This window comes from Neolamprologus multifasciatus, chromosome 16 (assembly GCF_963576455.1).
Source record: "Neolamprologus multifasciatus chromosome 16, fNeoMul1.2, whole genome shotgun sequence".
Lineage (NCBI taxonomy): Eukaryota > Metazoa > Chordata > Actinopteri > Cichliformes > Cichlidae > Neolamprologus > Neolamprologus multifasciatus.
Genome location: NC_140454.1, coordinates 13,635,865 through 13,779,088, shown reverse-complemented (window position 1 = coordinate 13,779,088; position 143,224 = coordinate 13,635,865). Strand labels below are relative to the sequence as shown.

The 143,224-nt window shown below is 40.1% G+C and overlaps 8 protein-coding genes across 15 annotated transcripts in view; 5 read left to right on the top strand and 3 right to left on the bottom strand.

The window, feature by feature from the left end:
* Nucleotides 1–8,799, bottom strand: part of LOC146500433 (filamin A-interacting protein 1-like) — a 14,057-nt gene extending 5,258 nt beyond the window's left edge. The window contains exons 1-3 of one of the 2 annotated variants that reach the window (XM_085134935.1): nt 8,423–8,799; nt 8,131–8,301; nt 7,447–7,625 (exon numbers count right to left, since the gene is read on the bottom strand). In XM_085134935.1, coding sequence (XP_084991061.1) covers nt 7,447–7,625; nt 8,131–8,301; nt 8,423–8,524 — 452 coding nt within the window. In that variant the 5' untranslated portion in view covers nt 8,525–8,799. Of the gene's footprint in view, nt 4,406–7,446; nt 7,626–8,130; nt 8,302–8,422 lie in introns of those variants that run through there. The other variant, XR_014869741.1, reaches the window with a different exon arrangement.
* cmss1 (cms1 ribosomal small subunit homolog) overlaps nt 1–31,957 on the top strand; it is a 39,100-nt gene extending 7,143 nt beyond the window's left edge. The window contains exons 2-10 of the mRNA XM_085134934.1: nt 28,672–28,805; nt 29,360–29,431; nt 29,559–29,694; nt 29,791–29,850; nt 29,940–30,042; nt 30,136–30,196; nt 30,288–30,375; nt 30,452–30,540; nt 31,820–31,957. Of these exons, the coding sequence (XP_084991060.1) occupies nt 28,672–28,805; nt 29,360–29,431; nt 29,559–29,694; nt 29,791–29,850; nt 29,940–30,042; nt 30,136–30,196; nt 30,288–30,375; nt 30,452–30,540; nt 31,820–31,903 (827 nt within the window). The 3' untranslated portion in view covers nt 31,904–31,957. The remainder of the gene's footprint in view (nt 1–28,671; nt 28,806–29,359; nt 29,432–29,558; nt 29,695–29,790; nt 29,851–29,939; nt 30,043–30,135; nt 30,197–30,287; nt 30,376–30,451; nt 30,541–31,819) is intronic.
* A 592-nt stretch (nt 31,958–32,549) lies between these two features.
* Nucleotides 32,550–36,204, top strand: cdc50c (Cdc50 family member C). The gene is made up of 7 exons (XM_085134933.1): nt 32,550–32,747; nt 32,979–33,095; nt 33,375–33,482; nt 34,797–34,887; nt 34,975–35,118; nt 35,189–35,404; nt 35,531–36,204. The coding sequence occupies exons 1-7, from the start codon at nt 32,550–32,552 to the stop codon at nt 35,716–35,718; spliced, it is 1,062 nt and encodes a 353-aa protein (XP_084991059.1). The 3' UTR covers nt 35,719–36,204.
* A 970-nt stretch (nt 36,205–37,174) lies between these two features.
* Nucleotides 37,175–57,900, bottom strand: dcbld2 (discoidin, CUB and LCCL domain containing 2). Of its 5 annotated transcripts, none has more exons than XM_085134928.1 (15): nt 57,793–57,900; nt 54,004–54,228; nt 51,811–51,948; nt 48,761–48,812; nt 48,604–48,676; nt 46,311–46,444; nt 46,098–46,138; nt 45,330–45,530; nt 43,197–43,321; nt 42,560–42,707; nt 41,397–41,537; nt 41,214–41,304; nt 41,078–41,127; nt 40,859–40,996; nt 37,175–39,060 (listed from the first exon to the last, which is right to left on the bottom strand). In XM_085134928.1, exons 1-15 carry the CDS (start codon nt 57,890–57,892, stop codon nt 38,666–38,668), a joined length of 2,052 nt encoding a protein of 683 aa, XP_084991054.1. In that variant the 5' UTR covers nt 57,893–57,900; the 3' UTR covers nt 37,175–38,665. The 5 variants fall into 5 exon arrangements, with proteins under 5 accessions (XP_084991054.1, XP_084991055.1, XP_084991056.1 ...); XM_085134929.1 differs by having other exon boundaries at nt 40,859–40,993; XM_085134930.1 differs by having other exon boundaries at nt 41,403–41,537.
* A 25,452-nt stretch (nt 57,901–83,352) lies between these two features.
* col8a1a (collagen, type VIII, alpha 1a) lies at nt 83,353–93,999 on the top strand. Its single transcript, XM_085136580.1, has 3 exons — nt 83,353–83,640; nt 90,945–91,242; nt 91,973–93,999. The coding sequence occupies exons 2-3, from the start codon at nt 90,954–90,956 to the stop codon at nt 93,916–93,918; spliced, it is 2,235 nt and encodes a 744-aa protein (XP_084992706.1). The 5' UTR covers nt 83,353–83,640; nt 90,945–90,953; the 3' UTR covers nt 93,919–93,999.
* A 2,790-nt stretch (nt 94,000–96,789) lies between these two features.
* On the top strand, nt 96,790–98,068 carry jagn1a (jagunal homolog 1a). Its single transcript, XM_085135674.1, has 3 exons — nt 96,790–96,916; nt 97,468–97,520; nt 97,606–98,068. The coding sequence occupies exons 2-3, from the start codon at nt 97,480–97,482 to the stop codon at nt 98,066–98,068; spliced, it is 504 nt and encodes a 167-aa protein (XP_084991800.1). The 5' UTR covers nt 96,790–96,916; nt 97,468–97,479.
* Nucleotides 98,069–98,761: 693 nt separating this feature from the next.
* Nucleotides 98,762–113,029, top strand: tfg (trafficking from ER to golgi regulator). The gene is made up of 8 exons (XM_085135673.1): nt 98,762–98,902; nt 101,529–101,742; nt 101,888–101,971; nt 105,410–105,556; nt 106,342–106,509; nt 106,627–106,773; nt 111,640–111,732; nt 111,839–113,029. The coding sequence occupies exons 2-8, from the start codon at nt 101,559–101,561 to the stop codon at nt 112,225–112,227; spliced, it is 1,212 nt and encodes a 403-aa protein (XP_084991799.1). The 5' UTR covers nt 98,762–98,902; nt 101,529–101,558; the 3' UTR covers nt 112,228–113,029.
* On the bottom strand, nt 105,409–142,983 carry abi3bpa (ABI family, member 3 (NESH) binding protein a). Of its 3 annotated transcripts, XM_085135672.1 has the most exons (23): nt 142,341–142,983; nt 136,697–136,876; nt 136,512–136,580; nt 136,288–136,420; nt 134,303–134,493; nt 133,806–133,849; nt 133,005–133,062; nt 131,956–132,018; nt 131,667–131,762; nt 126,810–128,423; nt 126,306–126,383; nt 125,728–125,910; nt 125,121–125,189; nt 119,876–119,938; nt 118,786–118,908; nt 118,346–118,435; nt 118,033–118,242; nt 117,502–117,607; nt 116,837–116,916; nt 116,265–116,294; nt 116,007–116,165; nt 115,280–115,402; nt 105,409–115,195 (listed from the first exon to the last, which is right to left on the bottom strand). In XM_085135672.1, the coding sequence occupies exons 1-23, from the start codon at nt 142,435–142,437 to the stop codon at nt 115,080–115,082; spliced, it is 3,975 nt and encodes a 1,324-aa protein (XP_084991798.1). In that variant the 5' UTR covers nt 142,438–142,983; the 3' UTR covers nt 105,409–115,079. The 3 variants fall into 3 exon arrangements, with proteins under 3 accessions (XP_084991798.1, XP_084991796.1, XP_084991797.1); XM_085135670.1 differs by lacking the exons at nt 133,806–133,849; nt 134,303–134,493; nt 136,288–136,420; ... (1 more) ...; nt 136,697–136,876; nt 142,341–142,983 and having other exon boundaries at nt 125,121–125,186; nt 133,005–133,799; XM_085135671.1 differs by lacking the exons at nt 125,121–125,189; nt 133,806–133,849; nt 134,303–134,493; ... (2 more) ...; nt 136,697–136,876; nt 142,341–142,983 and having other exon boundaries at nt 133,005–133,799.
* Nucleotides 142,984–143,224: the final 241 nt, after the last annotated feature.

Sequence of the window (143,224 nt, the reverse complement as noted above, 5' to 3'; positions counted from 1 at the left end):
TGTCCTTTTTTTTTTCTTTTTGGAAAAAAAAAATCCTCAAAGAATAAATTGCCTCCACTCTTTTACCTCTCCCTTTCCCAGAGATCCCAGTGATGTGGACGTTCCATCCGGAAAACCAAACATTATGAGAAGTGCTCTGCACACTGAGACTCTCTCGCACTCAGTGGCGCCCATTACATCATCAGCAAGTCCTTATATGGGACTGTACAGGCTTTACTTCTGTGTGTGTGTGTGAACATGTGTGTTTGTGTGTGTGTCTTTTTTTCTGGAGTTCAGCCCACTGCAGATGAGGTCATTGTGTAGCAATGCCAAAGAGGCTAATGGGAAGGAGTGTGTGTGTGTGTGTGTGTGTGTGTGCACGCAAAGAAAAATCTTCAATCACCATTCAATCTGCAAGGATAACACCCTCAGTTTGCAGGATTAGTTTAACCGAACATTTACCATAACCATGCTACATAAATGCTTAACCTGCCTTGGCGTGTCCCAGAAGCATGCAGACCAGTTTATATGTTGTCTGCTTGGAGTTTGAATATACTTCAAGAAGAAAAAACATGTTTTGTGAGTTGTAGCAGCTTTGCCTGGGGCCCGATAACCTGACTGGGAGATGACATCATCAGTTCATCGGCCCTCAATTGCATCCATATGTCCCTCTTTTTTCCTCTCTTTCTCTCTCCTCACCACATTCTCTCTTTTGTGAGTTATTTTCTCTTTCTACATTTTTGCTTCTAGTTATGAAAATGCCAATCTTTTTTTCCCTCTCATGCCATCATCAACTTTCACTTTATCTATGTCTTCTTTTTTATTACACAAGTCGTGAACTGCGTGCTCAGTATAGCGTGATTATGCTCCTTTATTCTCGCAGTTAGTCTCATCTGTCACAGGAATGAAAAAGATAATAAATAGGTGTTAATGTTTAAGCTTTTTAACTGATTGTGCTAAACAAAATCAAAAAATATAGATTTTGCTCCATTTATTTGCAATGTTTTTCGCTGCTAAAATAAACCTGTGGTGGTACTTTCTTTTTTCCCTCTGTCGAGCAAACTCATGTAGGCCTCAAATAAAAGAGGCCTTTTCCCTCATGAGGCATGTCGCAGTCTCACAAGAATTTAGAAAACAGGCAAAAAGGTGCACTTAAACTTCGCTTTTTAGACATTTATGTTCACAAGCTTTTTTTATATGAAGCATGCCAAATTAAACCCCACTAAAACTACTTAGACACTGGTCGGGTATAGAAACAAGAAATCGCACATGCAATTTGTGTGCAATGCACAAAAAATATTTAAGCTGTTTCTGTCAGCAGAAAATCCATCCCACATCATTTGTGTCATAGTTTAACATGTGAATGTCTTCCATTTAGAGACACAACCTCCTCTTCATAACAGACTCTACAAGTTGCATAACTTGGTGATGTAAGGCTGTATTCTGTGCCTGGTTGGTATTTGCTTTAATCCTTTAATTGCTTCATGGCAACTGTGGCTGCCTGTTCTAAAGGCATAGATAGCTGTGGTTGATAACATTTCATTTCTAATTGATTTTGGTTTGTAATGGTGATTACTTATTGTTGAAGAAGATTATCATGTTTTATTAAAACACCGAGTGGCATTTATAATATTTATATTTTAATTGCATAAATTGTACCTTTTTTCTTCTTCTTTTTAGTGCAGGATTAATAGACCTCTTGTCTCAGGCTCTATTTTAATGAAATGTAGCTGATAAAATGGCAGCAGCTAAGCACGGGCAGTTCATGAGTCATCAGATGTTTTTGGTCTGCAGTGGTCATTATAAAATGTACTGCGCCACTGGGTAATTAACGCAACACAAGCAGAATTTTAATTTAAAAAAATTCCACGAAGTAGCCACCTAAGACACACACAGCCTTGTTGCTTTTTGCTTTATTTCTGGGTCTGAGATTTACAGTTATTTTCCTTTATTTTCATTTGGGATTTTTGGGTTAATCTGATAACCAAAATGCAGAAAGTTAAAGTTGAAAGTCAATTTTCCAAGTTTAAAAACTTCACACCTTATTTGAAGCCCCTTAGTGGAAAACAGATCTTGCCCAACTGGGAGGATACCCAAAGTGGAGTCACAGGATTTGGTTGATAAAAGTCTAGGCAAGTATGATGATTTATTATTGGCTATTTAAAGTACCTTTGCCATCTTAGAATATGTTCACTATCAAAAGTGGCCTTTTATGCTTTGATATGCTTTGGAAATTACAACACTTAAAAGAACCTTTTTTAACTTTTGATCAAAGTAATATTGAAATTATCAAAAGCCAGGCCAAGTTGCATTGCTTGTGTTTTGCATTTTTATCAGTAAAACCATTTCAACTACTTCTACCTCCATGGAAGACAGTGACACTATCTTAATTATATACTTATACTGTATTATATACTAAATACTATAAGATTCAAACTTGCTTTTTGCCATGACCTTTATAATTATTTTGCCAGGAAAGAGAGATTTGAGATATTTCTCTTGTGTGAGAGAGATCCTCCTCATTCCTTTGAATATCTATGCACATACCAACTCCCATATCAGAGTTCATGAGGTCCTCTTTTACATAGAGGAGGATTTGGCATTTCATCCAGTTCTTGAAAACTCATATTTGGGGGTTAAAAGAGCACACACACACACAAGAAATGCCGATATGTAATATGTCTCTTATCCGAGTGTAGCACTCTCCTCTGTTTTCTTAGCTCCTATTTTCATGCAGAGGTATAATTTTCTTTTTCTTCTTTTTTAAGGCTGTCACATTTGACAAATCCTTCTTTTTTCTAAGAGCGCTGATATAAATGGCACATTGAAAGTACAGAAAGAAAAGCAGCTGCTTAGTCAGTCGGTCTTGGCTTTCTTCCCTTCATTTATCTGAATGTTTAATAAAATTGAAAGTATGACTAAACTGACCTCATTTGCTCACTATAGCTAATAAATGGGCCCAACAGCTTGTGATCGGGGCAGTGCTTCTTCTCTGAGTTGATTCACTGCCAGATCCTGATAATTTATGAACATCTTCTGACACTTCATTGGCTGAGCAGGCAGATGGCGAATGCGTTTGAGTGAGGGACGAACAGAACATCTGCGGGTTTCTGCTTTGGCACAGCCGTGTTTATTGTGTTTCTCTTGGTTCTCTAGTGATTCAGGTAATACAGGAATAACATTTTCAGTTCTTCGTACAACTATAAAACATTGTACAAGGATTGCCGCGGGTCTCATTTGCAACAGCACATCTGTTGCATGTATGTGATATGAAGTTCTGAAAATGTTTTGTTTATTAACCATGTAATACAATACCTCATTAGTTAAAGAGTTTTCATTATGACCTGAAAAACTTGGCTTGAAAGCAAATGTGAAATACAAATATTCCTCTTCTTCTTTTTGTGAAAACTTCAAGTCTTTGTGTTGAGTTGGCAGCCAGTGCAATTACATTTTAGCCAGTGTTAAATTAATAAAATTAAAAACAGAAGAGGCTATTCAGTTCCTTTCCAGTTGTGTTTAATAGTAATTTATCAAACAACTCCTTTTGTCTACAGACATTTTACACATGAGGCTGATGCTGGATTAATCAGCTAAGATGCATTGTTTTGACTGGGCATCAAGGCTCTGCTCTGATGCTAGCGCTAATGGGATCACAGTTTCACCGTCTGGAGTCAAGCTGTTTAAGAAAAGGGACTGGACAGTGTGTGCCAATTACATGGATATCACCCTTCCCGCCTGCCTTTTATTTTCTCTGCCAGAGTCCTGAAAAAGGGGTTGAGACTGATAGTTGAGCCTCAGTTTTAGGCTGAATGCTGGTTTCATCTAGGCTATAGTGCAGCAGACCAATGTTTTACCCTCCTGCAGTTTTTGTTGCACTGAGGAGCCTTGAGTTTACTAAATAAGTCTACATGTGGTATGTAGACTAACAATGCAGATTCTGCAGGGGTTTCCACAGAGAAAACCAGGGGTTACCTCTCCTTGCTATACATTGCCTCAACCCTTGAACTGAAAGACGTGTTTACTTTCTTGGCAATAATTTGGACCTTTTTATTGTGTGTGTTGAACTTTGGCCTAGGCTTGATCTTTTTGTAAATTTTGTAGCCAGATTTGAAGGCATAAAAGCTCAGAGGAAGGAAGGCATCGGGCAGGTGATAAAGAGCCACCATCCCAGGACTCCCCCCAGTACTCACTTAAACAGTTTGGAGCTGAGTGTGCTGCAGCTGCAAAACACATCAGCATCTTTAAATCCAAGGCCACAGTTTTCACTTGGTAACGGATGTTATTATGATGCTAAAATGGACTAAATGATTAGAAAAACAAAGAATGAAGGAAGAAAAACAAAACTGTACCAGATACTCAGGTTGACGTTAATTCTTGTTGATATGCTAATTTGACTTTACAGAGTTAGGCTGTCCAGCTCTTCCGTTTGGTTAGTCTCCTCCTCATTTGGCATTTCAACACAAGAAAAGAAATATCCGGGGGGGGGGGGGGGGGGGGGGGGGGGGGGCTGTAGTGCTAATTGGCAAACAATATAAGCTAACACCCTAATCTAAGGTGATAAACATGGAACAGTTATATGTATGCATTGTCCCTTTGAGCATATGAAATGAACATGTTAGGATGAAAGTATTTTAGCTAACTTGAGAATTTAACCCAAAGGACTAAAGTGTACAGCCTCATAGGGCTGTTTTAAATAATCCTTTTTAGATCATGTGCATTCCTTTCCTGCATCTGTAGTGCTCACTGATGATGTATTGATGAGAAAGCCACATCAGTTGTAAAGTGAAAACATGATAGCTCTAAGAGTGCTTTGTGGGTTTTGGGTAAAGTCTATGAAGAGTTTGTGATTCTGAAGTGAAATGGACAGATGAGAGCATTGATGTCCCTTGTATGTTGAACATGTGTGTCTGGTTAATGCTGAGATGCTGTCAGCCTAGTAATAAACCATAGAAAATACGTACGGTCTTAAAGCATGTTCTGATAGCTGAGGTTGGAACAGCCAGATTGCTGCAATGGCATAGTGACGTGAAGATGTAATCATCCTTTGACACATACTGTTGCGCAAAGTGGTGATACAATGTGTGTTGAATCTTCTGTATTAAATTATGGCTAAAACAAGTCATCTGTTGAGCATATGGCACCTGGTGGAGCTTCTTTTCCAGGGATGAGTGAGGGGTGCCGATTTTTAGCCAGGCCGTGTGGCTTTCTTGGCCTGGAGCATATACTTTGAGAAGAAACAGAGTGAGATTGAAAGATAGTTGAAGAGGATTTGAAGTAAGAGTGGAAATTCTCGTTTAAATATTTAGGCATCTGCAAAGCAAGAAGCAAAGAAAAAAAAGACAGGACTGGGAAAGAGATGAATGGGACAAGCGTATCACCATGTGCCTTATGTTGTTTACCCAGGGGATAAATGCAAGATTTAACTCAGCTCAAACCTATTTAAGCCAAACTCAAAGAAGCTGAAGTGCAGTCAGGAATGCAAAGAAGGGCAATAGAAGCCTGTGCACTTTAGACAAACTATACCTTTGGAATACATAATTCAGCAGTTGGACAGATACCCAGCACGTTAAACATCCCTAGTTTGAGACCAGCCAGAGACAGAAAACCCATCCTCAGGGAGTCTGAAACTGGTGTTCTCCTTGTGCCTGGATAAATGGCAGGGTTGCGTCAAGAACCAGCATAGAATCTGTGTAAAATCAAATATCTGGCTCTATCCAATGTGATTCACTACAGTGATTTAAGAGTAGAGCAAATTTTAATGCTGTAAAATGCTACAAAATCAGAAGATTTTACAAGGTAGATTTTAGCATTTAGCCTAAAAGCGGACTGAAACACTTAACCGATTATCAAAACAGTTAAGTATTCTTTTAACTGACAAATAGAGCCTAAAAGCAAAGGTAGGAAGTGAACCAGACAATAACCAGTGTTTCCCACACAGACTTTAGTTGGACAGTGTATCCAGGTATTTTAATTCCCGGCCAAGAACATTTGGTGACTCAGACTCATAATTTCCATCACGTCATTCCCTGCCAACTGGCTTGCTGACCCGTCTCACTGTTGTCGTGGCCCTCCACCATCATTCGCCTATTTCTCCAGAGTCTGATCCTGCAGATGAATGAGCTCAAGCTCCACCGTCTCACAGAGGCTGCAGATCAGAACAAGGACTACAAGCACTAGCTGCTCCCCATGACAGTGGAATTTGGAGACTTGACCAGGGCACGAGGGACTCACTGGAGAGGCAGCTAGATATTGCTCCTTTTATGGTCTCCTTCTTTTAAGATCATTCTTTTAAGACAGCGTAGGTGTGTGTTCAGTCGGATTATGCTTTAGATTATTTAATAAAGAATGATATTTTAGATATTTAGGAAGGAGAGCGGGCAAAGAGATGAAAGAACCTGTATGTTATGAACACTTAGGAATAAATGCGTCACACGGGGCTACAGACACACCACAGACATGCCATGTACTCATGTATTAATCATCATTAGGCCAAGATGAACCACATACTCTTTAAGTGAATATGTTTTAGCTTTCCACATTGTATTTGAAGAGAGAGAATTCTAGTGAAGTTAATCACTCTACTGGTATGACTATTTTTGGTCTTTAATTGCATATATGGCTGTGGTGGATCAGTAAAAGCCTTTTTTCAGTTTGGCATGCAGAAGCAGACAACTAGTCTCCTTCCAAGGCTGCAAGCCCAGTGCGGGTCCAGTCTCTACATAGCTAGATTACAGAGTGGACGCTGGAGGTACATGAACCAAGACAACCGGGAACTTCGACAAAACAACCTTTAAATTGCATAGGAGAACCAGTCACCACCTTCATGTTAGACCTAGCTTCACCCGTAGGCCACATCTAAATACGGTCTCTATTTGGTAAGGGAACATTTCTACCCACCAACAAACCCTCAGCACATTTCCTTAGTTTAGAAGAAACCTTTAGCCTGTACTGTGTTGTGCTGTTGAATGGGACATGAGAGTGCCAATTTAGCCTCTACATGTAATTGCAAGTGAGTGCATGTTTATGTGTTTACAAGGGGGAGTGAGCTGAGCCAGGTTGGCCACAAAGTCTAACCAAGTCCAGAACGTAATGGACTGTGTCTGAGTGGAGTAACTCCTAAGTACTGTCTTAAGGTCATGTGTGTGTGTATATATAAATGCTGAGATGGAGCAGCCACTCACTCTGCCATGAAGAGCTTTACAGACCAACATAGACTAAAAGAATTTAAGCCTTCACATGTGTACATCAGAGCTCAGGTCCGTCCCATCAGGTCTTATTCCAATGTACTGAAATACTTTAATCCCTTAGCCTTTCCTAGCTTGCTGTAACATTCCCTTCCTGAAGGGAATTGATGGATATTTTTATAAGCCTAGCCTCAATATAGGCCAGCATGGGAGTATAAATATAAAATATCAGTGTTGTCTGTGCTTGGGATACATTTACATGTGTTGGGTTTGCTGCACAAACCTCTCTCTGTCCTGCTTCAGCAGAGTGGTGAGGCTGTTGCTCTTGTGGATCAAAGCCCTGTGGCTTTTCTCTTGTTCCTCCAGCCTGTGCAGAGCCTCAGAATGAGAGAGGGTAACCTCCTGAAGCTGCTTCATCATCTTTTTTGAGGAATGCTCGTGGGCTTCCACCAAGTGTTTGAGCTAAGAAGGGGGGGAACAAAATGGGCATGAAGAGTAAAACTTTAGTTTACCTTGACTTGCTGAGAGTTAACCACAGGGAGAAAGCTCTCTACTGTTGCCGTTCTGAAACCAAGACCGAATCCACAAGACAATCATCCGTGCTTACAAAATGCAACATAGTATGTAAATCTGATGAGTAAAGCTGTTATTATGTAAAAGCAACAAGAATTATTCTGCCCACATTATAATATTAGGCATTTTTGATGAGCTTCTTCCAATATTTTTGCTGCCACCTAGTCCACTTTGCTGTGGCAGAAATTAATTGAAAAAGTGCTCACTTACAGATTTGTAACCATGGCAGAAGGATGGATTCACAACATGCAACACCTGTACTGCAATTTAACAAATGTGTGCAATGATGCAGCAGTAATATACACTCTTTTGTCAGACAGTAATGCATCCATCTCATTAAATTTGATTATCTCCTCCAGATGGTGTCTACTTTCTTTCTGTTGGCAGTTAGTACCTCAGCATTAGGTCTTTCATACACATCCTGCAAGTGGTCCTGCTGGGCCCAGAGGGAGTCTCTCCGCAGGGCATGAAGCACCATCTTCTGTCTGCTGAAACCATAGTGGGTCCTCAGTAGACCTGAATCTGTCTTCTCTGATTTCAAAACAGCAATTACCTCATCCCTCGCCTGGTTCAACAAACACAGCAGTAGAACAGTGGCTTTAATTTCAGTTTCTTCTCATGAGTTCACAAGAGCTAGAGTGAACTACAAAATAAATGCAAATCCAATATGAAGTAAATCATCCTACCTGTAGTTCCCCCTCCAAAATGCTGAGCAGGAACAGCAAGTCATCACAGGACAGGCCATCTCTTGTGTGTCTTCCCTTCCACCTCTCTCTCTTCTCTGGCATATTGTCCTTTTCAATTATGATTATCAGAGCCTGGTTAGGTTAAAAGACAGACGTTTAGGTATTTCTTTATATAACCTCGAAGATGGGAAGAAATGTTGCTGCTTTTACCAATGGGGTATGTGAAGTCTGTCGTGGAGCTGGAAAAGCTGAGAAATAGGAAATGATTGGAGGTGACAGCTGAACATTGGTGAAAAAGAAAAATATATGCTTGGCATGAAAGAAGTTAAACAAGGTCATGAGTTGTTTTTACAGTACAAGTGGTTATTGTGTGGCTTTTGTAAGTGATGCAGATCATATAAGCTTTGATGAGCTAATCCAAAGTCAAAGGGGTCTCTTGTCATAACAGTTAGTGTTACTGAAATAGATAGGCCTGCGCCTGGCATTACTTTGCGTGCAGCTTATGTCATCTCATAGTCTTACTCTTAGCACATTTACAGCAACTGCTGTTAGTTTGGCTGATAAAATGGACTAAATGTTTCCATAAAGTAGGGCAGTGATTACTGACCATATATCTAGATACTGTGTGTGTGTGTGTGTGCGCGTCCGTGTGTGCGTGTGTGTGTTATTAAAGCTAATCACATAAGTTAAACATTGTCTGCCGGCCAACTTTCTGTATGTTCTCACCCGAGACACAGAAAGCAATCAGGTTCAGATTAGTGAAAGATGATGTCATCTCGCTACTCTTCAGCTCTGCTTTTCAGGCCCAAGTTCTCCCTGTGGGCAAGAACAGTCGTTATTCTATAGTATTTGGTCCTTTCTTTTTTAGATTAGTAACTGAAGGGCCTTGTGTTTTGAGAAAAAGTATTTAAAAATTTAAAGTGCCCACAGACTTTGTTTGTTTGTTTGTTTGTTTGTTTGTTTGTTTGTTTGTTTGTTTGTTTGTTTGTTTGTTTGTTTGTTTGTTTGTTTGTTTTTTTTGGGGGGGGGGGGGTCAGTATGTTTGTTTGAAGACAGCTATACCTTCTCATATCTTTCATTGGTCCATGTTGGAAAGTCTGATACTGAACAGAAAAGCGGTAAGAGTCTTTATTTTTCTCAGTAGCTCTTGCTCTTACACAAGCACACAGACAGGCAGCATCTGCCTGTTTTCATCAAGGCCCGAGAGCAACTTTGAGGCTCTAAACAAGGTGAGCACTGGTACATAAGAGACAAACATTGTGCAAGAAGAAACAAACCAAACAGAAAAAAAAGACAACCTTTAACTAGTTCAGACTTTAGCCAATAACATCTTTCAGATACTAAATCACTGTGAGAGTGCCGGCTCACTTAAAGGAAGGTGTCCACATTGAAGTATTTTTCTCTTGCCCTTGGTCTGGAAACAGAGTGAGTGACAATCTCAAACTCTCCCCCCTCCTCTTGATGCCTTCTCTGTATCAATTAGGAAGACAGATGAAGCTGTCTGGGCTGTCAATGCATTTCTTTTGTACTTCCCTTGACATTTAGCTACAGAAAAGGACAACAAAAACTCAGCACAGCTGTTTGGGAGTGTAGATAAAAATTGGAAAGCTGAGTGCTGCAATAAACATGACTACAAAGTTATCATATCCTATTATAATTTGATATTATTTGTCCTGAGGCCAAGATTTGAATGATGGAAGGAATTGAGTCCGTGCACTAAAGGGAAAGTTTATAACTCATCTTGAATAGGTTCAGATAAATGCAGAGGGTCTGATGTGAGTTAGTGAGCTTTGGCACATATTTTCTATGATGGCCTGGGGTGTGTGTTCCTTAACATATTTCTTGTTCCTTTTGTCGTCCCGTCCGACGGTGCTTTTAATGTGTGCAAGTCGAGTCATGACACGTGCTGCTGTTTCCTTGCCCTTGGCACTATATCGATTAATAGCGATGGGGCCGGAACGCCTCACTTGCTCTCTCTTGCTCTCACTCTCTTGCTTTCACACACACACACATGCGGACACGAGCCAGGCTCTGCTTTCTTTAGTGCCCACACAGTGTCTAGACCAGCACATGCTTACTGATGTCTAAGCACACTCGCACACAATGCCAGGCATGTGAAAATACCTCGGTACTTCAGTTGTGGCTCAGAGCCAAAGTCAGCCTTAATAATGGTTGCCAGGTCTGCCCTGTTGAGGACAGTCCGCTGGCAGGCAAGTTGGCAGCCTCACATGTAGCTGTGCCTCTGTTTGTTATTCCAAACACCACCGGGGGCAACATGCCTGCACCCCTCCTGCCTGCTCCTTTCTACCCAAGAGGGCACTGGCTGCCCTCACAATAGACCAGTACCATTTCCTAAAATTAATCTTATTCACAACACCTTGTCCTAGCCACAAGTGGTCACAGGCAGATACAGGCAGTATCTTTGCAGCTAATTTGTCCACAGACCAAAAACAACGACCGTTCACCTGTTCCTTGGTATTATCCAACCAGCTGTGTAATTGGCCTCCAAACTAGAGCTGCATTCACACATGCGGCACAGCCCTGGACTGTTCTAGACATTACCTTGCCGAGGCGAGAAGGAAAATGAGCGAAAGCATGTTCCATTCATGTGTTAAAAATTCCTTAAGGGTGAGGTTTGTCACATATATGCCACTTTTAATGAGTGGACTGCTTTAACTTTATTTCAGACACACAGTTTAGTTGTTTTTTTTTTAGCACATCTCTTGAGATTCTGGACATTTATCTTCTTTCCATTTATCTGGAGGCAATTTGTCATGTCTGTCCCATCCCTGTATCCTGATCATTTTTCAGTAAAAGTCACAGGTATTTGTTTGTTGGATTAAAAATATGGTTTTCGGTGTTAACATTCATTACTGCCCCATTTCTGTATATGGAGAGGGGTTTGTTACCCAGACCGAGGATGAGTGCTGCATGAGAAGCAACAAATTGTCTGTTCTCTAACTTTTTCTCTGGCTGATGACTCTTAACTTAAGTTGCTTTAGTGGTCACAGTTAAAAAACATCCATTTTTACCCTGCACAGTCATATTGAGCAGCTAGTTTTACAGACAGCTCTTTTATAATGGAACCCTACATGACTACAGTTTTTGGCAATACAACCTGGTCCGTGGCCCCCGGATAATTTAATTTTGACGCCCTTGCTTCAGCTGCTCACTCTCACCAGTTAGCTCACATCCATTTTATATCCACCTGTCATGGGAGGCTGGATCAGTCTGAGTGCTGGAGTCCTCTTTGGCCTTCAGTTTTCAGGGTCAAGCTGGCACAGCACTCTATAATTCATATTCGGTATGTTTGATGTGTGTTTTGGCTAGAGCACAGTACTTCAAAAGTGGTATAACTGAGAAATTATACATTTTGCAAGCCAGCTAGATGGAGGGGTGCGGAGTGCTGAAGAGTCTGTAAATCAGTTTCGTCACAAGTAATGCAACTGTTGTGCTTTATGATTATGAGTGTGGTTAGGCTACATATGCTAAATGTTTTAAGCATGAAGGGTGTTTAATGTTTTGTTTTGTGACTGATTTGAATTAGTGTTAATTTAAAATGCTTTTGGACATAAGCCTTATCATAGTTCTTCACTTTTATATACATTTTGTGCCATTTGATATCACATACCTATCTGACTGTATTTAATCAGTTTAATTATTGTGATGCTGGTCAACTGAAGTGAGAGAGTGTAGTAGACCCTTCTAGGGCCATGAGGTAATGCAGCACTGTGCTGTGAGTTCACATTTTACACTTGCTATCCTAAATAATGTTAATGGTGTTAGTCTTCTTTCCAAATCGTTGTTTTGAGCTGTGTTGTTTTATGGTTTAGCTTTTGTGGGTGGTCTTCTTACATAACAGTAAACGGTCACTAAGTCAAATGGTAACCATAATTGTGGAGAGCAAAACAACAGCCATTTAGTAGCCAGTGGTTTCATAAAATACAGTGTACATTTGTTGTGACGTAAACCGTGTCCTTCTGGAGTCATTTTTGTTCAACGAGACTCTGTGGACGTGCAGGATTGTTCAGACAGACAGACAGCCCCCTACCCTCATTCTGAGATCAGATGCTAGATTCCTCGTGCACCGAATCAGTATTTTAATAATATATATGGTGATTATTAATATCGAATAAATGTAAAGATCACCCTTGTGATACCTGCCACTGAGGTATCTAGAAGCAATAAATGATTTTTAACTAAGTACAGTACCAGTATAGGTTGCAGTATGTGGTGCTGGTTCAAAAGAGGTTTTCTCATTTGGTTCTCGTAAAAGCTTAAAAGCTTTGCCTTATTTACATACCCTTCCTATCTCTGATTAGCAATGTCCTCTGGAGCTACAATCACTCTCTGCCAGCCAGGACTGGCTTCACTGAAACACGTGCACGTTGGTCTTTCAGTATAACTTTGAACATTAAACTACACAGATCAGTCAGTCAATTGCTAGCGCTGAAGATGAAGCCTCGCTGACATGAGGTAATTAAACATTTTTCATGACAGACCACTCTTCTAGGACAAGAGACAGTAGAGGTCAGAGTAAAGACTCTTTAATGAATTAGACACTTGATTTTTTTTTCTGTAATTGAGTCAGATAAGGCATGACAGTGATCGTTCCTACACACACAAACACACATATCCCACATACGGGTGACCGAGTTCTCTTAACATTAAGGCTGGTTTTATGTAAAGGTCAAGTCGAGCTGCCTTGAATGCTGGTGAACATCTGTTCCCTCTGAAGGCAATAAATACCAGATTGTGTGTGTAGCTGTTCTTTCATTTACTGATCCAGATTTCGTGAGCTAATAGGAGTGTGTGTGTGTGTGTGTGTTTGTGAAGCATGTCTTGCTTTGTAGACCTAAACGACTGTAAAAATTTCTGGAGAATTTATCTTTGTCAACCTCACTGTGCACCCATTACTGCTCCTCCTGGCGATATTTAATTCCTGCCACTGACGAAAGGTTAAATGTACTAACAAACCCCTTCGAGACATATGTCCACATGTTTTAGTTAGTTCTACAATCCAATCCTTTACTTGCAAAGAAAATGTCAGCGTGTACCCAAACGTTCGAGTGTTGGGATAATGCACTGATTGAACAGGCCAGAAGTGTTTGAGGCAGAACACCAGTCTCTGTTCGGTATTTGCTGTCTTTGACCAGTCCACTTCATTTTTAGCCTTCTGTCTAAAGTCCCCATTGATTTAATGGTAACATATATTTAAATTGTGGCTTTAAAGAGGAAGTTGTTGGCTTTCAAAACCAATAACTGCTGTGCCCGCTCACCCACCGAACCACACAACTCCCAACACCAAACAAGCAGCCTTGAAATAACTTATTGATCACTTCAACATGTCCCGAATTGATTTCATGGAAAGTGTCTTATTGTTTTTATAGAAACATGAACATTACAAGAAAATTGCCCCCAAAGTATCTTTGGTGGTGGGGATGGAAGTTCTACTGTGTAATGGAAATATTGGGTTTGGAGTATGGTGAAAAGAGTAAATACTTTGTCTGATCCCTCTTCCTAATCCAAAGTGCTGTTTTTATTCAAACATATAAAAACTGAGCATTTTAAACTGAGCAGTTCATGGCCAACTCTGTTTTATGCAGTACTGATGGTGGGGTGCTTTACTCAAGTGAGCATGTTAGCCTTAAACAGTAATTCTGGGTGCCATTTGTCTGGAATTGAAACAATCATCTGTTTCCTGGAGCTAGTCAATTGATCCTCATTACATCCAGCCAGCGCCATTGACTACCCTTTAAGACCAGTCATCCATATTGATCGGGTGTTAAAGATTACCAGGCAGCCCCATTTCCCCTGCATGTAATTCTGCTCCACAGGCATTAGCTTTCACTGATCTCAGGTTATGTGAGCTGTAACCTTACTGTGCTCCATTCATCTGAAAGCATGCATTTTAATTGTTACTCCGCCATATTGTTTGACTGTGGCAAGAAGGCAATTGAGAGTTGGGGGTTCCTCAAGATAATTACCTCTTTCAGATGATGATTGAGACTGAGAGGGGTTTTTTTTCTCCTCACTCATTTTATAGGAAGTTTTATATTCATTAATCATTTTTGTACTGATCTGGTGTAGATGGAAGTGGCCTCACAGCCTCCCTTCATTCACTGAGTTCACTTGAGGTATATATTCCTTTCCGGGATCTTTTCTTGAACTCAGTTTAAGAATTTCATGTGACCATGAAATTAATTTATGTAGACCACTAAATTTTTATGTCCGACATCTTTTTCTAAGTTGTTTCATTTGGAAACAATCTATGAATTCAATATTACTCCTAACTCTTTCCTAACATTTGATGACCTCATCTGCACCGTAAATGACAAGTTTTGACACCTCAATGTATATCAATAAAGACCTTGTTTGACAACTATTGGAACAGGTTCCAGGTTTTTCCAAGGGTATCCCTAATGAACTGTATAGTCAGAGATCACCCTCACTAAATTTTGATACACACCCAGTCATTTTGTTCTGAAAGCAGGTCTGAAATATGACTGAAACAGCTCAGTTTAAAAAAAAGAAATAGGGGTTACCTCTAGTAGGCATTCAAAGGGGAAAGAGTTAAGGTACTGAATTAAGTATTTTAGTGTAGTCTGTGAAAACCAGTGCACTATAAAGATGGGAAATATTACCTAAACACTTTGAGTGCTCTGAAGATTTAGGAAGTGTTACGGATTCAAATATTGGGAATGGATACAGGAGGAAAACCAAAATAACCACACTGGTCCGGCCGGGTCAAGTCAAACGATGATTTAATGAACACACGCGTGGGAGATGGACACCATACAACAGACAGCATCAGATCTCGAAATGGTGGAGCCTTGATCAAACTCTTATAGCCTCTAGTGGCCCCCACCTAATCATAAAAGCCTAAACATTCACATTCTTTCTCTCACACAGCGCCTAAGCTACAACCTTGGCTCCCTGTTTATCTGCTCCTGCTGATGGGGCAGAATGCTCTGTTCTCTTCTAATCAGACAAATGAGACGATGACTTTCTGTGAACAATATTTTCTTATAACTCAGCAGTATAATGCATCACAAAACAATATCATTCATTCACAATAAATCAACAGTCTAATATAATGCAAATCAGTTTACCAAATGTAATAGTTATCACCTTCTTCTAATTCAGGAGCATAATGCAAACTAAAACTACATAATAATTCACAATCTTCAATTAGGGGTCTAACATGGCATAAAATAATATCATAATCCCACAATTCCCCCTGATGAGCTCTTTAGACATAAAGAGCTCACTTACACCCTGCAATCCAGTGTTGCCGGGTTCATTTCTCCTTACTCCTCAGGCCTTTTGTCCCCCTGTTGGGTGAACCATATGTGAGATGACCTCTGTGTTTACTCAGTTCAGATGCAAGAAAAACTTTTATTACAACAACAACAGTAGGTATAGATGATACTCCCATCACTCCCCAGTTCTCCCACAGCTTTATTTCGGTGCTACCTTATACCCTCCAAACGTACTCAGACTAGAACCTCTGTCCGAGGAGCTTTTAACCTTTATTTTATTGCTGTAGGCACCAGTGTCTTCCAGTCGGGTGATCCTCGGCTCTTGTTTCCTTCAACATCAGGGGTTAGACAACCCTTCAGTCGTTGCACAGATCAGGGGATTATTCTGCCCCGATTTCAAACAATGATCTGTGTATTCTTGGATCACAGCTGTGTTCCCCAGGAAAAGGAACAGAAAGGTGTTCTCCTTATGACCAACAGCCTCTCGAACGTCGTTGGTGTGGTGTTCCTGGATTTCCGTCAACCCCTTCATGATTATTGCTGTGTTTATGGGATCCATCCTTTTGAGGTGACTAACTGGAGCCCAAAATGCCATGACACTTGAACCCAGTTGATGTTTCCGCAGTCACCGTATCTGTCTCTGCTGCCAAGGATCCTCGTATATCTGTGACCTCGTCTGGTGTCTGTTCCTTTCTCTGTAAGAGACAGAAAACCAAAACACCTCTCTTCCCAGCTCTAACAATCTAATGTTGCTGTCTACTGATCTTTTGGTGATTCAGAATTTGTTTAAAATATTCAGAATGTCCCAAGGACTTATCCTAATTTAGTGTATGTGTGTGTAAGCGTGTTTGCATTTAGCCCGCTGCACTCAAGGCATTTCTTACACTTTATCAGTCCGGACTATCGCCGAACGAAGCTTATGACCTTCAAAAAACCGAGTGCCAACTCATTATAAGCACATTTGCAAGATATGTATAAAAATGATTAAAACCACTCATTCTAATAAAAGACATAAAAAACAAATTAGCCATTTCTAATTCTAACATGTGTCCATTCAATTAAGCTAGAAAATGAAAAAAGGTTAGTGACCTCATATCTTAGAAAGTATCAGACTTTCTCCTGTCCAGTGTCGTTGCTCCAGTCTTGTTATTCTGTGTTAGGGAATGAAATCAATTTAATTGTCATGTTAGATCTGTCCAACACCTGGCTCCGCCCAGAGCCTGCGTCTTCACAATTGTCTACAAACAAAACCTGTATTAATATGAACTTCACTTCAACATGAACTTGTTGACTACTTTTGACACCTGTAGATAGAAGATTAACGTGGGGTTATAACAATCACTGTAATACAAATGTTAATATGTCAATAGCTTCAATAAATGTTCAATGCAATGCTTGTTATATGATTCTGATGTAACAATAATACTGATGCTAAAATAACAGTAAAACACACCCTTTTTATCCCTTACTGACCACCGCAGGGGCATCTATGTTTTAATTCAGCCATGAAGCTCACCTGATTCATCACTGAGCCCCACCGGCACTGGCATCTGACAGGGTGGTGCTGCATATTCTTCCTTTAATGTCACTATTTTCAATCTGTTAATTAGAGTGCTTAAACATGAAGTAGACTACGTCCACAACAAGTCAATACAACTGTGAATGTGGCCAATTATCAATCTATTACCAATCAATAACAAAAGATAGCTTTTATTTTTATGCATGCTTTTAGTCAACCACTCACCCACAGGATCTCCAATCCCAGAAAATTCCTTCTCCTCATTTAATGAGTCTGTCCTCCTTCCATGCCCTGGTAACTGGTCCATCCAGAGCTATATCATTATCAAATATACATACAACAAGCCAAACCACACCTTGGTCACACCAACCCTTTTCCGCCCTGAACATGTCCAACGCCATCTTAGTCTGGACTGTCAAAGGTGATTTTAACGCTGATTGTTCCGACAATCCATTTATAACATTTCCTGGTCAGATTAGCCAATCTCTGCACACTGGAATAAACATAATCAACATGATCAACATTTTTCCTGCATGTTATTTCACCATCTTATTGATTCCAACGCTCCATCCTTATGTGGTTTGCTACATTATGTTTATCTAAAACTCCACTCTGTCTCTAAATGTTTGAAGAATTTTTCATGTTTGGGGTCAAGTTTTAAGAATTTGACCATACGTGAAATTAATGGTGTTGTTGTAACATGGTAGACTAGTGTGCCTGTGTTAATTCAGCTCCATATTATTGTGTGAAGTTGCACTGGGTTGTGAGTGGTTTTTTGTGTGTGTGTCACATTTTTGGTGAGCCAATGGCTGGAATCGGGTTGGACTAATTAGAGGCAGGTGTACTTGATTGCACTGATACACTGGTCTACTTATAGCTCACACTACAAACACTGCTGTGTCATTTTGTCTCTCTGTGCATGTATGTAATGTGATAATCTGATATTTTTGGGATTAATGGGTTTTGCGCTATGAATTTTATACTCAACGTGTCATTTTGTCTCTCTGTGCAGGCCAGGGCCTATTATATGCCACAGCCTAAAGACAGCATAGTTACACAGGTTTCAGTGATCACTGGCTATATGCTTTCAGGGTAGTGGGTCTCCAAGGACAACTTCTACCCCTGTTCAAGGCAACATGTGGAGTGCAACTAGCCGTGTGGCATAGCTGACTCTAGCCTTGGGACTGTGTGTTTTTATTTGATTCCTGAATGGGACACTGGACTGTTTTATCTTTTATCTCTTGATATTTTTGTCACTAAATTATCTTTTAGAATTTTATTGACTGTCATCGTTTTGCCCACGACTGAGACGGTTGGTCAGACCTAAAATCTTTCTTTGGGTGTGTTACATTATCACCCCCATCGGGGCTTACCTTTCCCACTTCTGATGATATTCCTCCCTATTCTTTGCAAGTACCCGCTTTTGGTGGCGAGAAACTGTTGGTGTGGTCAAGTGGGCGCTGTAAACACAAAAGCTCAGGACAGAACAGCTATCAGTCATGTACTTCATACAAAATTAGCATCTAATGAATTTCCTATTGATCCTCTGAGTGTAATGGTACATTTTAATTTTAATTTATCAAAGCTAAACACAATAATTTTTCTTTATTTTGCTCTTGTTCTTGTGCAGCACCACATGCCCCTGTCGGTTCTATCTTACTTTTCTAAATTATTGACTATTTCAATCGAGAACCTAAATGACGTGGACCAAGGTTTGTCATTACATATCTCTATTTTGAATGTGACAAGTCTATCATTCCCCTGTTATAGGTATCAATAGAGTTTTTTCTTGCTTTTTCTATCAAAATTGATTAACTTTTTACAGTGGCCTGCTATGGTTAATAATAACATGTTCAGTCTTGAGTGAAATCAAAGCTTCTCTTCACTTTAGCATTTAACATTCCCAACAATATAATGTGCTGCATTAATCGAAACACAGCTAATAAAACACAATTTTCTTGATTGAAACATCAGTAGCTCAAAATTAGCAACCAAAGGGTTAAGTCTGCAGTTCACACTCATGTGAAGCTACAGCCTCCCCCCCTAGTCTCTGTCCTCCTACTCCTGCAAAAACAAAACAAAGCGAGACAAAACATCCACCCTTCTTTTACAAGCTGGGTGAATTGTTTGTAGACATGTACTAATCCTAAAGTCGGTATCGTTTTTGTCTCAGTGTCAAGTCAGTTTAAACATTTAGTCGTCAGTCCATCACAGTCCAGTCACATGCATACATTCACACACATTCATACCAGATATTGCTGATAATGGAGTCTCACGCGCAACCTAATCAAGCCTCCATCACCAGCAAGATGACGTCATCATTTTAAAGGAAAACAGTTCCTTGTTTTTTTTGTTTGTTTTTTTTTGGACTGGATTGACTCGCTGCAATCCTTTTAGGTTCAGGACTTCTCATGTGATCAATGTCCCATATAAGTGAATTTCTCCAGAGCCCATTATAATCATGGAGAAAAATACTTTGCAACTGTTTTCAGTAAGAATGTTTATAGCGCTTTAAAGTTCAATCTCTCAGGCCTGGATTAAAGAGCTGATTTGTTAAATCAGGAACTCACAAAATACCAAAATATCACCACCGGTGGATCACTCCTCTCAGATGTTCTTATTTCAGTGCACTGTAACAAAAGCAAAGACAAACGTAACCAATAAAATACTCATATAATAACAAATACTGGGGCCTGTTGGAAACATGTCCAAGCATAAAACCATCTTTCTCTCTCTTAGAGGAAGAAAACAATCCAAACCTCACTGATAAAATCAACCTAGTGTTAAGCAAAACCCAAAATCAACCAAAACTTCACCAGAAAGTTTTTCTCCGTCCCGGGACAATATTGTGTAAGCATACAGGTACCGTAACTTCTTTTTGCACTGACAAAAACATGTTGGACTTATTTGTTTCAATAGTGGACACTAGTTGCACACAAATGTTTTGCTTTGGTAGAAACTTAAACAACTGAGTTAAATCAACACAACCTTTTCATATTCAGTAAACCTGTGCATTTTGAGTTCATATTACACGATTAAGACATGTTCAGATGGAGTAAGTTAAGCTCCTGGAATATTTTAATCCTTCACAATTCTGTCATTTTTTCAACACTATTCACTAACTTTTATCCAAATTCTACTTGGTCCCTTAAATACTACATGTTGTCTTCATATTGCCTACGGTTCAACAAAGTCTAAATTCTGATTACCATAAAAATTGAATGGGTCTACAACAACTACCATCCTCCTATCTTTATCCTAATTGCACGAGGGCTGGGAAATAACTCTAAAGTGATAGGTTACGAGGCAGGGTGCACCCCGAACCGGTCACCAGTCTATCACCTAGAAACAAACAACCATTTACACTTACATTCACGGATAATTTAGAATCATCAATTAACCTAGCTCTAACAGCTGCATGACTTTTCACTGTGGCAGGAAACCAGAATACCCAGAGAGAAACCACTGCAAACTAACCAGACTGTGGACTTGCACCCAGGACCTTCTTACTGTGGAGCAAAAGCACTCACCACCATGCCAACAATGTAGGAAATACAGGGAAGCTATGATTTCCTGTTGAATTTTGTACAAATCTTTAAAGCCTGAGGCAATTGTGTTAAATACATGTAGGATGCTTACATAAATCCGAGGGCTGGCCCCCTTTTCTTCTTTTTATTTTATATTTTATTATTGTTATTATTTTTATTTTTATTTATTTATTTTTAGTGTGTTCCTCCTTCAATTAAATCTCAATCACAAAAATGTGGCGCTCCGAAATAAGGCTCACACCGTTAATTCATCATTTTCACTCTGTACCACTGCTCCTTATCAGGCTGTGTGAAGCACAGTAAACAATTCAGTCGAGGCCTTAAGCCATAAACAGACATCACTCACAGACATTGTTTTCATAACCAAACTGCTCCAGACCCTGTCCCCTAAATCTACACAAATGCCCTCTGGGTGACATGAAATGCATTTAACCAATTAACAATCAATGGCTTCTTGTTGCTGTAACAAATTCTGTATTTGGACATTTGTGTGCAGCATTTTGCGTATCAGCATAGCATTTGTTAGTAAAGCATTCTTCATTGCAGCAGCATGTGTGTATCACTCTTCATTGCACAAACATGTGTGTGTGTGTGTGTGTGTGTGTGTGTGGATCACTTCTCAGTGAATTGAATCAGCATTTCGATTTGTGTGCATGTGTGTGTGTCATTTCTCAGTCAATCAACAAGTGCATATGTGTTCATATGTGTGTTTCTCTTGCTTCTGAGTCAGTGTATGTAGATGTGTGTGTTTGTGTGTGTGTGTGTTTGTGTTCATCACCTTCCTGTTCTGGTATTCTGGGTAAACCACGGCCTGAAGCGTACCCTGGGGTCCTGCTCTCCTCCTTTTCAGTCCGTTTGGGTCCATTGGTGCTGCTGCCCAAAGTTCTCTCCATACTGGTTCTGGCCCCAATTGAGGCAGTCCTTTTCTCCAGTTTCCTGCATCTTCTCCTTGTCCAGCTCCTCCTTAACTTGACCCTTTTTGCTTCTGTAGGTCCTTCAGGGTTTGCTCCTGGTGTTGGAGCTTCTCGTCAGGTTTGACAACCTCCTGCTCCAGCAAGCTCCGGCCTGATTTTAAGTCCTGTATCTGGGACTCTAAGCCTGACTGATGGGTTCGATTAGCAGCCAGCTCCTCCTGAGCCATGCTCAGTTTCTGCTCTGATGTCTTGAGCTCTCACTGAGGACAGAAACCTCAGAGTCTTTTCCGTACACGTCAGATTGAAGTTTATTGATGTTTTCCTTGCTTTGCTCCACGACCTTCTGCAGCTCTGCTGTTCGGCTCTTCTCAGAGGTCAGCTCCTGACCGAGCCCCGACACCTGTGCCTTCAGCTTATGTTCTTCTGCTGCTTTTGTCCAATCTGAGGTGCCTCCTGACCTCAGTTACTCCTCGTGTCTCTGGCACGCCCTTTTTGCTGCCCGATCATCCGTGTTGGTCCATCACTGTCCTGCACAGTTTTAATGCAGAGTTGTTAAGGTCAGCATTCTTTTGCTCGGCCTCACCTTTCATCCGGGCTTAATAGGCGTCTCGTCACAGCTCTGTCAGCTGAAGCTGTCTGGAAATCTCCCCCGTGTAGTGAAACGGGCCTTGGATTTAACGTTCTCCGTCTCCGCTGCATGAGATCTCTTTCCTGCAGCACTGTTGACATTCTCAGGCTGTTGTTGTGAGTCCAGCTGCTGTAGCATTTGGTCAGGGTCACATCAAAGATGGTAGAAGGGAGAGCAAAGATGGTAGAGGGGAGAGCAGGAGTCCAGGTCAGCCTCGGCTTTCCGGGCTGACAAAGCAGCCTGTAATTAAGCATAAAGAGAAAAAACAAAAACAAAACAAAAACAGACGAACAGGAAAATGATGTTGTTTGAAAATAATGTTGTTTTGGCTATGTTATTCAGAGAGGGGCCAGGCCCTATGTCAGCCTTCTCCCCCCCTTTTTTTGTTTTTTCTCACTATATAATCAACTCCTAACCCACCACGTTGACAGGACAACATAGGTACACGTTAAAATTCTTAAGATCATGTTTAATAATTCAAAAAAGGAATTTTATTTCATTCAGTAATCTCTTGTATTAATCAATCACAGGAACACATGTCACAATTTGACTCTTTTAACCACTAAATTTGTTGTTTCATCACTGGTTTGTGATTTACCAGTGTCTGTCTTTTTGAAGTCAAGTTGTTGTCCTGCAACCCAGAGAGTTTATTTGTTAGTAGTGGATAGACTTTATCATTTAACATCAGGTGTATGTTAAGTTTTGCTGCTTTAAGCTTGCTGGAAAATTTTCACGTGTTCATGAGTGTAAGCTGTTTCTTCATTGCGTGTATGTGCGTTTGTGGGTGGGTTATTTTAACTTTTTTCTCAAACAAGGCATTTCTCTAATTGTGTATGTTTTTAATTTTGTTTCCCAAATTTTGATTTCCCACCTTAAATAACAGCATTCCATGTCTTCAGCCAGGAATTAGAGCTTGCTTGTGAGATTCAGGGACACATGGTGCCAAAAACAATTCAGTGAAAAACTTGCCTGAAAATTTCCAGTTATGGTAGCCCATAACTGTATGAGAAGATGTCCTTTAAGCTTCTTTTTCGGGTGGGGACAAAGTGATAGGTCAAACTGTAAAATTTTGAGCCAGAGCTTGGCCTGTGTGTCGTCCCAATTTTGTTAATCTATCCTTTTGCTGCTGTACTCAGGTTTCCAGGTTGAGAGAAATCCACCTGTATTAAGAGACTAAAACATTCATTTACTATTTTTCTGAAAACATCCACTTACTATTTCTTTTCTGAAAACATTCACTTACTATTTCTTTTCTGAAAACATTCACTTACTCTTTCTTTTCTGAAAACATTCACTTACTCTTTCTTTTCTGAAAACATTCACTTACTCTTTCTTTTCTGAAAACATTCACTTACTCTTTCTTTTCTGAAAACATTCACTTACTCTTTCTTTTCTGAAAACATTCCTTCGCTTCATCTGCCTAGATTTTACTCTCTCTCTTGGTGCATAGTTCACAGTCAGGCAGTTGCCTTCTATGGGCATGCAAGTTTCCGGTCACTCACCCCCAGCAGCTGCGAAGCCGTCTCTCCCATATCAAAACTCAGCCAAACATTAAACATTCACCGTAGTCATTCAAAACTTTATTTGTAATGTTATAATCAGCAAAATCAGCGTTTTAATTACAGGCATGTTTCATTGTTTGCAAATCATACTTATAAAACTCAATAACACGCTAAACAGGAAGTCCTCTGTGGGCTTCACAGCAGCCACCTCATTTGCATGTTCACACAATCCAAAAATAGCCTGCAGCGCGCTATCATCACACACAGCCTCGTTTCACACTCAACTCTCTATTATATTACAAAGACGTCTTATATTTACACTCACTCTCAGGCCTGAAAGTTTTAGCGCCTACACAATTTTGACAAATTTAAGATAACGGGTCCAACCGAAGAAAGTCCAACTTTTTTGTAATCAATTAACCAGTATCAGACTCTAACTGTATCTGGCCTCATCTCTAAAGTCCCTACCTCAATTTAAAGTGTCCAAAAAAGCGCAGATAAGGAGACTCTAACTCCTAGCTTGTTCCAGGATGCCCTGTACCCCACAGTCAAGCCAACTGAACTAACCCTGTTCGCCGACAGGTCAAGGTCGCGCGTCCGCGGCCAGGAGGGAGCGTAACCTCCGGGCTATGCGCCTCTTAGTGGACTCTAACCACCGTTCTAACAAAATTTATAATACTTTTAAACCGCCGTCAACCCTCTAAAACAAGAGTATGACCGACGCAGATGCAACGTTATGGACAATGGAGCCTCTAACTCTCAACATGGCCAACACAGATGCAATCCTTTAAACCAATGGAGACTCTAACTCACAAAATGACCAATTCCCTATCCAACTACCTGAGACTCTAACTCAGTATTATTTTCCTTTACCTTGGGACTCTAACCCAGTATTATTACCTTTACCTGAGACTCTAACTCAGTATTATTACTTGTAACCTTACTTCAAGTTTCAAAACTCATGAGATTTTTCATCAAAATCAAAACAGACACTCACCGGCAACTTTTACTGAATAGACATTTAATTTCATCGTCCAATTCAGCACACTTCGGACAAAATCAACAGGCCTGTGCCTACCTCTTTTATAAAGGCGCCTGTCCACTCAGTTCGATTGCCGGATAATGTCTGCCCGTCTGACCACCTCGGACCGTCCAAGCCTCCAAAACTTCCATCCCAATACCACAGGACGAGCCCCCAAAACTGTTACGGATTCAAATATTGGGAATGGATACAGGAGGAAAACCAAAATAACCACACTGGTCCGGCCGGGTCAAGTCAAACGATGATTTAATGAACACACGCGTGGGAGATGGACACCATACAACAGACAGCATCAGATCTCGAAATGGTGGAGCCTTGATCAAACTCTTATAGCCTCTAGTGGCCCCCACCTAATCATAAAAGCCTAAACATTCACATTCTTTCTCTCACACAGCGCCTAAGCTACAACCTTGGCTCCCTGTTTATCTGCTCCTGCTGATGGGGCAGAATGCTCTGTTCTCTTCTAATCAGACAAATGAGACGATGACTTTCTGTGAACAATATTTTCTTATAACTCAGCAGTATAATGCATCACAAAACAATATCATTCATTCACAATAAATCAACAGTCTAATATAATGCAAATCAGTTTACCAAATGTAATAGTTATCACCTTCTTCTAATTCAGGAGCATAATGCAAACTAAAACTACATAATAATTCACAATCTTCAATTAGGGGTCTAACATGGCATAAAATAATATCATAATCCCACAGAAGCTAGCTAATTTTCAACTTTCTGATAACAACCTCAACATGTCCTTGTGTTGGCTGTCATGTTTCGTCTTGCATTTCATTAAGAATGAATTGAAATGTAGAAATGTAAAGTCATCATGCGAAAGAAAAAAATGTTAGAGAGAGAGAGAGAGAGCTTTTTGTAAATACTATGTTTGTTGGATTAGGAAATTGTTTGTTTTTTTTTTTGTGTAGGTTTTTTTTTCATGAATATGTCATTTATAGGTTTGGTTAACTTCTAGCATCGATAATAAGTAGCTACATTTTTTACTTCAATTTAAGCACATAAATCCTGTTTGTGGATGGTGCAAATATTCGGAAATAATAGCAATTGAAAAGATTGAAAGATTTGTTTTCACAAGATGAACAAAATGACGTTGCACATTAAAATGCTTGACAAGTTTGAAAATGTTCATCATCAGTTCTTGAAGCAGAAACAAATATGCACGCATAATTTTCTGAATGACTTTGACCAGTGACAAAATGATTGAAAACATGGTCAGTGCATCTCCACAAGTGCTACCAAAATTAATACAAGATGACTGCTGAACTGACGACAGAGGCTCAAGGTTTCAACATATGTGTAGGAAGAGAAGGCTGGCTGTGATATAAAAGTCACACAGAGCATCATAGTTTTCACCCACAGAATGCACAGAGTACTCTTTTTGGCTGTCACCAACCACCTCAGTTGCTTTAAGTGGACATGCAAGTGTCAGAACTGAACAATATAACGATCTATGTGATGTTTTGCTGAAGACCTTGGGTCATAGAATTCATGTTACTTTGACATACATCTCCCACATGAAAATTGTAGGCTATGAACTAGTCTTCATGGTGACAGTATATCCTTTTTGTTTTGACATAACAAAGAATTCAAGAAGTTGACTCAGCTTCCACATCCCTCAGATCTCAGTTCGATCACACCATCTTGAGGCTCTGTCCTAGTACTTACAAGGATCTTCTGCTAAAGTCCTGGCAGCTGATACTTGAGGACATTATCAGAGGTCTTATGGTATCCATGTCTCGGTGGATCGGGGGTATTTCAGTGACACAAGGGGGACCTACTTAAGCTGCAGCTGGTTTCAATGGTGTGTTTTGTAGCTCAGTTTAGCTGCCGCGCATTAGGGCTCAGTAGTTATTACATTCACCTTAGACATGAAGCCAGGCAGAGATACAAACCAGTCTCAGGTGACCACAAGCTAGTGTACTTCCAGTCCCCCTCCTAACTAACCCAGTGCCAGATTCAGATTGCTTTTAGCTGTACCAAAAGGAAGTAAAGCACTTACTTGTTATGGGACAGGTAGAGCATCCCCTTTTCATATATAGGCCTGGATTTTGCTGTAATTATGGTCCATTTACATCCAGCATCTTGCCATAAAGGCTTCCTTGCCTCTGTAATTAACCTTGCCTTTAATTGTCTTTCCCCTCATCCTCCGGCATTGTCCTTCCAACCGTCCAGAGCAAGTGTGAGAACAGGATGAGAGCCACGAAGAGTAGGAGTTGGGAATGATTGGCTTGGTCCATTAATAGTGGGAGTGGTCTTTCAGATGGAGGAGTGCATTGCTGGACAGATGAATGCACAAAACAAGGATGAATGAAGGTCATGTGAGTAATAACATGTAAATGGGTGTGGTGTTTGAATGATTGAGAGAGGCCCTTGAGAGAAAGGGAGAGCAAGATGGATCAATGATGCCGTGTAGAGTTTCCTTTTTAAATGATCCTTGAAAATATTTAGTTGTATTTAAAACACACACACACTAGTGAGGAAGGAGTTAATGGTAACCACTGCAAAATTGATTGTAAAATGGGAAATCAGAGAACAAGGCAGAAAATTTGGTCAACTGTTCGCGTGCGGTGTGCCTTTTGTCAGTTCTCGTGGCCCGGAGCAGAAACCCGCTGTGGCAGATCAGAGACATGCTCAAGTGTCTCAGCCGTATTATATGAGCATATCCACACGCCCCTTCTTTCATTTCAGCTTCAAAGAGCATTATAGCTCTGAATTAGTAAGAGTTGTAATGCTTAAAAATCTGTAACCTTGGCAACAAATTCAATGTGTTTTCTGTAAATGCCTCATTATAAAAGCCTCCCAGCAGCAATGAAGAGAATGAACAGTAAATATAAATGTATATATCAAGTAAAGAAAATATACATCGGACAGCAAGCTCTGTTATTTCCTTTGAATCCTTTGTACATGTGAAGCACCTTGAATCCAGTAGAAGATGACAAGATGCAAGGACATATACTGGTTAGTGCTGACCATAGTTCCACAAACTGTTCAATGAAAAATCACTTTGAGGTCAGCTTACATACACACCAGAGTTCTCGTTTTCACGTTAATGGTAAAAGGAGTTTTGATGGTAATGATCAGGATTTGGCAGAGATAGCATGTGCTTATTTATTATCCACACAGTCCAAGCGATGTGAAGTTCTCAGTAATGAAACACTGCCATGTAAAAGCTTTGGCTCAAAAAAGTCTTCGATATTACAGAGCCACAGGAAGAAGTGCAATGGCACCAGTGTGATAAAACAGCACATTTAGGATAGACACTGCAGGAAAATGCTCTGATTTACTGCTGATTTCACTCCAACAGCTGTTTTAAAGGCTTTTCACCAAGAAACCAGAAATGCCAAAAGATCTAAGCGTGACCCGTAGCATGAGATGTGAGGAATGCACAGAGAAGTGGTAGCAACAGGGAGGCTAAATATAACCAGATGCGTTGTTTGAGATCTGCTGCATTGTTGTTACCTCAGGTAGCATTTAGTTGTGTAGTTCTGACTGAAACGTGCACTCACAGCCACACCTGATGAATAACCCAAAGACTTGAACACACTTTGCAGATCACCCAAGGATCAAACTAAACAAGCGTGGTGTTGGCCCTTCTTAGCAATTTTCTTCTTTTCATAGTGCGCACAGTTACAAATTAACCCATAAAACCAAAACTTGTAAAGAGCAATTTGCAAATCCTTTGCATTAAATGTGCCCATTTTACTCTGCTGACAGTGTCTGTCCTGTTCCTCACCTGAACTAAATATAGTTTGAGGTGTGGACGCATTTGCTCTTTTGCCAGTTTAATGAGGAAATTCTCCCTCTGTTTCCCAGATGCATCTGAGGTGGAGGAGGAGGAGACGGAACAAAAGAAAAAGCCAGCAGAAAAAACAAAGACAAAACCAGAGAAGAGGAAGATTGTAACAGAGAAGCCTGCTAAAGCCAAGAAGAAGAAAAATAATGAGCAGGTTGTTATGTCCTTTCTCTACAAAGGCTGCCTATTTGATGTTTTTACAGTATAAAGTGTGTAAGAAAATGTATCATATTAATAGGGCAAAAGACTGAGCCTCTCCTTGTCATTTTGTAGTCAACCAGTTCACAGGCACAAATGGTCATTTCAACAGTTGTTGCAAGGAAGAAGAAAGAAGTCAGGATAGATGAATAGAATACCTTCACAATAAATGTCCACCACATACTTATACATACACCCTCATTCTTTGAGACAGTGAATAAACCAGAGTGTTAAAAACAATTATCATAGTAACTGATGATGGAAATGGAAATCCTTTGATTTTTGTCCTAGCATTTGGACATTTTGATGTAATTTTAATATAATATAATTTGGCACATTAAAATTTTATTATAAAATGTGCTCTTTACCTCTGAGGATTATTAGGTTTAATTTAGTTTAATTTAGTTTTAATTTAATTTAGGTTTAATTATTTAATTTGTATTTAGAATTTCAAATGTTCATTAACATAAATTGCCTGAACTGTGTTTTCTGCATGTACTGTTGTCACAGAACGAGCAGATGATCCCTCCAAGGAAGGAGACTCAGGATGAAAAGTCTGCTAAACCCCCCAAAAAGAGAAAGGTGGGAGTGGCGACACCTGGTGTTGCAAATATCAACTACAACAGTGTGCACTGGCTAAAGTGGGGCTATCATTTGGCTGCTTCTGGGGTTCTTACTTGTGTGTTTGTTTGTTTTGTTTTTGTTTTAGAAAAAGAAAACAATAACAGATGTCTTGGCCACCTCTGAGCCAAAACCAGGCTGTCCAGCTGACCTGCAGGATCTGGTTACGCAGTACTTTAAAGACAAGCGGTCTGTAATCGAGCAGGAGGAGCTCCAAATGCAGGGTGAGTCAAGCTAAATCACCCTAAGCTTGCACATTCAGTCGATATCTGGTGAAATGTTGACTCACAGAAATCAGTGTGTCCTCTCCCATCCTCCAGACTCCTTTTTCCTGTCCAGTAATGACTTGACACACACCCTCTCTTCTTATCTGAAACAGAGTGAGTGCCGTTGCAAACTTTGACCAAGTCTTCCATTAGATTCCACTTATAAACACCCATCACTTTAATTGCTCTTTTTTTCCTCTTAGTTGCTCCCAAGTGGGCAAAGATTCAAAAGCAGCACACGGAAAAAAGTTCTGTGGTTCTGCTTGTCGTCTGCAGCTCTGCTCTCCGAACCATCGAGCTCATCAAGTAAGTGACAGACCAGTGATGTTTGTCGTGTTTCTCCAGTTACTACTTTCAAATTAAAGTGACGGGAATGATGTTTGTTTGTGTCATTCACAGGCAGCTGACTAGTTTCAAGGGTGAAGCCAAAGCAGTGAAGCTTTTTGCAAAACATATCAAGGTACTGGAGATAACTGTTAATCACAGGCAGCGTGTGCAGATTGTGAACTGTGAATGATTTCATTGATGTCTGTGTCATTTATTTTGCATAGATAGAAGAGCAGGTGAAGCTGCTGCAGAAAGGCATCTACCACATAGGAGTGGGGACACCAGGGAGGATCAGCGCTCTCGTTGAGAGAGGTGTGTGTTTGTGATCGGCCTCTTTCGTTTAACTTCAAAGCTTTTGAAGTCTTCTCACTCTGATTTTGTTCCCCAGAGGGTTTAAGCTTGCAGGCACTGAGATACCTGGTTCTGGACTGGAACTGGAGGGACCAGAAGCTCAGAAGGATGGTGGACATTCCTGAGGTGAGCTACTGCCCCCTGCTGGGCTAGAAAAATGTATTTTTATTGCTGTTACTCCACTTTGACTTGGAGCTTCTTTTTCTTTTGTTTATAATAATTAACATGCAGATTTTTCCTGATCATTGTTTCTCTGTACTCACCGTAAAGCTGCGCTTAAGATTAAAAACTTATTTCTTTAGTTAATTAACAAAGAAAAAGAAAAGAGATCACCTGAAAAAATTAGTCTTTTTTTAAGTAGTAAAAAAAATGAAATGCTAAGATTGAAAAAATATTGATGTCAAAAAGTTACATTGACATCAGCACATTACTTAAATTTGAAATCAAATGTAAGCAATAATCATCAACATTAAAACAGAAAAACCTTTAAATATTTCACTCCTGTGTAAAAGTTAACTTTTAAAATACATTATGAAGAAAATTCGTTTAATTATTCGTTTAATTACTTTTTTAATTTTAGATTTGGCTTGTTGTCTACAAGAAATGAGGAAGAAATTAGTGGAGATCTTTTAATTGAACATATACTTTATGAACGTGGGATGTTTTAAACCATTATGACTTTGTTCCAGCGGTTAACCCTTTAAAAATTGGACATATTTGTTTAGTCGTAGATTCTGAAGCCTGACTAATTTGACTTTAGTTTTGTTTTCCTAGAATTCCCGTCTCCGGCAAAAACAGCGTTAAAATGTGAATCGTATCAAATATTTCCATTATTTTAAACATCCTAAATATTTATCCTGATTTAATATTTTGACCTTCCATTATTTTGTGTGTGCAATGCACTGGGTGTATGCTGTAAGCTGATGACACTGTGGAGGTGGCACAGAGCGTGGGTTAAGGAGCAAGAAAATGGCTGTGGGGGAACTTCCAGAAAAGCCATAGCTGTGTTGTCTGCTCTTCTCACCTGATCCATTTGATACTTTTGGTTAACTAATAGAAGTCACAGATGCTCCTGGTTATAAGTGATGTTTATGCAAAGTTTCATTCAGATTGATGCACCTGTTAAAGAGGGGAGGTGGTACAAGTTGACATATGGATATGCATATGCTACAATTATTATAGTGAGAAAAGACTTTACATTGAAATTCAGTTCATTTTGATTTCATTTACATGGCACCAAATCCAGCAACTGTCGCCTCAAGGAGAACCTACAATATTAGATAGAAAGAGCTAAAAGTTATTCAATATTGAACCCTATTTGCATTGCAGAGTAATCTTTTTGGAGAGGATCTTTTAGTTTTTCGTTCCCTTTTAATTTCACTTCATATTTGCCTCTTTTTTTCAGATCAAACAGGATCTTATGAAGCTGTTGGAGAGTGGCGTCTTGGCTCGCTGTAAGGAAGACAAAGTCAAAATTGGACTATTTTAACTGACTGCTTGACATTTAAAGAGACTTTGTCTTCACTATTCCTTTTGCTGATCCTGTCCCGAGCTTTTAATATTTCCAGAGCCTGTGTGAAATGTACGGCATTGTTTGTTCACTTTTGTGACCAACACAATGTCAGGGAGTGTGATGAATGAATAAACAGACTTCAAATTAAAGCCACATCCCTTTTTTTGTTTACTCTGACCTTGGAAAGTCCCCCCGACTGACAATGTGAGGTCATGAGTTTACTTAAACCACCGGGGAGCCCCATTCAGCATCCTACAGATACAAAGGGGCCCAGAACCACCCCGATATCTCCCGCAGCCAGTGACGATATAAAATGCTGTTCTGTACAAGTCTGTGTGTTGTAGGACGGAAGTACACAATCTTGTGGTAAATTAGAAGTAACAGAAAGAGGTAGTTGAGTAAAGAATTGCGGTTAATAAGTAACAGGACACAACGGTCGCCCCCATGATGCAAAGCATGCTGGGAAAATCCCTTGGCAAGCAGAGGGGTGTGTGAGTGTGTGTGCAGAGAGATATCGCTGAAATAAAAAACAGGAAGACAAGAGGAGGGCTGGTTTACACGCAATTTTTGAGTCTCCGGCTGTCAATCAAGTTCTTCTTCTGAAGCCAAAGCTCTCGCTCTCATGGGGAAGGTGAAAGGCAAGCCCGGGCCCTTGGCTCGGAGACCCGACAACTCTGCTTTCAAACAGCAGCGGTTACCTGCCTGGTCTCCAATGCTAACTGCTAACACCGTACTGCCTTTTTTCTACTTTATGGCTTTGATTTGTCTGCTGTTGGGAGTATGGCTGCTTCTCACTGTGCAGAACACCCAGGAAATGAAGGTGAGTGAAAACCACATTTGCTTCTAAACACTTACTTCCAGTTCTAGAAATTTGATGGCGTAAGAGCGCTATGCATTTGTCTTTGTTCATGTCAGAGAGGCCCCAATGCCTCTGTGTGCAATAAAAACAGGGTGTGACAACACGAGGAAAGGTCGAAGGTTGTGTTTGAAAAAGTTTAAGATCAAGTTCACTATCTGCACTTTTCCCCTCTCTCTCTCGTTGTCTTTTTAGCTGGACTACACAGAGGCTGAAACCTGCAACGAGTGTTTTGAAATGCGTAAAAATGTGAGCAACGCAAACAAGCCCTGCAGCTGCACAGTCAATTTTAGGATTGACAAACCATTTAAGGTAAGAACCTCTCGGCACAGAGTGACAACATAATCCTAACTTGAGGGCCACTTATAATCTTACTGCAGAGGCCTCAGTAGCACACGCTAAGTATGGCACAAAGCTCTGAAACAGCTTGGAAGTGGGTCTCGTGTGAAGATTATTACTCTGTATCTAACAGGCCCCACTGTCAGTGCTTGCGTTTGTTGTCCGTGCTTTGAAGCTTAAAGCTTAAATTCATCTCAGGATTTGTGGTTCTACACTCATCCACTTAACAATGTGAATGCGTGTGTGTCCCAGGGAGATGTCTTTTTCTACTACGGACTCCGTAACTTTCATCAGAACCTTCGCAGATACATGGACTCCAGAGATGATGGGCAGACGGTTGGAAGGAAGAAAAATTTAAAGGTATCATCGTCATGTCATGAAAAGTAAAAAGTAATTGCCCCCTAAACCTAATAAATGGTGACGCCACTGTTGGCAGCAGGAACTGTAGTCAAGTTTTTGTATCTGGCGTTGAATGTTTCACATCACTGGATTGAACCACTTGTTTTTTGCAGAATTGTTTTGATTCAGCCTCAAAGGCCTCAAGGGTTTTCTAGCATGAATGACCCGTTTAAGGTCATGCCTAAAGTGTGGACTTTGATTAGGCCACTCCAAAACATTCATTTAAATGTATCTGGAGTCATTCAGAGGTGACTTTCTGATAAGTTTCGGATTATTGTCCTGCTGCATAACCAAGTACGCTGGAGCTTTAGTGATCGCAGAACATTCTCCTTCGGGATTTTCTGGTAGAGAGCAAAATTCATGTTTTCATCAACTACAGCATTTCACCATTGTCCTGAAGCAGCAAAGCAGCTGCAGACCAGCAGGCAACCACCAGCATGTTTGACTGTTGGTGTGATCTTTTATGAAACGTGTTAGTTTTACACCAGATGTAACGGGACTCAAACCTTCCAAAAAGTTCAACTTTTGTCTCGTCAGTCCACAGAGTATTTTCCCAAAAGTTCTGGGGATCTTCAAGACGATTTTTGGCAAATGTGATACGAGCCTGTGTTCTTTTTAGTCAGCAGTGGTTTTGTTCTTGGAGTTGTTTATGTGGGGAAAAAGCACATCATTTCTCCTTTTATTTTATTTTTTAAATCAGCTGCATCTTGATGGGCGCAGTTGAAAAAAGTTGAAGTTATTTTGGGTGTGAAGAGTACTGCCTGTATATAAATCTGACTGCATGCACTGGGCAGTACCTGCTGTTTTATCTCAGTGGCCAACTTCATTTGACTCTGAGACAAAATAAGATGTTAAGTTATGTGAAGTTTCTCCCCAGTGTGATGCATAACGCTGCTGGGTCACCTTATGCATGGAGTGACAGTTCTGAGTAAAGGGATGGATCCGTCTAACTCCAGAGGTTAAAGAAGAGGCTGGGCAGCATTAGGAGATGCTCATCTCCTCCCACAACAAGGCTTCTCTAAGATGTTCAGCTCCGAAGAGCCGTTATAGAAACAAGACCACACTAATCATGCAGAAACTTTGACTTGTATGGTCACTAAAGCTAAGTCATGTCATCTGTTGTACTTGGTTTGTGAAGATAAAAAACCGAAGTACAGTGTTTTGGACCACATGCATGAATCTTCAGCTACCGTACATGGGCTGTAGTGTTTAAAGCCGAAGAAGCTTGAATTTTACTTGAATACTCGACTTGATTAAATATCACATCTTCCCTAGGACCCAAGTTCATATTGTGAGCCATTTTTGAAAGATCCCAGCGGACGCCCGATTGCTCCCTGTGGCGCTGTGGCCAACAGCATCTTCAACGGTAAACACAACTCAAAACACACGCCATCAGTTAGCAGATAGCTGCTCTACCCTTCCTGTCACTCTTAACTTGCATGTGTTTTCCCAGACTCCTTCACCCTGTGGTATCATCATCCCAACGGCAGAGGTGAGGTTCCTTTGATGCGGGAAGGCCTCACGTGGTACACGGACAAATACATCAAGTTCCGCAACCCAAAGACTGACAACTTGACTCTAGCCGAAGTGTTTGAAGGTAAAGAAGGAATTTTTTTTTCTTTCCTCAGAAATCATTTTGTGTCATGTTTTAAACGTTTTCCCCACAGGAACGGTGCCACCTCCATACTGGCAGAAGCCCGTGTACAAGCTCGATCCTTCCAATCCCATGAACAATGGTTTTATCAATGACGATTTCATTGTATGGATGAGGGAGGCAGCTTTCCCCAACTTCAAGAAACTTTATGGAATCTTATTCCGAAACAACAACAACCCCTTCACGAAGGGGCTTCCAGCAGGCAATTACAGCATCGATATATCCTACAGTATCCTTTCACTGTGTTAGAGGCATCTTAACTCCCAAATGCACGTTCCCTCCAGCTTTTGTTATTCAATTTAAACACGCTTCTCTTTGATCAGATATTTTTGGCCTTGACCTCCTGCTCTTTCAGACTTTCCCGTGGAGTATTTTCGAGGCAGAAAGGAAGTGGTGCTGACAACGGTGACCTGGTTTGGAGGTCAGAACCATTTCCTCCCTATTGCTTACCTTGTAACCAGCAGCCTGATCCTCCTGACAGCTGTCGTCCTCACGTTGGTCTGGTGGAAGTTTGGAAAAGATGGGAAGAACATGAAGGAGTGAAGAAGAAGAGGTGCTTCAGGAAACTAATGAGAGGAATGCTGGGAAAAACTTACAAGCAGATTAAAAGAGATTATTGCTGGGTTGATTTGAAGTTTTGTTTTTTAAAAAAGACAAAAGCTAAATGCTAAACATTTGTGAGTAAATGATGGATGGGGAAAATGGTTTAAATAGGAATGTTGTTCGATTTCACGGCAGCACGTGAAGGAAAACTGCTTTCTTTTTCAGATCCACGTGTGTGACGGGTTTATCGTGGTGCTGCTGTGTTTACACATCTGAGCTGTTTACTTGCTGAAGTTTGCTTTTATAATACACACCATTTCTCATGTACTGTTAATATGTATAAATATTTATTAGAATTCTTACATTAACAAAAGCACAGATCCAACTTTTATTTTCCTAACGCAAAGTGTATTCTTGCATTCTTGTGTGAAAAAACTGTCAAAGTGCCACATCTTAAAATTGAATAAAGGATTGTAATTAAAATGACCTGTTGAATCAAGTGTTGTTTCTGTGTCTTGGCTATAGCTACTTCACACCACACCATCATTTGACAGTACTAAGAAGCTGCAGCCTAGCTAAATGCAAACATTTACAGGTTCAGTTGTTAGCGTATTGCTGTACTAAGTTACAAATTGAAACTACAAGCATGGGCAGGTCGAAGGAAGTGGGTGTAATTTTGCAGTATTTGTCAAACGTACTGAAGGTACTTTGGCCCCTCTCTTATTTCCCAACGGGTCACCGCAGCAGATTGAGCCACATTTGATTGTAGATTAGATTTTACACAATCCCGTTTATCCAGGCTTGGTGCTGAGAGCACTCTAGCTTCTTAGACTGGGATTTTGTCTCCTGCCAGTCTTCCATGTGTTAACTGCTACACTGGCAGTCCAACACACTGGACAAGCAAATCCTGAGGAAGTAGTTTGAGACCCATGTTACTCTTTCTGGGGTGGGGAGAGAACATGAACATAAAACGTGGCAGTAATTAGCAAGTTGATAGCTCACAGTCCAGCATAAAGGGTGAGGCATCTTTTATGGTGTGGGGTTGTTACGTTAAAGCTTTCACAAAAAAAATAAAGGAAAAACATCCATCCATTCTCTTCCACTTATCCAACTCGGGGTCATAGATGGGCTGGAGGCAATCCAAGCTGTCATAGGGCAAGAGGGAGAGTACACCCAGGACAGGCCACTAACCTGTTGGAGGGTTAACACAAAGACTGTTAACCCTCCAACACTCGCATTAACACCTATTGTCAATTCAGAGTTACCAGTTAACCTAAACCCATGCATGTCTTTGCACTGTGGGAGGAAGTTAGAATACCTGCAGAAGAACCCATACAGACAACGAGAACATCCAACTCCACACAGAAAGGCCACCAGGCTGGATTCAACCCAAACATTAAACAGAAACAAACAAATAATTAGTAAATCTTCTTGAAAAATACCAAGTACTACAACATTTTCTTTTAAAAACTCTTTATTTCTATATACAATCAGTGAGAGCCACAAACTCAACCCTTCTGTGACCAGGGAGCACCTGGAGCTCTGGAAAACTGGTTACTGAGCACGATCAAAGTGTGACAGTGGCACAGCTGTTGGAACAACACCTTTAGGATCAGGTTGCTGTTCTCGTAAAAGATATGAAGCAGCTTGTTCTGCATTTCTCCTCCACCTGCAGATGAGTAGCACAGGCGAAGGAGAGGAACGCAGGTCTATCGGTGCTACAGACGACGTCCTACTATAAGCCACACTGTAAATTGTCCAAAAACCCCACAAGGCCAAAATATGACGACAGCTTTACGCACGTACAGACACTGATGCACAGAGATACGAATAATGGAACAAGTCACAACACCCAATTTCATCACCAGACAATCACCACGATCCACAAAACACGATCTAAGAAACACACAAACTATAAAGTTATCACAGCTGTAACATGTTTGCTCATCTACCGCTTTTTACTTGTACCTTTTCTTTCATCCAACAATGTAGAAAACAGAAAAAAATAAATCAGTTAAGACTGCGCAAATATTTATTTGGCTAAACTTGGGATGTTGGCACGATTGTGAAAGTCGGCTCTGTTGTGAATCAACATTGCATAAACACAGAAAAGGCAACATTTGGTCTCCCAATACTACAAAAAGAGGATTTTTGGACGTTCACTGGATTGATTCTCCTGACCCTTTCTTTTATACATCTATAAAACGAACTTTACTGTCAGTCAGGTGTCAACAACAGCGCGTTACTGAGTGGCGGGATGCTTAAAATCAAAGAGTCTCTCCTCATCAGCAGGATGTGAAATAAAAAATAAATATTCATAAATCATTTGAGTTTTTAAACAGGCTTGCAGTAATGGAATTACTAGAACTATACACAATTTCAAGTCATGCTTTTAAAACAAAATAAGACAACGACGTACCGTGGAAAGCAAGAGTCTCGCCGCAAACGAGAAACTCTTCAACATGCAATTAATTCAGTACGAAAACCCTCAGATTCGATGGATGTAAATCATCGGGTACATTTCAGTTGGATCTAGTTTAGTGTGTAACAGACAGCGGCAGAATGGAAATCACAGTTTCACAGGATGCAAGACCTTTAAAAAGAGAAAAAAAATAAAAATCACAAAACAGGGACAAAGTCTTTGTCAAATAGTAGTCAGCTTTCTTCTTTTCACCCTCCACTCTTTCCGTTCATCCATTTCCGACTCACGCCTGGCACGAGCACATTCATCTTTGTGATTTCAGTGATAGGACTCTAATGGCACTACACAAGCTGTTTGTGGCCATGCAGAAACAATTAGGAAACAGACATCTCCGGATGAATCTAAAGCGAAGGTAGTGTTCATTCAAGACTCAAGCCCAAAGCTCAACGGCTCTCAACCCCATCTTTATCCTCTGGGTCGCGTTGGTAGTGAGGGGCAGATTAAGGCCATGTGCATTCAAGCATTTCAGCCCTGTCCTGTTGGCTTTTGAGTGCTTTTTTGAGGTACCTGATAAGTCAGATCCTCAGTGGGTGTGGCAAGTTCAGTGGAAATTTTGGGTCTATCATATGCAGTGCTCCCTGACTGGCCACTGTCTGTCCATGGATGCAGTGAGCCGGGCCTGGCGCCCATGAAATTACACAAAGTCGAGGGCTGCTTCAAACCCATGTCAACCACAATGGGCGTAGCGTATTCAGATCCTGAAGATGGCAGGGGTTCGGCGTAGGCGTGGCATAAACCTGAAGAGATGGGGGCGTCATACAGGTCTGGATCAGAGTATCTTGGGGAAGGCCCATCATCTGGTTTAAAGGTTGACCTTGCTCCTAATGTTGTAACGCCACTTACGAGTGGTTGGGCATATTCTGAAAGGAAAGTGTACAGTAAAGAAATATTAAAAATCAAGGGCATCTTACAGATACCAGGTTACCTCTTGAAATTGCTCCCAAATTCTCTAGAACGCTAAGCAACTAAGAAAACCGATTAACAATTGAATTTCTATGTTACAAAAGCCTTTAACTTTCTAATTTTATAGAAGCAATCTGCAGCTGCACAGAGGTTTATAGCAGCAATCCAGGATGTGGGGAATCAAACCGCTAACCCTCCAATTAGTGGAAAACTAATTGGATATCTAATCTTTCCCGAAACTTAACTCTGCCCTGAAGTGGGAAAAACTGGTATATATAAAAGCATGTTATTCAATCCTTTTTTTTGTTTTAGCCAAATACTCTACAGAAAGAACAAAACCATCAGTTAACTGATAAAAATAGACATCTGTGTCACAGCTTCACATGTTAAGAAGTGTGATTTATTTAGAGGACATCAGATAAATACCACTCACATATTGAATGTGTGCACTCAGAGCTAAGTGCTACAGACAGGAAGTGAAAGTCTTTGATTCTGGATTTGTGTGAAAAAGAAAACACTAGATAGAAACACATTTTACAGTGTTGTGAATAAATATTTGCCCCCTTCCAAATTTGTTATTTGTTTGCATATTTGTCACACTTAATTGGTTCAGATCAAACCAATTTTAACAGAAGCACAAAATTTTGAGTTTTTAAATTATAACATTTATTAAGGGGGGAAAATACTATTTCCCCCACTTAACTGTGATTAATGACATTTTTTGGAAACCTGTGGTAAATGTCACTTTCCACAACCAGACCTGATTACTGTAAGACCTGTTGAATCAAGAAATCACTCAAACAGAACCTGTTGTACCTGTCGAACCTGAAGCAGGCTAAGAGATCTCAAAAAGCAACAAATCAAGCTACAAGCTAAAGAAACAGCTGTGAAACAAAGTCACTGACACCTATCAGTCTGGAGCTAAAGTAGAAAAGGGCTACAAAAGCATTTCTAAGGTTCCAGTGAACCACACAATCCCCCAGAACAACATCAAACCAAGAGTCAAACGTGGTGGTAGAGTCATGGACTAGGGCTGCTTTGCTGCTTCGCTGCTTCAGGATAACTTAACTGCAGTCATTGGTGGAATCCTGAATTCATTTTTTTTCCAGAAGTTCTTGAAGCTCAAGCACACCTGGGTTACGCAGCAGGACAATGGGAAGACCTTAAACAAGCTGTTCATGCTGGGAAAAGCTTCCAATGGGTCTAAATTAAAACAATTCTGCAAAGAAGAGCCGTCCTAAATTCCTCCGCAGTGATGTCAAAGATTAGTCGTTATGTTACTGCAAACATTTGGTTACAGTTTTTGCTGCCAAGGGTGGCATAACCTGTTATTAGGTTTAGGGGGCAATTACATTTTTGCACAGGGCCAGGTAGGTCTGAATCACTTTTTCCCCCTCAATAAAAGAAATCATCATTTAAAATCCGCACTGTGTGTTTAGTCTGGTTTTCTTTGTCTAAGATTTAAATTACTTACATGATCTGAAATGTATAAGTGTAACAAATATGCATAAAAACAATATTTAAAAAAAGAAATCAGGATGGCTGCAGATGCATTTTTCAAACACTGCATGTAAATAAATACAAACCTAATTCGACAAAATTAGCACTGATTCTACTGAACCACTGAATGATTTATGTTAACATACTGGAGGCATCTATCAAGTGTAAGTTAATATGCAAACAACAGATCAATACAGTACCCTGTACTAAGAACGTCTGGTTACTTCAGCAGCTCCTGCAGGCGACAGCATTTACCTGCAGGTTCAGCATGTAGCCCTGGTACGACACCCCTCCCCGTTAGCCGGCTGACTTCACTGCTGCTGTATCGCACCGAATCCTCCGTCTCCACCATCTTGGAGGGCAGTAGCTGCTTCATGCTTTTCCACCAGTCTGCTACAGATGCACAGAGGTGCAACAGTAAGTCCACAAAACACATCCAGGCAAACTGAGCTGTCCTGCACGGTGATGACGTACCTGTGCTATCCAAGTGAGGAAGATCATACGTTCCCTCAGAAGTCTTTTTCCTGTCAGAGACGAGTAAAGTCAAAAGGGCAAAAAAACAACAAAAAATAAAGAAAACAAAAACACGAAGAAAGAAGAAGATGAATACCTGTTCTTCCAATGGCAAGCACAACACACAATCAGGATGAGAGTCACAACCATGACCAACACAGGAACCAGGACTGCTGCCAGAGTCACATCTAAAAGGGGGGGGGGGGGGGGGGGATGCACAAAGTTATTATAATATAAAATACTATTTTTTTTAAGTGTTGTTGTCAAAAACTGCACGCACCTTTACCAGTGTGGGGAGGCATGGTGGTGTTTCTTATGTTCGGGGTAGGTGTTGTTTGGCCAAGGTGAGGTGGATGTTTTGTGCCGCCAGGAGTACGACGGGGAGGGGACATCCTTGGCCTCAAATCTGTCGTGCGCCTTTCTGCAAATAAATGAATACAAATGTACTTCCAGTACGGTGCTAATGTCTCAAGCCACCCTGCAGTTCTTTATTTGTTGCTGGGAAAATGGAAACATTTTGTTCTAGCAAGTTAATGAAATGTGGAAATATTGAATAGAAATACACAGTTTGTACAATTCTAATGGGCTTGAAAGTGAACATTTGGTATGACCACCTTGATTCTTCAACACAGCCTGATCTCTGCTAGGCAGCATTTGTATAATCTATTTAAGCAGCCTTCAGGAATAGTTGTCCATCTTAAAAGACATTCAAACCTCTTCTTTGGATGTTGGCTGCCTTTTGTTCTGTTCCATCAAGATGATTCAACACTCCTTCAGTAATGAGATCCTAGCCCTGGGAGGCCAATCCATGACTTAGAGGTGTTCCATTGTGTTTTTTTTCCCTATTCAGATATGTTTTTACTGCTTTCCAGGTGGTACTGCACCAACTTTGACAACACCACTGGCTGAAATATAGCCCCAAACCATGAAAGCACCTCCACCATGTTTTACATGTAGCTGTACATGCTCACTGCTGTTTGACCTCCCCTCCCCCTGATTTTTAGTTTTGTTATTCTATAATTTGGCATCTCTTTTCTCCATGTTTCCCTTCCTTAAGACTTAAAGTTTCGTGCCAACCACTCTTCCACTGAAACCATCTAGTAACTAGTAACAAAGATTTTAAATTTAAATCTAAATTGAAAATTGGCTCTTTGGTTAGTTTGTCTGTTATATGGGGAGACAATTATAGTTCATCCGAGTTTGGTGTCGTTTTTTTTGGTTTGTTTGTTTTGTTGTTGTTTTTTTTTTTTTTGCTTAAATGATTCATAGGCCAGTATTAAGTAGTTGAATAATAATCAGGAACAAGAAAAACTTTGGAGAGAAAGCCTGGCTCCAGAGAAGCAAAATATAAAGAAATGAGCGGTGTCTCGAAACATTTGCACAATACATACATCTGTGTTGATCAGCTCACTTTGCTGATCTGCCAGTAAACATGCCGTTTACCTGAAGGAACTTGGCAGCCAAGCAGCTCCAACTTGAGTGCAATTCTCTTGTACCACGAGATGGGATTGATCCTCACAAACCGGGCCACGATTGGTGGAATGAAGTTATTCCGCACCTCGTCTCCGTAGTTGTTGTTGCCTTGAAATATCTAACAAAATAATAACAAGCTGTCTTATTTGTGTCAGAGGTTTGAACCCAACTGTAGTAACAGCTGCAGGAACAATTCGGTTTGAGGACAAATGCACTATAAGCTGATTACTTTCCAACTTGGCAAGCTAATAATTACTTTCCTCCACACAATATGAGACTGAGAATCCCAGTAGAAAGGAACTGATAGACAGCAGTTTCAGCCCAAGAACTCTGCCACTAAATCCATATCCATCCATTATTAATGCCCGAGTGTCCAGACTTGTCTACCACAGCACTTAACTCAAACCACTGACTGCTCCAATTTCCTGCCATAAACATCTCTTAGTCAATAGTAGCTGCTCTGGTAACAATCCATATTAGTGTCTCTGCAGACTTCTAAAGTGATATTTTGGTCCATCTGCACCAATTGGAAGAAGGGGGTTACGTCATTTTGCTTTGCACTCTTTTTGTTTTTGTAACTGTTGAGCGAGCAGGGTTTATTAATTACCTTGTTTTGTACAGAATTTGATTCTTTGTAGCCGGACCACTGCTTGCCGTCGTTACTGTACAGGACCCGGTATGCTGAAACGTAACACTTTTCCTCGCTGAGGGTAGAACCAGTGGTGATGATTCCTGGATGCATGCACAGAGAGAGGAAACAGGAAGATGACGTACAGCTGACTCGACTGAAAGCTCAGGACTGCGGCTGTGTCCAGAATCACTCCCCATTTACCACATCCTGTATTTACCGTCTGCCGTTTTTATCAGAGATGAGAAGAGATACTGAGTTCTATGGAAACCACAGTCTTGCATCAGGTGTTCTCAAGCGCCACATACAGTAAATGGTTTACATGGAATGCATTTGTTGTGAAGCTTGAGCTCTGGTATCTCTTAGATCTGTTTTTATGCAATCATCATCTCAGCTATGATCAAGTCTTTGCCTCCGTTGTAAATGAGATGGCGTACCTCACCTCACTATATAGAAATTATATTATAACATAAGTAGTAAAAAGTCATAGATATTGTAAAATTGTTTATTTCATTAATTTGCAAAAGGTTTATTTTATTCTATGTATATAGTGCCAAATCACCACAACACTTCCTCAAGGCACTTTATATTGTAAGGTAAAAAGCGTACAATAATAAAGAGAAAGCCCAACAACCAGACGATCCCCTTTGCGTTAGCGCTTTGCAACAGTGGGGAGGAAAAACTCCCTTTTTACAGGAAGAACCCAACGGCAGATTTAGGCTCAGGGAAGAGCAGCCATTTGCTATGACCAGTTTGAATTCTATTTTTGATATATAATTTTTTTTTTTTATTTTTTTTTTTTAGCATCAACCAAACGCTTGTGGCCTGCCAGTGGTGCAACTTCCCCGCCCCTTTTATAGAGGCTCAGAAGTAAGCAACTGCCTTCTGAATTGAGAACAACAATAATGACTCATAACACAAATGTCTGGAAGGGGCTATAACTGTGCCCATGGCATGCACACTACATATACACAGAAATGTTCAAACATTTTCCTAAAATACTGATGAGGAAGCTCTGAGTGGTATCTGAATGTCCATATAGGCATTCAAAGGTGTATATGTACATATGCATGTGAGTGTATGTACATATGTGTTAGGGCTGTTCGATATATATCGGATGACGATATAAAAACATCTATTGTATCATTTGCTATTGTTTGTTTCGTGGTGTCGCAAAATAAACTGTTTACGGCAATATTTTTTCATCGTTTAGATGGTCACTGTAGTGGCTATATTAATTTCTTAAAGTTCTCTCTTTCTCTTATATTTTATATAACCACACTACAGACGGACAAGCACCTGTTTTCATGAGTTTTCGTTAGCAACAACTGTAAAACCATCGTATGTCCGCTTGTTTATTTTCCACATAAACCTTTCACAATAAAGCTCAAGATCCTGTTGACACTTTTCAAAATAAACGGAATCACGTGAAAGAGCAGATTATTTACGGATGAGAATTTAAAAAAGAGCCGTCAGGTGCTAAAAAATAAACCTTAGACTCAAACGTTAGAACAGGCTTCACCCGCAGCACGCCGTGTGATAAATACACAAAGAAAACGGCGGCCGTTACAACTTATGTCTAAAAATGTATAGTTTCATGCATCGGTTAAAACACTCGACTTCAGGTACACGACGCCCAGCTGGAAACAGTTCCCGCAAGTCGAGCTGCCCGAGATTTACAGAATTTACATTTTTGTGATTTATATCATTATCGGACGATAGAATTCTTATATTGGGATATGAGATTTTGGTCATATCGCACAGCCCTAATATGTGTATATGAATACATTAATACGTTCACTCTTTACATGTATATATCAATGGATAGGTATAAATGCACCCGTATGGGTATGTGATTTGAAAGTAAGATATTATTGTAATCATTCACTATACAGGAGGGGGAAGGATCGTATATGTTAAATCTAAGTTACTTATATACAGTTGATGTTTTATACAAGACAACGTCAGAGAATCACCAGCCAATCATCCACTGAAGCCTGGTGAGATTTTACAGCTAAGCCTATAACCTAAATTAGAGACAGTGGCTGTAATGTATGTGTATGTGTTGTGTTTATTGAATGAACATAACTTTGTTATTAGAATTTTGTTTACCTGTGATCCGCTTCTCCTTCTTGAGATCTACCTGCAGCCACTGCTGCTGGTCACTCTGAGAAGGGGCCCATGACAGTCCCTCCTTTTTGAGCCGTGCCCCTGACGGTGCCCACACACGAGTGCTCCAGTCCAACACAGATGAAGCACTGAGCTGAGTATCGGCAACGCCCCCAGATGCCAAACCCAGCGTTCCATAGCAGCCTGAAAGCACAAACAGACCCTTAGCTTCATTAATAAGAATAGAAAATCTTTAAGAAATGAAATAAAGCTTGGGTTGCATTACATTAAAAAAAATAATCTTCAAGATTTACATCCTAGTTGATGACGCCTGTAGCAACAGAAATTCCAGGGGAAAGTCCCCCAAAATATTTGGACGTCCAGTCTCTGACATTAGATTTGGAGCCCTGTAGAATTTTACAGCTCGGACATGATATTTTCTTTACAGACAATCACATTTTAAAAAGCCCCCTGACAAAATAATGACATACAAGCACCTAAAAACACCCCTACCAAAATAATGACAGTAAGGAAGTGAAATTCATCATAATTCTTTAAACAAGTGTCTCTTTCCCTTGTTTTCCCCCCGTTGATAAACAGAGGATGTTTCTTAAGCAACCTATAAAACATTTAAGCAACTTATTTACAAATCAATTTTAAATTGTATCTTGTATTTCTCACAAAAACATGTCATCGACAGCAAGTGAACAGAATCTGAAAATCATGTCCTTAATAGGAAAAACAATACAGCAAAGACCCTGGATGACTCACCGTTGGTCGTGAAGGTGAACAGGCTATCTGACCGAGTTCCTCTAAGGAGTAAGAAAGAAGATCCAGCAAATATTATGATTTACCAAACTGTCAGAATCATTTATATTTGCATATATATTTAACCTTCTCTAGGACAGAGACCAACTACATCTGGTTTAATAAGAGGAGCAAACAGAGAAGAAGAGCATGTGTGTACTGTGGTGAATCTCTTACACAGTGGAAGTGACATTGTTAGCCAGTGTGCCCTCATAGTGAGAGATGCCTTTGCTGTTGACCACACTGATATTCCCTCCTGCTGCATTGGACACCACACCTGCATGGATTGCTGCCACACACAGAGGGGAGGACTGTGGAACGAAAGGAACAAAGGATTAAACTGATGTATTCTTATTATTATTATGTCCTTTTGTTGTTACAAACCAGATCAGATTAACTAAATAGTAAGTGAATCAGACCTGATTCACCAAAATAAAAGATACAACTAACATCTGAAATGCACTTTTCACGAGATTAAATAAAAAAAATTCTTGCTATTTCTAAATCACTCAAGGACATTTAAAGAGGTTGAAATTTGAATGAAAGTTAAACAGTGTCATCTCAGAGAGACTTTGTTTTCTACTATAACCACTTTAAATCACCTAAAAAGTCCACTTCTTTCACCTTATCAGACCTCGCAGGTCACAAGAGAAACATCCAGTCTTGATGTTTCTGTTTTCTACCAGTCGTTCCTGTCTGCATGAATGTGGACCGCATGTTGTAGTCTTGTGACTTGTAGTCTGTTGGGCCATTGTCATTGATGTTGTTAATGTACGACTGGTCATATTAGTTTGCAAAAATTTTTAGCATAAAGTCTGAATATAGAGTAGAAACAGACTAGAAAAAGGCTTTCAGATGCACCCCGCCTCTTCCCCTGTGATAACTGGATGGATGGATGGATGGATGGATTCCCCCCCTCAACAGAGGACCCACAAGTTGATTCATCAATAGAAAAACGCTTCATTTTATGTTTCTTTGCTAAAAAAAATAAATAAATAAATTGAAAACCATATCTTTACTACCTCACAAACACAGACTTTGAAAAGTTAAACTTTTTGGAATCATGAAGTTTTGGAAAAGGAAAGACAATCTGAGTAGTAGTGGCGTTCCTATGTGGCACACATGTGGTGCCATTACAAATTTGCTCCATTTTCAAGCTGCTGAGTGGAAACAGGCAGTACCGCTTTGCAGCATAATAGCTTAACCTTCAAACCGAGGGAGATAAAGGCTGATGAGTCAGGATGATGTCACTTGTGTGCACAGAGGATAATAAGTGGCAATGAAGGTAATGATTCCCTCCCAGCTGCATTCCTGTCAAAACCTGGTGCCACATCACTGAGAAACTGACAAAACCTGATCCCGCTCTGGCCACGAGCTCCTTCCGATGAGCAGCTGGTGGTGCGAGGGGGAAAATCGTCTTACGGGAAAGACCCACGCTGGCATTGTGGGGGAAGATTGGGGGGGGGGGGGGGGGGGGAATAGTGACAAGCCCACGCATGTATTCACAAACACGCATAGCAGTTAGAGGCTGCCACAAGCAATCAACACTTTCCGTGTGACTCTTAAACTTCCCCAAAAACACATACCGCATCCTTAAGAGAGCCAGCCAAAACCACTAACACAAACACAAAGTAATGCTCCAAACCACACTGCCCTGCCTCCAGCAGAGGAAACCACGCTAACACACAAGACTAACACGTGTTATAAGTGGGAGATGGAAATTTTAATAAATAAATAAATAGTAGAACATGGATCACCGAATAAATCTGTGAAGTAAAACTATTAAAAAAACTAAAGTCAGCTGCAGGATTATGATCTGGGTGTAGAAACTGATCCTTGTGAGAGACGCACACACTCACCATCATATTCCACACTCACAAAGACACAATCACGAATGAATCACATGCAGACAAGCAAAAGCGGCTCCGGCATGCACGTACACAAAGGGTTTCTCCAACTTCTAATCACACTGATTCACTCTTCAGGCTTTTTGCTCTCCAAAAACACACCACACACACACACACACACACACACACAGCCCTGCTCAGCACCCTCCTGCAGCTGGACTGGATTACAAGGTTATTATTTTCGTCCAAACTATTATCTCACCTCCCTTTCACCCGCTGACCCTGCCCCTCCTCTGTTCCTGTGGGGCGCCTCGTTCCCTGAAGCACAACCCCACGCTCCTCCCTATCCTCCCGTCAGCCAGCAGCACCACTCCCTCTCTCGCTCCCTTCCTCCCTTCGCTCCTTATGAGACATCCTCAAGCTCTAAACATGAGGTCATCAACCTTAGTGAGACTTAGTGCCCGTGACCTCACACGCAGCGGGGGTGCTGTGAGGTCATCAATCCAAGACACGTTTGAGCAACCGCTCCTTTCGCCTCCTTCACAAAGATAACTTGTAGCTAAGAAAACATAAATAAAAGCGATGCACGTGTATGTCTGTGCATAGACGGGGCGTCTACCCACCTCTCTGTAACCATTGGGTATAGTTCCAGAAATCTCCTCTGTAGATGTCAAGCAGCCTGCCGGACAGTACTTCCTAAAAAGAGAGCGGCACGTGCACAATTCTTATCCACCAGTATAATCAGTGCGCCGACATGCACAAAAAGCAAACTCTGTTTACCTGTACTCTGCCTCGGTGAAGTTCATTCCCTTGTCCATGCAGGTGATTAGATCTGCAAAGGCAAATAAACAGCGTCAGAACTGGTTTCTCTGCAAGTATCACCCACTTTTTTTTTTCTTCTTAAATCCACCCTTTCAGTTTCTTTACCTTTTGAACCGTTTACCATATCCAGCTAATCATCATCGTAATCGCTGATTAATGTTAAACATACATTTCGACAAATCCAACGTTCTGACTAAATTTGGCCTCACGGTGACAGTGAGTGAATCATAAGCCCCACTGGGTTTCCTCGGAGTGCCACGAGGGTGGGTACATTAAACATTAAACAGCTGTGGAGCAAAGTGGTGAGATGGACCATTCAACAGAGTGCACCGTTGCTAGACTGGCTAAAAGCAACCATCCAGAGCACTCAGGTTGAAATGTTTTTTTATTTATTTTGTGTTGTTCAAGCGAGCAGATGTTCAGTAGATCACAGCAGACAAATAAACACAGCAAAGTAATTGCATTAAGTAGCTGGAATCAGTTCATTTTGGAGCAAATTTGGTCATTTTTCACATCTAGGTCGAACACGTTAAAGTCATCCAGTGAAGGATGTGTGTTATTGGAGGGGTATGTGAGTTGGGTGTGGACGTGAAGTCCAACAGGATGATGTGGGCTACTAAGAAGTGTAAATAAACCTCGTGGAGATGGTCAGTGTGTGGGAGTCTTCACCACATTACAAAGAGAAAAATAAAACCCTTTATCTGGCAGACCAACCAATGAGTCAAAAAAATGACAAACACCCCCAATCACCATGGTTACTCAGTTACTTAGCTGTGCAAACTGTCCACCCACGCTCATCTGCATGCATCAGTTACAAGACATCAGCGCCTTTGTGGAAAAAGTGGCTGGGCGCACTGATGGCCTTGTTTACCTTGCAGTGTGATTCAGTCGAGCTGAGATAACCGCCATGACAAAAATATTACTGCGTCGCACACACGTCACTGCTGCGGCTTTCTTCTTGTGGCTCCAATTATCCATTTATCTCCAAAGCATCCACATGACGAGGCACGTCTTCAGAAACAAGGGAGATGCTTACTAAGGAAATAAATCTCTACTTTTAAATCCTTGGTAATTAAGCTAACGTACAGCTTTGTCCCCATTGTCCCTGTGCAGAACTCTAACGTGAGTGACTTGGATCGAGCTGCCACCGGCTGTTTCTCGCGTCCATTACAATTCATCTAATCCTGCAACCTCACTACTGTGTATATATCACAGTTGAGCGCAATTAGGACTTTCTCACAGGATGCAAGTCTTACAATAAAACCACAAACCATGAATATTTTTTCAATTACTCTCACTTCCTTTTACCCCTCAGTGCCATTGTGGCTTCACTGTGGCTTTGCCCCTTTTCCACTTCCCAAAAAGTCTGGATATTCCTTCACCCCCTCCCTGCTACTTTCATTAACTACACTCAGCTTTAACCATCACAGCCCAGTGGGAACACATCCAGTAAGAAAACAGTAGATTTACTTTTTTTCCCCCAGTCATGGTATGCTGCTAATTTTCAATCTGGCCAAACCCAAAATTGTGCACATTCAGTGGTTAGCATCTGCTCATGCCACCCCTCGCTGTTCTCGCATTTATGTAAGAAAAACAGCCATCTGAAACGATGCCCACTAGCATGATCACCCTGCCCATACTGCAGCTGGAATTCCAGACATGTGGCTGATGGCAACATCACATTCACAGCAGAGCAGCTCCTTATCTTTGCTGCATGTTTAAATTCGTATTCAGCGGTGAGCAAACACCACATCGGAAAAAGCCTCTCATGCGGCCTCGAGCGCCGTCGCCACAGAAGTGAACACACAGTTCTCTATTCAACTCCCACCTTTCTTTTTTTGTGAGGTCTTTTTATCACCATGGATATCGTTTGCTTATAGGATAATGAGGCATGCATGTCATCTACATTGGTCCTGATCATAAAAACATTCAACATACATATAACACTGTCAGTATGAGAACATATTAGCCGGTGTGTGTGTGAAGGGCCTTTTTGCACAAACACACAAATATTTAGAACCATTTTCTTTTTAAACTGGGGGAAAAAAGCCAAAGGATTTAAATCGAGCAATCAGATGAAAGGATGTTCTGCAGCCTCTAATTGACTAACTTGTTGCGACTAATATATGATATTAAATATCCAGGCAATACAAAAGCACTAGTTTTCAAATATGACTTAGAGTGACATTGTTTTTAAGCACAGTGGACATTGAAGAAGGGTTATTTCCCAGAAACTAGCACCAAGAATGTGCACAATGGCCAAATATCTATTTATTAGCACGCACGTGCTTTCAACTCCATTACATCAGTTTGTTATTTACCAAATGGAATTCTTTAAGAGGCAGATGATTAAATTAGCAAAATAAAATGTCAAGTCACCCTCCCTGCCCAGCCCCATTAAAGATTCTCTTGGTTCCAAGTGTTTGGACACATCTGAATTGGCCCAGTGGAAAAACTGCACAATCCTCAAAAAGATGTTTAAGGCAGCCGTAGAAAGTCAGACCTGTTCCAACTTTACCCATTAGAAACAGAAGACTTAGACAGTCCCGTCTAGAGGTTGCAGTGTTGGCCAATTAGGTGTATCACTTTTGCCCAGACTGATCGACTGACGTTTTCATCCACTAACACCGGCAGGATTTTTGACAAACATAGAGAAAACTGGATGATCCAACAGGAGGGAGATCTGCAGTTCTCACACACCAACAGTAACAGGTTGCCAGCTTTTAGACAAACCCATGTGTTACTGATCTGCGTGCAAGACTTTTCCAGAACACCCAGATTACTTCAGAGCTGTTAAAATAATGTGAAGGTGCAGAACGAAATAGCTGTGATTAACCCAAACTCACAATCGCTGAATCAAGTCTTATTCCCCCACCCCCGGGGCCGAAGCAGACGTGCACACAAGCTCAAACTTGAGATTTCTGAACCACACGACTGTTACTGCAGGCTGGGATGATAAGAAGACGATGAGAGACTTCGGCGTGGGTGAGCTGAGAGTCTGCCGTTACCTGCGTGTTCAGTGGTGGAGTAGGACAGGTAGAAACCGCGTCCAGTATGGTGGGTCCCACTCATGAACTGCACAGTGGCCTGGTTGCCAGTGGAATTGAACAGATGTTCAACCTTCAGACCCAACCCGCAGAGTTTCACTGTTAAGCAGAACAGGGATACAAAGAGGCTGGTCAGTCACACAAATTAATGCCCCAAAAAACAAAACGAAAAAAACAACACAAAACCACAGAAACAAGATTTCATCAGTTTTATTAAGTAAGATGGACTTGAGGAGTGTCTCGGATATATTCTGGGAAAAGTCAATCTAATTTTCTTTCTCCAGGATTCACCAAGTTAAATGCAGGTCTTTACCTTAACCTTCTGATAAAGAGCAACCTAACACCTCCTTCATGGTCATAATGGCCTAAATTATAATATAAATATATTATAATAATAACATAAATATGATGCAGACTCGTCAGCCACAGACTGATATATTTGTTGAGATATTCATGTGCACCATCATGTATTATAATACACTTTCCAATGCTTTACACCCATACATAGCAATATTTTAGATTGATATAAGGCAACAGTGTTTCCAAAAACCTTGGGACATTGTCAATCTGGTTATTGAAAATTTTCACAATCAGGCAGCAGCTCGTCTGGCTCAATTCACAGGTTATTGCACGTAAAATGACAAATGTGACCTCGACCGTGAGCGCAGTTCAGGTAAAGACCCATTAGGTGAGCAACATGTGCACATTTCACTAATATTCTAGGAGGCATAAACTTGTTGCTGAGGCTGTGTGAGATGAAAGCAGAGTGCAGTATTTTGTAAATCATTTAAAGCCAATATTTAATTGGAAATAGCACAAAGACATAAGAAATGTTACAACTGATTATTTTAAGCATGTGTTACTTTAAATCTGATATAGCGACACAAACGTAACAACGCATTCAGACGGGGGTGACGAAAGTAAAATATATACAAAAAATCTGAAGAATTGGTATTTATAATACATTTTTTAAACGTATAGATGTTTATAATCACTGCATGTGTATGTATTTGTACATACATACGCTATGATCATTACAATAAGATACAGTGTTCTAACCTTTTCAAAAATAGGAAAGTAAAAAATCTTGACCTGGATTCTGGAAGTTCGGTGGATGGCTTTGGCAATGAAAATGAGTTTTGCTCAGTTTATACTAAATATAACACTTGTGATAATAGGCCAAAATTTTCTTATTGCTCTGATCGCTTCTGATCTACCAAAGTTAGACGTCTGATGGCAAAAATATGAGAAACTCAATAATAAAAAGGCTCAGAGACGCTGCTGTGCATCTGTATTAGTAGTATGTATTAGCACCTCGTATTAGCAAAGACCAATGTTGGAAACAAACGCATGACCTTAGCAGGCTTTATATTCCCTATGCATCATGCAATGACTCTGACTTTAGCGTATTAAACTGCCCAAAAACACCCATAGCTTAAAATAATCCACCCTTGGCTGAGATCAGGGCGAAATCTGCCTAATAACTTACAATGGCGAGGTTATAACAGTGAAAGACAATATGTCCTCCAATTTCCTGACATTTAACTCCTTTAATGTAATAACCACATTTCTCCTGTGCCTATAAACAGATAATGTTCATTATCTGCTCATAAGACGCGTTTTCCAAGCTCATCTGAAAGAAGAGGCGTTTGCAGGCATTTCAAACGTCCGCACACAACACTGAAGTGAAAAGCCAGACATCATCAAGAAAAGGAAGACGCAACAGAATTAAGATAATGGGTTAATAACAATGACACAGTCTCTTCAGTAGTATGGTAGTTCATTATTTGTAAGAAGAGTGACAAAAGAAAGGAAAGCTAGAGAAAAATGATTAAACTGTGGGTACAGTCTCTCTCATCTTTGGACACCGGCCAATCATGACACAGAGTGGGTGTGAATGTTGAACTGTCGATTTCAGAAAATTGCTAGACTCTGACACCCAACAGGCAGTGTTAGAATGACGCACAGAGAAGGGCTTTCCAAAGATCAGTCCAAAACCTGACAAAAACCTATCACAGACTGATCTGCTGCTTTATATTGACACAAGCAGGATTCCCTTACTCTGTATTGTTTACTGCATGTTTATTTTTAACAACTTGGATTTGCCCTCTACAAAACATTAAGTCCAGTTTAACATACGCCTGTCACCCTCACCAATCTCGCTCCTGTTTGGACCGATGCCGTTGTACAGGCGGAGGTAGTTGACCTGGCAGTCGCTGTCTTCAATGTCCAATAAAGCAAAGAGAAAATGGATCCTCTTGTCATGCAGCACACTGATCTCCCACTCGCACACAGTGTTGTTCGGATACGTCCTTGGGTATCCCAGAGAGGACAGAGTCCCACTCTCGGGGCCAAGTACACTGGGGCCACAGCCATCACCTGTGGAACAACAGAAACACAGTTTGGGTTTTAAGAAATGCAAGAAAAAAGTGGGTGTGATTTACACCATCTAAAGTATAAAAGTAACACCACATCTCTTGGTTACTGGGCAAAAACTAGCTTTTGTTGATGTTGTGTTCATGGTCACTGAGATCTTGTTGCAATAGACAATAAATTTACTCAGTTTCACTTAAAACAAGCAAAGATATGTAAGGTTTAATGTTTCCTTAAGCAATTTAATTGCAAAAACGTGACAACTGAGGTTTATTTTAAGTCAGTTCAACTTGCACTGTCCTGCTGAGTTACCCCGCAGTTCAAAATGATCCCCAATACAAGTATAAACAGGCAACGAGCTAGCAGCTTATTGCTTCACATCTGGCGGGGGCTTTACCTTTAGTCTGCTCAAACTGACTCAGCATTTTGAAAAAGTCAACAAAATAGCTGTTATACATAAAATGGTTATATCCACAGACCATATATAAAAGATGGCTCTAACCACAATGACATCATAAACTGGTCAGAAAAGTTCTGAGGCGATTCTCTGAATTTTATGGAGAGAATTTCTAGGAGCAGCCAAGTAGGGGAGTGGCTCAACTTTGCTGGTCTCAGGATCACCTCACAATATGGCTCTCTTGACTTCGTCAGGTGATGCTCTCGACCTCATGCTTGGGCGTTTTGCAGCGTGAAGCGGAAGAACTAAAGTAGTGTAGTAATGTAGATGTGACAGTAAAACTGTTGATTAACTAACTCTGTCTACATTCCTACCTTGTGCTATGGACACAAGCAGTGGGTAGTGACTGAAACAATGATGTTGCATACAAGCAGTGCAAATGAGCTTCCTCCAGAGGGTGTCTTTGAGAAAAAGGTGAAGAACTCGAGGCAAGCGTCGCCTTTAAAAGGGACTAACAATGACAATGCATGTGAACCCTGGAAAATGTTGAAAGCTGTCCTGTTCAACATATCGATAACACCATTATCTCACCAGGCAATCACATGACTGCAGCTCAATGCATTTAGACATATAGAAATTGTAAAGTTGACCAAGCCAAGAATCATAATGAGGAAGAAACGTGATTTTAGTGACTTTAAACGTTCTTTTTGTTGCCAGATGGACTGGACTGAATTGAATATTTCAAAACTTCTGATGTACTCTGATTTTCCTGAGATCCATTTCTTGGGAATATAGAGAATGACCCGTAAAAGAAAAAATTATCCAGTGGGTGGCAGTTCTGTGGGCAAAAAATGCCCCGATGATGTCAGAGGTTTGACTTGACAGGAAGGCAAAATTCAAATAACCACTCATTACAACCAAGGTGCACAGAAGAGCATCTCTGAATGCCTGATACATGAAACCTTGAAGTAGCAGGGCTACAGAAGCAGAAGACCACACTGGGTGCCACAGCTGAGGCTGAGGCTACAACTCACAGACCCACAAAATAATGCCTGGTTTGTTGAGTCTTGATAAGAGGTAGGATCAGAATTTGGCTTAAACATCAGGAAATAAATGATCCATCCTGCCTTGTATCAACAGTTCAGGCTGTTGGTGGTGGTGTAATGGTGTGGGGGATGGGGTTTTTTGTACACTGCCACCTCAGCACCAACTGAGCATCATGTACTTGAGTACCACCTATGACATCAGTGACAGTCTAGCCATCTCCTGATGGCTTCTTCCAGCAAGATAAACCACCATGTCGCAAAGCTCAAATTATCTCATACTGGACTCTATAACATGACAATGAGTTGACTGTGCTCAAACAGGCTGAACAGTTGATAGATCTCAATCATGTCAATATGGACCAAGATCCCTCAGGAATGCTTCCTTGGTTTAGCTATGCCATAAAGAATTAAGGCAGGGGTCCGATCGAGTACTTAGCAAGGTGTAGCTAAATGTTGTGGCTGGTGAGTGTATGTTGACCAATATGAACTAGTATCTATCTTTCTCTTTTTTTTCAGCAAAGCATAATACAGAAAAAGATGTTTGGGCTAATTTAGTGAGGGTGTCCTCACATAACGCAGTTTGCTTTCCAGAGCGACTGATTCCTGTTGTTTATAATGACCTTTGCGGCACATGCAGAAGTGTCCAGTGCTGCTGAGTCCAGGAGGGATTTCACTGTAAGTCGCCCACTAGCTTGTGAAACACTTGTGGAATGACCAGTTTCTCACTTTAACATATCTGCCATACTTTATGCAAAATCTATACACAAGAAATTCAGATGTAATGACACTTGAACTTCTTACTTTTTGAAAACTTATAGCATTTGGTCAACAACAAAAACAAAGTTTTTAATGCTGCCATACTTTTTAATAACAGTGCCTGTTAAATTATGTAATCCAATGCAGTAATGGTGTTCAGTGAAGGGCTAAGTATTACTTCTTGTTTAGTTTTTATAGACAATAAAAGAAAATGTTGGCTGTTCTCCAGAGAACAACACATGAACCTGAAAGTTAACGATTACATGTGAGGTGATTTAGAGACTTTTTCAAAAATTAAAAGCTGTGTTTCAACAGAGCGTGTGTGAGAGAGAAAGCAAAGCCTCTGAGTCTGTGGATGTTGTGTGTGGCTCTGAGATAACACTAAGCAGTCACGCTTCATGGTGCTAACTCGATGTTCTGTGGACCTGCAGTTACGTAAGAGCCTCTCAGTGGACATTATCCAGATGAACAGGACAAAAACAAAGCAGCTTCCCTCACCCTGACTCACAAAAGTTACCGAGCAACTGTATGATGCAGATTACTTTCATAAAAGGAGAGCTCTCAGGCTCAAGAAACAATACTGAAAGCAAATGTCTATCATCACACCCATCTATTAATGTGAATGTACAGTTAACGTGAAATGCAAGTTATGACACACTACGTCCACGTGTTTACAGCATTACCCCCACTGCTACCCCACCCCCAATCTGTGGCCACCTGAGGACTGTTGACTTTAAAATATATATACTTATATTTGCATTTAGCTATAATATAGCGTCATGTTAGCATTCTCCAACCAAAATATATTGTTACCCGGGGTTGTTATGCTAGCTTTAAAGTAAAAATTGGGCTACCTGAAAAAGGCAACAAGGCCACAAGCACCCAAACGTGCTGTCCTCTCGTACAGAGACCTCAAAAACCAGACTCCATTAAAAGATTATGTCAATTTAAAGAGAACAGGGGCACCAGGGAAAAAAACACAAGCAGAATACTGTTGCTTTCAACGTTAGCCAAAACATTTCATGCAGCACGTTAATTCGGTAAGCACCCGTTTTATAAGGCGGCAGTTATTTCCCAACAGTATCCGTTTTTTAGGAACCGGTTTGCCTGGTTTTACTACAACCGTCTCACACCAAAAAAGAAAAACATCACGACGGGCGGTGGCGAGCTGTGCTCAACTCCACGTACACGCGCGCACACACACAGGGCCATGTAAGGTAGGTTTAAGTTTTGTTGACCATGACAACACACTTTAAACAGCCCACAAAACATCGACACGTCTGTGTTTACACTTTAAATCGGCATGGCCGCGGGTTTCCGCGGTCACACACAGCTCGTCCAGTTGTCGCTGCACTGCAGAGTGGTACAAACCTTTCTGCCCCCAGCTCTCCGTGGTGAGAATGATGAGTATCGACAGGACGAGAACCCCAGCCCCTGTCGGTCCCCTGCCCACCATTACCGCTCTGCCCATAGCAGCCTGCAGTCTGAATGCATAATGCTTGCTTCCTGGCCGGCTGATTCAACCTGTACCGTGGAAATAAAAAGAAAGGCAACCCTTCATCTCTTCGAAATACAGTCCGCGGGTGGTGTCTTCCTGAGGATTTTTTCTTCTTTTCTTCTCTTTTCTTTTGGCTTATCGCTCAATAGTCCAGTGGTTTGCGACAAACACACTATGGAGGTAAACGCTCCACACGCACACACACTTATCCACTTATTGTGGAGCTACTTCCTCCACTCCACCGAGGCTCCTCCTCCTGGACTGGGATACCCGAGTCCCCCAAGTGGTCTAAATGGTCCTGTACTGCCTGCAAGCACCCCCCACCCCAACCTTCAGCACCTGCTGCACTCATATAATAAAAACGTCCACCCCCCAAAAAATCCACCTGGTCACCAAAAGGAAACACTTAGACAACACCCTGCAGACCCCACAATCCGTGCTTCTGTTTGCTTCTTAAACCACACTCTCCCAGTCTTAGTAAATGCGAAATTAAATCCTTTATTCAGGTAAAAGTCCTGCAGAGAGTAGTCTACTCATGTTTCAAAAACAAAAGCTCTTTTTGTGAGAATCTCTTTTTCACACACGTTTGGACATGACAGAGCAGGAACAGCACAGGTGTCAATAATAACTGATCATATCCTGCAAGGGCAAGTCAGAGGATCTGCTGTATAAAGCCATATTGTTCTATTCCATTATTAAAACACTGAATAGGATTTTAAAGTTGAAACAGGACCAAATCATGCTGGGTTTTACAGATTAAAGTGTTCAACACAAAGAAGGTGCTATTTAAAAAAAGATAGACAATGAAATGATAGAATTTACTGCTTTTAACATTTTATTAATTTTTTACACACTTTTTATTTCACATCTCACTGTGATTTTATTTTTTAGTCTTCATCTTAGTCTTCTTCTTTTTACAGAGTAAATAATAGTAATGTTTAGGATACTGTGATTGTAACTGCAATAAAGCAATGCATATGACAATACTAATAATCTAAATGAAAACAAAGTAATAATTCTTGGAAATGGAGCATTAGCTGTCGGAGTTCGTGGTGGACTCAGTGACAGCAAGGCATCCAGGTCCTGTCAGTGCAAAACAACCCCCACTCATCATCCCTCCACCGCCATGCTTGACAGTTCGTATCAGGTGTTTGTGTTAATATGTTATGTTTGGTTTTCTCCAATCACGACACTGTGTGTTATTGACTTTGTTACAGCAGTCTTGTGGTTTGTTCAAATGCAAGTTTGCATTTGAACAAAAGTCACCCGTCCTGCCATATTGTTTTTAAAGAAAACAGGCTTTCTCCTGGCAACCCTTCTAAATAAAACACTATACATATTCAGCTTTTTTCTAATTTTACTGTTGTGAACATTAGTATTTAACGTGTTAGCTGAGGCCTGTAAAGTCAGAGATATAGGTTTTGGTTATTTGCAGTTTCTCTGAGCGTTGCTCAGTTTGACCTTGCTGGGATGTCAACTCCCGCAAAGATTGCAGTATTGTGTTAACACACACCTCAAAGCTCGAGACCACCAAACTGTGAGAACTTCTGCTTTCAGTGGATGGCAACATTCAGTGACAATGAATTAGTAAAATGCATTTCATTAGCACAATTTGCTAGCAAAATGGTGATGCACAGGTGACTGCATGTGACTGTACACCTGTACATACATCAATTTAATATCAATTCTATATCACTGAATCTATTGTCCAATTATTTAACAAATCACCTTCTATACTTATGGTGGTGATGAAAGAAATAATAAAAATAAATAAATAGAAATTGGGGAATTCAGCAAAGAAGGGGTCCACCTTCTAGGAAGCATACATCATGTATATGCAATAAAACAAAATAGTAGAATTTCCCTCTCCTATTAGTAGAGGGAAATTCAAAATGACATAATGGTAAATTTTATGTATTTTTGCTATGAAACGAATACAAGGTGCCTCACACTTCCTGTTTTTTTTCCTTTTCCATAAACTAAACACTACAATTGATATATTTACAAGGAAGTTAAACTGCATTTTTATGCACAATGTAAACAAAGAAAATAATAAAGCACTCGACTGAATTTGCATTGCTGGTGATTCAGCAGTAATCTAGCCTTTGATGCAATTTCTGGGACTTAAAGGGTCCTGTGCTTTCCTGGATCTGTGTGAGCAAATGACCTTCGTGTCTTTTTACCCATTTATTACACCATTAGTGTATTGTCTGAAAACCCATATCCCACACAAGAGAATTTACATAATGGGAAATCCGATTATCAAGGAGACTTTATAGAAAGACACTGATTAAGGTTGATTAATGGGTGGGTAGCACATACTGTATCATACGCCAAGGTTTTGGCTGGACACTGCAGAGAATTAAGAAATATCCACTTATCGTTCTTCTCCAATACACCCTCACTTGGCAGAGAGCTCAAATGTGAAGGAATTGTCAGAGTAACCAATAGTTACATGTAGCAACAAACACAGTTTTTAGCCTGTAGCATGTGAGTAATATGTTGGATGATTCAGAAGTATTTCTCCCCCCTCTGGCTGGATAGGCCCATGTGGGTGTCTGTGTGTGCTGTAGACCATAGGCAGATATCATTGAGGGCGTATAAAAGTATACAATAGCTAGATAGATCCTTATGCTGAAATTATTATTTTCTGTGGGTAAATGAAGTGGATTTCTATGTCCACTTCTTCTACACATGGCCCACCCGCTCTCTCCTTTGCATTCCTTATCTGTTTTTCTGTGAGACATTTGTGCACAAGGGGGAATTCCAGTATATTCTCAGTGGCAGACATATCGAGCTGTCCCTTAGAGGGACATGCTTACAAATTTCCCTAGAAGCTCAATATAGATTACATGCTATATGAAGTTTAAGGCTGGAAGGTGAATAATTCAACCCAGTGGAATACAACAAACAGCATATTTATAAGAAAATAGATTTTAACCCATGATTCATACTTGGGCTTCATAAACTCAGTGCGCTTCTGATTTTTAATTCCCCCCACTCAGTTAAACTGTAATGTTAGCTAGCTGCGTACTCCTTTTGGTTGGCAGAATAAAAATAATTTCTACATGAAATTGCTCAAATGTTTTGTGTTGTTTTACACTTTGAGCATCAGTGAGATAGCAGTTTAGTCCAGTTTAGTCTAAAAAAAATGGGTCACCAACATCGGTACAGTCTAAACGGGTTCATTGGCCAGAGGGCGAAAAATAAACATGTATAATTAACTGTGAGGTGCAGTATCCCTTTAATACCATTACACAGGGTTTGCTGGATATGATACTGAAACATGTTTCTACAGTTATTCTAATAATAGGCAGTCCAGCTCTACACCACTACTAAATAACCAACAGTGAGCCTAAAAGCAACACCTCTCACATCACATAACATCACTGAACTTTATTTTTTCTCTGTAGGTTGGATATTTGAGTTCTTGCATTGGGTTGTGGTTTGTGGGTTTACTGGCGCATGTTCTAAAAATCTCACTAAGTGTGAATTACTTTTGTTGCTTTAAAAATGTCTTTCACAGGAAAAAACAACGGTTTATACATCAAAGAGAAACAAACTCCATTTTTAGCATCTGACAGGCGAATTTAAAAGTCCAACAACAAATCTACAAATAGATTATTGGCACAGCAATCTAATTAAAATGTGACTTTAACAGCACCCTGTGCAATGCATCTTTTGTTTCCTCTCCCTGCATTGTGTTATCTTCTCAAAATCCTCTTTATTTGCATAAGTTTAGCAGAAGTCAGGACGTATCCAGAATAAATCAATATAACAGGGGTGAGAAGTGTGGCATGTGTTGACTTAACTATGCAGTCTGGTGATTTCTGAGTTTATGGTGGTATTTATTGTACACATTACCGTTCATAACATTTTATATATCAATAAAATTAATGATAATTTGTTTCCACACTTGATGTAAATATGTTGTCCTGTATGGACAAAATGTCATCTTTCTGTTGACCAGAGATTGTATATGAAGTATATGATTTACTCGACTGGAAGTAAACATTCACAGTACTTTCTCTTCCTTGGAGCTGCACTAGTGCTTCCTGGATTTCTGCACTGCTGAGCTTGTTTAAAGAACTATCAAACATTAGTTATTTTAACCGGCTGGTATTATAAAAACACTGATAAACTGCTACAGAGAGGACCCCTGCTGGAAAACTTTGAGAGAAGGCTCATCTAGTCTAACTACTAAAATGATTGCGCCACTTTGTGGTCACATAGTATTAAAACACGTTGGCAACAGCTTCCTTTTTTTGTTTGGATTTTTCCCTGTGGAAAAGTTACATTTTCTGTGATATTTCTCTGGCTTATTCTTTTACTGCCCTATATCATATTGGTATAGGACGATATCCTGTCATCACATCACATGACATGTACTCATCGCTGAATAGTACATGTCAGAGCAACCGAGTAGGTGGTTGTTAAGAATTAAAATATATAAATCCAGAATTTAAACTGATACATTTATAAATACAGCATTGACACAAAAAACTTTTCTCCATAACAATTTTGTAGTATGCCACATTTGTTCGTAATGTTCCCTCTGTACACGACCACAGTACATTTAAAATCACAACAATCTGAACAATCAGGATATATTTGAAGTATCCAAATACTCATACAGCCAGCTGTATGCCATACAGGATGTTTTGTGTACAAACAGATCAGACTGCGCATAAAACATGACAGTAGCCACCTTGACATCACCCAAATTTTTTGATAAGTCCATAATATCCGATGTGGTCTTCTGCTGCTGTTGCACATCTGCTTCATGGTGCATTCAGATGTTTTATACCTTAGTTGTAATAAATGGTGATTTGAATTACTTTGCCTTCCTTTCAGCTCAAAGCAGTCTGGACAATGCATTTTCACTCAGAGAACTGCCGCTCACTGGGTATTTTCTGTTTTTTAGATCATTCTCTGGAAACTCTAAGATGTGCAGGAAATTCCCAGTAGGTCAGCAGTTTCTGATATACTCAGACCGTATGACACCTACAACCAATGCCACATTAAGTCACTTTTCTTCACCATTCTGATAGTTTAAACTTTAGCTGGTTATCTTGACCTATGTCTAGAGGCCCAAATCCACAGAGCTGCTTCCATTCAGTTATCTGATTAGATATTTGGACAACAAGCAGATGATTGTGTTTACCTAGCCTAGAAATAGTGAATATAATAACAGAGTTCTGTGAAAGTTTGATCCTTCTTTCTTTTTTCTTTCTTTTCTTTTCTTTTCTTTTCCATGTCAGACAATGTAATGAGGCCTTGGCAACCCATTATTGAGGGGGGGGAAACCAGTTTACAAGGAAGTGAGTCATCACATGTAAGGCTCCTGTCTGTACAGGCTGTCTGTTTGAAAAGCAAGCACATGATCAGAATTGCCAACACTAAGATTAAAAAATTTTATTATCAAAACTGAGCAATACCGTAATTATATAAATGTTAGAATCAGAAGCTGAGAACTATCATAAGTCACACATTCAGTTAATATAATATTTCTACATTTTCAGTACTTAAAGATGATTTATAAGGTTATTCTGCATAGTAAGTCATTTTACTTATATTGTAAAACTAATATCTTTGCCCTTGCATTCAAGTCAATTCATATCTGCATGTCTCTATGTGATATTGATCTATTTGTTGAGGGAAGTTCATGGAATTTCCTCCAGATATTTGAAGTCTCAGCATGTTGCCATTCTCGCCCGCTGAGCTGAAAAATGTCAGCAGATGCAGTAGAAACCTGATGGTATTCTAATACACTCAGCTGTAAAAGGAGGCTTTGAACTTTAAAGAATTCAACCAGGAAGCTATACTGACCACAGGGTCACAAGTTTCCAGTGACCCTACCCTCAGGGCACTGTGATGCAAAGCCAATAGGTTTACATAGGAATGCCATGATAAACCACCAGTAAAAATCACATTGGTGTATGAAATCCATAATAAGAAATTCATTTTATTTAGTCCTTTGTGTTGACAAACCTTGCTGTTTAAAGTTATCTATTTTAGTCCCAGACATGAAATCCATGCATTTCATAACATCTCCACTGGGAGTCAGCATAGGGCACAAGATTTTAATTAGAATATATCATAAGGTTACACATCACGTGTAACATAAAAAATAAAAGTATAAGATAAAATGGGACATTTGTATTCAAACAGTGTTACAGCTTGTGAAGTCAAAATCCATTCTGACAAAAGCAGTAAAATTAAGTATAAGTGTGACCTGAAGGTTGATATCCTATGGAGTGATGTGGGTTAAAATACAATAAGCAGAGAGTTCAGATGGTTTGACTTTTACTAATTTTCATTCTCATTTCTCTGTTTGTCCTGACAAATAAAGCCAGCTTTTTCTTTATCTTCTCCTCCTCCTTCTCCTCCTGCCTGGCACTTCCATATTTAATAACCTTTGACCCATATATACACTATCCCTCCTCTGCATATGTCCAAACCATGTCAGCCTTGCCTCTCTAACTTTGTCTCCAAACTGCACAACCTTAGTTGTCACTCTTATATACCCATTTCTAGTGTTGTTCATTCTGGTCATTCCCAACATCCAATAGTTTAACATCTTCAACTGTGCAGGTCTCACTACCATTCCCTTTCACTGCAATCCGTTGGTGCTATCCTTCTGCCACAATTCACCCCTGAAATTCTTGATTTCCAAAGTCGTCCTACAGCCTATCGTCCAGTGCTGCTTAGCTTCATTCTCCCCTGCTGTCTTCCAGTCTCCCATCTCCTTCAGGTTGCATAAGATGTAGTCTACATGTGTACCTTCCTCCACTCTTGTACGTCATCCTAAGTTTCTGTTTCTCCTTCTCTTTGAAATATTTGTTCACCACAGCCATTTGCATCATTTTCTCAAAATCCACTAACATGCGTCCTTCTGCATTCCTCTCCCTAACATAATATCTACCCAACAATTCCTGGCATCACCCGTGTTCCCTTAACCCAAGTCCAATCCACTCTATACAGATACAGATATATGTTCTGAAGATATATAAAACATGTTTAGCAAATAATACTTGTATTACTATTGTTTGGGAAATGAAAACTATATTATATTAAGACTGTTTAGTATTCTTAACATAACTTAAACCCTTTTATAAATCTATAAAGGGAAATTATAGTGATATTTTTGAGTCTCACACATTTCTTACTAATGTGTGGATCTGGTGTTTGTGTGACATGACGTTTTAGGGACTTTTGTCCATAGATGATAAGAGAAGATTATTTCAAATGTCATTAAGAGCCATATTAATCTGATCACTAGAATAGAATAGAATAGAATAGAATAGAATAGAATAGAATAGAATAGAATAGAATAGCCCTTTAGTGTCATTGTTGATGTACAAAATAAGTGTACGGTGACGTGCTAAAAGCCTTATTAAGAGACTTAAAAGGCTATTGGGTGATGTACTATGACCACACAGTAGATGCTTCAGTTTCAATATTCAAATAAATTTTGTTCCCTTCAGATTTATGTTCACCAAAATAAATGTAGCTTTGAAAGACATCTGACGTTTAATTGATCTAATGTTTTCAGTGTGTTTGCACTTGTGTTTGTGTGTTCATGTGCATGATATGTCTTTCTTCATCCATCATTACAGATGTTGGGCAGAAGAACAGGACAGCTTAAGTATCCGAGGGTCTGTGGTTTTGTGGAAGGAAACGTGGTTTCTACTAATAATCTTTCTTCCATTAAACAAACGTACATGACCTGATGAATCAGTATCCTGTCTATGGTCTTATGGGCGTCATGGCTGGTGGTCCACCTATGTATGACCGGTGTCTGTTCACACCACAGCACCCTCCAGGGACACTCAACACAAATACATACATCACATTCTGAGCTTCCTACATGCCTCCTCATTCAAACAGACAGTTTATGGCAGACAAACCAACAGTGGTAATCAGACCCAGTGCACAGATGGCTGTCTTTAGCTTGACGAATTCGCTGTAGTTTTCATGGGAACCTTGGAAACAAATTCTTTGACTAAATAATTCCAGGACTTCCAAACCAAACCAGAGATGAGAGTAACTGTGTCCTTTGCCTCCACATGCATCACATATTTACGGGAATAATAGCGCATTAAACACCTGAACAAGGAGCTCACTCATTCACGCACAGAAATAATAAAATATCCTATAACGATTTATCAGGTACATGCAGGAGATAGGGTTAATCACTTTATTACTTATTACTTGTATGTAATCATTGGCTACTTCCTATTAAGTACTGTCCACATCCTAATTCACATAATTAAACTTGGTTCATTCTCTTTTAATAATTATGTATCTGTCTAACTTGTCCTTGTATACAAAGTGGCATTCAGTCTCTGATCCTTTTGATATTATATATCACTTGATTTTCACACTCACTATCGTGGGGTGCAATAAGGAGTACATCAAGGCTCTGTTCTTGGCCTATTTAACTTCTTAGTAAAAGTAATACAAAAATGCTATACATTTCCATTACTCCTCTGATAATACTCATTTTTTTTTAACCTAATTCTCAAGTTAATAAAATAGACTCTCCTGATTAGTCACATAGATACCAGGAACTCTGAATATTTGTTAAGGTTGCTATGAACAATGGTATGGCATTTGAAAGCACGGTGTTTTAACCTCCTAAGACCCGCACTCCTCTACAGCATTCATTTTTAATTTCTCTTTGATATTTGGTCACATTGTGGCCCAATGAATGTAAAAACAAAGAATTACCAGATTTTTTTTAACCTTATTTTTGTTTTTAAGAAAAATAAGAGCCATATATGAGGATATTCGTTTAAAATTGTGATAGAACAGTAGCAGTATAATGTCCTCGTAAGTGGATATCAGGCCCTTGTAGAGCAAAATTGAGTATTTTGGTCTAAATAACCCAAAATGTGATGTCCAAATATGTGGACGCCAGGTCCTAGGAGGTTAAAGATGACCTTTTTTCCATTTTTATTATATAGATCACACACATCTTTTTCTGCTAATATGGAGCTCATCGTGGCTTTGTTTTGTATTATATGATACTAATTGCCAAATGGTTTAGAATGATCCAGCTAGAATAATGACTGAAACTAAGATGTCCTATAATACACATCTGCCTATCTTGAATGTTGTTTTCTGTATCATTTTACTTATTATCAGTTTTTATTATTTTGATTTTTGGCTTTTTCCCTCTCTTTCTCCCCTTCTTTAGTTTCTTTCCTGACCTCTGGTTGTCCCCTACTATTTATTGCCGGCATAGATGAATTGCGTTTGTTCATCAGGGTTATATACACTGCTGCCTTTTCAACCAAGAAAGAGTCACTGCAGAATCCAAATACACAAATCAACTGCTCAGTCCACAACATAGCAGTGAAAAATGTTGCCCCGGGCAAAGTCTTTTTTGTCAATTATAAAACTGAAACCTGTTCCTTCCATTATTCTACAAGTGTTTTTTATTTTCTTTTGGAGTTTTTAAAGCACATGAAAATGCAAATATAAGAAACAGTTTGTATAATTAGTAAAATGATTCGTGACTCATGCACGGGGTGTATAATCCCTGCATGACCTCCGATGCCTCTTTTCATTTGTTTGCTCTGACTGAAACAAGGGGAATATTCATGTGTTGCGTTGTGTTTGTTTCATTTAATATCAATACCACATGTAATCTGGTTCTCATATGTGGTGATTTATGTCATTTATTTCAGCCTTCAGCTGCTTCCTGATGCCAATTATTAATATTTATGCTAACTGTCCCAGTAAATCATTGTACAGAGTGTAAATGAGAGGGATCAGGGCTCCAATCACCTTGCTATATATGTTATAGTCAAACTCTGTATAGTACTAACATAAAAACAGTGCTCAAAATAATAGAAACACCTTTTCCTAAAAAGGAATGGTTAAATACAGCCATGGTAAAAAGGAAGTACACCCTCTGCCACGCATAATTGTATATATAATAATAATAATAATAATAATAATAATAATAATAATAATAATAATAATAATAATAATAATAATAATAATAATAATAATACGGATACAGATACAGATACAGATAATAATCCGTACCAAGTGTTGAAATTACACACAACATATTACACTGTGTCCTTTTTTATTTAACAAAAATGAAGTCAAATGAGGTTGATATGTTGTGTTGTGTCACTGTGCGTTATAGACAACAATCTCTACTTTGGCCCCATCTATACAAAGAACAGTGCTCCAGAAGTCTTGGGTTTGTTCAGATGCATATTTGTAAAACTAAGTCATGCCAACATGTTCTTTTTAGAGAGAAGAGACTTTTTCCTTTCAACCCCTCCAAACAAAACATATTTGTTCAGTATTTTTCAAATTATAATGTCATGAACTTTAATATTTAAACTACTAACTCAGGCCTGTAGAGATGCAGCTCTTCGCTTTTCTCCAGTTTCTCTAAGGATTGCATGGGTCTAAACCAGGGGTGGGCAATCTCAGTCCACGAGGGCCGGTGTCCCTGCAGGTTTTAGATGTGTCCTCGAACCAACACAGCTGATTTAAATGGCTAAATTAGCTCCTCAACATGTCCTGAAGTTCTCCAGAGGCCTGGTAACGAACTAATCATGTGATTCAGGTGTGTTGACCCAAGGTGAGATCTGACACCTGCAGGGACACCGGCCCTCGTGGACTGAGATTGCCCACCCCTGGTCTAAACTTTGGGGGAATTTGCTGTGACGTCCACTCCCGGGAGGACTGTTGACTGTCTTGAATGTTTTCCATCTGTGAATCTTTCTCACTGTAGATTAAAGGACTTAAGATTGTTTGGAAATGACCTCATAACAATTCCCAGATTAATAGAGAGAAAAAACAGATTTCTTGTGTTAACTGCCTAAACCTTTATAGAGGTGCTCACACTTGCTGATGATCATTTAATCAAGTTCATTTGACTAGCAACACCTAGCTGCTGCTCGACCTCTTATATTTCCTTGGGAGTCATACAGGTGTACTGAATTCTTTACAAACTGTTTCTGCATTTTGATGTCATTTTTGTTTACATAAATAATGAGACCATGCAACATGTCATGTTTATGGTCATCTGAAACTGTAATTGTCTAATTTTAAAGTGTGCTATTTTTATTATCTCCTGATATAGCAAATCGTAGACATGAAAGTAGGTATGCTTTCTTTTTACAGTGACTGCGTATGATTTTAGTTTGTTATTAACAGTGTCCTGGAGCAGTGATGCTTCGGTTTTGTGGTCCTCATTGAGGCTTGTGATGTTCTAATGCACACTTCAGTTTTTCTGGCCTCTCGGCACACTGCAAAGATTTAAAGTGCGCAATCGAGGTACTGTAATTTTTTTTACAAGCTGTGGTCCTGGTTTGGATTCAAGACAGGAGTTGATTTTGCGCCTTCTGGAACGGAAACAAATCAAAGTGTTCAGTAATATGTTGTCTTGGTTGAAGGCCTGGAGCTCTTCTTGTGGCTGAAATGTAGCTGGAGCTGAATAGGGCTAGATTGTTCATTACCCAGAATGCTTTGTTGGATGTCAGAACACATTTCTTGTCCATGTGCTGTGTATTTTCTTTTTATTCCTCACGAGGCTTCCATGTAAACCATCCCTGGCCAAATCCATTCATTATTCAAGCATGGAATAAAAGAAGTTTAATCTCTTTGCCAATGAGCCCTTAAATGTATCTTGTTAAGATATTCCCGTAAAACCCTCTAGTCGTTTACCCTGTTTCAGAAGAAACGAGAAAATAAATATTATATGTTTTTCCCTGACATTACCAGGGTACCATTTTTAGTGACTATAGGATGTTTTGGCACTAGTTTTAAATGGTGGAAAAAAATAAATATTTTATAGATATTTTATCTTCCAAGACAAGATAAATAAACTGCAGTAGATACTAGAGATGGACCGATCCGATATTACGTATCGGTATCGGTCCGATACTGACCCAAATTACTGGATCGGATATCGGCGAGAAATAAAAAATGTAATCCGATCCATTAAATATCCAAAAAGCACCTCACAAAACTTGCTACGCGGCATAACTCGGCTCATAACCGCAGCACGTAGCAGCAGTGTGCATCACGTGATAGAGCGGCTGTGTGTATTTGTAGCCTTGCTAGCAAACCAGCATTTCATCTATGAGGACGTTTTCCCAGAGAGAAGTAAAGCAAGTGTGTAAGTTCATCTCTGAATGTCTGTAAAGCGTTCCCACGTTAAGCTTAACAACCATACCTGGAGCGACTGCCTCTCTCTCTCTCTCTCCTGCTGCTTCAATCGTGAAACTGCTTAATGATCAGCTGATCGGCTTTTCTGTCGCGAGTCCGTCTCTCTTCTTAGTTTTTGGCCCACTTCTCACCAGAAAGAGGAAACCAGCGGCTGAACAACAGCAGCACGTTTAAGCTTGATAAGCTGTTGTTAGAATTTATTTAATATTATTTCTACACCAGGATCCTTTTCTACGTAGCTGACGGCTGGTAATTGTGCAGGGGCGGATCTAGCAAAGTTTAGCCAGGGGGGCAGAACAGGGAAAAGGGGGCACAAAGACATACTTTTCTTTCTTATTCTCATTTAAAATGTCTAGTTTTTAATAAATAATTATCTGACTCTTACACCCAAAGTTTTAATCTTGTGTAAAATATATAGAAGTCCATTACTGTATATAGTAACTGTTAAGTCTAATATACCCTAGTAAGCTATACTACTTTTTCCTTTGGGAAGATACCATCTGTGCAGTCTGCAATTCTGTTGAAGAAAGATGTTGAATCTATTTAATTATTCTTGAAAAATAATTTATTTTTGTGCATTTTCCCCCTGCATCAAATTAAATTTGATTACATCGATTAAGCATCATGAGGTGGAGGGTGGTTCCCTATTTTTTTTTTTTTTTTTTTGCTGGGAGTTTGCAACCCTATTATTTAGGTTGCTTAAAATATCTTCTAAGTACTCTTTAAAATACCAGAATAGGGAGGATGGAGCAGGTTTAACTTTATTAGATTGATCAGTGTTGCTGAACTATGACATATTTTGGACGCAGTGTATTTTTTACATACAGGTATAACAGAATAGCTTTAGTGTTGTTATTTATTTAAACTTGAGTATAAACTTATACAAAAAGCAGCAAGATATTAAAAAAACGTTTTGTTGATTAAAAAACACACTATATCGGATTCATATCGGTATCGGCAGATATCCAAATTTATGATATTGGTATCGGACATAAAAAAGTGGTATCGTGCCATCTCTAGTAGATACCGTATTCTGGGGTTCAAAGATAAACTTGTAGGAGGTCCCTATAACCACAGGCAACTTCCTTGTACAGTATATGGAGCATATTTGTGGGTATGTGTGTGGTCTGCATTTGCATTTCATATAGGCTCCAGGCCACCCTGTTTACATTACAGGTATTATTTTAAAGTAGCAACCATGCAGCACAGGAAGACATTTGTAATCATCTTCCTGCTGAGTGACAATGCAGGAATGAATCAGACAGTAGCCTCCTGCTCCTGGTGATGATACATTCCTGATCCACATTTGTCAACATGTATGATTGGAGATACAAAGTGAATGCATTTGGTCATGGACAGTGCTGGGAAGGTTACTTTTAAAATGTATTCCATTACAGATTACAGAATACATGCCCCAAAATGTATTCTGTAACGTATCCCGTTACGTTACTCAATGAGAGTAACGTATTCTGAATACTTTGGATTACTTAATATATTATCATGCTATTGCTGTGATTTATTACTGTTACTGAAGGTCCGCGGCTCCTAACCGTAATAAAGGGACCTCTGGCTAATACGGTGGGTTCTGTGTCGGGCTCGTAGCCGAAAACTAGCTTTACTTTGTTGTCTGGGTCAACTTTGCTTGCGAGAGACAGAGAGAGGCGTTGAAAGGCTGCTCCAACAGAACTTATTGTTTCAGAGGAAAACACGAACACGGTGTACAGTCGAGTCTTAATAGCTTACTTACAACTGGGCTCGTCAGGCACTCTTCTTGGCTGCAGTGGTTATTATTATATTTACGTGCTTCCAGCTCCCGTTTTTGCTCGATGACAGCTCATACTTTTCCTTTTTCTCCCTCCTCGCCTCACAGACACATAACGGGTATGACAGTCCATTCTCCCTGCAGCACGGACTACACTGCCTATGAGGCTACATTCTTTAGAGCTATACCTGTAGCATTCTGCCTATTAGCTTAGCACAACAACAACAACAACAAAAAGGCCTCTCTCACCCAGGAAACACGCAGAGAGAGAGCATCACCCTGTAACCATGGCAACCGTAACGCTGCCGCCTGGAACAACAGAACGTAGCTGTCAAACAAAACCCAAACAGTCCTGACCCGCCACAATATGAAACAGGGAAGTACCGCTGTGTAATCCATTTATTTCAACAAAGTAACTGTATTCTAAATACCACCTTTTTAAACGGTAACTGTAACGGAATACAGTTACTCATATTTTGTATTTTAAATACGTAACGGCGGTACATGTATTCCGTTACTCCCCAACACTGGTCATGGATAGATTATAGAAAAATGAGCCATGTGTGTTAAGCCCTCCCAATTTAAGCCAGTGAGAGGCAAGACAGAAACAACCATAAAGCAGGTCTCTATACGCTGTGGCATTTTTTTTTTTTTTTGTCTATATACTGTATATCTTCCAGACGTTTTGCATGATTGTACATCTAATTGTGATCATCATTGCCTATCTTTGATCTTTTCTTCTTATTTGCTCCAATCTGTGTCTGTAATTTTTGTATGTCTTCACAGTTGTCTTGTATCACATACTTGTCATTTTAGCATCGCTTTGTGGGCGGGTGCATTTCGTTCTGGTCGTTCTGGATTTCATTTTGACCAATCTGTGTATCTTCTTGTTGTATGTTTGTATCTCTTCGTGTGTCTTTTTCATCTCATCTTGGCTGCTAAGCATCTCTATGTTTGATGCCTCTTTGAGATATTATGTTCATTACTCTTCCCTTCATGTCTCTTATATCTCTTGGTTGTTTTGAGTTTCTTTCTGTGAGATCAAGGATAATCTGTCAATGGTTTCAGAAGCTTTTCTACTTCATTATCAATTAACATGAATATATTTCAGTTTATTTGCTGGTTATGACTTGTTTCAGGTCTAGCTCAAGAAACCCTGAAGAGCTGCTATCATCTTTAATCTTACACACAGACCCATGTCAGAAAGTGTTTCATGTAAAGTTGTTCCTGTGACGTTTCTATGCATTAAAGTACAGAAACATTAGCACAACAAAAATATTCCAATTTTTTTGTTTCACATATTAATTTTGATAATAATTTTGGAAAAGAAAAGAAAATATGATCTTGCTTTATCTAAGCTTATTCCTTCTCTATTACACCAACCCTTTCTGAACCCCCCCCCCCCCCCCACGACAAAAACAAACAAAGAGAGAAATGTTGTTGATATTTTACACATATCTGACCTGCCATGTCAGAAATGTAATATTCAATAATGGTGGCTGTGTTTGGAGGAATAACACAGAGTATTGCAGCTGGCTACCTAACATATAGGCCCTTTGGGACTGTGTGGACTCCACATTAGCTATATAGGCTACCTGATCAGTGCCAACACTCACATTATTATAGAGATTATTCCAGTGTGCTGTCACTCACATGGGAAGATATTAAATAGTTCTTTTGTGTGTGCTGAGCCCTGATTGACTTTGATTGTAGAGCATAACATGCTTGAAATAAAGTGAAGCAGACTGCAAACACACTAGTTAGGTGCTGTCTGCATGTGGCACTGCTCCTGACTCGTTAGCAGAGAAGAGTGGAATATAAAAACTGATTTATGATATCTTCTTGTTTTTTATTATGCACTAAAGCTGAATGTTGCTTCAGGGGCACATTTTAATTACATAAATATTTTGCACATATTTTCTCCTCCAGTTGAAATTTCCTCTTGTTTTGAGTGCAACAATAAAAACTTTTTTGTTCAGTGTGCAGTAAGCACGCTCTCTTTAACTATGATTCAGGCTTCACTTTTTGGCTTTAGTTACCACATGGGAGGCTGAGCCAACTGTCTACCCACATGCTGTATCTCAGATTGCTCTGTGTTTGTCCCAAGTCAACACTGAGTCCTATGAGCATTCCACACATACTAGCACCTCACTGCAGAATACCCTATAATGCATTTCAGAAAGCATGTGTGTTTATGGCACAATACCAAACCAATTAACCTGGAGGTGAATGTAGTGCTATTTTTGCACACAGATAAATACAGGAATAAAATAAAGGTCGAAAGCAAGTGCAGGCAGCAAGATTAAGGGTGTAAATGAGTGTGTGCAAGATGAAACTAAATTATGTGTCAGTGTTTGTCTGAATCTGAGCAGATCCAGAATTCATCCTGCTGATTCTGTTAGCAGTGACATCATCTGTAAACACTAGTAGCACAGTTCCACTGGCTGCCATACATCCTCCCACAACATGCCATAGTCATCAGGGTCGTTTTGTGTTTTTCCATGAGTTACGTGATTTCTTGTGTTTTAGTTTGCCTCTTTATGTATATTTGTTTGGTTGATAGTTTCCTTGAGCATTTGTTATATGCTCTGTAGTCCCTGTTTATGTTCTAGTTTGTCCTCTTGGTTTTGTAATATTCAGTTATCCCATTCCCCAGTCATGTCCCCATGCCTGTTTTGTCTCTCTTTGTCCTGTCCCCATGGTTGTCTGGTTCCCCTTTTGTATTTCCATTCTTTTCCTTCCTGAATGACTCTCTGTTTTATTTTCACACATCAGTCAAACATAAATATAACTTTATAAAAATCTACATTTTATCTACTGGTTTTCCTAAATCCTGATCATGTGCACCCAATTCTTGTTTTTATTTATTTAAAGTCAGTTGAAGATGCAGGCTGTGCAGTCATTCAGGTGTGGAAAAGGAAGCGCTCAAAGAAATCATTAAAAGCCCAAACTTACCATGAGCCTTATGCCTAAACCTCTGACCATAACTGCATATATCTCACACTATAGCGCTCTCCTTCATGTTGTAACTTTCACAAATTGAAGATCCCAAGTTTGTAGAATCAGTTTTACCCCTGCACTACCACCTTAATCATCCTGATGCTCAGTGATGCACCATGAAGTTGCAGTCCACTATAATTACATCGAAATCAGTCACCAGAGCAATCATCCTGTTTCTGATCACACTTGAATTAGCTTTGTTGCTCAGAGATGCCTTCCTCTACAACACTGTGGAAAGCCCCTAACTCCTGACTGCAATGAGCTGTTTATTATGAATTATCAGTCTGTAAAAGTAAGCCACAAAGTCACTTATGCCTTTTTTTTTTGGGGGGGGGGGGGGGGGGGGAAATCACATGAACAATACCTGTTTACAGAGCAGACTGAGAATATTGTCGTTAAAAAGGTAGTTTGCCTGCCTGTCAACTCAGAAAAAAAATGTCTCCTCATAGATAATAGATGTCATTTAAAGGCAGCCTTTTGGTTTTAAATTCTTCTTCAGCAGGAGACGCACACTCACACAAGCAGTTAATAAATCAGATTGTGGGTTAGAGGTAAAAGCAGTGTGTAAGAATTCGCACAAAGCTATGAAACGCATTAATCACATGAGGCCAAAGTTTTTTTAAAAATGCAGTCCATTTGATTACGTGTGTATGCTCATGTCTGACTGGCTCCATGCTATAAATCTCTTTATTATCCAAAATTAATAAAGAAAATTAAAGAAAATAACCCAGTGTCATGTCAAATGTAAAGCAAATGAGTAAAACTCATCAAATATCTACAGCGTGTGGGAAACCTGTGGGAAAAGAAAAGGCTGGAATGATATTAAAGGAAAAGAAGGCAGACCAGAATTTAAGAACATGTATTTGAAGAGTGAAATATTCTGACCCTGTACTAGTCTCATATTTTTCAGACCTGTATTATAATCCTATATTCAGCTGCAAATATTTATATTTATCACTCACTTGTTTTTTTTCCACCCACCTAAAATATCTTGCAGAACAGCAAGCATGGCAGAAATCTGCAGACTGCCTGTCTCTGTCTGACATGTCATACAACGTAACGCTCATGAGACGCCGTTTGTTTGTCAAGTTGTGGATGCTGAAGAGGAACGCGGCAGTGAAACCACAGGACAGAAAAATCAGAAACTGGGACAAAACCTAATATGAGCAAAAAATAAATTAATGCTAAAAGATTTTTCTTAAATGGGGAACATTTTTCGATTCTCAGCATTATATCATTTAGTTTGTATTTTCGAGCGCCTTGTAAATATTTTCAGTTACGGACTTATATGTCCTACATTTTCTTAATTTGCTAATTTTTCAGATATATAAAAAGTAGTGAGTCCTGGTCCTGGATATTTGACCCATTGTTTTTAAGTCTGGTCTGTTTGATTCTTAGTTTGCTTACATAAACTGTATATAAGAGATGGTCATAGCCCCTGTGATAGCCACCATCAATTTTGAAACCCTCTGTACACATAGCAACAAATAGGGAATAAAAAAATTATATCTGACAAATTTCTGAAAAATGATGCTCACTTCTGCCAGATGACAGGGATACTGAGATGAGTTTTTGAGGATTGCCCAAAGTTTTCAGTCAGTAAGCACTGTTGTTTTAGTAAGCGCTGCTATTCAGTAACACCACTATTAGCCTACAATAAACCTGATTTAGCAATGTATTTTACTTTAAAAGGGACCAAATTTAAAACAAACAAAAAAACAAATACATTATGTACACCTGAAACTATCAACTGATAGTTATAAACCATAAACTCAGTTTATCAATATTTAAAAAATTTTTTTAATAAGGTCATAAATCATGTCAGCACTCAGCAATCAGAGGTGCCACCCTCTGTTGGCCATTTGAAAGAAGTGCCAGTTTAAGACACTTCCTCTTTGGCTTAACTGTTCAGGCCCAATGGGTGCATCTGTCTTTTATATATAGGTGTTGCTTTGGTTTGCTTTTTTACATTTTTGCTGTACTAACCTCTTTGCTTGAGGTGTTGACTCCACACAGACTGTTGACTCCCCGCAAAAGTACCTCATGCATTGTAAACATATCTCTTTTGGCACAGTGATAATTGGATAGTCCTTGGTGAGAGTTACAATGCTACAGTCTGCTGACTGACGCAAAGGTTTGTGGGCCAGGTGCTGTATGTGTGTGTTTTTTACCCTTAAACATCATGTATGAGGCTTTGCTGCGACACTGCTGTGTGAAGACGGTGAATGCCAGCTGTGAGTGGGGGAGCATGTGGGCCTCCTGTACATTCACAGCAAACTTCCAAAGCTAAACATTAGAGGCACAGGTACAGATATAGCTGGACTATTACCAAATGGTTTGTATTGCTTGTACCATTAGCCTGGTCAGGCTACCAGACTGAGTGGAGACTCTGTTGTTTGAGGTGATGATGAATGGCTATGGTGGTCAGGCCTGTGATACATTACACATTTAGTTCCACAGTGAAAAAAAACATGCTTTCCTGTGTGTACATGTGTACACTGTACACATGATAGATGCCCGATGCTACCAGCTCAAGTAACAAAGCAAGGTTAGAGAGTTTTGACCTTGTTAGAATGGCTCTCTCTTTATCATCAGTGATGAGATTGAGCTCTGTGTGCAAGGGATGTGGCAGTACAAGCCCTGGCAGCCTAAAATTTGTGAGAGACAAGCTTGTTTTCTTAAAAAACTCAATAACAAACCTCTAACCTTGTTGGTGGCGAGAGAGGTGGTTTTAAATGGCACAGGGGGCTCCTAAAGTCAATGATTCATTGCTAGAACACATGGTAGGGGGCAAGAAAGAAGAAGTATGTTCTGAGCATGGCAGGTGTGGGGTGAAAGGCTTCAACAGTTCGATCATCACAAGCAAGGATGAGGGGGGAAGGGATTTAATTGTGGCAACTGTGGATGTATGGTAAATGTGGAAACCAGCAGGCTGCGCAGGGATACCTTGTATTTAAGTGGCTGAATCTATTATATGTTAACTGTTAAAATGCTAACGATTTATAGATGGAAAAACCATATTACGCTAATTGCCTGTTGGGAAATTAAACCTAATGAAAATATAACGCAGTGGTTCATTATAATGCAGTAGGCTCTTTAGTTGACATTTACAACATTGCCTGGGAGAAAACCTGGCAACAAATTCTGAAGGTGAAAAAATGAATTGAATTGAATGAATTAACAGTTAACAGGCTAACTAAGTTGATAACTTCTCCACTATTGTTTCCAGGCATGGTCCCTTCACTTTGATAGTGTTTCTGTGTTTCTGATCAGAATGATGTGATGGAGCAGAAATGACAAGCTAACAGTAAACAGCTAATAAAAAACATGTATCTGCAGCTTTATATGAATCATATAATGATTAAAATTATATACATATGATGTTTGTGATTAAAACACAGTAACGTGTCTTAGTGCATTTCTTTGCATGTTTTGGTTTCTGTTGCTGATTTTTTTTTCACGCTTTTTTAGTTTTTCCAGCATTTTTGTATTTGCTAGTTACAGTCCATTTGACCTCTCAGGGCCACCATATAATAACTTTGCCCAACCCCCAATGCAATAAGGAGCCATGAGCACCAGGTGCTAACGTGATAGCTGCTTTCTGACTTTAGGGCATTGGAAGCTCTTTAAGGCCATCAACAAAAACCTTGTGTTTCTTCCAAACACATGTAGACATCAAGGTTTCTATCTTAAAATAAGAATGAATAAAGCAATATTGTGTCACCAGCATCCAAAAAGTTTCTAAAGCAAGTAGATTTTGAGAAATAAACTCACAAAGCTGACATGATTTGGGTTTTTTTAATTGTTAAAAAAAATCTGATGTAAGATCCCAGTAACAGATAAAACCACAACTTACACCTTGCTTGTTACATGCTCAAGAGAATGATGTTAAAGCACTGACATTTAGGAGATGTAAGCAGCACAGCACACAGTACTGCTGAAGCTAATGGTGATGTCATTGATGTTGATCTTTCTCACTAACCAAAGTAGCTGTGATGCAACAGGTGTGTAAATAAATAGCAATCAGTCAAGACCTAACTACCTCATGTACTATAGTGATGGTTATTCCTGACATAGTTTAGGTTCTCAAGCAGTGTGTCCTAAAATATCTCCAGGGAATGTTCATTGTGGGGAAAGGATGGTCAAGGTTCAAAGCTCTGGCCACTGAGGGCAAAGGGTCAAAATAGTAAAAGTCTAAAATGAAAGAGGCTCACACGCTTGCTGAAAAGCTTTGTATCACCTTGATTTACTTGCTGACCTCTTAAAGAATCCCTCGGTAGGCCGGTGACATCACAAAGAGGTAAATATTAACTTACTGTGAGATCAGAATCAGCAAAGGGCTATGTGTTTTAAGACTTTAGGTCTATATTTAGGTATCTAAGTCTAATCACGGAGGAACTTTTTTTCATAAAAAGCATCCCATAGCTTGGTCACAATTTTAGATGAGTTTATGGCATCTGAGTTTGTAAGGCAGCCACATTCTTACTCCTTCCAGAACTGGTTCCACCCAACAAGATTGATAAACATAGCTTGCTGATCACATGTTGGTGATGCCTAGTGATCACAAGTATTTTGGGGTGCTTCTAGCAGGTCTAAATTCCACAACTCTTTGTCCCTATGGATGAGGTGACATGGACACTTTCAGATGTTTACTCCTGTTTGCACTGCAAATTCCAAGATTGCCTCATGGTGAAGAAGGAAGGAGTAAGGAATGTGGCTGCCTTACAAACTCAGATGCCATAAACTCATCTAAAATTGTGACCAAGCTATGGGATGGCAACTGTTAAACTGTTAAAAGCAGATTCTTAACAGTCAGTTCCTATGGTGATGGGCTTTATAACTGTAAAAAGTACACTTGCGGCCCTTCAAATATTTAAAAATGCATCGACAGTTGCCATGTTGAATTCAGTTGGTGGGATGTATATGCACTGTGCATGAACTAAATACAAGTATTCATGATTTGAAGAGTAGAGGTCACACATAATAGTCAAGAAGTGAGAATGAATGGCAGAATGGGCACACATTGGTTACATCTAATAATTAAGGATAGCACATTTCTACACAATACTACTGTGTCTTCTGTCTAGCTACCATTCTATGTGCAATCTACTCGCTTATACTGTTAACAAACTATATCCTATATTTGGGCCAAATGAGTGTTTTAATTAATTGTCTAGGTGCTTGTCCCTCTGGAACTCTTTTAGGCAGAAACACAAATACTCAGGGCTTTTTTCAATGGCGTGCACAATATGCGTCATAAACTTTCTCAGAGCACAGAGGGAGCTTGCCAGCAGGTGGAAAAGCAAAGCCACTCTATCTTATATACTGCATGCAAGTCAGTGTTTGTCTGAGCAATGAGTCTCCTAATAACTCACTCTGCAGCTACTGTATAATAGAGGTGGGAAGTTCAATCCAAATATCAGCGTATCGATACCAGTGCTGGTATTGGTGTCAGATTGATACTAGTGTGATAGAATCGATACTTTGTTTCTATCCTCTATGTTCAGTATGTAGCCCACTTAATTGTGTTAATTTAAAATAAATAAATAAATAAATAAAAAATACACCTCAAACATGAACTATGAAAAATGTCTGAACCTTTTTTTTACATTGACAAATTTACATTCCAGGTCTCCAAAAAACCCAGTTTCAAAATACATGAAAAGCTGAAAGGTGTTTTTTGATCTGTTAACTAATTATTGTGGAAAGCAAACACCACAGTGATTTAGTGGTCATTAAAATGTATTCTAGACAGATCCAATGAATGAATGAATTCATAATTCATGATTAATTATTGATGATTCAAGGCAAATGAATTCATTTAATAAATCATGACACAATGCTCTGCCCTACATAAGCTGCTTTTATAGGTTAAAAGTATCTGTATCGCTATTGGAGTCGGCAATCTGCATTTACTTGGTATCAGATCCATTTGCAGTATTGCACAGCTCGACTGTCAGCTTTCATTTATTAATGTGATCATGAGGAGCTTCCTCAGTGTCCTTCCCAGCTCCATAATATAGTGAAAAGTAATTTCCCCTCTCATTTTATTGGTCTTTACATTTTTCGCTACTTCAGTGAGTTACTGATTTTCCAGTCATTAGCTTGTGAAACAAGTGGTGGTGGTCAGAGGGCCCGTTGACGCCAGTTGGCGCCAGTGTCAGGCAGCCTCGCCTCTGTCAGTGCGCCCCAGGGCAGCTGTGGCTACAATGTAGCTTGCCATCACCAGTGTGTGAATGTGTGTGTGAATGGGTGGATGACTGAATGTAGTGTAAAGCACTTTGAGGTCCTTAGGGACTAAGTAAAGCACTATACAAATACAGGCCATTTACAAAAGTGCCTCTAAAGGAGGAATCGAAGCAAAATTCAGGTTTTTTATTAACTTATTATATATTATGTGCAAAACATCCAGATTTACTTTAGTCTCATCTCTTATCTTTTATGGCTTTCACATGGCAAGTTGAGTGTGAGTTTCAAAAAATGAAACATATATGTGAGCAGTTTATGAATGTACTGGGACTTATTTAAAGTTTCCTGTGTAGGTTATTTAGTAAATTAATAATACACAACACTGGTAGCATAAAATACACATTATCGAGTTTTACTGCTGTTTACGCGCACTGCTGCCATCTTGAATAGCAAAGTTGGGGTTCATGTGACTAGTCTGCCTTTCTGAGCGTGGAGTCCACCTACAGGGGGTGTTCCAGCTGAACATTATGGCTGGGAGCCCAGCTCTTCCAACTACCTACTTCAAATGAAACAGAGCAAGTAACCAGGAATAATTTATTTTTTTCCTCGTTTGAAAGAGACTAGTATCTATCTGTTACAGCGGCAATAATGTTTTCTTTGACTATCTGATCACCGGGCCTACTTTCACTTGCTGCGGGATACAAAAAGGAGGAGTTTGGACAGTGAGCAGCAGTCATGAGGGCCTATTGAGGCTTCATTAATGGAACAGGAAGAGAGTTAAAGCACGAGGGCAAACGCACACAACTCATTACCCCCTGGCTATCGTGTACGGTTCACACTGCAACTCAAAGTGTGTGTGTGTGCGTGCGTGGCGCATTTATTGCATTTATATGAGTTATCTGTTTGTGTGGGAGGGAAGAGAACAATTACAAGCAAAGGTCCTTAGAGATCAAAACTGCCATGAGGTGTTTAGACTTAAGACCAGGCCTACACAACATCTACAAACATCACAGCAGTGTTTATTTAAAATAAAAAAAAAAGATGGTTTGAGCTGATAATCTCTTTAACGAAGGATAACCTCTTTAGAGCATTTGTCTTTTTACTGTGTTACATATTTGCCATAAATATTTGATACCAATGAGAACATCATCCACATTAACAGTCCTCGTCAACCAAATCAGGCCTGAACCAGTAAGCTGACTCAGCTGACACTTGGCTGTTGGAGATTCAACAGGACATCCACCCTTTTACACCACTGTGTCATTTTGGAACCGCACACACGCGCTGTCCCTTATATACAGATGCTTTCAATTTACTCTCAGGAAAGACACACTGGTGGTCTCTGTTCAGCATCCAAAATCTCACGAACAAAGAGCATGGCAGTTTACGCAAAGGAAATAAATGCCAATGCACGGTCAGAGCTGAAGAACAGAGTCACACTTTGTGTACATGCTGTATATATTTAGGTGGCGAGACACGTCAGAGTTACTAGGTTGTTATAAGAAACCTGTCGAACACACGTGTCAAAACTGTCCTGGAAAGCATCTGTCGTCACAGGCGGACAAAGAAACTCTGAGAAAAAGAGTATTTTTAGTCTGAGGCTGTGACTGAATGCTCCCTCCAGGTACACATCAGCAAGCTTTCCACCGCACTCGATGCTGACTTGTTCGCACTTTTGCATGCACAGGCGTTCACAGCAGGATGTTATTTTTCCCCTCTGTTTTGGACAAATGTTGAATAAACACTGATGATGAAATGCAATCGTCATGAGTGAAACCAAAGCTCCTGGCAACATAGGATGTGTTTCAGTGAACTGCACACGGGGTTGGAAGGTATTATCACTGAAATACAGTCAAGTAGTGGAAGCAGATCTACCTAATCAGAAATAATAATAATAATAATTATTATTATTATTACTAATCAGAAAAGCTTTCTATATACAAAAATCACTATTTTAAATACTAATGTAGGTGCAGATCATAGATTAAAAGTACATTAAAAGTAAAGAGGACAATACCAGTTACAATTTCCTTAGAAGTTCATTAATTTGCAGATACAGTAATGTTTAACTTATTTATAGGCTCAACTGTTTTAAAGGTGTTTTTTTCCCAGGTGTGTACCAGAACAGGTGGTTGCAAACACCCAGCTGCACCGTGTCTGAGCTCACATAGATTAATTAATTACTCTGCTTGTTACTGCATCAAGTATATCACATCATTAATGAGGGAAACATTCCTGTTTCATCATTGCCATCCACTGCTGACACTCAGCAGGGGGATGTGAGGATGTTTTGACACTATAAATTCTGACATAACCTTTTGCAAAGTGATGTTTACTCTCAGTCAAATCTCAGTCGCTCCATTGCTTCCTCCATCCCACCCTTCCCCTTTCTCTCTCCCTTTGCCTCTTTCTCTCTCACCCCAGTGACTCCACCCTGCAGCAGATAAAAAGCTGAGTCCTCAAGGTGTGCATCTGTTATGAGCTCACTTGCTAGAGTTCTCTCTGCGTGGCTGTCTGCTATTCTGTCTGAGAGTCTGATTTTTTTCCAGTAAAGTTATTCACAAAGGTAAGGAATTATTGAAATTTTGTATCTTATCTTTTAAATATTTTTTTTCTTTTTGTTTCTTTTTGTTTGTTTATAGCGTATTTTTTAATAACACTAGAAATGACATTCATTTTAAAGTATCCACTTCTGTCTGTGATTTTTTTTTAAAGCATGCTTTTATCAAGGAATAAAATTATACTACAGATATATTTTTTTAAAGTTCCAGAAATATTCATCTTCCATTATGTTGTTGTCTAACTCATGTGTTGTGTTTTATGACACATTGCTAAGATGTAATTAATATTTTGACACACCATTATGCTGCTGAGAAGCTGGCGGAGCATCTCTTAAGTTAGATGGATGGGCGTTCCTCTAAATCCTTCATGCACAGCATCACTCTGAGCTTCTCAGTAAACCCATTCAAATGCTTTGTGTGCATGTCTGTGTGCAGAAAGGCAGAAGCCAAACTTGCAGATGCATGTGATGGGGGTAAGAGCAGCAGTTTGGTGAGAAGAGACTGTAGAGCAAACACTGCCTTTGGTCCACAGCAGCTCTGTCTCTGCCGTCCGATTTGCTTTATGATGCTTTCTTTCTCTGACGTCTCTCCATAGTTTGGTTTGGCTCATTGGCAGTAAAAGTATTGTGATTTGGCTATTTCTTATTAGGATCAAACCACCTGATCAGACATGTAGGAGGAGAGTGCAAACTGAGGAAAGGTTGAGTCTGAGCAATGATAAATTTATATTCTCACTTAAAGTCTGTGATTATGACTATGTACAATAGCTGGTAGGTTACTTCCAGTGAACAGTACACTAGGAGACAATTTTTTTTTAAAGCTGTATGACTTTTAATTAAAACAACACACCAATACAAAAATGCAACTGTTTACTTACATATGGTTCTCGGTGGTCCACAATTACAGGCTTTCTATTGTTGTTTTACAGTGTCACTATTTTCTTATAGTAAAAAAATACAGTTCTATAGTATCCATAAACAGTTTATTACTGTGAAAAATAACATTTATATTGCTAAAGTATGGCACAGCATAACTTTTATCAGAATACTCATAGCTTGCATGACCCAGTTAGCAAAGGCTGTTGTATTAAACATTTCAGCAACTAACCTAAAGATGAAGTCTCAGTGATAGTGGCTCATTGGTAACTAAACTTTAACACTATTCTTGGTCACACATTCAGTGGAAACCACATCACATACAGTTTCAACATAAAATAACAACAACAACAGCAGTAAACACTTTTAAATTAATAATCTGACACTAACCATTTACATTGGTTTGTGCATACATTTTGTTTATGCACATGATGTTCAGGAGAAACATAGTTTATTAACCCTAGAACACTATTGCTATAAATAGTAACACAATCACTAATGCCGGGTGATTTTTACCCGATATAATATGACCAATAAAAAGTAGTTGTTATCAAAATATGACAACACATGACAAATTAGAGTGGTCTTCTTCTACTTTCAACTGTGCCATGTCTAACAAAATGAAAACAAAATTCCTAAAACAAATACATCGTAGTATAGAATCGTTGTGTGGCCGTGTGCACAAAACAAAGGTTTTTTAAACAGTGAATGTGTGCAGGCACAGCATAGCTGTACCCCACAACACCAAACTTCAGGAATGCATTGGACAAAGGGACAAAAGAATGCTGTGAAAACCCAGAATGATGGTTGAGCAAAGCAGAGGGAAAGAAGTAAACAGTTTGGTCATTTAGCTGCACAGCTGTGGCAGTGTGTGTGTAGCTGTGTTGCTGTGGTTTGTGTATAGGGTTTGTTTGAATGAGGACTTTTGCAGCTTGACTCTAGGAGGTGTTAATTTTACAAGGTGTGCTTTGTGATAAAAGCTGCATTTAGGGAGCCGAGGAGCTGCAAATGTCTTTCCCTTTCGCCGAGAAACCACAACCAACACCAGGGCAGTTACCAAGATTGAGTGCAAGGGTACTGCTGGCATTAAGTATGAATCTGCAGCTGGTTTGCGGTGAAGAGAGGAAGGCAGTGTGGTTTGTCAAGCAATTTCAGTGGGCATTAAACTGTTTTTGTCAGACAGCCTGTATCATAAAGGCTAAGTGAATATTGTGTGCACTAAACTTTCCCCGCTGTGGTTTCCTGAAACATGCTGTCTTGTCCTCTGACCTCCACCACAGTCTGGGAGGTGACTGAGTGGTCTCAGGTCGCTGAGCCTGTATGTTTCCAAAGGGAGGAAAAAGGTCAGTAGGAGCAAACAGACAGGAGAAGACATCAGGGAAAGAAACACGACTGATGCTGAAGAACAGACATGTCTCTGTGCAGACACAGAGAGAAAGGGAGACAGTGAGAAAAGTCTGTCAGACAGGGTAGACAGACAGATGTCAGAGACAGATGTGTCTGAAGGTGTGAGGGTGGGAGACAGTGCTAATATTTCCATCTCAGTGTAAAGCAAAGGAAGACTGAACGTGCGTCTGTGTAAGAATGTGCCACACCGCTTAGTTGTGTGTACTTGGCTGCCTCATCCATCAGCCGCAATTGCTGTGTGTATATAACAGAGTAGTCGATCAGCTGTGACTTGTTGTGGTCATCTGTGTAATTGTGATGTGAGGTCATTTAGACCCACTGCAGTTTAGTGGCAGCCTGCCTTTTTCTTTACATATTTGTCTACAGGGATTTGTGCAGCTGTTGTAACTTTAATGAGATTCCAATGATTGCCACTTGTATGACCTGCACTAGCCCACACCTCAATGTGCGCTAGGTGTGTGTTGACTAAGCAAAACTTACATGGTACACCCCGCTGATGACCATGAGTCCTTTCTTTTTTCCCCCACCCCTGATGAATTTACTGTGTTTCGCTTGTGTAAAATGTCAAGAAGATGGACATCTGGAAGTATTTAAGGAAGAGGATTCACACTCAACAGACAGATACTAATTCAAATACCTACATGACAGATGGTAGGTAGACTACTTCTGCCTGCTTATTTTTAGAAGTGCCTGAGCAGCAGCTCATGCTGAGAGCCCAGTGGTGTGTGACGAGCCACATATGAGCTTGGCAGCAGATGCTGAACAAACAGGGTTGTTAAAGCAGACATTTGTAACTCCTTGTCTCCAAAGGCTGACGTCTCATTTTACGTAATGCTCAATGAAGATTAATTATCCAACTATAGGAGCCAGGTTGATAGAATATAATACTCATTCTGTAACACCTGAGAAATCCTGAGAGAAATTTCAACAAATGTACTTGGATAAGCTTTTGTTATAGTTAATGACACAGCTTTAGAGAAATAAATCTCTTTTAACGCTGTCCTGAGGTAACTATTTGTGGTGTTTTACTAAATATCTCAATGACAGACTGTGTGAAAGTTTTTGATTATTGCTGATTCACTGCTATCTTGAGTGCACCCTACTCTCACTCTCACTATGACACCACAGATAGAGTCCATCCTCCCATGATCCTGGAGTGGAAGAGGATGGATTTATGGTTGGTTGGATGGATGGATGGATGGATGGATGGATGGATGGATGTCTTACTATTTTGAAAATAGGGTTATCAAATCAGAGATCGATCTGATCAAGAAAAGAAGAGATTAAACAGTAGAATATTGTGAATCACTTTAGCCACACCCTAAAACACACCCTGATTTATCATCTACTTTTTTATAAATGGAAACATAATTCACAAAATTAACATCATGCTGTATTAATTAAGACTTCAAATCAGTAATTGAGACCATTAAGTTATCTGGAAAGTATTTACTTTGGACATATATTAAGTGACCATTACAGTTATTCTCTCATAAGCTTATATGCAGTCTCACCTTTTATGGTCAAAGAAGTCACCCCCTGCTGGCCATGAGAAAGAATGCAAGATGAAAACACTTGTGCGTGGCTTTCATTACCTAGATTCAGAGACTGTTTCCATCTCATAAAATATACAAGATGAAGTTTGTGTCTACCTCCATAACCAGCTTACATTTTTAAAATATGGTTTGTGATGAAGTTGTGACATTCATGACTTTGACTGCCCATGCAAAGGCAGTGGCTAAACATCAACATGTTTTTGCTCAATGCAGAGGGGCTTTGGAGATAAATGCATGGTTGACGATAGTGTTGGTGTCTTTTACCGAGTGTTCCCACCAACACTAATTGTTTTAAGACTGCAACTCAAACCTTTCTGTGTCAAAGTACACTCTCCCAAAGCTGCTTGAATGACCATAAACTTCTGCATATGCAGTGTAGAAAATACAATTGCAAAGGAAAATACCAATTCCAATTTATAATATTAATATTATTATAGAAAGTCTGATTTTTCTTAACAGTCTTTGAAACAAATATCTGTGAGAGGAGTGTGAACCGAAAGACACACGGGTGGCATCTGCCTGGCATGGAAATGAAAAGCATAGTTGTTGTTCCTGATGCAAATGATTGCCTGTCAAAGAGTCATCACTGAGGTAGTCGGATTGTTTTACACCAGTACTTGAAGAATTAAACTGTAAATCCTACAGGTGTGAGAAACGGCACAACACGTTACTCACGCCATCATGTCTTCTCACATCTGTGCCACAGTTATACGTGACTCCATGTCTGCCATCTGTGTGGACACAGAAGAATGATATTAGCACTTAGTCTGTATAACAGAATCATTTAGAGGCACTTTGTTATAAACCCAGGCGTCTCTCTTTCTGTTTTCTCTAATAACAAGTTGACACTTGGAAATTGCTGCCTAATGTTTATGTCAAAGTCTGAAAGTGGCCTTGGTGTATGAATAAGTCTGTAGGGAGGCAACACCTATGTAGAATAATGTGCTGGAGAAAAGCACGGGAGGTAAAGACAGGAGGTATTTCCATCTCTCTACAGGCACCATAACAACTCTTTAGTGTTGCTATGTGACACTAAACAGACCTTCGTTGTGTGGTGTCTCTGATCTGCAAGTTTTGTCAGAATATTTCCACCACTTTAAAAACATCTATGCATACACACCCACACACACACACACACACACACACACACACACACACACACACACACACACACATATCCACATACCAACTCTGAGCTGGGACGTACCTGAAGGGCAGTAAAACTGCCACATTTGTTTTCTTTGCTTGTTTCATACATATATGGTGTTTGGTCAAAATCATTACGCAGTATTAAATATCCATCACTGATATCACCACTGCAAAGATGCATCTGAATATTTTAATCTAAGAAATATTTTAGGATCAGTGATGTAATGTCTTTTTTCTAACCCACTCACCCAGCCCTTTTAGTCACACCTTTCAGTCATTACATTTATAATTGTGTGTAACGTCTTCAGGCTTCATGCCACCGATAAGAATAATGGAAACACTGAACAGCTTCCAATTCGCATGGGGGAAAAAAAAGAAAGAGTCCCAGTTCTTGTTCAGAGACGTCAGTGGCATCCCTGTGGACTCTTTGCCATGTCTGGCCTCTGTCACCGCAGAAACTTGGAGGACTCTGTTCAAAGGCAAGCTCTCACTGGGGGAGACAGTGGCATTGCCATGTCAAAATCACCAGAGAGCTGAGAAAAGGTCAAAATGCAGGAAAGATCCAAAGTGCCGGTGATGAAGAGGACATAAAGGATGTGGTTTAGGATGTGAAGCTAGAGATGAGTTGGCTGTAATAAAATTTGGTCCAGGACTGTGTTTGAAGCTGTGCATGGAGTAGGGAAGAGGACTCAGTCTGAGATGAAAAAGATACTTTTAAGAAAGACTGAATCAGATAAATATATACTCAGAGGAGCAGCTTAAAACCATTTTTATATTCAGTGGCGCCAAGAAACGTTTATTTTACTTGCTTTGTTTTTAGTTATCTGTTTAAAGCAGTTTAAGGTTGAAATAATGGATATACTGAAGCACATTAAAAGGTGGTAAAAGCTGCACAGTTGGGCTTCAACTTTATTTGCTGACAGATGTACTTATTGGACCTGAATGTAAAATGAACAGATCCTACCTCAGCACACACAGAGGACAAAACCCGATATAATGGCAACGCATGTAATAGACACATGTAATAGGTCTACTGTTTGGATTCCTATTACATGCTTTGCTATTATACCAGGTTGGAGGCCACACCTTGTTTTATGTGGATCTTGTAGTCTACTTATGTCAAACACAGGTGGCAGAATCTTTCTCTCTGCCATTTTTGCACGATTATTGAGAATTTTCAGCCAGTGAGTGCTAACTCACTGCATACCAGTGAGTTAGCTTACAGGTGGCAGAAATACTTCACCCACTTTTAAAAACAAGATAAAAAATAAATGTTCGCACAAGTGTTACTTCCTCTTAACAATCTTCTAGTTCATTCAGGCTGTATAAATCTCCATCATCATCACAATAATAATAATAATAATAATAATAATAATAATAATAATAATAATGTTATAGTATTGCACATGTCACCTCTGCAAATATCCGAGGTACTGCTGTGTTACTGCTGAATTATGATTGTTTCCAGGACATGAACTCTGAGAAAAACTGAGATTCTTTGCTGCAGAAATCCAACACAACTTGTATCAATACTTTTTTAAAAATATGTGGTTTTTATGTAAAAATTGTAAATTTGAGTGTCAAATTGAAACTGCAAAAAGCACAAGTGAAAGGGTATCGAAGAAAAATATTTAGAAAATCATATTAAAATCATATTAAGCATTTTTATGAATCAAAGGACATATATCATCTTAAGATTTTCCATTTGATTGTTATATTTCATTTGTGCTTTTTTCTTCATTAAACCTGTTAGCTAATGTAAAAGATTTATTCTAGGAGGGTAAAAATGAGCGATTTGAAGATCAATTGTAATATTAGGACATTGAAGGCATTTATCATTTTTTGTTTAATGAAAAAAATGTTTCTAGAGGGTCATAATAATGATTATGCTTTTCTAGAATATCCTAAGTAAAATTGTCAAACCTAATCACTTTTTTAATGTTAGGCTTGGCTGCTAACTGCTGAGCTGCAAAAGGAATAAAATAACCTCGCTTTTTGCCAAGCTCACTTCCTTAATCTATTGTCTTTCTACTTATCGAGATGATCCCGAAAACAAATTAAAAACTCAAACTTTTTGTACGCCAGTAACAATGTTATATCTGAGGTACTGAGACTCACATCAGGGGCAAGTCTATTGTCCCTTTGTATATCCAGCAGAGGGAGACAGGGTGTGGTTGTACACTGCCTCCACTTTGCAGATAGAGCTATCCACTTGAGCTTCATGATATTGCAAGAAATACTTATCTGCATACCATCAAAAAAAAAAACTTGTAAAAACATCTGGAGCTTCATCAAATCTTGTCTTCTCTATCCTCCATACAGGCCTTGGCCATGCTTCCCCTCCTTGCCCCCCTCTTCCTGCTACAGCTTGTAGTTCTTACCTTTGTGAGTGGAGGAGCATACTACGGCCACAAGCAGCATCCTCAGCCATACCAACCGATGCAGCATATCCAACATATTGGCATGGGCAAAGGTGGCTTTCCTCAGCAGCAGTACCTAGGCAAAGACATGCCCTATATGCAGTATCCCCATTACAGCAAGGAGCTCCCACCAATGCCCATGCACAAGGGAAAGGAAAATGCTCATAAGGGGGGAGGCTACAATGGTGGCAAAGACAAAGGTAAGAAAACAGTTTTAAAGACCTATACCACCAACTTTGGCAATCCATACATGTGGATTTTGAACCTCTACTATCGAGCTAAAGAATGACCAGTAGACAGATGTCTCTTAAGTTTATAATATAAGTACTTAGTTACACGGTACTATGAAAAGGTCTTGAGTCACCCCTCATTTCTTTACATTTTGCTATGAAAATGGAAATAGATGCAGCAGTTTATTGAAGCGCGTACAATCATGAAGCGAAATACACTATATAAGGCAGAAACAGAGTTTGTACATTTATAAAGAGGGTGGAAGTCAGTATTTGGCCTCCCTTATTTTTCAACACAACCTCAACTCTCTCAAAAAAGATTTCTTGTAATTTCTCTGAGTAATCTGCAGGAATAGTTCTCCAGGATTTTTGAAGGACGTTTAAAGCTCTTCTGTATATGTTGGCTTCCTTTTGATCTGTTCTCTGTCAAGATGATATCAGACCTTTTTACCTTCACTTTTCCGGTTTCCTCAAAACTTTAAGGGACACACTGCACCACACCAAGTTTTTAGGCCTTTGGGAATCAACTTGTTGCTGCAAAAATACTATTTTAAATCATCATTGTCGTTTTTATATTAAACTAAAGAAATTGAAACAAATAATCATTTGTATGTGTCATTTTAAAACTTTATAAACAATATGTGTCGTCGAATTTTTAGATTTATTATTTCTGTGTGAATAATGTACTAATTTCTCACAGGCCAGACAATTCCTAGTGGTGCTGAGGTAATTCCCCAAGGAGAGCCAGGCCCTGCTGGGCCACCTGGGCCACCTGGACCTTCAGGACCTTCAGGACCTCTTGGGCCTCCAGGGAATGGGTTGCCAGGACCTGCAGGACGGCCTGGACCTCCTGGTCCACCGGGAATTCCAGGAGTTGGGAAACCAGGTTTTCCTGGGCTTCCTGGAAAACCTGGAGGAACTGGTATTGTTGGCCCTGAAGGAGAAATGGGCCCTAGGGGTGAAGAAGGACCACCAGGACAGCCAGGGCCTCAAGGACCCCCAGGATCACCTGGACTTCCAGGAATAGGTAAACCAGGTGTTCAAGGTTTACCAGGTCAAAGGGGGCCCAAAGGTGAGCCAGGTCACAAAGGTCTTCCAGGTTTGCCAGGACTGCCGGGACCCAAAGGAGACAAAGGGATGGGGCTGCCAGGACCACCTGGACACAAAGGGCTTCCAGGGCTCCCTGGGCCTGCTGGTCCAAGAGGATTGCCTGGTTTTGGTAAACCTGGATTGAATGGCACACCAGGACCACAGGGACCACCAGGGGAAAAGGGACATCCAGGACATCAAGGACCAGCTGGACCACCAGGTGAAAAAGGACAGCCTGGCCCAGCAGGTCTACCTGGTCAAGGGAAGCCAGGGCAAAGTGGTCTACCAGGACAACCAGGCATGCCAGGTGTGAAAGGTCTTCCAGGACCACCAGGTTTGCCAGGAAAAACAGGATTGCCAGGATTTGGTAAACCGGGACTCCCAGGACCAAAGGGTGATAAAGGTATGAGTGGGCCACCTGGATCACCTGGACCAAAGGGAGATAAGGGTTACAGCGGTCTACCTGGTACGCCTGGACCTTCTGGACCAAAAGGTCCTGAAGGTCATCCAGGCCCTACTGGACCCCCGGGGCATATGGGTGCACCTGGTCCTAAAGGAGATTGTGGAAAAGAAGGACCTAAAGGTTTTGATGGAACTCAGGGTGAGCCTGGTCCTCAAGGGTTACCTGGAAAGGATGGCCTGCCAGGAGACCAGGGAGAGCCAGGACCAAGAGGCCCACCAGGACCAATTGGTGCCAAAGGAGACACTGGACCTGAAGGCCTACCTGGTGTTCCTGGTTCTTCAGGACCTCCTGGTCCCAAAGGAGAAAGAGGTGAACCAGGTGAAGTGGGGCCCCAAGGCCCTAAAGGAATCCCAGGAATGGATGGTGCAGCAGGACCAATTGGGCCCCCTGGTCTTCAAGGACCAAAAGGAGATTATGGTCCTCCTGGTCCACCAGGCATTGCAGTTGAAGGAGGTCCAGGTCTACCTGGTCCCGTAGGACCCCCAGGAAAAGAAGGCCCATCAGGACCCCCTGGGCAACGAGGTCTGCCTGGCCCTCCTGGACCACCAGGTCCACCTGGAATACCTAGTGTGTCACCTGAAATGGCAGGAGTGCTTTCTGAGATGGGCCCAAGACTAGACGGTGTTAAAGCTGGAAGTTATGGCAAGAAGGGCAAGTATGGAGGCAATGGGGCAGAAGTAATGGGTCCCAGTGGGCTGGAAATGCCAGCATTCACAGCTACAGCAATGACTCCGTTTCCACCTGTCGGCACTCCAATCATCTTTGACAAGCTTTTGTACAATGGCCGCCAAAACTACAACCCCCAGACAGGAATTTTCACTTGTGAAGTACCTGGCATTTATTACTTTGCCTACCACATTCATTGCAAAGGAACTAATGTTTGGGTCGCTTTAATGAGAAACAATGAGCCTGTAATGTATACATATGATGAATACAAAAAGGGTTTCCTAGACCAAGCATCAGGGAGTGCAGTATTACCTCTACAGCTAGGGGACACTGTGTATATTCAGCTGCCCTCAGATCAGGCTTCAGGACTTTATGCTGGACAGTACGTGCATTCCTCCTTCACTGGGTACCTGTTATATCCAATGTAAAACCACAAACTGCAGAGAGAGAGAGGCTTTGGTAAGAAGAACACAAGAGCTTATTTTTGTATGACAGAAAACACAGATTACCTTACACTAAGCATACTTTTAATGCAAAGTCAGCAAGCAAATAGTGTCATCAACAGACAAGATAAGATTAAATATTTTAAAGAAGATATTAAATCTGGCAAATTAAATCTGTACGAAGCCAAAGAGATGGTTTAATTGGGAGAGCAAAAATCTTTCTTTTACAGCACTGGATGGTATAAAAGAATGTAAAAAAAGAAAAAAACAGAATTTAGAAATGGCTACAAAGGTACTTTCATGCGCTTATTTCAAGAGTGGAAGTTATTAGTATAAACATAGAAGGGAAGTATAAGTAAATGAGGGTAAAAAGAGATGGTATAATGATAGTCACACTGTTGCAGCTGTGTCAGATTTTGTCCCTGTATGTCTTTAAAATTGGCAGCTACCCCATGTGGCAACATATAATGTGAAAGTATAAAATTCATTTCAACAGGAAATTTTTTATTTTTTTTTGCATGCATGCATGCATGCATGCATGCATATATTTGTATAATCAATGACTTTTCTCTAGTGATAACAATAAGTATGAAAAAAAAATCTCTTTCAAATGAGGGTTCAGATTGGAGCAATGAAGTTTGCATTACAGCAGTCTGCACATTGCCATGTTTTATTTTTGTTTGTTTATTTTTTAGATAAATATATTTCTATTTGTGTTGGTATCTACATTGGGTTGCAGAGGACTAAACCTGGGGGTAAAGATCATTTTAATTCTAATGTTCAGTAGACTGGACTGTTAAGAACAAGACTTGAGTGAAGGAATTGTATGTATAAGGGACGACTGGTACTGGTTGGTGAGCTGAAACAGCAGTTAGTGTACTCTTCTTTAGAAAAACGCTACACAATGCATAGATTGTCAAAATTAAGTCAATAATCCGAGTGTGTTGCTGGCTGATTATTGGTCTTGAGTGAGGTTTAAATTTTAAGAATGTGTCATAAGTTTTATGTTTTATTTTTCTGAGGTAGGTTTGTGGTTATTGTGCTGTATTAGAATTGGAAATAGGACACAGATCTATTAAACCACTCAGTATATTCTAATAAATATTGGTACATTATCATCCTAACATTTCACACTTAACAAAAATTCTTTATCACCAACTAAACAGTTGAATTATATGTCAGTGTTACGTGAAAACAAACACAAAGTTGCATGTTTACAGATGGTTTATAGTGCAAAACAATACTCCACAGCCAATCCCATTGATAGGTAACAAGTCTCCGAACTGCAAGTCGCCGAGTCCTCCTTTAAAGTCAAAACCGGTGTTACCCGTTAATATTTTTATTTACTGCTTTTACATAAAAATGAACTGATTATATTCTTTGACTGTTTTGCAGGCCATATTATTATTTTTTCCACAGAAGCATATCACAGTGCATTATAGTTGTTGTGAGTATAATTACAAATAAGATGGCAGAATATGTGGAAAACAGTTTATAGATGTTTAAAAGAGCGATGACCAAATTAAGTTTCCTGTATCTGCAGTGTGTTTCCTTTACATGTTTTTCTGTATTCATTAATGGACTTAAAGCAAGTGTTGAATGCTGCGGCAATTGATTAACAACAGTTATGTCATTAATTTATTATTATTATTATTGTTGTTATTGTAATTTTTACTGCTGATGACTTGCATGCAATAAACAGCAAACAGCAAAAAAACATGGGAAATGATAATGACTTTGGTGCCAATATTGTCATTGTAATCAAATTATGTGTATCAATGTTTCAAGTTTGTTGTTATGTCTGTGATGTTTTTCTAAATAAAAATTGTTTGATTAAAAAATTGCCACAGATATCATCTTGAGCTTCGCTGAAACCCATTTGACTAAAGCTGTTATGGCACATTTAAAGAGCAAACAATAAGAAAGCACTGGAAGACTCCTTCAAAAAAAATTGATAGGATTGTCACACATATCTCATTAAACTCCTGTTAAATAATGTTAAATCCACCAACTTGATAATATTCCATTATGCAAAGCAGGTGAATAGCAGTAAGCACTATCCATAGTAGCAGTATTCATTGCTAGACAACATATGTCGTGAAACATTTCTTAATTCTTTGTTTTCAGAAAGCAGCTTATATTTAAAGGACAAATGAACAACAAGAGTGTCATATCCTTTGTCTATCCTGACAATGTGTATTTTTTTTTTTTTTTTTTTTTTTGGAAGAGATCAGAGTTTGAAGAGAAATATGAGTAAAAAAAAAATCACACTGCCATTTACTTACCACTTCCATGAGATCTGGTTTTATAGGCTTAACATATTTGACCCACTTGACCCTCATGGTTTAATAAACTTTACATCGTATCAATATAATTTACTAAATGTAGCCATGCATATATCAGGATGCCTAAAGTGTATTCATCTAGAACTGTTGCCTGAAAATCAACATCGATTTTAAGTATGCTTTGTAGCACTGAATTTCGATCTAATAGTGTGACACAAAAAACGCAGAGGCAGGGTACGCTCTAGACAGGTTTCCAGTCTGTAAATATTTATTTACATTTATATTAGATAATTTATATTTAGATAATCAATCATTATATGCTTAAAATGAATTAAATGAACGTATACTAATCAAGTACATTTCATTTGACCAATTTCCATTCGATTTTACGTTTTCAATTGTACTTATGTAACAAAATTATCTGAAAATTTTACATGTAATCAAATTTCTTAAAGTCAGTATCTTTTTCGTTTTTGCAGAAAAACATTATAAATTGGTATTAACTTAATCAATACTACCAGATAACAGAACTATTGATTGTGACGTGAAAAGAAGATGCTGATGCTGCCGAGGGCTGTCGGTCGTCAGTGCGCATGCTTAAAGCTGTCGTTGATGTTCACTCAGCACATCTCCTTTGGATAGAAATTTAAACAAGGAGCTCGGCCAAACGTTGACAAAGTCAGGTGTAAGCATCATCGGTAAGCCAAGTTCACTCTGCTACTATCGTTTCTGGTGATAACAAACAAATAAATAAAAATGCTAGACTAACGTACAAAACGTATCTGTCCAAAGTAAACGCTAAACTAGGTTAGCCAGTAGCAGCTAATGCTTCAAATCCCAGCCCAACTAGTCTGCGCGAAAACGGCCGTTTTCTGTTTAAATCGCTGTTTGCATCATGTTGTGAGAACTGGGAAACCCTGACGTTTATTATGACTATCGCCGAATCTGTATCCTCTATTATCTTTCTCCTCACGGTGTCCTTGCATTTACCAGGCTGATTATTCGCACACTGGGACATTAGCAGGCTAAATCTGTCACATTGTCTGGTTGACCAGTTAGTTCCAGCTTTCGAATGTAAGAAACTGTCCTTTTGCAGCTTTAAACATTTAAATGCCTTTTAATACCCTGATTGTCTTCTGAATTTTAAATATTCCAATGAAATTTGATGAAACCACCATTTTTTTTAGGAGTGTATGCTCTTTGATCGCAGTCATTTGCATGTTACATTATTTGTCTTGTGCATTAACAGGTTTCTCCAAACATGAAAAACAAACCAAGGATGGCCCCACAGTACCAGATGAAGCAAGTATCTATGTTTGGCATTTGTCAATAAATATGAACATTGTCTCTGAGTTGCAGTCTGATGGTCTGTTTTTCTCTTTTGCAGCGCTTCCCTGAAGTCAGAGATACGGAAGTTAAATGTGGTCCACTTTCTCATCTGGCTGCTGGTGGCCGCGCAAGTGACCGTCAGCCACTTCAACATTGTGTCACAGGACACTGTGTCCATGCCGTACCAGTGGGAGTACCCCTATCTGCTCAGCATCTTCCCTCTGCTCTTCAGCAGCCTGTCCCTCCCAAAGAACAACATCAGCTACCTGGTCCTGTCAATGATCAGTGCAGGGCTGTTCTCTTTTGCACCTCTTATATATGGTGGCATGGAGATGTTTCCTGTAGCAAAGCAGCTGTTCCGTCAAGGAAAAGCCTTCCGCTTCATTTTTGGCTGCTCTGCAGTGACTGCTGCATACATCGTTATAGTGGTTGCTGCTCAAGTGCACGGCTGGCAGTTGTACTACATGAAAAAACTGCTGGATTCATGGTTTGATGCTACTCAGGAGAAGAAAAACAAATAATGGAGTTTTGTTTTTTTTAAGCTGTGAATGGACAAAACTTGTGTTTTTTTAATACATGAGTTATGTCTCCTTAGTCTTCATGTTTATGTAATATGATTCATCCTGCATCCCTGGTTTTCATTTAAAGCTAATGATTGTTCATTTCAATAAACTTATTTATTTAAAGCAGCAGATTGATTTCTTGCACACACAGTTAGGTTGGGATTGGGATCCAAAGCACCAGCGATAAAAATGGAGTCCAGTCACTGTCACTTCAGCCCTTCTCCAATCAAAGAAAAAAGAATAATGTTGGTGTCTCTCTCAAAAAAAGTCTTCCTATGATTTAAAGAAAATGTAATGTTCATACTTACAGTATTGAAGCAATTATTCATACACACACACACTTACAAACTGTTAAACAATATGCTTTGATATGTGTTTATTTGTTCAGTAAGTTAAGTCTACCTCTTATGATATTTTCTTGTTTGGTTTTTGTAATGGGCACGTTCACAGTATCTGCATGCACTGCTGTTTTTAAGATATTCTGTTGCAGCACGAGAACACCAGCTTCGCTTTACTGCAGACTCTGTGCGTGCTTAGCTATCAGGTGTGCAAAAGGTAAATAAATAAACGCTGCTCAAGATGATGGCTGAAATTCTGTGAAGGCTCTCAACGCACTTTGTTCCAGTCGGTCTGCGGCTGCGCACACTGAATGCCACGTACTGGTTGACGTTGACAGTCTGGAGGACACTTCCTGATGCTGCTGCCCGGGTCTAGCTAGGCTAGCTAATAGATTAGATTTTCACGGTTTGGGGAAACCCGTGAAATACATCGTGGTCAAGTCGTCTGGTTCAGGTATAAACATTACTTCGAGTTATGTTATAATTTAACTACAAAGCAGTTTCTATGCTATTACGTACTGTTGTGGTGCTAGCTAGCTACGCAGGGAGCTAACGCTACGCTAGCTCGTCCAAACAGGTGTCGAGACTGATACAGAGGGAGTTGTTTAACAAAAGATTCGTCAATTAACTGATCTGATTGAGTCTATGTAAGGGGAAGTAGGGAAATTATCAGTTTATGCCTTCTTACCTAGCTCTATAGGTAGAGGTAGCGCTGTTATAAGTTACACAGGAAACAGCTTGTTGACGACTCATTGTCATATAGGAAAAGCTAAGTGTTATTATTCCAGCTTTTTCAGATATACATCAGGAAATTAAACAGATCATTCATTTTTTTTTTAAGTGTACGTAACGTATACAGTAAACACTGCAATTGCAGTGGTGAAACGGCCTAATAAGCGTTAGCAGTCAGTCCTGTTTGTTGATGGGCCACTGATAGATAACTGCGACCTTTGCCATTATTTAAAAGTTTTACCCTTCGCTTCTGTGATATTTTAAGATTTGTTTCCAGAGCTCTAGAAATTAACTTGATAGACTCCGTTTCGGTTTAATTTTTTAACCCCAGTCGTACTCATTAAATGTTACTGTACGCTAAACGTTAGCTACCACCCAATCCCTAGCATCCAGCCAATTACTCATCTGGCCCGGACAGAAAGAGTATATTGCTGAGCTTACAACATCAGGAGATAACGTCAGAGTTAATCCAACTCGTGACTGTACACGAACGATGAGGTTTACGTTAACTTTACACAGTGTGTAAACCCCACCTTGTTTGATGAGTGCAGGCCTCTTATTACATACCCCCTCCCCCCAAAGAAATATCTGTTTTACCGGTATGATATGAGTAAAATGGGTTTTAATGTGCGATTACTTTGTAATCATTTATATGATTCGCCAAATGGCTTTGAAAGCTTTTTTTCTCCTATCAGAAGAGATGATATTTTGGGTCAAAGTCTATAAGGAGGTCTGTTATTCTATAGCCTGTGCCACCTCACATCAAGATGTTTGACCCTTAGACTCTGGAGTGATTTGCTTTGTTTGATCAAATCATTTAAGTCAAGGGAGGAGCGCTCCTGTTCTGTGTGTAATTTCAAACAGGCCTCAGTCAACATTAAGAGAGCTTTGTGACAGTGAAGACAAGCTGTTAATTTTGGCATATTAATGTAATCATAGGACTGTTCTCACAGCAGCTGTTATGGCTTAATCGTGGCTCAAGAGTTGGGAGTTTGCCTTGTAATCGGAAGGTTGCCGGTTCGAGTCCTTGGGCAAGACACTTCACCCGTTGCCTACTGGTGGTGGTCAGAGGGCCCAGTGTCCGGCAGCCTCACCTCTGTCAGTACGCCCCAGGGTGGCTGTGGCCATCACCAGTGTGTGAATGTGTGTGTGAATGGGTCGATGACTGGTTGTGTAAAGCTCTTTGGGACTTGAAAAAGCACTATACTGTTGACCTACTTATTCTAACCTAGTTTTAAAAAGGGCTTAACTAATAATTATATATTCTGTTCTGTAAGCTAGACATACATGTCGCTGTGAATGCCAGTTTGCTGACTAGTGGTGCCCTGGCACTGCAGTATGCATACCTCCTAAGTAGTTTTTGCGCTCTTATGTTCACACAGTTAAAAAAAAAATGTTATGACACATTTTTCCATGTTACTGTTTTTAGCCTGCTCCTGCTATCCTAGCATTTTCAATAAATTTCCATTTGAACCCTGCAGAGAAGAGATTATAAAAATGAATGCAAATAAACTGCCTTGGTGTGTGATATGTTTTGCTTTTCACGCCAGCTCTGTTTACACATGCAGTTTGGGAAGTTTCTGGATAGTTTCCCAGCAGAGACTGATTTAAGAGGGTTAAACCTTGAACCTATGAACCTTCCAGATCCCTCAGGTCATCTGGATCCGGTCTTTTATCAGTTCCCAGAGTCAGAACCAGACACGGAGAAGCCGCATTCAGCTTTTATGCTCCTTATATCTGGAACAAACTCCCAGAAAGCCTCCGATCAGCTGAAACACTCAGTTTATTTAAATCCAGGTTGAAGACTCACCTGTTCTCAGCTGCATTTGAATAAAGCACCAAATCTGTACTTAAGCTTAAATTTCAAAACTTACATTTTAACTACTGATTTTATCTACTGTTCTGATTTTATCTGTTTTGATTTTATATACTGTTTTGTTTGTTTGTTAATTAGTTAGTTTGTTTGCTTGTTTTAATCAATTTTAAATCATGCTTTTTATTTGTTTTTGTTTCTAATGTCTCTGTAAAGCACTTTGAATCACCTTGTTGTTGAATTGTGCTATACAAATAAACTTGCCTTGCCTTGTCTAAAAGGAAATAAAAATATAATGTGGCGCAATAATTATTTTATCTGAATTAGCCTTTGATAATCACTAAAAACTGTAGAATAAATTGTAATTGCAAATCAAATTTGAGTAATTATACAACCCTACTTTGTACTAAGGAGCTGGAAGGTTAAAGAGTGGCCAGTGTTCAGTGTGACTGTGTGTCACTCCCTGTTGGGTAATGCCTAGAAGAGTTCAGGGCTGCACTGAAAGTGTGAACACCTTTCTTCTACCTTTGTCAAGTGCTGGGAGCAGAAGAGGTCAGACGGCACCATGAACGGCCAGCTGGACCTGAGCGGGAAGCTGATCATCAAAGCCCAGTTGGGTGACGACATCCGACGCATTCCCATCCATAATGAAGACATTACCTATGATGAGCTGGTGCTCATGATGCAGCGTGTCTTCAGGGGAAAGCTGCAAAGTAACGACGAGGTCACTATCAAATACAAGGATGAAGGTGAGTCAGGACACAGAAAAGGCCTGTGAGGGTCCGGTCTTCCTCTGGTGACAAGTGTACTTGTGATGGTAATCTCAGCATATTTTCTTTGAAAGTGACAATTTGCTGTACAGCTAATCATCTTTTGCCCATTTCCTGTTTACAGATGATGACCTCATTACCATTTTTGACAGCTCTGACCTCTCATTCGCCATCCAGTGTAGTAGAATACTCAAACTGACTTTGTTTGGTAAGAAATTAACACATTTCTTCCTATGGACTATATGCGTGTTTAGTCTCTTCAGCTGTTACAGCAGCCAGTCACTGGAGGGCAGTCTAGCTTATTTTTCCACACAGCAAACCTCAGATCGTTGCTGTCCAAATGAAAATGATCTACACTCCCTTCTGACTAATTTGTTTTGGAATCGCTGTTTCTTAGCACCGATTTAACAAACAAACACTATGACAGGTAGTAGATGTGTGTATTTTGTACCAGTTATTCTGGACAGAAAATAGCTTGGAGCAGGTTCGAACCAGAGCCTCTGCAAAGACCTTATAGCTTATGGGTTGCCACCTCAACCTGTTGGGCTAAACCATTGCCCCACCCAGATAATTCTAACAGTCATTCAGTAGCTCAGCAGGTGTAACTCGCTGAATAATCAGTTACCTGACCAGCCAATATGCCTCACCCTATATAACATGTTATTTGGGCTTTGTTGCTGTCAGTAGTAAAAACATTGTGATGAAATTTCTGGGATTTTGTAGGACTTAGTATGTTAGTTTTCCCAAAGTATGATTAAGATAAGTGAAATGGTAAAAAAAGTGGACTTTGATCAAAGAGGTGTACTCAACATTGAGATTAATGGGCTTAGGTGCGTTTGTTTTGTTCCATCCATCCATCCATCCATCCCTTTTTCAGTGCGGGGTTACAAGCAGGCAACAGGCAGGGTTCACCCTGGACATGTTGCCAGCCTATCACAGGGCCCTTGGCTATTTCGCTATAATATATCACTATAGTAAATATGCTGAACACATAACCTTAAGCAGGTTATGTTCAGAGTTCTAAATTTCAAATCAGCTGTATGCATCGTAATTTTCCTAATTATTTTTTTTCCCAAACTTCAAGCTCAGAGTATAATTTAGCTGTTATTCCTCTCTGAAGCAGAAGGATCAGAGTTTTAGGTTTAAGAAAGCCTGGCTGTGTCGACCATGCTTTTGCCGTACACGTTTTAGCCTCATTGTTTACAGGTTTGTGGTTAATAGGAGGCTTAAGATTTAAATTATACATTTTATTTGTAATATTTAATATTTTACAATCGTAATAGTCAATCTATATTCCCACCCTCCCCTATTGCCACTAGCTTTGGATAGTGATTGAAAGGATGAGACTGCAAGTGTTCAAAATGGGTTGCCTCCCTTAGTGGTTGGGTGAGGGGCTCAGTCTCTTTTTAGGATGCCTCTGAGGTGTTTCCAGCATGCCCAACTAGTAGAAGATCCTAGGACATGCTGAAGAGATGATGGCCCTTGCTTTGCTTGAGAACACCTCAGTGCCCCCTTGGAGAACTGGATAGAGAGACTGTTAACTCAGATTAGTAGCAGAAAATCGATGACTGCATGGAAAAAATGTTTTTAAATCCATAATGAAACACTACATATAAAAATGCATTTTTTAAAAATAGGCCATCAATTAATTATTCTTATGTCTCAGGAAAAAAGGTACACTTTCGCTTATACTGAAGTGTATTGATAATCCTTGCTGAATGAAATGTATATAATCAGATATGCCGCATTTTCAGATTTATTTTTCTTTCAGTCACAGCAAAGCTGTATATTAATGCTAGGCGGTAAGAGAAGAAATATTCTGAGCCTGTAAAAGTTTAAGTTGATTCTTTCACTAATCAAACTTTCTGGGGGGCCATTTTTACAGTACAGGTGTTTTGTTATTCTGTTAACACAACACTGTGTCCAGTGTTTGGCTTGTGTTTTAGAGGATTGTCTTTCCTGGCTGTAACTAATAGTGTTGGAGTTTTGTCAGTTTAGAAACAGCATACCAATACTGTTTTTGGGCTCTGGAGATTGGACCGTAACAACCAACAAATATTTGAAGCTTGGAGCACCTGATTGTGCTTCAGTGTCTAACTGCGTGCTTGCTCCCTGAATTGTAGACAGGAAGGCATGTCTCATCTGAGTGGACTGTGTAGCAGTACTGTCTATATGTTTTTGCGAGAAGTACTTTTTGTGAAAAAGTTGCTCCAGGGCAATGAAAAGTCAGTAAGTTTTCAGTAGCGATGTGAACTGAAGTGTGTTAAATATCCAATGAACATGTTGGAATAGTTATGATTGGGTACCACCTTAAGCTTACTTTAAGTCCAACTTTGGGGTGTTTAGTATGTAGAACATTACCTACAGCTGCAAAAAAGTGTGACTCGTAACCATAGCAAACCAGCATCAAATCTGTGATTAAAAAACTCTTTCACAACATTAGAAGTGCATCAGCACACATTCTCTACTGTCTAAACTGTGTTAACGACATGATGTTGTTTCCTGTGCTCTGCTCTCAGTCACTCCTGCTGTAGCCTCTATTATTAGGCTGGAAGCGGAAAGGTTTTTTTTTTCTTCTCAAAAAAAAAGAGAAAAAGTTGTTTAAGTTCCTACAAATCAAAACAGAGCCCTGGCTCGTAATCGCATGTCTTGACCTCACGTGGAAATTACACCGTCCAACATGTGTTGATATTCAGAGGCAGGGAGAGGAGCTGGAACCGCATGACGGCCTGCGTCTCAGCACAGTGCCTCATGAGCCCATCCGTTTCTGTTCAGCATTATTCAGTCAGACAGAGAAACTTGTGTGAGAGAGGAATGTGGAGCGACGTCCAGTTCATTCCTTTTGCAGTGGAAATTTCACTCTTTGGTCAGTGAGAAGATGTGGTACAGGGCATATAGAGTTGACTGTTTTGAAGAGGTTTGTCACATGTTTCCTGCAGATTAGCAGGTTTCAGTTTATTGCCAACAACCTGGCTCCATTCTTAGTTAAATGCTTGGCTGTCAGGGTGGGGTGACAGCGATTCCTGCTCAGCTCAGCAGCAGGTGTGAATGGCTTTGTGGAAGTAACCATGTGACAGATGATCCCAGTAATCCCAGGTATTTAGATTATGGAGCCAACAGATCATCACTCATAACATGCAGATACCTTATTGGCTTCCAAACAACTGGAGTGCAGAAGTCAGATAGTTTTAAATTTACCATTATGTGTTGAGCTATTTTGACTGGCCTCTTAGCTGCCAGGCATTTTTTAATTATTTATTTCCATTGTTATTTTCTGTCCAGTGCATAATGTGAAGTTCACCACATGATTTTATTGTCAGGCGTCAATCCTTATAAACAGTTTTATTAATAAGTCTGGAGGAACTTTGGTGTTTCTGAGAGTGTGAGCCAATGCTGCTGCATTAGAGTCCACTCTGACCCAGATATTCTACTCTCGATTATCATCCAAACCATGATTTATATGACCAAGGAGTTCTAGACAGTAAGATATCACAATGAATGAGATGCAGTTCCAGTAGTTTACAAAATCGGTGGGAGTTTTGTAGTTTAAAAGTGCTCAACAGGAGCGCGGATAGAGAAGATTTTACTCTGCTTTATTACTGAAATAAATTATTGTTTTCTGAGTTCTTCATCTTATTATCTGCAGTTAATGGTCAGCCGCGGCCTTTGGAGTCCAGTCAGGTAAAGTACCTGCGCAGGGAGCTCATTGAGCTCAGGAATAAAGTCAACAACCTCCTTGATACCCTGGAGCCCCCGACAGAGCCTGGTCTGGCTGCTACAGCCCCAGACAGTGGTAAGCACACTCACTCACACAATAGACTACATACAAGCTTGTTATATAATATAAGCCTTTTGCCAAATGCAGCATAGTGTAGTCATAGAAAAAACAATTAAACATGTACACGAATTTATGTTATGAACAACTCACTGGGTCGTTAGCAACTCTACAACTGGGTGGTTCTATGATTCTTTGTGTTATAGTTTCTACTTTTAGATCTCTGGGACTCAGTATAATCTTGGTAATATGGACTGCGTGACCTCCTTAACTAATAAAAGTGGTTCATAGTCCACAGTATTGTAGCTGGAGCTATAAGAGCTGTGTCCCGCAAAGACATTGGCACCAAACTGAGACGGTTTACTGGAGTCAGTAACTGTTGGATTAATTGAACACATTTTTTTATTATTTTTTTTTAAACAAATATTTGTCTGCAGTTTGACTCTAAATTTGTTACATGCTAGATCAGTCCAGCCGAGTGTGGTCAATCGTGCCCACATATGCACACATGTTGAGCAAAAACAAGGTCTCTCTGACTAATCATAGCTGCGACCAAAGCTTTGATATTGTAAGCTGCTACATTAAAAGTTTTTAAAATATTTCTCATTACTTCTTAACAAATATGCTCATATAGTTTTTGGCCTTTAAGGATCAACTGAGTTAAATATAAAAGGGTAATCTGGAAAACTTGCAGTTTGTCAGAAACACCCAGACCCTTATTCGTTTTATTACACTTTTGTCTCCATGGCATCTTAACAAGCTAAAATGTTGTCTTAGCATCACATTTCCTCTTCCCTTTCCAGAATCAGTGGATGGGCGTGAAGGAAAAGTTGTGACAGCTGACCCCACAGTGAAACAGGCCACTCCAGTCAGTGCAGCCAGTATGTCGGCCTTTGATCCATTAAAAAACCAGGATGAGGTCAACAAGAATGTCATCTCCTCTTTTGGCCTGAGCGAGGACCAGGCCCCAGGTAGAGCCGAAGTGCAAATGCTATCTTTGAAAATTGATTTTATTTAATTGTCTAGTTTCTATATCAGGCATCTGTGTCTCTTCTGATCGTCTGTGCATTTGTGTGCCGTTTGTATAGCTCCCCCAGCAGTTGCAGCAGAGGAGCGTTCAGGAACCCCTGACAGCATTGCTTCTTCCTCATCTGCAGCGCCTCAGCCAGGAGTGCCCCCTCAGCCACAGGCTCCATATGCTGGAGTGCAGCAGGGACCCCCAGCGGGCATGGATGGTGAGATGTGTGCACACGCACTTGCTGTAGAAAATACACAAATAAAAAAAGCATACAGATCCTTTGACAGAGATATGTGTCCTCCAAAAAAGTAAGCACAGTTACATAATGTCTTTATAAGCACAGGGGTGTCAAAGGCCCTGCAGTGTGGCAGATTAAGCAATTACTTTTTACAGTGGTGCTGTTAAACAATGTTTTTCCAAATTTGCCACCATAGTAGCCTTACAAAAGTGTGACTGCCTGCTGAGCTACTATGTTGACAAAAGCTCATCCAGGAGTATTTCTTTTCCAAAGAGTAGTTCTGACTAAAAAATGAAACTAAAGAAAGGATATAGCAGGTTTTCCAAGCTAAAGGAAATGCACACAGTTGTCAATTTATTATGTACATTGTGTTTTTACTGCTTTGTTTAAATACAAAAGTCCTCCCAATCCCAGTTTGTGTTGTTGAACTACTTTTCAATCTACCTTTACTGATTTGAGTTATGTGTGTGTAATCTACCAATAAGTAAAGATGTAGAGTAGGAAGGATGCACCAGCTGTTACTGCTGCCATTGTAGCTCACTAAGCTTTTAGCTTTCATCCTGCCAGAGAAACACAGTAGACCAGAGCTAGTGGAAATTTCTGGAATTGAGGAAGATTGTTTGGATCGGAACAGATCAAATGGAGAGAAATGTGATTGAATTTAAAAGAGCACACTGGGCCTCATTCATAGTGTGTGTGTGCACAAATTTGTCTTTAAACGGCGTGTAGGAGCGTTTCACACACGAATGTGGAATTTATCAGTCTTTTCCTTTCACAAATTTGTTTGTACAAAGCAAAAATTACCTCAGAGCCCAGAGTGTCAGAGGCCCTGCAGTGTGGGTGACTACAATAACTTCCAGCAGTGCAACAATGTACACTGCAGGCACAAATGACAAGTAATTCAATTTCTGTCATATTTAACAGTTTTCCAACACAAACCAAAAAACAGGCACATAAAAAAATAAATATATTTAGCCAAGAAAAGCCTTTAATGTGCTGTTTTCTTTAAACATCTTCTAATAAGCAACGGTTTTGCCTACATGTCACCAGTTCAGGCTAAATGGAAACCACAAACTTTCTTGACACTTGGTGCACATTTGTGATCATGGATCAGTTTTAAGGCGTACTTTGATAAAAGCGCTTTCGCTGTCTCAGGTGATGGAGCATTCACTAGCCCAGTTATTGCAGCCTGAAGCTCCTAAACACTTATCTATTTCAGGGCTGGAGCAGGATTACACACATAAGTAGCTGATCTTGAGCTAGAATGAAAGCACGCCTTGTATAGGGCATCACTATTGTTTGCCCTATACAAGTAATATAGGGCCTATAACACTATTATAACTTTTTTTTTGCATGAGCCCCACTGATTTCATTGCATAGGTTGACTGTACTGTGCCTTTGGTGTGCTTCATATAATACATTTTTTCCATTTCCCATATTACTGATCATTGCATGTACTCTGACCTTGTTTTTTTTGGCAATCAGACCCATTCTGCAGTTGAAATAGCATATTTTTTATAATGACTAATTAACATTTAGTTTAATTTTAAACACAGTGTAACCATGAGCATCCCCATGTAATTAATATTCATCTTTCAGCGCGCCTTATCGTAGCTCTCTCGGGTGCAGTCTTTAACTCTGAATCATCCTTGATAAAGACAAATGAAGAAAACATACCAGGCAGTTTGTTTGGGGGGGAAAGTATTTTGTTAACAGAACTACATTCTAGCATCAAGCTCTCAGGGGGGTTTGGTTTTACATGCCAATCTGTCTTGTTCTCATTCTCACTCCATATTCAAACTTTTCACTTAACACTTTCTGGCCTGTTTTTTTGTTATAAAAGGCAGCCAGACAGGTGCAGCCACAGAGGTGAAGCATTTTGTATCGTTTCACTTATTGCTGTGAATGTGCTGGGTTGTTTTTAGCTTGTGGTTTGGCTCAGCGAAATAGCCTCATGTTGCACCCTGTGAGAGCTGTAACTTTCACTCTGAGCAGTCACTCCACAGACTCCTGACCACACCTGCTACGCTGAAGATCAGCACACGAGTTGTATGACTTCCATTTAGCTGGTGGTTTGCGGTTTGGCCTGGTTAGAGCACCAGAACCTATCCAGAGGGCATAATAAGAGTTTAGCTGGTCCAAAACAGAGAGAGGGGGGATGGTTAGCCAGCAGCAGCACACTATGTTTTATTCAGAAGACCGAACAGAAAGATCAGGATTTTTTTTTGTCCTTTTGTCAAAGGAAGATTACGAGAGGAGTCAAGTGCTTTTGTCACCAATATGTAGCTGTGGTCATAGTAGCATGCAGAGAAGACACTCAGTTGTTCAAAGTAAACGAAAGGTGTTTGTTTCAGAACAAGCCACGACTTTTCCTTTGAAGTCGTTCTCCATTTCTAGTTTGGTTCAAACATTTTAAAGTCAGAATCTTCCATACCTACTATGAGTAATCTGCTATTAACCAAAGCAAATGCAAGGAGGGGGCTTTAGTGTATTGTTGTGTCACTGAAGGCCTGATGTGTGGGTGCATCAAACAAAAAAGTTTTAGATGTTGTGTAGCTATATGCTGGATGTAGGTAGTTATAAGAGATTCATTCACCACGTCACACGTAGTTGAGCAAAATTTAACCATGCTTCACTCTAACTTTGCTGTGCAGGTAGAAAGCTCCCACAGATCAGTAAAGAATAACTTCTTAACAGCTGCAGAAATGATCTTCCAAACCCTGTCTTTATGCCCTGCATGCAGCAGGTTGGCATCTTCTTTTCCTTCGGTCAACCCTTTCCCTCACGCTATTCCTGTCCTCGGTTGCAGACTAGTATAAAAGCCTCAAGGCAAATCAGAGCAGCCTGTCAATGCACAAGAGTTTGTAAAACGGTGATCTGTGAGACTAGATGCCAACTGAACATGTGTGGCCTTTTTTAAAAGTAGCCTCAAGCTCACTTTTAATGCAAACCTAGGTTACTTGTTACCATAAGAATTCTGCTAACAAGATCCATAAGCAGATGGTAAAGATTTTACGCTTTCCTTTGATGGACACTTGGCAAAAATCTTTTACATCTTTGCAAGAAAGAAAGAAACTAAACACGTGCGCATGTAACCGTGACTCAGAACAGTTACACGAGACTCGTAATCAGATGGGCAGATGTGTGTTCGATGTGAAATGTTTATTTAAAAATAGGACCTCATTATTCCTCCTAAAGACAAGCGGAGAAGTCAGCAGGCCTGCAGCCAAAATGAAAGTAATTCTTCAGCCTACCTATCACATCTTTCACCCCTGTTGGTTGACCTCTTGGAGAGGTCAGACAGCCGTGCATCTTTCCATCTCTGTTACATAACTCTGATGATGGATTACAGGCGAGGAGAACAGGAGAAGCCAATTTCACACACGTGCCTCGCCACACATGTAATATTCATGTAAGAAGATAACACATGGTTGCCACACCACTGAGGTGTTTATACAGAGACATCAAAGAGTTAGTCTTTCTAAGCAGTTAGCTGTCAGGTGTCTCCCAAACCAGACAAAGTTTTCAGGTTGAATATTCCAGCAGACATTACTTTGTAGTGTATGGAATGTGTTTTTTGTGGAGTAATTCGCCTGGAGCATGTCGTTATATATGGATTTACTTTTGAATGCAGACAGTACAGAACAATCTGATAGGTGCTTAAAATCTCCTTTGAGCTTTCCTTTGGTGTAGATTCTCTAAGAACTGTGGAAAATAAGCACCAGCTTTTACCAGCACTTAATAATCCAGTGAACCCAGCCCTCTTTCATTATGCCTTCTCTCGCTGTGCTTTTCATGCGTCGTCATCCTACTTATTTGCCAGGCCAAAGATTTGGGAGTAGTATTTAGGCCTTGTTAAGGGAGAGAACAGTTTTTCGCCAAGTTTTTGCACATTTGCTGAACTGTAAGGCATTCGATGGAAAATGTAATGAGCAAATGAAAGTAACAGTAACAAAAAGACCTTTCCCTGTCATGAAAGATATACTCCTGATTACTGACTGTATTAAAGGGTGTAGCATGACGATGCTCCAGGTTTAAAGGCCTCGTAAGAATTACTATTTAAAGTAAAGTATTGGGATGATTGGACCTTTAGACTTGATCATTCTCCTCATTTGTCCGTAGGCAGTGCAAACCCATGAAGTCACTGTCTGCAAACACAGACGTGTCTTCTTTCTTGCAAAAAAATCCAGGGTTATGTCTTCAAGCCTGCAGTGTTATTCATTTATTTATTTATTTATTTATTTTATGCCTTCTCCTGCACGTGCATCCTTCTCTCTTGCTCGAAGACAGATTTTACTGTAATGTGCCACAGAGCAGTCTCTGTGGGAGATTAACAACAGATACTTCTATCAAAGTGGTTCCAGCTGTTTTCATTAAAGGAGTTGTGTGTTATTCTATCCCGATGCACAGGTGTTTCCGTGAAGATAGTCCCACGTGTGTCTGGGGTGGATCAGATAATATTGGCTCTCAAAAACAAAAAAAAAGCCAAGTGTAAATGCAACCAAGGGGCTTTCGAGCTGTTGTAACTGCATCCAATTATCTTAGGTCTATCGTAATCTTTAATCCTCCCAAATGTCTGTGGAGGTAGCCTGGTGATAATGGTGGTTAGAATTACACTATTACACCAAAATTAGCTGTTGAAAAGATGCTCTTAAAAAACCATGAAGCTGATTTATAATGCAGCTTGCAGTGTTCGTAGTATAAAGGTTAAACATCACTGTTTAGTCCAATATTTTCTCCACACTTGCTGGTGATGAGGATACAAATCCAATAGGCAGTGGTCATATTGCTGTTGGACAAAATTAAATTCTTTGGCACTGATCATGATCATCCCCACCTTTTCAGGTCAAGTGTACCAGCAATACCAAGCTCCAGGTGGATACCCTCCTCAGCAGCCAGGTGCCCCACCTCAGCAGCAGTACGGTATGCAGTACCCTGGTAAGATTAAAAGTGATGCTAGCAGATAAACGGGTAGCTGCTGTTCTGTGTAGCCGATTTCTTTTATGTCTGGAGAGAATTAAAGATTCTCTTTCCCCTCTTGCAGCTGGATACAACCCTCAGCCCGGAGCCCCTCCACAGCCGCAGCAGCAGTTCCAGAACTATGCTCCTCCCTCCTCGCAGGCTCCAGCTCCTGGTGCAGCAGCAGCAGCAGGATTCCAGGGTGGGCAGCAGCAGACCCATCCACCTCAGGGCACCCAGCAGTACCCACCAGGAGCATTCCCACCACAAAACTACACCTCCCAGGCCTCCCAACCTGCTAACTACACGATGCCGCCCAATTCCCAGCCCGGCTCAGGGTTCCAGCCCCGCCCAGGATATACCCCGCCTCCAGGCAACACTGTCACCCCTCCACCTGGAGCTGCCAACCCTTATGCCCGAAACCGCCCCCCTTATGGCCAGGGCTACACTCAACCGGGACCTGGGTACCGGTAAAATAAGATAGCAGATGTTACTGATCCCATCATCATCCTATATGTGGCTCCAACTGTTTGAAGTGGGTGCAGAAATCTGGTTTACTGCCCTGCACCTTCCCTCTTCCCCTACCCTTGTACAATTATCAAATCCAAATTTAAAAAAGCACCCCCATCCCGAGTCTGATGGTTAGTGTTTGTACGCTGTCGCTCCAACACACCACTCTGTTCTGGCCCCGGTGTATGCTCCTCGTGTTATTTTTCCCGTCTTTTCCCTCCAGTTCCGTCGTCTGCTCGGCCCTCTTGTATCTGCCATGGTAAAAAATGTAACCAGTCTGTATGCACACACATGGAAAACCAAAACAGGCTGTTGCACAAACTGTTTGTCCTTTCCATGGTAACTCTTCATTTCGAGAGAAAGATCAGCATTCAGTCTGCATTTACAGCAAAAGTCTTTGTCTTGAATTTCCTCAGCATAGATGCGTTCATAAAACACTATCTCGTTGAAAAGTTACCCCTTAGTCATGTTTTATTTTATTCTTTTTGATCAATTTCACCACCGTGTCGGTATTAATGATGTGTCAGTGATGGTGGGGAACACTAGCTAAGTGATGGCCTATGGGAGGTATAGATCCCTGTGTCATGAAGAGGACTTTTTTTTGTTTAGCTTCTAATATCACCTCCAGTAAAGCTAGCTATTTCTTTCTTTCTCTTATCACTGGTTTTTACTAATATCAAATCAAATTGCTCCTTCAAGTGAGATTAGTTGTTTATGTATAAACTGTAACATTTATTTCTCTGACCTAATAAATGATTGAGACCCATTTGGAGTTCCCCCCTTTTTTCTTTTTTTTTAATGTTTTGGTTGTGGTACTCTTGGTCCTGTGATGTCTTGCAGTCTTTTCTTCAACACACTGACTCTCTGTGGTTTTTATGAGTTCATGTCTTTGTTAAGTTTGGCTCATCTCTTATTCTTCTCCCCTGCCCGGATTTGGAAACCTGTGGTAATGCTGGTATTCCCATTTCATTTTCCTGCATGTGGGATGTGGTTAGCCTTTCATGTCAAACTGTCTCAGCGAGTGAGAGGAACTGAGCGCACCGAGCTAATAACATTTAGACAAGGGTGTGTAATATTTCTCACCACCTGGTGCGTGCCAGACAGATTGCTTTCTAGATGTCTTTTGTCCACTGTAAATGATCCCCAGTTATTGATAGCACAGTGTTAGTGTTTTGTGTCTGCCTCTGTTACAGCAATGATGCCAAGCGCGCTCATGTGTGCAAAGCTGATGTTGCAATGGGTTGCTTTCTTACTGAAAGAGGACTGGCAAGATCACTGCCAGTCCCTTGCTTTTTAATTTAACAAGAAAAAGCAAGGGACTGAAATTCATCGTCTGCAAAAAGAAACAACTGTTTTCATTGGTTTGCACATTTATTACAAAGATACATACATATGTGTAACATATATATTACACCAGACCATTTCCCGATAGGAGTGGTAACTTTACCTTAGTCTTCTCCGGCTGAGAGGCATTGACTTGTTACAACCTGTTACGGTGTAGTTAACTGTTCACATAACCTTAAATTGAGAATGGTCTTATCTTTTTTAAAATGTATATATTTTTGTACAAGTAAAATCAAATAACCTGTTCAATTTGTGGGAGTTTAAAGGTGCTTGAAAGTAACAGGTCAGATGTTTCTCCTTTATATTACTTTTTTGTGCTAAGTAAAGACTGTACGCGTCTGAAAGTGAAGCCAAAGTGTTAGTGCTTTTAGGCTGCACTTTTTTCTGTTAGTCAGCAGGTGGTGAGACCCCAGGATACATTTACGTCTACGACTAAACAACTTCTGCTCTTATACCTTTGACCTTACTTGAACACTCTCATTATGAGTTAATGGTTTAATTGCGAATCTAAAGTCCTTTTTAATGCCATTACACACACACACCAGTCTGTGGTGCTCGAGGGAGATAATATCCCTAACTATCCCAACTTTCTCCGTCTGTTTGCCAATAAGAATAAAACAGGATCGATTGCTGGAATTATACACAATGCATTAAATCACTGTAGCCATATAGGCCACAATTTCTTTTAACCTTTTGCAGAGCTATAACAAGAGAACACATTCTACTTGTGCAGTTTCCACTATTATATTTTCACTCTGTAAAATACAGGACAAGCCGACATTAATGGCATCAAGTCTCATTTCTAAATGCTCCCATAGAAATGCTGGCCTGAACCACTGATTATTCTCTTTTACCTGAAATGTGCCACCATCTGTCGGACACTTAATAAACTGTATTGGACACCATATACATATATGAGCAGACGTTTAATACTGTGCAAACTGCAACTGTTAATAATCCCTTAGGGCCAGCAGAAGGTCACTGTGTGTTTGTGTATTTTACAGTCAACCTGTACAATGAACATATGATTGGCACCTGTCTGTATACACATGACCAGTGTGGGCACTCAATACAAATACTGTATTTTAGTTTATCTCAAAAGCCCCAGCACACACAATTCAATATTCTTGATAAATATTATCATACTTTATATCAAGTTATTACACTTTGGGAGCCAGCTTCCCAACATTTTCTCTTGTGATTAATTGTATGTTCAACATTTTGGATCACTCCAACTTCTGCATTCTTTTGTCCCTAGGGACATTTTTGATCAAGAAATGTACTCTAGAGAGTTTTGTGACGCCTAATAGTTCTGTAGAAGTCCACATCCAGGACGGAGGTGTGATTTTAAAGCGCCGTCTACAGAGTCCACGTAAGAAAAGCCCACCTCCCTTCAGGATCACTCAGGCGTCTTTGATGTCCATCTTCTTCCTCACTACTTAGTCCATCCTCCTGGACAGTCCTGTGGGTTCTTACCACTTTCCAGGTATGGGCGTGCCACACTCATACCAGCCTACGTAAGTCGCGTGCGACTTTCCTCCGATCTCTCCAAAGGAAACGGGCTCTTGTCTCAGCGCTCTGTAGAAGCCTAGCAACAAACGGAGGAAAGATGAGACTCCGCTAAATTAAAGGCATTAAATAATCAGCGGTTGTTTACAGCTAACCAAAATACCTTGTCTGCTTTGAAGCTGGTCAGCCAGAAAATGGCTGCCAGTCTTGCCATCCAAGAAAGAATCCACAAACTGACAGTGGTCCTCGCCGTATCCCGTCTGATCCCCTATGTTGTAAAACTTCCCTGCATTGGGGAGAATAGAAGTCATTGTTTAGTTACCGCATAACAAGTTAACTCCCAGTTCATTGCAAATGAATTTGAAAGAAAGAACCAAGAGAAGCATGTGAACCATCGTTCTCTTCTTTGGTGTTTGAATAGTGTGCGATGCTAAGATGCTTTGCAGAACGAAATCTTTTGAGCTTTTTCATGTTTTCTTGGATATGAAGCGTGCTACTTTCTTTTACATTATTTCCATTTCTTGTTTCACATTTATTGCTGTTTTTTTTTTTTAATCAGTTTTAGTTTACCTTTTCTCATTACACAGACATACAAGCAGCTCCTGTGCAGCTGCCAAGTCAATAGTCTTCTAAGTCTTCTTAGAATTATGAGGAAACGTTTCATTTCCATGCATCAACTTTTAAACTAATCTAATCTACTGCTTCAAATTTATTAACAGACTCATTAAAAAAAATAAATAATTACATGTTGAGGCCAATTTTATGCTTTTTTAGAAAAAAAAAGGCTGTACTGCTGTCCAATCAAGCCGGTTAAGGATAACATTGTGTTTGCAAGTGATTTGTAATGTGATTTGTGTCATTCCTGTTCACTGATTTGTTTGCGTAATTACCATTGAGAGTCTCGCTCAGGTAGATCTTGTATCTTAAGGAGTTGCAGAGCTGGATGCCCACAAACTTTCGGTACCAGGTTCTTTTCACGAACTGCTTTCCATTGCATTCAGAGTAGGCATCAGCTTTAAATGGAAACTGAGTCCAGATGGCATCTTTGCCTGTGGGGTTTGTTCAGAATATCAAGAGAATCTGAAATACTGATTCCTGACTTGTCGAGCTGGCTAAAATATTGTGAAGAGAGGGGGAAAACAAATCACCTGAAACATACTCGCTCACTCGAGGGTCCGCTGCAGACAGGAGGGAAAGTTGTAATGAACAACATCATTAAGACATTTCAGATATAACAGGCAGTCAAATCCAGACTTGCCTCAGAGTGTCTAGCATATTATTTACAGTGTACAACCCCAACAGGATGGGCTTTGATTGCACAAGAGCAGGAGGCCAATTAAGCTAACCACTCAGCCCTCTGTGTTGTCATTTTGAATTAAAAACATAAGAGCTGATCAACGCGAGGACACATTTCAGCTGCTTAATGAATGGAGCAAATTCAGCTTAATGCTGTGATCACCAGGTGCATGATGTGTTAGAAATGAGCCTCAGAGGACATCTGGTAAGCTTGACAAGACCCAAGATTTGATCCTTAATCAGCTTGCTCCCCAGTGCCATGCTGAAATGATTAGACTAGCAACCGCCTAATAGTACAAGAGAATTAATGCTAATCACAGCCTGGAAAGTAACATGTACAGTGGCATTTACATGCAAGTAATGAGTTTCTTCTGTGGGGGTTTATGGTGGATTTGACCTGCATTAGATGGTCTGTAAAACTTGCCTGACTCTGTGCTAAAAGTTACAGGATCGGAGGAGGGTCCCGTTCCCAGCTCATTCCTCGGTGTTACTGTGAATTCATAACTGAAAAGAAATACATATTAAGGGCAATAATAATAATAATTACACACTGAAAGATGAAAATAAAAAGCAGTGTTTGACAGCTGAGTGTGGGTTCACACTTAGAATAACACACACAGAGCTGATGGTTCTTCCACGTGGTGCGCTCAGATGTGCTGGCAATTGTTCATGTAGCAAACCCAGCCCCAGGGAGGGTTCTGGTGAGCCTTGAGACTCCAGATGCTGAGATCTAATTGAAAACTCAGTGACCCACTCCACCCACATTTCTTCAGTTTTTTGTCTTGTTTTTTTTTTTTTTTTTGGTGTCACTTTGGCCATTTTGTGTGAGCAAAACCAAATGTGACTCACTGCACAAGCACAAGAGTTCAGGAGAATCTGGAATTAACTTTAAGTGACGCAAACTCGGAGCACTTCAGTGCAATTTAATACGCCTCTCTTAATTCCATCAGCGGTGAAATTTATTAATGCAGTCAGTCATTTTAGTTCAGCCGGGTTGTATTTGTTCATCTACAGATTTATATGAACAAATCTGGTGTTCGATCCCAAACGAGATTAAGGATAATATCACGACGTCTGTGGGGTGCAGACCTGCTCTCTGGTTTGAGATTCTCCACGGCTGTGTGGGTCTGGTTAGTTGTCAATACTGACATCTGCCTTCCATTCGGGCCTGTGGTGGTGGACACAACTTCATACTCTGAGAAAAAGAGGAAAGGGAGAACTCACATAGTGCTTTTTATTCAAACATTTCACCTGGATCTATTCATGAAATCGTCCTGAAAACAGTGACATATCTTAATAAGAGACACATGAGCACCGGAGGCAGAACACGTCTTTTTGTTGTTGTGATGTGTCACTGGGCGCAGACCTTGGATTCACTTGTTGCACTCGGTTTATAAGACAGCTTAAGAAACCATCTTAATATTTTATATAACAATCTAGGGTAATATCCACAAGGCCACACATGGTTAATAAAAAGAGATTACAATGTAGTCTAAACTCTTAATCAAGACTTGCAAACAAGTATAATGAAATCCAGCCACCTCATATAACTCAGGCCACCGGGAGGCAGTTTCAATCTCAGTTCAGTCATTCGTAAATGTTAGCCTTTTCTCTGCATACCTCTGGTTTCATTGTCGGTTTTCTGCCAGTCAAGAATGACAAAGGACGGGCAACCCTCCACGGTGACCACAGTGACGTTGGATGGAGGTAGGCGGGGAGGACCGGTCACATTCTGATCGCTGCCTTCCTCATCGGGGAAGTAAGCGAGGGAGGAGGTGATAGAGCACGGCTCTTCTGGTGGCTTATCCGTCTTGTAGATGACGTGGGGAGCTGTATGTGGGTATGTTAAGAATTTATTTTATTCATGTCACATTAAGACTCTAATTGGTGCTGCTAAAGAACTGATTAAATCATTGATACTTTAAAATCTTACCTATAAAGCGTGGGTTGCCCATGCTGTCTACCTCTGACTTAGGCAGGGGCCTGAATATGGAGGAGTTTTCATATATGTCAAAATGGCTGGCTGGAAAGGAAACAGTTTAGAGGAGATGGGGTTAGTTTGATGAGCCAGGAGTCCCTGGAAGCTCTCCCTCTTTTAGTTTTACAGCTTTGGCCCAGGTCAGTGACCAGCTAGCCCAGCACCTGCTCTGGCCTGCATTCAGACTCTTTTTCTGCTTCTTGGTGCTTTTTAAGTTTGCTTTTCTCTTTATCTCCCCACTATACACATCTGCCAGCTGCATCACCGACGCATTGTCTTTGTTAACGCGATGTCTGCAAAACTCATTCAGTCTCTATCCTTTTACAGGGAGGTGATTTAGCATGCATGTGATCATGTTCCTCAGAAGAAACACTGCAAAAATGTGCAGCTCGTACTGTTTAGCGCAGGGGCTGTGGTGGTCGTCTGCTGTTTGGGCTCTTGCTTGGGTCTGGCTGTGACCAGCGGGAACGGCTTCAGGATAGACGCCTTTTCTCCTTGTTTCAGGTCCATGAGTTTATCTGAGGACAGAACAGCAGGAGGAGAGTTCAGTTCTTCTCCCTCATTGTCTGACTCACAGTCACACACAGTTGCAATCCATCTGCTCTGGCCATCCTCACTGAGCAACTCAGTGGCCTTTTCCTGGCTGCCGAAAAATCAGAGATTGATCGTCGAGTAATCTCTCTAGTGTTCTTTAAAGGGGAAAGAGCGGTGCCAGAATGCATACTGCTGAGACCGAGGGTGCCCAGATGCGCTCACATGCACACAAAAACACTTACTTAATGCTCATAAGTGCATTTATATGAAAACGGTGAGAGAAACTAAGCAGGGAGACAGCTGAGATGTAAAAGGTGAGATAAATACAGCATAATCGCAGTTTTGTGCGTTAGTAATATAATAGATGGCTTAAGATGGTGGTTCTCAAACTGTGTAGGACATAAAAGCATAACAGCTGTGACTGAATCGGAATTTAAGTTGAACATATGCGGGTGTAGCAGGAAAAGGTGTATTTAAAAAAATGCTTCCACACTTGCAAGCCTATTAAAATTTAGTTTTGAAAGCATTACACAGACACTGAATAAGATTATTTTACAGGGAAGAGAGGATAGCAAGTGATGCTCGTGCAGGAGATGTAGCAGTTAAGCAGCCTTCAAACTTTGGCACTCTGGAAGAAGTTTAAAGCAATAGTTTGGATATCTTTGGAAACACATTTGGAGATGTTCGTACTGACAGATAAAAAGACTGATATCTGTCTGCTCAGCATGAAACGCAGCAAAAAGACATAAAGACTGGACGAAACGGTCTTCCAGAACCTCTGCCTCACTAACTCAAAACTTGATATGTTAGAAAAACATCAGCTTGGTTATCTATGACAAACTGGTACTTAAACTTGAATTGCATTATTTTTCTTCCATACTCTCCTTTATCACTCGGGAGACTCTGAATGTGGGTGAGGTGCAGTTGCATTCACTCATCTGTTGCCCTCACCATGACTGCTAGGCTTTCCCACCAGGTTGGGCTTCTTGTTGCCAGAAACAGAGGGACGCAGAACTGCAAGGAATTGTGGGAAACAGAGTCTCTTTCAGAATAAAATTCACAAGAAAAGCAAAGCAGAATGTGGTCAGCACCGGAGAACAGATACTAAACTGAAAACAAGTGTTGATTAATGTAAGAGTGCAAAAATAATGAAGAATGTCAAATTTCAAAGGGGAGATGGATCAGAGCAGACGTACGCAGAGATACTTGCACTAAAAGAAAATAAAAAGACACATAATACAACATAAACATAATAAAAGCAACAATGCAGCAGCCAGACAGGTTGCATGTGACGTGCCCAAAAGCTTCTTGGTAAAATCCTGCCACAGAGGAGTACCACAACCTGTAGCTCATGTAAAGTCGGTGTGAAAACTGAAAATAAAAGTTTGAACCACTCATCCTAAAATCTACAGAACTGAGAAGTGAGGAAACAAAAAAATAAAGCCAATACTTAAACCAAGGCAGGCCAAATTCTGGGGTAATGAAGCATTTTTTGACTCATTTCCACTAGAAAAATGTTTGGGATTTGACCATAAAAATGTTCCACAAAGAATGCAAAATAAATAAATAATAATAATAGTGACAATTGGACCAAACAGTGAAATCAGTATCACATCATTTCACTCTGAACTGCTTAAATGAACATGAGAAATGAACTGGCTTTTGTGGTTTTGGATAAGTGATCACAAAGAAGTGCAAGGTTCTGTAATGAAAACTCCTCAGCTACAAACTGTCAAACTCAGTTTTCTTATCAGGAAGATTCTGCTCTGACTTTATGCTTTTGCAAAAAGCAAAATCATCCTTAATTAATGTCGTTTTATTGCAGAGGAGGTAGAGAAACTCTGGGAGGCTTGACACATAAAAATGCCTTTACGCGTTTCATATTTGCCTTCTTTAAAGAAAACCTGCATTAAAGTTTGTGTTTCATTTCCAGAGCCATTTGTCATCTCTTATCTTGGATATTCATTAATGGTCGCTCTGGCAACAAGATAAAAAATAATTGTCTATATAAAGATGCCAAAAAAACATGGGTTTGTCTGGAGTTGACTTCTGCATGGTCAGTATGAATCAGCGATGTCAGGCAAAACAAGCTGAATCAATATGATTAAAATATAATCTAGGAGGACATCTGACTCACATGTAGTGTACAGCCATGGTAAAAAGAAAGTACACATCATCAATTCTAAGATTTCACATATAAGGACATAATGAAAACTAATCTGGTCCTCAGCAGGTTTTAAGATTATTTCAGTATAACAACATATGACATATTAGACCATGATATATTTAACAAAACCTAGTGTGTGAAAAACTAAGTACACCCTAACTAGAGATGGCACGATACCACTTTTTTATGTCCGATACCGATAACATAAATTTGGATATCGGCCGATACCGATATGAATCCGATATAGTGTTTTTTAATCAATAAAACTGTTTTTTTAATATCTTGCTGCATTTTGTATAAGTTCATACTCAAGTTTTAAAAAAACAACAATACTAAAGCTATTCTGTTATACCTGTATGCAAAAAATACACTGCACCCAAAGTTTTTCATAGCAATACTGATCAGTCTAATAAACTTAAACCTACTCCATCCTCCCTATTCTGGTATTTTAAAAAGTACTTAGCGTAAATATTAAGCAACCTAACTAAGAGGGTTCCAACTCCCAGCAACAAAAAAAATAGGGAACCACCCCTCACGCTCCACCTCATGATGCTTATTCGACGTAATCAACCTTAATTTGATGCAGTGTGAAAAAAAATGCACAGAAATCAATTATTTTTCAAGAATAATTAAATAGATTCAACATCTTTCTTCAACAGAAGTGCAGACTGCACAGATGGTACCTTCCCAAAGGAAAAAGTACTATAGCTTACTAGGGTATATTAGACTTAATAGTTACTATATACAGTAATGGACTTCTATATATTTTACATCAAATTAAAACTTTGGGTGTTAGATTCAGATAATTATTTAATACAAGCTAGACATTTTAAATGAGAATAAGAAAGAAAAGTATGTCTTTGTGCCCTCTTTTCCCTCTTAATGCCCTACCTGCCCCCCTGGCTAAACTTGGCTAGATCCGCCCCTGCACAGTTACCAGCCGTCAGCTACGTAGAAAAGTAATACTTTCTACGTCTAGAAAGTAATATTAAATAAATTCTAACAACAGCTTATCAAGCTTAAACGTGCTGCTGTTGTTTATCCGCTGGTTTCCTCTTTCTGGTGCAAAGTGGGCCAAAAACAAACAAGAGAGACAGAGTCGTGACAGAAAAGCCGATCAGCTGATCATTAAGCAGTTTCATGATTGAAGTAGCAGCAGGAGAGGGAGAGAGAGGCAGTCACTCCATATATCGGTTGTTAAGCTTAACGTGGGAATGCTTTACAAACATTCAGAGATGAACTTACACACTTGCTTTACTTCTCTCTGGGATACCTTTGTCGGAGATCAAATGCTGGGTTGGTAGCGAGGCTCCAAATGCTCAACCAGACCGCCGACAGGTCTCGCACGCCACAGCCGCTCTATCACGTGATGCATACTGCTCCGACGTGCTAAGGTTATGAGCCGAGTTACGCCATGTCACAAGTTTTGTGAGGTGCTTTTGTGATATTTAATGGATCGGATTACATTTTTTATTTCTCTCCGATATCCGATGCAGTAATTTAGGCCAGTATCGGACCGATACCGATATGTAATATCACATCGGTCCATCTCTAACCCTTACTGGTTCCATAGGAATTAAGAGGGTCAGTGGCAGCCCGGTGCTGCTAATCAAATTCACTTGATTAACTGATCATCAGCATATGTGCGCCTCTATAAAAGCAGCAGTGGTTTGCAGGCTGGATTATAAGGCCATTTCCAAATAATGTGAATTCTATTATTCTACAAGGAGAAAAATCATTTAATACTAGAAAAGATTCAAGACACTGGCCAATCTTCCGAGGAGTGGATGTCCCAGCAAATACAGGGCAAGGTCAGACTGTGCAATGCTTAGATAAACTGCAAAAACCCAAAGAGCTGAGCACCTCTACAGGTTTTGGTTAACATGTTAAATGTTAAAGTCCATGATAGTACAATTAGAAAAAGACTGAACAAATGTGACTGGTTCAGAAAGGTTGCCAGAAAATAACTCTCTAAAAAGAGCACATGGCAGCACAATCAGCTGATATGAACTGTCAGGCATGGTGGTGGAGGGGTGATGATTTGGACTTGTTTTGCACCCACACCTGGACTCCTCTGCATGAAATATGAGGCCACCTGTACAGCAGTTAAAGCTTGGGCAACTCTGGTTCATGCAACAGGACAATGATACCGAACACGGCAGGAAATCTACAACAAAAATGGTTGAAAAGAAAAGAATCAGGGTGTTGCAATGACCTAGTCAAAGTCCAGACCTCAACCTGACTGAAATTCTGTGGTTGGACCTTAATATGAAGCTCCTTATAAACCAATGCCTGCAAGCCTCAATTAACTGAAGTAATGTTGTAAAGAAGAGCAGGACAAACTTCTACAACTTACAAGTCATAGAGGAAATGATTACTTCCTACAGCAACATACTACTGCTGAAGGTGATTCTGCAAGCTACTAAATTATGCAGTTAGTATTTCGCAAACTGCTTCTGAATTTTGGCATAGTTTCTGTTAAATTAATAATGACAGCGTAATATGGCATGTGTTGTTGTTCATCTGAGGTTGTATTAGAAATTGGCTTGTACCAGATTTTTCCTGACACATAAAATCTTGGAATTGAAAGAGGGCATATTTTGTTTTTACAATGACTATTGTTGTCCAACTATTACCAAAAATAGCCCATAAAATCACAAACTATGTCGATTGGGTATGTGTAATATGAAGAACTGACAGCTCTGACAGCTCTGTCATGGTTAACTGAACAAGAAATGAGCCATCAAGGTGTAAAGTGGAAAGTCAACAATATGTCTACAAAGTGCATGACATGATGAGAGCTGCTCTACAGTTTCTACAGCAGGTGAGTTTGGTTTGATGTTTCACAATAAAACCACTAAAACACCACATTGAGCCTGCAATATGCCAAAAACATCTAACTCAGATCTGTGATTTAAAACAGCAGCAGCGGTGTGAGCGCTGGTTTCTGTCAGATAACTTCATCTTCTTTGGGGTTAGAATGTGAAAATATATGCAACCAAAACGCCAAGATTTACGGTCAGGCCAGACAAATATTCCCAGTGAAATACATACCAGCGTCTCACAACACCGGGGTTATTACTTTTGCAACACACACTCAGATTTCATGGGTTTCATGGATGTGATTCAATAACGGACACGTGCATCCAACTATAAGCACAGCTTTCAAAAACAATTTCAAGTTTAAGTGCCAGTGTGAAACTCGGCTCTATAAAGCTATTGTGGACACACTCTAATTCTTAGTTTCATTAAAAGCACACACTCGGTACCAGCTGCTAGTGTAGTATGCAAAGCTTTTAATATCAACATGAACAACTTAGTTACTTTATAAAGGCAGGAAGGTGAACTATGTGTAGATGCTGTCCTTTAAACAAAGTCAGTGGGAGATTTCTGCGGCAGGCAAAATAAATGTTCCTTTTTTTGTAGAGTTGCTTCCAGAGAGCCTTGCGACTCCTTGAAGACCTCTGAAACTGTCCAAGTTTCCAGAAATAACACATAACAGCTGTGACATGGGACTGAAGCATTGAACTGCTCTACACAACTCCCAACAACAAGGAGTGAGCAGAGCGCCACCATTAATACATGCGGTCCAGACGTGGTTTGCATTACTATTTGAGATGGATTCAATTATTCTAATTAACTGAGCCTGCCTGGCAGAATGGAAACAATGTGAATCACCAAAAAAGCAGCAACCCACATTCACCTTTCCCAGCTAGCACTCTCAGACTAACATAAACCAGTCCATATGTGCTTTAGACTTGGTAATATGAAGACAGTTGTATAATAGATTTCCTAATATGTGGCTTCAGTCTCAGTCAAGTGAAAGCCTCTGGGACTGGACACATCGGACAACACAGACCATAACCAGAAAACACTGTCACATTGACGGATAAGCTGAAAGTCACAGAGCGGAAGTGCATTGTGACAAAAAGCACAGATCAGTGTGATGAAGTGGGATGGGGCGTGACAGTGCCTCTGAGGTTAGTGAGTTAGGAACACTGGAAGGCAATTATCTTGGTTTGTCTTTACCGGATTTTTCTTTGGGCCACACCATACGTCTAGGAAGAGCATTGCCCCTATGATGCGCCCCACTGGCTGCTGGAGGGAGAGAAAGGTCTGTTATATAATGTTTTGTGCCACTGAGGAAAAACATACCAGTACCAAATCAGAAGAAAGGCGAGATATCTGGGTAGTGAACAGGGGCGTATGTTTAAAAGAAAAAGAGATACAGAAGAGAAAGAAGGACTGTGGTGGCTGTGCTGTCGGCACAGCACTTGTCTTGGCATTGGTGGTGTAAAATGTGATGTGTCCTGGCCAGTGCTGAGGCCAGACTTCTCACCTGGCCAGCGAGAGGGACCGTAAATCATGTTAACGATCCTTACACCATAGACGCCATTGCTGCTCGTGGTAAAAGTGTTAAATACACACCAAGCACATGTGGCAGAATGTGGAGAGGACAAAATTGATTGACTACGGTATGCTCTCACCACATATCGTGTAGCTAAAATCACTAGTCATGAGTTTGTTTATCTTCTTCTGTAGCTGTAGTGTGTGTAAGCATGCTAAGAGAAGGTAATAACCTGAGGTAGCTGCTTGGAAAAAGAAATAAGTGAAGGGAAAGTGAGTATTCCATTACCGCCAGGTGTGCTGGAACTGTGAGAGGAAGTGACTGTCCTGGATTTTGAGAATGGTCTGGCAACATGATTAGTGGAATGAGAAGGAACCCATGTGCGACGCAGGGTGGTGTTTCTTCCTGCTGTAGGAACAGATGAGCTAATGGGAGAACGAGGAACTTCAGATGACCCGAGAACACCAGGACCTAGATGAGTAGAGAGGCAACTGGAAGTTAGTTAGTTGGGAGCTGGAAGGCTTGACCTAGATGGGATAAATGGTAAAGCATGTACGTGAAAAAGAATGCAGAGGAGCAGAAACTGGATGAAATGACAGAGCGCCGTAAATGAGATCGAAAGCTAGCCAGACTAATTTGTTTGCAAATGGGCAGGGGTGAGGTGAAGTGTGCTGCACTGAAGATGGAGCCACACATGGAGACAGGAACAACAACAGGACAGGGTGTGTGGGGTGATTGGATGGAGATGGAGATGGGGAAGCAGTGACATTGTCAAATGGTTTGAAATACAACTCAAAGCACCATTCTCTGTGTGGCTTGACAAAAAAGCAGAGATGGTAATGGGACAAACTTGTCATGGTGTTTACCATGATTGTATCTACCAGCCTTCTCTGTAGCCAGGGCAGGTCTTGGTAGAGGCTTGCCCTCTTCTTGTGGACTAGGAGCTGTGTGAAAGAAAACTCACTTTATATCTGTTATAAGATGCATGTGAACATAGTTTTAGTTTTTTAGTTTTTTTTACAGGGGGCTTACCCTACTACTATTTGCCAGTTGTTGGTTTCAAAATGAATGCATTGACAAAAGTTGTTGTGATCACGATATTTAAGAATTAACTCATACACATGTCATGCAGTTATCCTCTTGGGTTTAACTAAGGTATGGATTACTATCAAAATATGTAACTTCCTAAAAGATACATTCTAGCTACTTCTGAGATAAGAGATGTAGAACTCTTTCTTTAAAACAGTTTCTTCATAAACTAATTCTAAACGTATACCCCCATTAAAAATTAAATAATAACAATTAATAGCTAAGGTTTTAATGCTTAAATTGCGGATTACAAATTGTGGATTGAAAAGTAGGGTCTTTACCCGTAGGGACTGCCTGCTTTGAGGTGACCTTGGTGGGATCAGAGTAGGTCCTGGAGTGAGGCTGAAGCCCAGCTTGAGGTTTAGGTTGGGGCTTAGATGGAAGTTGGGGTTGTGACTGGGCCTTTGATGGAAACTGTGGCTTGGTAATGGGTTGAGGTACAACATGGTCCTGGGTATTTTTTGGAGGTTGTAATTTTAACTGTGGCAGAATTTTTGGTGGAGAGTTTTGCTTATCCCTAATTATTGGCTTTGAATGACTTTTTGGAAGTTGAGTTGATGGGTGAAGCTTGGGCTGCCTTTTTGGTTGAGAGAGTGGTTGGGGCTTGGTTTGGTTCTTGGGTTCGGGTTGTGTTGAGGGTTTGGAATGGGAAGAAATTATGCTTGGTTTTGATGTTGGTTGGATTCCAGACTTGTGCCTGGTACTTACACCTGACTGTTGTTGTGGTGTCTTTGGTTTATGTGGTGGATTTGGAGATTTATTTTGTGGATGAGGTTGAGTTTGAGTCTTTGGCGGTCTTTCCTTGGTATAGGGAATGTGCTGGGGTATTGGATAAGTGGATTGAATGGATGGCACAGGAGTGGTTTGGGAACTTAGTTGATCTTGTCTCTGAGGCTCCGTCTGGGTCTTATGTTGCTCTTGTGCTAGAAGTTGGGCCTGGCGTTTGGTGTAGGGTGTTGGCTGAGGCTGTGGTTCTGATTCAAGATGTGGTGTGGTTTGAAGATGTGATTGGGGTTTTGGTTTTGTCTGAGGCAGTGAAAGGGGGTGGGTATGCTCTGTAGGCTGGGATACTGCCAGGTGTTGTTGAGGTTGGGTGTGGAGTTTGGGCTGGACTGTTGTTTGGATTTGCAGTTGAGGTTTTGTTTGAAATATAGGCTGGGCTGTTGATAGGGGTTTTTGCTGTGCATGGAGCTTAGTAGAGGCTGTTGTGTGGGGTTGTAGTTGGATCGGGACTTTCTGCTGGGGTGTTGTGTGGGGTTGTGGTTTCATTTGAATTTTGGACTCGGGTGTTGTGTGGAGTTGTGGTTTGGTTTGGACTTTTAATTGGGGTGTTGTGTGGGGTTGTGGTTTCATTTGAATTTTGGACTGGGGTGTTGTGTGGGGTTGTGGTTTGGTTTGGACTTTTAATTGGGGTGTTGTGTGGGGTAGTGGTTGGATCTGAATTATGGACTGGGGTGTTATGTGGGGTTGTGGTTGCATCTGAATTTTTGCCTGGGGTGTTGTGTGGAGTTTTGATGTGGTTTGGACTTTGATTTGGGGTGTTGTGTGGGGTTGTGGTTGGATCTGAATTATGGACTGGGGTGTTGTCTGGGGTTGTGGTTGCGTCTGGATTTTGGGCTGGGATGTTCTGTGGGGTTGTGTCACAGTTTGGTCATGGGGCTTTGGGAGACGTTGAGCATTAACTCTGGGCTTCATTTGAGGCTGTTGGGGTTTGGGCTTTGGTAGTACTGAATACTGTTGCTGGAGCTTCAAGTTAGGTTGAGGTTGTACATGCCCTCCACGATTCTCCACATTTGCCTGGACTACTGGCACAGGTGCCATGGTGGTTGTTATATGTAGTAAAGGATGGAGCTTGGGAGTTAATGGGACCTCAGATCTGGAGAGGTCTCCTCCTCCTGGGTTATGTGAGAAAAAGAAAAGATGGCCATGAAGCCACAGTTGTGTACTGTAAAATTTCAAAAATAATCTTCTGTTCCATTTACAAAATGTAAAAAATATATATACATACAGTGGGGCAAAAAAGTATTTAGTCAGCCACCGATTGTGCAAGTTCCCCCACTTAAAATGATGACAGAGGTCAGTAATTTGCACCAGAGGTACACTTCAACTGTGAGAGACAGAATGTGAAAAAAAAAATCCATGAATTCACATGGTAGGATTTGTAAAGAATTTATTCGTAAATCAGGGTGGAAAATAAGTATTTGGTCAATAACAAAAATACAACTCAATACTTTGTAACATAACCTTTGTTGGCAATAACAGAGGTCAAACGTTTACTATAGGTCTTTACCAGGTTTGCACACACAGTAGCTGGTATTTTGGCCCATTCCTCCATGCAGATCTTCTCAAGAGCAGTGATGTTTTGGGGCTGTCGCCGAGCAACACGGACTTTCAACTCCCGCCACAGATTTTCTACGGGGTTGAGGTCTGGAGACTGGCTAGGCCACTCCAGGACTTTCAAATGCTTCTTACGGAGCCACTCCTTTGTTGCCCGGGCGGTGTGTTTTGGATCATTGTCATGTTGGAAGACCCAGCCTCGTTTCATCTTCAAAGTTCTCACTGATGGAAGGAGGTTTTGGCTCAAAATCTCACGATACTTGGCCCCATTCATTCTGTCCTTAACACGGATCAGTCGTCCTGTCCCCTTGGCAGAAAAACAGCCCCGTAGCATGATGTTTCCACCCCCATGCTTCACAGTAGGTATGGTGTTCTTGGGATGCAACTCAGTATTCTTCTTCCTCCAAACACGACGAGTTGAGTTTATACCAAAAAGTTCTACTTTGGTTTCATCTGACCACATGACATTCTCCCAATCCTCTGCTGTATCATCCATGTGCTCTCTGGCAAACTTCAGACGGGCCTGGACATGCACTGGCTTCAGCAGCGGAACACGTCTGGCACTGCGGGATTTGATTCCCTGCCATTGTAGTGTGTTACTGATGGTGACCTTTGTTACTTTGGTCCCAGCTCTCTGCAGGTCATTCACCAGGTCCCCCCGTGTGGTTCTGGGATCGTTGCTCACCGTTCTCATGATCATTTTGACCCCACGGGATGAGATCTTGCGTGGAGCCCCAGATCGAGGGAGATTATCAGTGGTCTTGTATGTCTTCCATTTTCTGATGATTGCTCCCACAGTTGATTTTTTCACACCAAGCTGCTTGCCTATTGTAGATTCACTCTTCCCAGTCTGGTGCAGGTCTACAATTCTTTTCCTGGTGTCCTTCGAAAGCTCTTTGGTCTTGGCCATGGCGGAGTTTGGAGTCTGACTGGTTGAGGCTGTGGACAGGTGTCTTTTATACAGATGATGAGGTCAAACAGGTGCCATTCATACAGGTAACGAGTGGGGGACAGAAAAGCTTCCTACAGAAGACGTTACAGGTCTGTGAGAGCCAGGGATTTTCCTTGTTTGAGGTGACCAAATACTTATTTTCCACCCTGATTTACGAATAAATTCTTTACAAATCCTACCATGTGAATTCATGGATTTTTTTTTCACATTCTGTCTCTCACAGTTGAAGTGTACCTCTGGTGCAAATTACTGACCTCTGTCATCATTTTAAGTGGGGGAACTTGCACAATCGGTGGCTGACTAAATACTTTTTTGCCCCACTGTATATTTTTTTTTCATCATCCAGGAAAGACATAAAAGCAAGAGAGCCAACAGTTTAGACCAACTGATGTGCTACTCAGAGCAATTATTGAAAGAAAAAAAAAAAACAAGCAACACTGCTCTATGTTTGTCTCATAGGCCAAGTGCAATTTCAATGGCAGATAGAGCTTGTGCAGGTATTATGTGTTATGACAGGAAAGGCTATTGTGGTTAAGTGTGATGAGCATCTAAATTCACTGGTTATGATGACTTAGTGTGGAAGTTTCTATCCATTCTAACCTGGCTGTTCAATCTAATGAGATGTTCCCATCAATGAGCAAGAATGAAGAAAAAGAGGAAGTCAAAAAAGAAGAAGGAAACGAGGAAAACAATAGTATTGTTTTAAAGTTAAATGTTAGATCAATCATTTCATCATTTCATTTTAAGTACCATGTACTTAAACCATTTTCACAACTTTATATCTATACACCACCTCAGTGGATCTCAGCACAAACAGTGATGTTAATGCCGTTCAGCTTTGATTCATGGATTTAAACAAAACAAACAACAAAAAACAGTTGATTTGATCATGCACCAAAGTCTCTGCTCTTTTCCTCTGTACTGCTCCCATTAACATTTAGCATATCCTGAAAACACAGGGAGCTGTGTAGAAAATGGATGTAATTTCGAATTACAGTTAGCCCCTTGAATTAAAGCTACAACTTCAGTAACAGATCAATTTTATCCAATTTTAAACTATGGTGGGGTACACGGCTAAAAGTTTGGAATGATCTCCATTTACTTGAGGAACTGACTATATCCCATTTTGTGTTTCAGTGTCTACCTTCATGGTTTCAAAATACATTTCCAGCACTGTGTTTCTGCAGATCCCTGTGTTTGAGAACATAAATGTAAAAAGGGGGGAACAGACGAAAGTGAAATACAGGGAAGAAAAAGGAATAACATAGTTTGTTGAAGTTCCTGTTGGAAGAAGAGAAAAAATTTCATCATGCAGTTTATTCATGCAGATTTCCACTGCCACCAACTCCACTGCATTAAAAGCAAAAGCCTCTAATCATCCAAAAATGGTAATAACCACACTGTGAATCTTGAAATAAAAATAAAGAGTTTAACATACCAACAAAACAAATGCTAGACATGGAAATACAAAAAACTTTTTTAAAAAATACAGTGGATATACCTGAGATATAATTTGGAATATGTATGATATGACTGAAATCATTTTTTTGAATGAGCAGCAGTTAATGAGGTTCTCAGAGCTCATTAAAAGCCACTAATGTCTCAGGAATATAAAATCGTTTTGGCTTGCAGGCTTGTTCAACTAACTTTCAACAACTGAACCCTGAGAACATCATCAACAATCTCTGCAAGCTTTGTTGTTTTCCTAAAATCCCATGCATCCAAGATCACCCACATTATTGCAGCCCAAACAGCTGCTCATGCAACTAGTGCAATTCCGTCCATCATTTTACACAGCTGAAATGAGAGCCATGAAGCTTTTCAAAAAGAACCATGATTCTCTGTTTACCAATTGGCTGTTTGTTGATCACAGCAGGTGCAGGTCCAGGAGTAGACAGGGTTTCCTTAGTAGTAGTTGTGGTTTTGGTTGTCGTTGTCATTGGCGCTAAGAAAAATAGTGTATGTTAGTATAACCAAGAGAAAAGGTATGGGTCTACAACCTGTAGAATGTGCAGGGCAATATTGTTTGTATAATAAAAATTAGCTTTCACGACAGCGATAGAGAAGTCAGTGTCAGACATGAGGTCCAGAGATCTTTCTGACCTCTGAACTCAGTTTTAGGTCTGAAAAATCATTACCAAGAGTCGTCTGTGCGGCTATGTTCCTGGAGAGGGGCAGTCTGCCCCTGGTCTTGTTTTGGACTGACAAGGACAAAGCAGAGATTAAAGTCAAGGAAAGAAAAATTACAATGGCTTAATTTTCACTTCTGAAAAAGCAGTAAATGATCATGATTAGTCAGTCATTTAAGAACAGCAAAATATGTTTTGAAAGAGTCAGTTCACTAAACGTTTTGCACAAAAATGTTTAGTGCTGGTTTAATCCTTCAATATTAACGTGGAGAACTAAAATTAGGAAATAATTCAAATGCGCATTAATTGATTTTGGTGTCAACAGAAACAATTTGTAAATGCAATGCTGACACTTCATCCCTCTGTCGTATTAATGCTCTTTACCGTCTTTTAAAATGAGAAGTGATTAGAAGTGAATAGCAACCCTTTGACATTACTGTACACCGCCTAACAACACAACACATCTAACAACTCCACACCATCATAATTGCTGTAGAAAGTATAGTTAGTTGATTTACCAAATCAAAACTAATCTTTTTAGACTGCGTTCAGTGGAATTGTGTTAAGCATTTTAGTATCTTGTTTATTATCAGAGAGATTAATTCATGCTGTGGTATGACAACAACCTCAAACATATAATCACATTAAAGACAAATCACTTTAAGGAACATAAAAAAAAAGGAGTCCAACGGATGATATCACCCCCACAGAAAATTCTTCATAACTTTATTGAGTCACTCAGGCATTACTTGAAGAGAAAGAAGAGCTAGAAAAGATGGAAAATCCGTGGAAAGTTCTTGTAGATGTTTAGAATACAGTGCTGAGTGCTGTTAAAAACTGTACTTTGCATGCCCAGCTAAGTAAAGTTATTTTAGAAGCTTGAAGTATATGGGGAAATCCTGTCCGCAGAACAATAAATTATGGCTTTATTAATATTTCCAGTGTTAAATCTTAAGGTAGGGGTCAGTGGAAAGGAATTCAAACAGAGATCTCTAAGCAGCAGTAGATTCTGCCTTCTGTATCAAATTCAACTCAGCAGTGTCTCTCTGTTTGCTTACCTGAGGAAGTGAAGTGAGGAAATGAGGGCAAGGAATGGGGACCTGAAGGTAAAGGTTTCTGATGGGTGAAAGGCAAAAAAGACATGAAGAAAAAGTGGGTGTTAGTCTATGACTATCATAACAGGTGAAAAGAATTAGTATTTGGGCTGTACCATGTCTTTTCCTTTGTTGCATAACCTATAACCTATAGCCTCTTTACACCATGTCAAGTTGGTAAAGTCCCTAGTGAGACTCTTGTTATTCAAAGCTTTCCTTTATGTGCAAGTCCTGAGGCTAAATCTCAACAGCTGTGCTGTTTTGTGAGATTGGCATGATAGAGCAGAGCCGCGCTGTTAGAAAATTTGTGCCACTTTTCTTCTCTGAACTCTTTTCAGCATTATTATCCCTCCTCCCTTGTGCCTCCAACTCATCTCCCTTTTTTTGAATCCCCACTCAAGTTAGCTGTAGCTGCAGACTGCTCTCTTTGGCTTGACTGCTCTCTCAGTCCTGGCTGCATCGATGCAGTTTCCATTCAGCAGTTGGATGGAAAATTAATGAGGCAAACAACCCTGAGAATAGCATAAGCTCACCAAAGTGTACAAAGACTCTAAAGCAGATTGCCCGTTCCAAATGCACAACCAGTTCCTTTTTGTTTTCTTTGATAAATGGAATTATACCTGTGCCATTTCATTACACACACTTGTTTACTGCAATACTGAGCATATTTGACCTCTAGTAGCACGTGTATCCACATAAAAATAGAATAAAACACTGAATATTTAGGTTTGTTTCAATAACAAACTGGCTGTATCCATTACATACCGCAGGGCTGACTGGAGGCCTAAAGATTTTCCTGATGACCTTCTCTAGAAACACAAGAGAAGAATCAGTAAATAAGTGACTTCAGTGGAAGAAACAATGTGAAAGAAAAAAAATGGTTCAATTCAGTAACTGGAAATGCAATACTGCAGTGTAGCCTTGTCATGCTCACATAATCGGTAAAGACTGAAGCCCTATCTACACATGCACTGCAGCCCTGAAATCCTCTAGTCTTTAACAGAGCAGATTTTGGGATTGCACATGTCAGACTGAATGCTGAATTGTCTTTAACCTGCTCTCAGACAACGAGACAACCAGATTCTTATGACACTGTTCTTATACGAAAATGAGTAATTGCATTTGTCCCAGAAATTTCTACCTTTTTCCTAGCACTACCTGTCAATCCATGTTTTTATTAGGATGTTAAAATAATTGTAGTCAGATTCGAGGTATTTGCTACAGAAGGTGATAATATGGCTAAGCAAAGAAGTCAAACTTGCCTTGGACTCCTGGCACGCTGATGTTGTGAACAACCGGCCTGCTCCACACACCGGTGCCATCCTTAGAATTTGGCTGGACACCAAACTCATAGACTGTGTTTGGCTTCAGTTTGTCAATGACTGTGTCGCTTGTTGGACAGGTCTGGTAGTTCCACTTCCTGTTCTTCTCACGGTAACGCACTGTGTAGTGTCTGAGAACAAGACACAGAACAAACAGAACAACTCACACACAATCCATCCACTAATGATCACATCTGGAGGCATGATGCATGAAGTACAAGGAGAATACGAAGCTACTGTCGTAATTTTTTTTCATTTTCTTTTTAGCAAAACCTTGCGTGCTAACGATACTGTCAATTAATTCCATTTCATTAAACAAAGTGACAAATGAATCTTTCAATGCCACGTTTCCATTTCTCTTGGATTTCCCTTGGCTACACGGGGCGCCTTGAACCCATCTTCTTAAAAGATGGAGTCAAAATCAGAAATCCCTCTGAAAATGGTTCAATCAAATTTATTGCTGTGTATCGCTGCCATCATCTGAACTGCACAGTGAGGTCGTGATTTGACTTGACTTGAGTCTGTGGCACAACTTAGTTTCTTTCCTTTCCTTTAACAGAACCAACAAACACATGGTTATTAATCTTTATATAAGACATACATATGAAAATAATATTTAACCACTGGAAGATTTGATGAAAAACAACAGAACCGTCACTTAAAAAAAACGTAGTACTTCATCAAACACAATCTGTGTCACACTGTTGTGTGGGTTGACTCCTAAACACCTGTGTGCACAGGCTGCCCTGGATCCACTGCTAAGTAACATGAGAGGCTTCAGGGACTCATTTACTGTTTATGCACTTATTCCAGACTCTCTGCAGCAAATGTGTGTGTGTGAGGATAAAGATTGGACAGAGAAAGATTTATTCCACCAGCTGTTACTGAGCTCATCGTAACAACAGTACAGCATTGGTACAAAAAAAAATCTCAAAACCCTAGAGTGGTACTTTAGGAAAAAAGTATTTCCTAAAGTACCACTCTAGATGCGGACTTTCATGTTTTGGCGTCTCACTGAGGAAGCAGCATCAGATTTATGTACTTTCTTTTACATTTTCTGCAGTGACAGTTATGCCACTGGTAAGCAGTAATATATTGCAAGCAGTCAAAGGGACAGGTGCATAACATATCCTTAGAATAACAGATGTCCTCATTCACTCCTGAGGAGCTGGGTCAGTGGGATTGATAGCAATAACTGCACAAAGCTCAATTAAATACTCCAATTTGCTTCTGTGACTTCAAAACCTCTGAACTGGCAAACATAACACATTTTTAAAATCACTCCAACTAATACCTCCCAAATATGGATATATCTGATGTCCATATGATATAAACATTCAAAAATTCACCACAAACCTTAAAAAACAATAAAAACAGCAACACACTCCATATAGCCCCATACATAATGAAGGTTCTCTTAAATTATTCTTAAACAAATTTAGCAAAACCTTTTTTTATATTAAAAAACAGCTCATTTGACATAGTTATAATCAGGGCGGCACATAAGTGGTCCGCAGGTGCGCATTCGCTGTCAAAATAAAAGACGCGCACCAGATAAGAAGTTGGAACGCGCGTTTCCGTACATAAGATCCGGAAATTACGAGAAATTTCGAGAATACGCGCTTCTTTTGCGGTGGAGGAACACCAAAGTAATTGCTTATGGAGCTTGCTTCTTCGACATCTTTAAGAGTTCTGAACAAATGTCTGTCCTCCTCCAGAACATCTTATGTACGCAAACGCGCGTTCCAACTTCTTATCTGGTTGCCAAACTGCCAAAATTAAAAAAACAGACTAAGCCAATAGGGCTAAAAAACTAAATGATAAGATATTAACATTATATTGTGTTTATATTACCAAAGTCACAATGGTTCTGTCTCATTTTTTAAAGAAAAGCCTGCTTTGTACAATGACACATTTAAGCTCACCCATCCTCCAGACAGTCATTCATGATGTTGCCTTCATAAGGGGTTTTCAGCAGTGTCCCCCAGGACAGAAGAACTGAGGTTGGCGTCACCGACCCAATGACCAGGTGCAGCGGCTTCTGCAATTCCACTTTACCTGAGAAAAGGTTTGCATCTTACTAAATGTGCAAAAAACACTTTCAGCAAGTCACATTGGTGATAACTTCCTTTGCTTTAAGCAGACATACCTGTGCACTGCTTCTTCACCTCGTTAGCAGGAATAGGCTGGACAGCTATAAGGTACTTGGGCTCAGCATCTAAAAGCAGAAGAACAAACTGCAGGTTATATTTCCTCTAAGCCTCAGCCTCAGCAGCAAACACAATGTATTGATGAACACCTGGTCCTGCAGGGCACACCACCAGGCTTTCTTACCAAACTCTGTCTCATATGGTTTTCCATCTTCTGGCAGCTGAATGAACTGTTTGGAGAACATGCTGCCGCCGTATCCCAGGATGTATCCCTCCAGCCTGGTGTCAGTGTTGGGACGCAAAAACTTCATCACAATGGTGTCTCCTGTGGTGCTGATGCGGACTTTCATGTTTTGGCGTCTCACTGAGGAAGCAGCATCAGATTTATGTACTTTCTTTTACATTTTCTTTTGTTTCTTTTTTTCTGCAGAGGTACAAAAACTGTCATTTTCAGTACCTACACCTTCTCAGACTTTTCTGCTGTCCACTACTTCAAAAGCAACAAAGTAGCAAGTACAGTAAAAGCAGAGATTTGTCTGGTTGAAGTTCAACTGAGGTACAAGCCAATAGTTGTGATTTCATAAGCAGGCACATGTCTGCTTGCTTTCCAAATTGATAAGAACATTATTGTTTTCTGCAAACTACAAACATCATAAACTGTATATACTGCAGCTTGTTGTAGTGATCAAGGACTTTGAAGTGCTCTGAAGCAGCTTTTTAAAACAACAGTGCATATCCAATCTTTAATCATTTCAGATAACAAAAAAAAAAAAAAGATCAGCAAAGCCGGAACATTCTTGTCTTGATTTGAAAACTGGCAAACACAAACACAAAGAATACAGTCCCAGTCAGATAGGACAAATGCTAGATGAGAACAGGCACTAGAGAGGAAGAGAGCTTCCCCAGAAAGCACACCATGGCTGTATTTTCATGGTAACCTAGAAGAAACCTTCAGCGTTGACACATCCCATGGAAAATGATCTGTGTTGGCTTTAAAACAATCTGCTTATCTATATTAAATGGTGTCATAAATTCATGAAAAAGTTGGCATCATCATAAAGTCAAGGAAAAAGGAACTCTCCGTGTCTTCAAACACAATATGTGGAAAAGTTTGTTTACCTTTTCTCATTATTTACCTCTGTCACGTGGCCCGTCACACTAGCCAATAACTAGGAATGCTAACAATTAGCCAATTTACAATAGGAATACTAATAAACATCAGAGAACTGAGACAAGTGCAGCTGCTCCAGGAGTGTGACTGACCCTTGCCTGATGCACATGTAAAGCAAAAACACCAGTGCACACTTGGATAATACGCTGTGAGCAGTAATGATGGAAAGACTGCCAGTCTGCTTTAATTCAGTGACGTCATCCTCTGCATCTTTAAATATGTTTTTGCAGTGGATCTCACAAATGAGCCTACATGCACTAAATTGCTCATAGTCTACAAGGTTTAAAACAATAGACTTTCTGCTTGTATTACGACTTGTATCATAGTCTCCACAGCACATGTCCTTGGCTCATATTTCAGTTAAATGAAATAGTGGAACTTTGCAGGAGGAATACTGCCAGGAAGCAGCCAAACGCCAAAACAGACACTGACAGTGAAAGAGGGGAAAGCCCTGGATTTGAAAAATACCCCTTTTCCTATAAAATCTGCATTTGTTTCAATTCTCACATCAGTATTTCCGATAAAAGCAAGAAACTGGCGCAGGGGCAGATGGGCTCAGAGTGCATAAAATATTAGGAAACTTCTGGCAACGCATTTTAAACTCCAGAACAAGCAAACATCGAATCTGCCCCATGACAACCTGCCCAAAGCCGGTCATCTGGCCCATGCAACGCTTACACAGTGTTAAGGCTTATCTGTATTTCCAGGGGAAAATGAATAAAGGTTTAGGAATGAATCCAGTCAAAGTGCTAACAATAAATCAAGTACAGTGAAAAGGAAAAGCACTGATGTTCAAGCTGTTTTTACACATGAAATGTAACTTTTACTTTTACGTTTGCTGCTGTAAAATACTTGTTTTGATTTAGGCAAGGGTGTAGCCCGAATAAAGCAGAGGGGGACAGGACGCAGGACAGCCACTCACAAGACCATCATTACCTGTGCTTCTCTTAAATCAGAGCAAACCATGATCACACAAAGAGCTGGCAAGTTATGGACCATTTAATGTCAAACAGTGTGAGACATTAGTGTTCTCAGATGCACCTAGAAGAGTTCAGAGCTGAAATTAAAATCTCACCCCTAATAACCAAGGACGGAGTACTGAACAGGCTAAAAGGAGGGTCAAAAAATGGAATCAAAACAACAAATTCATTTTTTCCTGTTTAGATCTCTGACCTGTTACATAAGCGGGCTGGAGGAGCTTTTGCAGCTCTGCCCAGGGGATCAATAATAAGAGTCACATAATCGGTCCATGTTAAAGCTGGAGAGTGGGACTTTTTTGGGAGTAAATCTCTTGGCAATATCCTAGAGTGTTAAAGTATCATTTCTGTGCTGGTACGCCAGTAGGTATTTCACTTCAGCGAGCAATGATTAGTTTGCCTTAGCTGAAGGAGCAGACCAACACACGCAGAGCATGCTACACCAGCTACGAGTATGGTGGAGATCATGGCAGAAAGACTTAAGGAAACGTTGAAGAAAAGCTTGTGATATTAAAAAGAAAAATCCATGTTCTGAGGAAGGATAGGAGTCTGAAAACGATAACGATCAATGCTGAGAAGAAGAGAAAATGTCATAATTGCAAAAAGAATGAAAGAAAACTGATTTTAAAAAGCTGCTACTATGCCAACCTGTTTTAATCAGTTTCATCTGTATGATGCACACACACACAAACACGCACTGGGGGGTGAAACCCATTCATCACTGAATACTGTATAAGCACATCAATCATAACACTGGGAGTTGGCCAATAAACTTGTCGGATTATGCAATAAACTTTGCCACATCACACAACAAACAATTCGGCTCATAGTCACCCTGGACCGATATCAAGACAACGTAATCCTGCTGGCTGGATATAGAGAAACACCCTCAAATGGGAAACTTAATCTTGGCTCTGCAGAGAGGCCGTGTTGGATCACTGATGGATGATCCTGCAGTGAAGAGAGTAGGTTAATTGGGTTGTCAGTTGCTCTCTTAAGCTTCAACCTGAGTGCAACGTGATATTTTTATGTTTGGTCATTAAAATGAAACATTGCAACATGGATCTGCATAACATATGGCTTTAAAACATTATGATTAAATGTCTGACATCAAACCACAAATCTTCACCATGAGCAGCCCTCTCTTGATGTAGTAGATTGTACTAAATGAGAACAAATAGACTGACTCTTCCACTCATGCTGATTTGAGAACCAATGGATGATAAATACAGATGCAAAACCCAACACAACCTCCCCATAAAAGCAAATCTGAAGGAGGCTGCGAGGCTTGTTTTGTTTTCAAAATGCAATGGAAAAGAAATGTTGCTCTCTTTGTTTGAATTTATGCAGTAGTTTTGGTGGATGGAAGTGACACAGAACAGTGGTTTCATGTTAGTTTGTCTTGAGTCAGAGCAGCCGAACACCACAGCTAACCAAATTTCAATACAATGCTTGTGATTATTGCTCTGAAGCCTGCATTAACTATGACAAACATAATATCCTTCCCAGTATCCTCTGATCTGATGTAGAGTATTTTGGCCTCTCAGATTTCTGTCCTGGAAGTAAAGACGTAGAGAGACTTGGCTTCCTTTTCTTGTGAGGACAGACAGATGTTTTATGGAGCTTGGTATAACAGTCACTTTCACGTAACAAAATGGAGTGTTAACATTTCTCAGAGCCCCAGGCCAGCCAAAGCAGCAGGTGTTTGAAAAACTGACCTATAATGGCTCTAATGAGAATCACTCCAGTCCAGCATAATTCAGCCCAGAGAATATCTACTGTAATTCAGCAGGAGACCGTACTTTGCAGCCTAGCAGCAGATAATTGTGCCTGGAATTTGACTCCTGCTTTTTACCCCAACTTTGGCTTCCATGCAGGTCTCGCCGCACTCACATTTAATATCCCCCCATGTCAGATTTAACTGCAAGGAACAGCTGTTTTCCCTTGTTCCTATGGCGTTGCTCCATCTTGTCCTTCACCACCTTTTCTCCATCTCTGCCATCCTGCATGACTCAATAGCCATCTTTCCATCAACCTGATCCTCTTTTTAACTTCCTAAAGTGCTTTGAATTCATCTGTCTTGTCCTCTAATGTCGTCCATTTTCCTCTCTCCTGCCATATTTCTCTCTCATTAATCTCCACATGGCACGAGGCCATGTTTGGTCTGGCACAGCTGCAGTCAGCATCCTATACAATATATTGTCCTCAAGTGGGATAGTGGTTAATAATTTTAGCATTAGCAGAGATTTAACACATTCAGATACAGATGGAAAAATGTTTAAGAGCACAAATGCATAACTAAGAATTAAAAGCACTGGAAAGTAGACTGACATCCATATATTTTGTTCTATCCGTCAGACAATAAAGCAAACTAATTTTGCAGCCAACCAGGTTTTATCTTTGGTCCAAGCAGAACGATACAGACATTTACCCCTCTGTTCCCATAGCATCAATACACACAGCCCCTTTCATCTAGCTGCCAAAGCTGCACACTGAGATTTGTCTGTAAGCCAACTTCAGTGAGCAGATTACACACTGGAAGCAGCCTTTATTTTCACCAACTCCAGCCCTCTCACCCCAAATCACTTTTAGTACCATCCAAATCTTCAAAGGGCACCCAAGTTTTAGTCACAAAATACATCAAGGCTATGAAGCACATACTCAAAGTTTGCTTTACTTTGTGTGTGTACTTTGGTTTCTGGATAATTACATAACATGTAAAACATTTGCATGTTTTTCCAAGAATGTTGCAAGAATCAAATCAGATATAAGACTCAATACATGGGGAGGTGTTGATGAGTTGGAGACCTCAAACTGATTTTTGTAGATGTCAGAGTGGAGGCACTTATTATTTTTTGGTCCGCAGGTTTTTTAAATCTGAAGAGTCTGTATGTATTTAATTTTAAGTGGTGTTTTCAGGGAGGCTGGTAATAATCCTCTAATGAGAAAAATTGAATTTAAAAAAATATCTTTTGCCAGAGACAATGTATGCAAGTAAATGGCCAATTTCTGCACTATTGAGATCACCTTGTTGGGCATGAATTCAGGAACAGTTTTTCTACAAGAGTAACCCTTGACCCCAAACTTGGGCTCATTAATTCAAGAATGTGGACAAACCACAGGCCTAAAAAAGGTTCACACAGCATCTACTTAGTTTGCATGACAGGGTGACATTAGAGAGAAAGGTTGATTTATGTTCCCAATTTAGAGCTAGGGTTAAACAGCATTTTAAAACTCTTATCTAATTTATCACTTATCAGCTTCACCCATTTTTGTTAATTTCTTTAATTGTTATTCGAGAACTATCATGGCACTTTAAACAGGAGTATCTATCACTTAGGGTGATATGCAGTGAGAGGTTGACTCAGTACTGTTATAAGTCCTTCTGTCATTCATCCTTGAAACAAATATCCATCTTCCTAACAAAATCAAATTGTCTTTCTAATCCTTTCTCAGCATGCAATTGGAAAAAGACAACAGTTCAACTAACACAGAAAGATTTACATTCATTTTCACTTGCATGGATCTTAAACTATAGAAGGAGAACTACAATGAAGAAAACCACAATGATCACTCATTAAAATATGTAACAAATACCTCACTTGTCATGCAATCAGTAGTTTCCCCCGTCGCTGATTTTTTACGCGAAAGACAGTAAGAGAAATGCAAAGACCACCTACCTCTGACCACAGAGGCACCAGACAGAGCTATCCTAAAGATGAAGACTGCAAGGATAAGGGCTAGAAAGATGTGCGAGTGCTGCTGCATCTTCATCATCTGCTGATGTCGGCTCTCAGATCTGCAGTGATCTGAATGATCTCAGAGATCTCACACCACGAGTGAGTCAAATAAATGCTTTTACTGATTTGGCAACAGGTGGTTGAGTGAAGTGTCTGCTGCAGGAATCAGGCTAGACGTGTCCGAGTGGCTGGATACTTGTCTGAGCTTCTGGTTCTCGGGACTAGTGCTGTTCCCTAGACTGGACTTCTGGATGCAGCAGGCTGCTCCTGCACCATCTATAGCTCTGGATCAGAGGGAGGGGACAGATGGAGCAAGACCCACCCACTCTCCTCCTGCTGCCCCATCTCTCCTTTCCCCCGCACTCTCTCGTTTTCACACTCTTTCCCTGCAAATGGAGAGGAGGTTTTCTCCAAGCCACCCACCCTCAACAGCCTTGTTTTCTTTTCTTAGATCGTTATGTTGTGTCCCCATTTCTCCATTTGTTACCTCGTCACTGTAAATCTTTTCAGGACCTCTAAGAGTGTCACTGGCCCAAATGTGACATTTACATGAAAGTTTAAAAATCTGTTTATTCATATTGTCAAACCCAATTTTTGTCTAATCAGATTTTTGTCTGAGCAATAATCTTTGGATTTGAATTTTGCAAGACCCTAGATTTTGTTTAATTTCTGTCACTTTTGACCAGGGGAAAAATGGGTAACTAAATGTTTGAGGGCAACTCAAACACTTAGTTAAAGATCTTTTTTTTTAATAAACTCTGCATGAACATTGAATATTTTGTATCCCTATCCTGTGCAGCAATGTTGAGCTGAGTCACATTAAA

Coding starts and splice junctions, on each gene's coding strand:
- dcbld2 (XM_085134926.1), bottom strand. CDS start 57,892: ATGGGCAGAGCGGTAATGGTGGGCAGGGGACCGACAGGGGCTGGGGTT. Junction 46,445..48,603: donor TACCCAATGGTTACAGAGAG/GTGGGTAGACGC, acceptor TTCGTTCCACAG/TCCTCCCCTCTGTGTGTGGC. Junction 43,322..45,329: donor GAAGGAGAAGCGGATCACAG/GTAAACAAAATT, acceptor GCATGCATCCAG/GAATCATCACCACTGGTTCT.
- cdc50c (XM_085134933.1), top strand. CDS start 32,550: ATGGGGAAGGTGAAAGGCAAGCCCGGGCCCTTGGCTCGGAGACCCGAC. Junction 32,748..32,978: donor AGAACACCCAGGAAATGAAG/GTGAGTGAAAAC, acceptor TTGTCTTTTTAG/CTGGACTACACAGAGGCTGA. Junction 33,483..34,796: donor GAAGGAAGAAAAATTTAAAG/GTATCATCGTCA, acceptor CATCTTCCCTAG/GACCCAAGTTCATATTGTGA.
- col8a1a (XM_085136580.1), top strand. CDS start 90,954: ATGCTTCCCCTCCTTGCCCCCCTCTTCCTGCTACAGCTTGTAGTTCTT. Junction 91,243..91,972: donor CAATGGTGGCAAAGACAAAG/GTAAGAAAACAG, acceptor AATTTCTCACAG/GCCAGACAATTCCTAGTGGT.
- tfg (XM_085135673.1), top strand. CDS start 101,559: ATGAACGGCCAGCTGGACCTGAGCGGGAAGCTGATCATCAAAGCCCAG. Junction 106,774..111,639: donor ACCCCCAGCGGGCATGGATG/GTGAGATGTGTG, acceptor CCACCTTTTCAG/GTCAAGTGTACCAGCAATAC. Junction 111,733..111,838: donor GTACGGTATGCAGTACCCTG/GTAAGATTAAAA, acceptor CCCCTCTTGCAG/CTGGATACAACCCTCAGCCC.
- abi3bpa (XM_085135672.1), bottom strand. CDS start 142,437: ATGATGAAGATGCAGCAGCACTCGCACATCTTTCTAGCCCTTATCCTT. Junction 136,581..136,696: donor ACCATATGAGACAGAGTTTG/GTAAGAAAGCCT, acceptor TTCTGCTTTTAG/ATGCTGAGCCCAAGTACCTT. Junction 118,436..118,785: donor CACAGCCCCTGCGCTAAACA/GTACGAGCTGCA, acceptor TTTCCTTTCCAG/CCAGCCATTTTGACATATAT.
- jagn1a (XM_085135674.1), top strand. CDS start 97,480: ATGAAAAACAAACCAAGGATGGCCCCACAGTACCAGATGAA. Junction 97,521..97,605: donor GCCCCACAGTACCAGATGAA/GCAAGTATCTAT, acceptor TCTCTTTTGCAG/CGCTTCCCTGAAGTCAGAGA.